The 137,373-nt window shown below is 41.8% G+C and overlaps 2 protein-coding genes across 10 annotated transcripts; one reads left to right on the top strand and one right to left on the bottom strand.

Moving 5' to 3' along the window:
* Positions 1-16,693: 16,693 nt before the first annotated feature.
* Positions 16,694-23,160, bottom strand: RPL6 (ribosomal protein L6). Of its 4 annotated transcripts, none has more exons than XM_036823584.1 (7): positions 23,052-23,068; positions 21,948-22,172; positions 21,759-21,857; positions 19,758-19,901; positions 19,144-19,192; positions 17,942-18,126; positions 16,694-16,886 (listed from the first exon to the last, which is right to left on the bottom strand). In XM_036823584.1, exons 2-7 carry the CDS (start codon positions 22,170-22,172, stop codon positions 16,734-16,736), a joined length of 855 nt encoding a protein of 284 aa, XP_036679479.1. In that variant the 5' UTR covers positions 23,052-23,068; the 3' UTR covers positions 16,694-16,733. The 4 variants fall into 4 exon arrangements, with proteins under 4 accessions (XP_036679479.1, XP_036679478.1, XP_036679477.1 ...); XM_036823583.1 differs by lacking the exon at positions 23,052-23,068 and adding an exon at positions 23,029-23,045; XM_036823582.1 differs by lacking the exon at positions 23,052-23,068 and adding an exon at positions 22,963-22,979.
* Positions 23,161-37,932: 14,772 nt separating this feature from the next.
* PTPN11 (protein tyrosine phosphatase non-receptor type 11) lies at positions 37,933-113,586 on the top strand. 6 transcript variants are annotated; one of them, XM_036874386.1, is made up of 17 exons: positions 37,933-38,398; positions 54,118-54,240; positions 59,715-59,906; positions 61,733-61,925; positions 64,987-65,103; positions 66,111-66,224; positions 83,554-83,650; positions 85,573-85,650; positions 86,400-86,479; positions 86,606-86,764; positions 90,974-91,105; positions 95,195-95,361; positions 96,274-96,341; positions 96,842-96,993; positions 106,636-106,748; positions 108,756-108,858; positions 109,566-113,586. In XM_036874386.1, exons 1-16 carry the CDS (start codon positions 38,385-38,387, stop codon positions 108,823-108,825), a joined length of 1,869 nt encoding a protein of 622 aa, XP_036730281.1. In that variant the 5' UTR covers positions 37,933-38,384; the 3' UTR covers positions 108,826-108,858; positions 109,566-113,586. The 6 variants fall into 6 exon arrangements, with proteins under 6 accessions (XP_036730281.1, XP_036730280.1, XP_036730282.1 ...); XM_036874385.1 differs by having other exon boundaries at positions 37,940-38,398; positions 59,712-59,906; XM_036874387.1 differs by having other exon boundaries at positions 37,946-38,398; positions 59,712-59,906; positions 95,207-95,361.
* Positions 113,587-137,373: the final 23,787 nt, after the last annotated feature.

Here is a 137,373-nt window from a genome sequence, read left to right as displayed (position 1 = left end):
GGAATTGGCAGAATTGAGATTTGAACACATAGCTGGCTCCACCCTGTACTGCCTCCCTCCCAAACAAGTAACTCATATACATTGCACTGTTACAACAATCTCATGTGCCTTACAATGACTGTTAATTTCATTTTCATGATATTTATCCCACACTCATTTGCTAAGCTCCTAGCAGGTGTCAAATCCTGGGAGGTGTACAGAATGGAGATATTATTACCCCCATTTTCAGCTAGGAAACTGAGGCTCAGTTGGTTACTTTACTCAATATCTCACAGACAGTAAACATCATATCTCAGATGTGAACCCAGGTCTGTCTGATTCTATAATCCCAGCTTCCTTATTTTGTCTCACAACTTCCAAATCCAATGGCAACCATCAGTTTTTGAATGCTCAGGTTTTGGAATCTAAATAACCTTCCTGTGTGGCTCAAAATAAATTCTCCTCCTCATATTGTTTATATTTCAAGATCAGGAGTCTAAATGCCGAAGAAGTACAGATCTTTCTTGACCTATGATGGGATTATGTCCTGATAAACCCATCATAAGCTGAAAATATCGAAAGTAGAAAGTCCCACTGAACATCATAGCTTAGCTCAACCTACCTTAAACGTGCCCAGAACACTTACATTAGCCTACAGTTGAGCAAAATCATCTAACACAAAGCCTCTTTTATAATGAAGTATTGAATATCTTGTGTAATTTATTGAATACTATACTGAAAGTGAAAAACAGAATGGTTGCATAGATACTGAATGATTGTAAGTATATAGGTTGTTCATCTATAGTGGAAGCTTGCTGCCACTTCCTGGCATCATGAGAGAGGATCTTACCGCGTATCGCTAGCCCAGAAAAAGATCAAAATTCAAAATCTGAGATTCAGTTTCTACTGCATGTATATCGCTTTGGCACCATTGTAAAGTCAAAAAATCTATAAGTCCAACCATCCTAGGTCGGGGACAGTCTGTAATGTCCTTCACTTCACTTAGTGAAAACAGCACATATCCAAAGCTGAAAGTCTTTAGACTGCATAATGAATAGTTATTTAAATCTGAAGTTTTAAAAAGCCACTTTAGTCTTGATATGCTTACTGTTTTCATGGTATATATTGTCCCACAATTTACTTTCAACCTGTGTTCATATTTAACATGTATGTCTCATAGTATGTAGTAGGGTCTTATTTTTATTCACTCAGTCATCCTCTGCCTATTAATTTTAGTGTCTCAGTCATTAACATTTTATACAATTATTGATATGCTTGGATTTACGTCTACCATTTTGCTGTTTTCTATTTGTCCCTTTGTGTTTTGTTTCTATGGTCCTCTTTTGATGCCTTCTTTTTGGTTATTTGAAAAACTTTTATTATTCCGTTTTAATTTATCTATTAGCCTTTCTGCAGTATCTCTTTGTATTATATTTAGGGGTTACTCTAGGGATTATAATATATGTATCTAAACTTTCACAGTCTACATAGAGTTAATATTTACCATTTTCTGTAAAATGGAAAAACCTTAAAATAATAGTCTTTTTATCGCCTCTCCAAAAAAAAATAGTTATTTAATATTTTAGCAACAGTAATTAATTAGTCATAGGACTGCATGGCTGCCACTGTACCACGATGAGGCAGCTGATGAATTAATATTTATAGAACCCCCTCTGGAAAAAGACCATTTACTGGGAATTTCTAGAACAGATCAGCAAGACAAAGAAAGTCCCTGCTCAAAAGAACTCTATGCTGGAAGCCTGGAGGCAGAGAATCCAAATTTAGTCACGATCACACACACACACACACACACCCCATGCACACAGGAAACATCCATTCATGGAATCATAGAAAGGAAAGGTTTATGGTTTATGACTTATTTTCTTCGGAATTGTCCTTTCCACTCTTCCGTTTGAGAATGGGGGCTCAGGATGGGAAAAGGATCAAGGGAAGGTGTTGGCTAGGCAACCCTCTGGAGGAAGCATGAGAAAGCAGGAAGAAGAGCTATGAGTAGATTGGACTTCAGTTTCCCCTGGGAGGCATCTCCCCAGGAGAGAGCAAGCTTGTTGATGGAGACTGTCTCCCCACTGCTCCAGCTGCTGACGCAGTGTTCACTGGCCTTGGTTCAAGCTGGGGCCCCTCTGGGATTTTGCAATATCTCTCCCTTCTGCTGGCTTTTCTGCACCAGCTGACTGTCTAAAATGAGTCTGTAATCCTTACCAGGCCCACAAAAATGCGAGTGTAGCCTGGAGATAAGTGGTCCTTGATAAGCCTTAATAGAGCTTGAAATAGCTTTAAACAAAGCAGCCATGTTAATTTTTAAAGCCTTTCAAAACATCAAGGAAAAAAACACATGCCTACATCTGCTAAATAAATACGTGCACACACATTGACAGAACCTGTGGGGGAGACTGAGTATTTCCATCTCACTAATCACAGTCTCAAAGAGGAAGCACACACACCTACTCAAAATCTTTTTTTCCAAGTGATCTGGTCGGCCCTGTTTTCTTCTTCTTTTTTTAAAATTTATTTCAAGGAAGATTCTGTCAGCTCATAGGTGAGTCTATGAGGCAGCAGAGAAAGGAAATCGGATGAAAGAGATATTTGAAAATGAAGAGGGAGAAATTCTCCTTAGAGCTCCCTTGATTACGGTAACTTAAGGGACAAGCCTCCACAGTGATGAAAAGCTCAACGATGAAAAGCCCAACGATGAAACAGCATGACGTGCAACTGTCATTGGAGGAATCGGCACCTTGCAGCTCCGAAAGATGCCACGTCCTCTCTCGCCCCCTTGTGGACATCAGAGGCCGTACCGCACTGGAATTTCCAATTCTTACTTAACAAATTTGCAAGCACTTCCCTGCTGCAAAAACTTACATTAAAAAATGGTAGCCCTCACAAAGGAAAAGTGGGCAAAAGACACAATCTTAGAGTTTGCACAAGAGGAAAAGCAAACACTCTATGTTTTCATTCATTCAGTATTCACCGAGTGCCTACTTTGTGCCGGCAAAATGTTAGGTTTGGCACTCCTCTCTAGGAAAAAGGCAGCTTCCCTCCCTCCAGAAGCTTAGGATGGGGAAGTGACTTGGAACAAGTAATTCCAAAGGGGATGAGAAGTCCAGGGACCTGATCTGAGAAATGAGGAAGGTTCCCTGAGGATGTCCTGGGGGGGGGGTTTGTTGTTGATCTTTCAGTTTTTTTGAGATATAAGTAACATACAGTACTGTGTAAGTTTAAGGTGTACAGCATAATGATTTGCATACATACATCATGAAGTGATTATCACAATGAGTTTAGCGAACATCCATCATCCCATATACAAACAAAAGAAAAGAAAAAATGTTTTCTCCTTGTGATGGGAACTCTGAGGATTCACTCTCTTGACAACTTTCATATATAACATACAGAAGTGTTGATTATTAATCAGGTTGTACATTACATCCCTGGTACTTATTTATCTTATAACTGGAAGTTTGTACCTTTTGACCACCTTCATCCAATTCCCTCTCCCCCACCCCCATTTCCAACTCCCACCTCCACAGATTTGGTAACCCCAAATCTGATCTCTTTTCCTATGAGTTTGTTCGTTTGTTTGTTTTGGAAACATAATTGACCTACAACGCTCTGTTAGTTCCAGGTTCACAACATAGTAATTCGATATTTCTTCACATTACAAAATGATCACCATGATGTCACATTTAATGCTGGTAACTGGTGTGTATGAGTTAGCTAAAGGAACGTGAGGATGGTGGGTGGGGAGATTTAGGAACCAAAGAAAAGCATTTGCATGAAATGCAGGATGTGTAGCGCTTGAATCATGCCCTTCGTGGATTTGGGTCCTACCTCCCTTGTGTGTTACCTTGGACAAGTTATTCCTCACATCTGTGCTGCATTTTCCCACCTTAAAATAGGATGATAGTAATGGTACCGACCTCATAGGGCTTTTGTGAGGATTAAATGAGTTAATACAGGCAGGACCATTAGCACCATGCCTGGAATGAAGAAGCTCTCAATACATGTGAGCTATTATTAAATGTGGCACCATTTTTTACCTATTAATTCAAAGATTTTCATTTGTACCCAGGCATGGTGAAGTTCTGGGGTAAACACACCATCTATTGCTGGTGGCACTTTAAATCAGCATGGTCTTTGGGGGAAAGCACTTTGGCCACACGTTTCCAAAAGGCATAAAAGGACCGTGCCTTTTGATCCATCGTTCCACTCCTAGAAATTTACCCATGGAAAATATTCATCCAACAAGGAATTATTGGGGCTTCCCTGGTGGCACAGTGGTTAAGAATCCGCCGGCCAATGCGGGGGACACCGGTTCAAGCCCTGGTCCGGGAAGATCCCACATGCCGCGGAGCAACCAAGCCCGTGTGCCACAACTACTGAGCCTGCGCTCTACAGCCCGCAAGCCACAACTACTAAGCCTGCGCTCTAGAGCTCGCGTGCCACCACTACTGAAGCCCACGCACCTAGAGCCCATGCTCCGCAACAAGAGAAGCCACTGCAATGAGAAGCCCGCACACCGCAACGAAGAGTAGCCCCTGCTCGCCGCAACCAGAGAAAGCCCACGCACAGCAACAAAGACTCAACGCAGCCAAAAATTTAAAAAAATAATAAAATAATAAATTAAAAAAAAACAAAACAAGGAGTTATTAAGTTCCTACTCTCTGCTAGGCTCTTATAACTAAGTCATAGCTCCTATCCTCAAGGAGCTTAAAATCTAATGGGGGAGAAGACAAGTAATCAGAACATATGCTGCAGGGCAAGAAGTCCTGTCAGTGATGGGACAGGTTGAGAGTACAGAGCAGGAGCAGCTGATCTGTATTTGGGGTGAGGCTTGGGGCAGGGGCACAGAAGAGCTAGAGCAGCTGTTCTCAACTGGGGGTTATTTCACCAACCCCGGGGACATTTGGCAACGTCTGGAAATGATCATTATCATCATGACTAGCGTCAGATGCGACTGACATCTAATGAGTAGAGGTCAGGGATGCTTCTAAACATCCTACAATCCACAGGACAGCTCCCCCTGCACCCAACAAAGAATTATCCAGCCCCAAATATCAATAGTACTGAGGCTGAGAAACTGATCCAAAGGGATGATTGAAATTAGTCAGGTGGGGGAAGGCTCGTAGCAGAGAGGAGCATTCCAGGGCTTCAGAAGAACATGTGCAAAATCTAAGAGGTGAGAGAGAAAAGGGTAGATTAGAGACCAGAAGAATAATAACTCATATTTGTTACTTCCCATGTGCCAGGGATGCTTCAAATATACTCACCACAACCAAACGGGGTAGGCACTTCTGTTATCCCATTTTACAGATGGGGACATAAAGGCACTGAAGGAGGAAGCTCTCACAGCTAGGAAGAGGCAGAGCTGGGATCTGAACCCAGGGAAGCTCATTCTGGAACCAGTCCTCTGAACCCCAAACTAGTACCAGAAGCTGCCCTTTCTAGCTGAAGAGTTGAAGGGCAGAGATTGTTAGGGTGTAGGGTGTAGATTGGAGAGAAATAAGGCTTGAGAGGAAAGCAGGAGTCTGATCAGGAAGGGGCTTGTTAGCTATGTTAAAGGAATTTTCCCCAAAGAGCAATGAGAAATCAGTGGAGAAATTTGAGAAGGAGAATGAGAGAACTGCCTTTGCATTTTTTTTTATTTAAAAAAATTTTTTTAATTTACTATTATTATTATTTGCCTTTGCATTTTAGAAAGATCCTCTGGTTGCCTTGCGGAGAATGGCTCAGCCTATAGGCTGGATGACTACTTGGGCTGTCGAAGGAATCCAGACGTGAACTTGAACTTGGGCTTAGGTGAGTGTCTAGTGGCATGGAATGAAGTGGGTGAATTCAAAAGCACTTGAGAAGATATGGGAGTTTAGGGAGTGGCTGAGTGGGGCTATGAGGATTAAAGGCTGGGCACCTGCCTGGGAGATTTTCTTAGTTTGGTAGTGCTGTCATAACAAAGTATCACAAACTGAGCGGTTTAAACAACAGAAAGTTGTCTCACAGTTCTGGAAGCTAGAAGTCTATCATCAACAGGGTGGGTTGCTTCTGAGGGCTGTGAGGGAAGGAACTATTTCAGGCCTCTCTCCTTGGCTTGTAGCTGGCTGTCCTCTCCCTGTGTCTTCCCATTGTCTTCCCTCAATGCGGGTCTGTGTCCACATTTCCTCTTCTTACAAGGACACCAGTCATATTGATTAGGGGCCACTGTAATGACCTCATTTTAATTTATCACCTCTGTAAAAATCCTACTCCATAACATAAGATCAGACCCTGAGGTACTGGGGGTTAGGACTTCAACATAGGAATTTGAAGGGACACAATTCAATCCATAACAGAGATGGAGCTATGATTCCCTGAAATAGGATGTTTTAGGGAAGGAAAATGAGTGGGGGAACAGAGCAGAAAACTATAATTCAAAAGAAAACAGTTGTATTCAAAAGGCTATTTATTTATAATGATGTACATTTAAATGAAATAGTATGAAGCCATTAAAAAGGATAATTAAACTTTGACAGCAATATAAACATTTATGAAATAATAGTCTATGAAGAAAATCAAAACACAGGAGTTTACCTACACTAATATGGACTACATATGTGTGCACCTAATAACTTGAAAAAAGCACAGAGGAGGAAACTGTCATGTGAGGAGAATCTGCGGGTGGATATTTTCTTTTTAATATCCTTGTCACGAAGGAATTCAATCTAAAGCAGCACTAGGACTCCAGGATCACACTTGTGGGGTTTTTTCCCCCACAATTTTAGGATTATTTTAGGCTGTGCCCTGGAAGTTACTTATTTTTATATCAGAGCTTGTTTCTTTTTCATAAAAATTTGCATTGAATGTTCTAATTAGCAAAAAAAAAAAAAAAAAAAATCAGTAAGTTGATCCGATTCCTGCCACTGTTCACATTGCTAGGGTATTTTAGTTTTTCCTTGTCCTCCTTAAACCAGTCCTCATTTAGAGTGATCTTTCTAAAATGCAAGTGTGGGGACTTCCCTGGTGGTCCAGTGGCTAAGACTCCACGATCCCAGTGCAGGGGGCCCAGGTCCGATCCCTGATCAGGGAACTAGATCCCACATGCCGCAACTAAGATCCTGCATGCTGCAACTAAGACCTGGCGCAGCCAAATAAACAAAATTCTTTTTTTAATGAATTTTTTAAAAAATAAAAATAAAATGCAAGCATGATTATCAAGTCACTTCCTGGCCTTAAAATCCTGTAGTGAGGGGCTTCCCTGGTGGTGCAGTGGTTAAGAATCCACCTGCCAATGCAGGGGACACGGGTTCCCACACGCCATGGAGTAACTAAGCCCGTGCCCCGCAACTACTGAGCTTGCCCACATAGAGCCCATGCTCCCCAACAAGAGAAGCCACCGCAATAAGGAAGCCCGCGCACTGCAATGAAGAGTAGCCCCCGCTCGCCGCAACTAGAGAAAGCCCACGCGCAGCAACAAAGACCCAGTGCAGAAAAAATAATTAATTAATTAATTAATTTTAAAAAAATCCTGTAGTGATCTCTCTTGATTTCCTCTGGGGCCCCACAAAATCTTCAGGATCAGGCTCTTATTGGGCACAGTGTCACTTCTCACAGTCCTCAGCCCCTTTCCACCCACTGAACGTGCTAAAATACTTAGAGTTCACATATATCATCCCTTTTTCTGGGCTTTCCCTTTTCTGGGCTTTTGCTGTAACTTTGTGGTAGATTGGAAAATGTTCTCAATTCTTTACTTTCTCCGTTTATTAAAGTCATACATCCATACCCTTTATTATGTGACTGTACTGGGGGTTGAATAGTGTTTCCCAACTTCATGTCCACCCAGAACTTGTGAACGTGACCTTATTTGAAAACAGGGCCTTTGCAGATGTAATCAAGTTAAGATGATGTTATACTGGATTAGGGTGGACCTTAATCCAAAGACTGGTGTCCTTATAAGAGGAAAAAAAAACTTTTCTTGGCCACACCACACGGCATGCAGGATCTTAGTTCCCTGACCAGGGATCGAACCCGTGCCCCCTGCAGTGGAAGTGCAGAGTCTTAACCACTGGACCGCCAGGGAAGTCCTGAAATTTTTTTTTTATGATAATTTTTTTTTAATTTTTATTTTTATGGAAGTATAGTTAATTTACAATGCTACGTTAGTTTTTGGTGTACAGCAAGGTGATTCAGTTATGCATATATATATATTCTTTTTCATATCCTTTTCCATTATAGGTTATTACAAGATATTGAATATAGTTCCCTGTGCTATACAGTAGGACCTTGTTGTTTATCTATTTTATGTATAGGAGTTTATATCTGCTAATCCCAAACTCCTAAATTATCCCTCCCCAACCTTTTCCGTTTGGTAACCATAAGTTTGTTTTCTATGTCTGTGAGTCTGTTTCTGTTTTGTAAATAAGTTTACTTGGATCATATTTTAGATTCCACATATACATGATATCATATGATACTTGTCTAAGAAGAGGGAAATTCGGACACAGAGATACAGAGGAGCCATAGAGGGAAGACCACATGATGACTGAGGCAGAGACTGGAGTGACGCTTCTACAAGACAAGAAACACTGAGGTTGGTGGGCAACTACCAGAAGCTAGGAGAGAAGGATAGAATACATTCTCATTCAGAGCCTCTGGAAGGAATCAACCCTGCTGACACCCTAAAGTTGGACTTCCAGTCTCCTGAACTGTGAGACAATGGATTTCTGTTGTTTTAAGCCACCCAGTTTGTCGTACTTTGTTACTTCAGCCTTAGGAAGCAAATACAGGGTCTTTCCCAAACATCCCATCAGAGCAGGCAGAGTAAATTTCCCTGCCCCATAAAGCTGGGCTTGGCCTTGTGACGTGCTTTGGTCAATGGCATTTTAGCAGACGTGATGTGGGCAGAGGTCAAATATTCTTGTTCAGTTTGGCATCTGTCAAGAAAAGCACACACTCCGGGAGCTGCTGGTCCCAGAATTGGACATGTGGGGAGGCCTGAGCCACCAGCCTGGAGCCAAGCCCTGCAGATCTCATCCTTGAAGAGCCAACCCACAGACCCTGGAAGGAAGGGTCAACTACATGCTTGTTATTATCAGCCACTGAGTTTTTAACCCTAAGTCCCTAGTGCCTGGCATGGTGCTTAAAGTAGCTGCTTTGTAAAGGCTTCTTAGTGCTAAGTGACTTTGAAGATGCCTTACAAAAAAAGTTCACACATGAATTCACAATGTTGTATCACCTTTTGCAGCCGCTGCAGGCTCCCTCTGCTCCCACCCCTCATCTGCTTCTTTACCTCACCTCAAGCCAATGTCAATCTTGATCGAAGAAAGTCACCCTGGCTTCTTTCCAGTTCTTTACCACTTGTACAACTGTTCCTACTCCAGGCCTTTGCACATGCTGTTCCCTGGCCTAGATTGCACTGCCCACCTGTTTCACTTGGCAAACTCCTATTCATCCTTCAGGTCTCAGCTACCTCATAGGGAAATTCCTTGGCTCCCCCAAACATGACAAATCCTCCTGTTTCTCAATCTCTTTGCACACTATACTTTTTCTTAGCTGTACCTATCTTGACTGCTATTAAATAATTATTAATAAAAATTTAGATGCCTGTCTCTTTTGTTAGACTGTATACATTAAATGTATTTTTAAATATATTAAATATATATTTAATCAAATACTTATATTAATGCTTATATATTTAAATACATATATATTAAATATTACATATTAAACTTTTTTTACGTTTTTTTAATGACTTTCTCATATTTTTTATTTATTTGCTTTTTGGCCATGCTGTGGGCACCGTGCAGCATGTGGGATCCTAGTACCCCGACCAGGGATCGAACCTGCGCCCCCTGCAGTGGGAGTTCAGAGTCTTAACCACTGCACCACCGGGGAAGTCCTTATATTAAATTCTTAATGCCACTGAACTATATACTTAAAATGTTTAAAATGGTACATTTTGTTATATATAATTTACCACAATAAAACAATTCTAAAAAAAAGTATATACTTTGCTTAGCAAATAGTCAGGACATCATTTGCCATTATTAGCAAATTGATTATCTGAAAGGTAAATGAATAAGCAGCAAAATTAGGATTCAAATCCAAGTCCATTGGATCCCCAAAGCTATAACTTTAACCTCTACACCATTTTCAATTGACCTGCACTCAATGAATATTTTTTGAATGAATTATTCCACACCCTCTTTTCCCAAAGAAATTCCAATTTTATACTTGTACAATCTATGGGGAAATTCAGAACATGGTTGTCTTTCCTTACATGAATTTTCCACTTTGACACTGTTTTTATTTTGAATTATATACATGGAGGGTAGCACTGGGGTCTGTTCAACACTTAAGAGCTTCTAGGGGACTTCCCTGGCGGTTCAGTGGTTAAGACTGCACTTCCAAGGCCGGGGGCGTGGGTTGGATCCCTGGTCTGGGAACTAAGATCCCACAAGCCTCGAGGTGTGGCCAAAAAACAAATAGACGAACAAACCACTTAGAGCTTCTAAAGGTGAGAATCAGGCCTTGGAATGGAGCAGGAACCCTCGCCAAACCCTCGTAACCAGAGCTTGGCAGGTGGTGTAGGCTAAATAATACTCCCAAAGTATGTCCCTGTCCTAATCCCTCAAACCTGTGGATATTATCAGTACTTTATATGGCAAAAGGTACTTGGCAGATGTGATTAAGTTAAAGACCTGATAAAAATATATTTGGTCTTTGTCCTGGGTTCCTGACACAGAGCTCCTGAAGCCCATGAAATTTCCTGAGTGATGGGATCGTCTTTTGTTATTCATAAGGAGGTCTTTTTTAAACTTTTATTTTTTTTGGCTGCATTGGGTCTGTTGCCGCGCGGGCTTTCTCTAGTTGCGGCGAGCAGGGTCTTCTCTTCGTTGTGGTGCGTGGGCTTCTCATTGCGGTGGCTTCTCTTGTTGTGGAGCATGGGTCTAGGCGCATGGGCTTCAGTAGTTGTAGCACGTGGGCTCAGTAGTTGTGGCTCTCGGGCTCTAGAGCGCAGACTCAGTAGTTGTGGTGCACAGGCTTACTTGCTCCGCGGCATGTGGGATCTTCCCAGACCAGGGCTCGAACCCATGTCCCCTGCACTGGCAGGCGGATTCTTAACCACTGCACCACCAGGGAGGCCCCAGGACCTCTTTTTGATCACACCTGAGTTTATGTTAATGAGGTGACTTAGGTTAGGGACCCCTAGCTGGCCACCAGAAAGACCAAGGGATTAGAAGGTTGGAACTTTCAGCCCTACCCAGACTTAAGGAAAGGTGGGGAAGGGTTGGTAGTGCTGGTGATTAAGCTCCATAAATACTTGAACAAGATTTGATGAGCTTCTTGGTTGGTGAACACATCAAGAGGTGCTGGGAGGGTGGTGCACCCAGAGAGGGTATGGTGCTCCAGGCACCACCCTTACCTTGCCCTATCTCTCTCTTCCATTTGGCTGTTCCTGAGTTGTACCCTTTATAGCAAACTGGTGAATGAATGTAAGTAAAGTGTTTCTCTGAGTTCTGTGAGCCATCATAGCCAATTATCAAACTTGAGGAGGGAGTCGTGGGAACCCTCCATGTGTAGCCAAGTCAGACAGAAGTGTGGGTAACCTGGGGACCCGGTACTGGTGATTGGCATCTGATGTGAGGGGCAGTCTTGTGGGACCGAGCCCTTAACCTGTGGGGTCCATGCTTACCCCGGGTAGGTAGCATCGGAATTGAATTGTAGGACATTCAGTAGGTATCTGCAGAGAACTGGAGAATTGCTTGGTGTGGAAAACCCACACATTTTGGTGTCATAAGTATTTTGAGTGGAGAAACTGATCTTCACAGGGAGATACCCTGAATTATCCAGTTGGAATGTAATCACAATGGTCTTTATAAGAGATCTAGGATCAGAGGAAGAAGGTGATGTGAAGACAGAAGCATTTGCACTGGCGTACCTAGGAGGAAGGGATCGCAAGTCAAGGGGTATGGGTGGCCCCTCACTACCAACAGCTTGACGTTAGCCCACTGAAACTGATTTTGGACTTCTGACCGCCAGAACTGTAAGAGAATGTATCTGTGCTGCTTTAAGCCATAGACTTTGTGGTAATTTGTTACAGCAGCAACAGGAAAACTAAACAAGAGGTATTTGGATGCTAAGGAAGTAGGATCTCAGGCACGAGGTTCCCAGCCTTGTCCACAACAAGCAGTCCTGCCCTAAGTATTGCACAGATGCACCAGAGCTGTAGGAAGCAGGTGCAATGGAAAGGAGGACATCTCCAAGGTAGGGATATGGATTCCACCTCTGGAACCTTGCTAAGGGACTAGTGCAGTGGTTCTAAGTATGATCTGGGAATCCTTAGCATCCCTGAGGTTCTTAAAATGAACCCATGAAGTGAAATCCATTTATCATGCTGCTACTAAGACACTGTCTTTTCACTTTCATTCTCTCATGAGTGTTGAATAGTTTCCAGAGGCTGCAGGACATAATATGTGATAATGCAACAGACTGAACGTAGAAGCACATATGAGAAGCCAGCTCTATTAAGCCAGACATTAAGCAATTTGCAAAAATGTAAAACAATGCCATTCTTTTTGTTTTGGAAAATGTTTTTCACAAAAATATTGCATTAACATGGAATGGTTTGTTGTCATTTAAAAACAAATCTTTTAATAATTATTTGGTCTTGATATGGTAAGTATCAATAGACATATAACCCACATAAACAAAAAACTCTTTCATATCTTTAATAATTTAAGACTGTAAAGGGCTCCTGAGACCAAAAAAAATTGAGAACCACTGCTTAATGTACAGAAAGATTTCTTGTGGCCAATTTTACAATCTACCACATAATTTTTTTTATCAAAATGAGATACTATGTACTTTTTTTACATGATTTTTTGTATATTTGTGATTATTTCTTCAAGATTCCTAGAAGTTGAGTCTTGATACATATTATAAAGGTGCTGTCTTGAATATTCTGCCCATCTATATTCCACAAGCAGTGCATGAATGTTCAACAAATCTTCAACAACATGAAGTGTTAAAATATATTTTGCTAATCTTAATAGGTAAAAACTATCTCATTTTAAATGTACATTTCTTTACTAGGGAAACGATCTTTTTTCGTAAATACTAGTAATATATATGTCTTCTTTTGTGAATTGCCTTTTTGTCTATCAAGATTTTAGTCTTTTTCTTACCAATCTGAATTTTTAACAACTTATATTTTGTGGGTATCAATCTTGTCGTTTTTTTTTTTTTGGGCCGCGCCACACAGCTTGTGGGATCTTAGTTTCCCGACCAGGGATCGAACCTGTGCCCCCTGCGGTAGAAGCTCGGCGTCTTAACAGCAGGAACCCAGAGAAGTCCCTTCTTAACAGTTCTTATGCAGCTACTTCACTCTTCGTAACACTACATCATACTCCAAGTATGGATGTAAACTACTGATCCCCTACTGATGGAACCTTTGGTGCTGCAATGAACATTCTTGCATATACTTAAGAACTGGTGTGAATCTGCAGGAAAAACAAACCTTACTTTTCAACACCCTGAAGGTAGCTCTAGCCCTAAGCTCACAGACACTGATAAATCACAATACCTTTTCTTTATCATAACAAATACATCTGTCAAGTGGACCAGATGCTTGCATTGGCCTGAGCAATGTTTCCTTGCTCCTGGGTAACCTACTTGACAAGTCAAATTATCATTACTATTTAGTAGGGGCCAGTCACATGGTAGGAAGGGCAGTTCAACATACAGGGTGTGCAAAAGCTATGAAGCAGGCAAAACAGCCCAATTTGAGGAACTAAAAGAAACTTAATATGGTGAGGGGCAGAGTAAAAATGAGTCAACTGGAGAAATGGGCCAATCAGAGGACTCGTGGCCATAATTTTGGAGCCAAACCTTAGAGTGATAAGGAGCCACTTGAAGGGCTTTAGTCAGAAGTGATGTTGGGATTTGTTTCAAAAAATGCATCAGAACCTATCACTACATACCTATCAGTACAAACTTACTGGAACCATTAGAATTAAAAAAGACAGTCATGGGAATGTCATGTACAGCATGATGACTATTTTTTTTTAAAAGTATTTTTTGTTAAACGTTTAATTAATTAATTTATTTATATTTATTTTTGGCTGTGTTGGGTCTTCGTTTCTGTGCGAGGGCTTTCTCCAGTTGCGGCGAGCGGGGGCCACTCTTCATCGCAGTGCGCAGGTCTCTTTCTGTCGTGGCCTCTCTTGTTGCGGAGCACGGGCTCCAGACGCGCAGGCTCAGTAGTTGTGGCTCAAGGGCTTAGTTGCTCCGCGGCATGTGGGATCTTCCCAGACCAGGGCTCGAACCCGTGTCCCCTGCATTGGCAGGCAGATTCTTAACCACTGCGCCACTAGGGAAGCCCGATGACTATTGTTAATAACACTATATTGTATATTTAAAAGTCATTAAGAATAGATCTTAAAAGTTCTATAAGTTCTCATCACAAGAAAAAAAAAATTTTATAACTATGTATGGTATTGCGTGTCAACTAGACTTACTGTGATCATTTTGCAATATATACAAATAACAAATATGCTGTACACCTAAAACTAACCTGTCAATCATACCTCAATTAAAAAAAAAAACAAAAAACCTGAAAATAGCCAGTGCTGAGAAGGAAGTGGAATAATTTTAACTGTTACACATTGCTGGGATACAAAATGGGTTTGAAACTTTCTTACAAAGTTAAACTACACAACCCAGCCAATCCTACTTGTAAGTATTCTAACCCAAGAGAAATGAAAACATATGTCCACACAAAACCCTGTATGTGAATGTTTATAGTGGCTTTATTCATAATCTCCAATAATTATAAACCACCCAAATATCTTTCAATGGGTATTATTTTAGAATAAACAGTGACACATTGATACAATAGAATGCTGACTGACAATAAAAAGAACTACTGAACCATTAACGTGAACAAATGTCACAGATATTATGCCACAAAACATATTACATGATGTTCTGGAAAAGACAAAACTAGAAAAACAAAAATTTGACCAGTGGTTACTAGGAGTGGGAACTGACTTTTGGAAGGAACTCTGGTGGTGCTTCCCAAACTGCACAGATGCCACAGCACTGCACACAAAAAAATCAATTTTACCAAATGTAAATTATCAATAAAACCAACTTTAAAAACCCATCAGTGGGGGCTTCCCTGGTGGCGCAGTGGTTGAGAATCTGCCTGCCAATGCGGGGGACACGGGTTCGAGCCCTGGTCTGGGAGGATCCCACATGCCGCGGAGCAACTGGGCCCGTGAGCCACGACTGCTGAGCCTGCGCGTCTGGAGCCTGTGCTCCGCAACAAGAGAGGCCGCGATAGTGAGAGGCCCGCGCACCGCGATGAAGAGTGGCCCCCACTTGCCACAACTAGAGAAAGCCCTCGCACAGAAACGAGGATCCAACACAGCCATAAATTAAAAAAATTAATTAATTAATTAATTAATAAAATTTAAAAAAAAATTGGGTTGGCCAAAATGTGCCTTTGGTTTAAAAAAAAAAAAAACCCATCAGTGATTTTTCACCTATCTATTGCCAAAAACCCAAGTCTAATGACCCATCATTTTAGGGAGCCTGTAGGGTAACAGGCACTCTTATACATGAGTATAAATTGGTACAACCTCCATGGAGGGCAGTTTGGCACCATCTACCAAAACTGCCTAAATCCTTTGACTCAGCAAAAAGCTACTTCTTACCTGGTGCTTGCCCATCTGTATGCACACCGCAAATTACTCACTACATCGCACTCCGTTACCCAGCACTTTCTGAAAGTTTGCTTTAACTGAAAGAACTTCATTCGTACCTGTCTTTGTTAACTGGAAAAAAATCAAGATTTTCACTTTAATGAAAAGAGGCAAAGGGGGAAAACAGCCGTTTGTTTTGCAGAGAGCCACTAGAGATGGCAGCATGTCTGGGCAATGGGAGTGGCACCACCAAGCTCCTTCCCTGGAACTACACTCTGGCATCTCAGCATCCAGAGCCATCACTTTGAACTGTGAGCATCTGTGTTTTATCCCATTTTATGCCTCTGTTAGCAAGATGGGTCATAAGGTAATTTCTTCACTTTATGCCATTTTGGCTTGCAAAAGGTTTCAGAAGCATACTCTACTTTTGGATAGCAGGGGAAACCTGTATAATTACAAATGATGGAAACCCAAATATCCATACAATGCACTACTACACTATGCAGCAGTAAAGATGGACTCATATGGAATAATCAAATTCATTTGTTATCTATATAACAGCATGTACTGCACATGGGGTTTTTGGTTAAAAACGGGGAAAGGTAAATAATTATACTAATCTGTTGTGTATGCTTTAAGAAACTAGATACACAAGAAACTAATAGTAATGACTATGGAGAGGGGCTGAATTGGGCAGAAATGGATGTTAAGTCATGGAAAGGGAGGAAAGTTTGTGGCCTGAGAGCCCCCAGTTGTTTCTTATCCATGTACAGTTAGTACTGACCTGTTCAGTGATGGCTGGGGAAATGCCACTGCTTTGTATCGGTAGGTGCCGGGTGAAAAAGCTGAGAAGACACTTAGGAAGCTAAGAATGTTGATCCAAAGAGGGGATTCCACTGCAGCTGACAGCACTCCCCTCCAGTCCCACTCCTCTTAGTAGAGGCTAACATCCCATCAAGTTGGCTGAGTCATACCACACCTCCAGGCAGATTTAAAAAAAAGAAAAAGAAAAAAGACACAAAGGAAATCGACTGGAATTATTTAATTAGGTTCTTTGTAAGAAGTTTAGAACACTACTTTGTGAGGATAAATTCCGTTTGTAAGAGCAAACACAGAGCGGAGGTAGCCCTGGAGCTGAGGAACAGCTTTGATTCTTCGCAGAATTTGTGAGTCCACAGCTTTCTGATCAACCTTCCGCTGCTCTGTAATCTCGTATTTCTAAACAAAAAGAAAAATCATAAAAAAAAAGGGGCACAAGTACCAAACTCCACATTAACTAAGAAATCCTACGTCACAAGTATTCAATCCCAGGAATATTTAGAAGGCAATTTTTAAAAATTAATTAATTTATTTTTATTTCTAGTTGTGTTAGGTCTTCGTTGCTGCGCACAGGCCTTCTCTAGTTGTGGCGAGCGGGGGCTACTCTTCATTGTGCTGCGGGGGCTACTCTTCATTGTGGTGCGGGAGCTACTCTTCATTGTGGTGGCTTCTCTTGTTGCGGAACACGGGCTTAGTTGCTCCGTGGCATGTGGGATCTTCCCGGACCAGGGCTAGAATCCGTGTCCCTTGCATTGGCAGGTGGATTCTTAACCACTGCGCCACAAGGAAAGTCCCTAGAAGTCAATTTTGATAATCCTCTCCTTGGAGGGCTGTGAAATACAACCTATTTTTAATATAATAATAGCAACTCTTGGGCTTCCCTGGTGGCGCAGTGGTTAAGAATCCACCTGCCAATGCAGGGGACATGGATTCGAGCCCTGGTCAGGCAAGATCCCACAGGCTGTGGAGCAACTAAGGCCATGCGCCACAAGTACTGAGCCTGCGCTCCAGAGCCCATGCTCGGCAACAAGTGAAGACACCACAATGAGAATCCCACGCACCACAACAAAGAGTAACCCCCACTCGGCACAACCAGAGAAAAGCCCACGTACAGCAATGAAGACCTGATGCAGCCAAAATTAAAATAAATATATTAAAAAAATACTAAAAATAGCAACTCTTATCCTTTTGTCTACTTTAATACCCAAAGGATAAATGATTGTAAATTCCCAACAGAACAGTAGGTCATGGAGTTTCACTAAAACCTCAGGATTCTGAGTTGAGCTCCTAGCTGCCATTAAGAACTACTGAATTTAGCAGAATCTGGAAAAATATTTCCCAGATAGTCCTCATTATTTACAGCTTTTCTTTTCCCAACAATTCTTAACCTTGTTTATTTTCACTCCCAAGTAGGAGAGCCAGAGCTATTAGAGGCAAAGACTGAAATAGCTTACCTCTCTCTCTGTGTCGAAGATCTCACCTTCCTGGTGCCTGGGCTTACGCAGTTTCTTCTTCTTGAAATAAGCATCAGTGAGATGTTCTGGGATTTTCACACCACTGATATCAATTTTGGTGGAAGTGGCAATGACAAATTTCTGGTGTGTTCTCCGCAGAGGAACTCGATTGAGGGACAGAGGCCCTAAGGGGGGAAAATATAGTGAGGGGAAAGGGGATGCAAAGATTCAAGAACTGACTGGATTTGAAGAAACCTGGTGAAGTTCTAACTTTTCTCTGGATCCAAAGAAATTCCAAACTGCTTTCTACTGTCAGCATCAAGGCTTTTTTCAAGATCTGTTTGTCCAAGGTTCCCCCAACCCTCAAATTTTAAAGTTACCCAGATCAGGAGAGAGCATAGTCGCTTATAGAGGTTGGTCAAAAATCACTGGTCCTTGAGGACAAATTTAAACTGAGCACTGTTTTTTGGAGTAAACAGTTCACTTTTCCCCTATCCAGGAACTCCATCCTGGTGCCAAGTGGCAGACCAATTACAAGTCTTATGAAGGATGCATTCTTTGGAGTTAGTAGCCAACCATTCTGCATTTTAGGTGGCATTTATAGCTGGTGATATGTTGCCATGCAAACTTTAAATACCTGCTTCTTCAGAACTCCCGTGTACATAAGGCAATGAAATCGGGCAAAGAATCTCATGACACTGAAACTTCTATTTAGGTGGGAGCAAAGTGTATACTTCAAGCATTTAAAAACTAATGCTTCAGGACTTCCCTGGTGGTCCAGTGGGTAAGACTCTGCGCTCCTAATGCAAGAGGCCCAGGTTCATTCCCTGGTCAGGGAACTAGATCCCACAAGCATGCCACAACTGATCCCGCATGCCACAATGAAGATCCCACATGCCACAACAAAGACCAGGCACAGCCAAAATAAATATTAAAAAAAAATTTTTTTAAAATAAAAACATAACCTTCAAAAGAGTAAATCCTAAGTTTTCATCACAAGGAAAAAAGTTTTTTCTTTTATCTAAATGCGAAGATGGGTATTGAACCTATTGCGGTAATTATTTCACAATATGTATAAACCAAACCATCATGTTGTACACCTTAAACTCGCAAGAGTGATGCATATAAATTATTTCTCAGTAAAACTGAAGGTGGGGAGACCTGCAAATTTCAGAGTGTATTAAATCCAAGGATCTTCTTACCAGTCACAAGTAGCAAGCCACTGCTCAGCTGCTTCAGGAAAATGACCCTCTGTAGATTAAAAAGAAATGTTAGATGGTTCCACAAATTAGAAACTGACTTCTGAATTAATCAAATCACAGTTTCCTAAATTTGGTAAAAAAGGAAATTTCTACATATGTATGCGTGCAGCAGTTCTGGAAGTAACTTACCAAACTAATAACAGGGGTGCCTCTAGGATACGAGCAGTACTTTTGTATGCTTGATTTTTAATGAGCAGCCACTACTTTTAACATTAAAAAAAACTAATACCCTTTAACTCAGTAATTCTATCCCTGCAAATCCATCCTAAGACGTTAACTCAAATACATAAACATTTTTGGGTACAGGGACATCTGAATCACTTGTAACAAGTAGTATTACCAATGACAGGAAATGGTAATAAGTTATTGTCTATTATTGACTAAACACGTTATGATAGTGACTGGGTTGTTGGTTTTGTTATGGGTCACTCTCACCTCTCCCACAGAACCTCTTGCTACTAACTGCAGTTAACACAGGTAAACAAATCCTATCCAGAGCGCAAACTTATTAGGATCAAGTACTCCAGGTATCTCAAGTGTCATGCTCTGCTCACCTTGCCTCTGTGGCGCCCAGTGAGGATAATGAGAATGGTCCCCGGAGTGATGCTAGCGCGCAGTTTTCTCACATGCTTACTGAAGGGTTTTTTGCCGTGACTCAACAGCTTTCGAGGCACATCTTCAGTAGGATAATACCTAGGCTGGAGAGAGGCCATAGGTCCAACTTATTTAAATAATCTAATCAAGTCAGTAGAGCTGGTTGTGAGGTCAGTGAAACCTTCACTACAATCTTGTAGTTACTTGAAACACTTTATTCACACTATTGCATTTTCACTTCTAAGATTTTAAAGGTAGAAAAGGCCAACGCTGCTTCAATAGCTTTACATGCAAAACATAGGGTGGAATCCATTTAACTGAAGGAGCTGTGTCCAAGCAAAGAGGGAAAGCATCAAGCAAGTTACCTTTATAAATTTGGAATAAACCAAACTTTAAAGATTACATGGCAAGCTATCTTTATACACTGTTGTGTAGCAGTGATTCTTAAGCTTTTCTGGGGTCCCTGACCCTCTGGGGTCCCTACTTCTCCAGAAACACACGCCTGACACAATTCTGTATGTTATGAAAAAGGCATGGCTTGTTTTCCAACTCAAATTAAGTGTGTTCATATGCTTCACATTAACATGCATCACTTCCATCTTAACCACAAAGAATAAATTGTATAAAACCATACACATTAGTTTAGAGCAAGACTGCCAGTTCATTTATTGTAAAAATAAGACCCCACACAGGACTTCCCTGGTGGCGCAGTGGTTAAGAATCCGCCTGCCAATGCAGGGGACACGGGTTCGAGCCCTGGTCCAGGAAGATCCCACATGCCGCGGAGCAACTAGGCCCGTGCGCCACAACTACTGAGCCTGCGCTCTAGAGCCCGCAAGCCACAACTACTGAGCCTACATGCTACAACTACTGAAGGCCCCGCGCCTCGAGCCTGTGCTCCACAGAGAAGCCCCCGCAATGAGAAGCCCGCGCACCGCAACTAAGAGTAGCCCCTGCTCGCCGCAACTAGAGAAAGCCCGCATGCAGCAACGAAGACCCAATGCTGCCAAATATAAATAAATAAAATTTAAAAAAAGACCCCACACAAAGATTCTTTCGCTTATGACAAGTAACTCATGATAATCTATTTCTAACTGTATCATTTTAGTGGACGGTCTTGCTTTTACCACAAACATTAATACCTAATAGAAGAATCAGCTCACAAAACCCGTAACAAGAAGGAATCAAAGCGCCATTTTCCCTCTGGTGCAGTAATATTCAACTGTGAAGAGTGTAATACATCTGGAACAGTCCCATAATGGAAATCACAGAGCAAACCTTTATTTTTCACAGAGAAAACGCTGGGTCTTGTGCATGGTAAAGAGGGGCCAAGAAACACCCACTCTAGTGGACAAATGTTCTACAGGCCTGGTCGCATCCTAGGCTCTATGCATGGTAAGTCTCACAAAAACCCTGTGAGTCAAAACTTTTTCCCCATTTTACAAGAAACAAAAGCACAGAAAAGTAACTCTACTTAAGAACAGTAAATAATAAAGCCAAGTTGCAAACCCAGAACTATCCTCCATTAATAATCCTCTGGTAAACATACACTTCTAAAACCTGAGCACACACACAAAAATCCTCACAGGAGGGCTTCCCTGGTGGCACAGTGGTTAAGAATCTGCCTGCCAATGCAGGGGACACGGGTTCGAGCCCTGGTCTGGGAAGATCCCACATGCGGAGAAGCAACTAAGCCCGTGTGCCTCAACTACTGAGCCTGCGCTCTAGAGCCTGCGAGCCACAACTGCTGAAGCCCACGCACCTAGAGCCCGTGCTCTGCAACAAGAGAAGCCACCGCAATGAGAAGCCCATGCACCACAAAGAGGAGCAGCCCCCACTCGCCGCAACTAGAGAAAGTCTGAGCGCAGCAACCAAGACCGAACGCAGCCAGGGGGAAAAAAAAAAAATCCTCACAGGATTCAAGCTTCAACACCCAAATTACAATCTCCTCCAAATCTTACCATTTTGCGAAGTTTAACCACCCGGGTACCACCATTCTTGTCACCACCAACTGGTTTTGTGACAGTAGCAAGAACCTTCACCTTCTTTTTCTTTTCAACCTAGCAGGACACAAATGCGTCAAAAAGTCAAAGGCAGACAAACATTTTAATGTTCAGACATAACGCTCAGGGCTTCCCCTCATCCCTTACCTTGGATTTAGCTGCTGAATACTTCCTCTTGTACAAGGCCTTCCTGGAATACATAGCCGATCGGGAATATCTGCCAATTCCTCTGACCAGGACGGGGTTTCGGCTGCAGTGGGGCTTCCCCTTCTTAACCTGCTTCACCTTTTTAGCCTTGCCACCAGCATCAGCCTTCTTGGCTTCAGGTTTTTTCTCCTTAGTATCTGGCTTCTCAGCCTTTTCACCCGCCATCTACCAATACATATATTTTTAAAAAGGCATTTCACCAATTATCTCATAGCTATACATCGACAGGCCTCCCAGACTACAAGTCCCCATCCTCCCTCTCCATCCTTTACATCCCTCCCACTATAAGATATAGGCCTTCCTCCAAATCGTCACACATCTGCAACAACATCCATAAATGGTTCACTTTTGGGTTGTCTCCCCAATACAGTATAACCTTCTTGACGATTTGAATATATCTCACTACCATTATTTGTTTGCTACATATATTTAGAGGTCAAAAGTCCCTATTCCATTATTTCTGTTTTACGAATTAGAAATCCTAGACTTAGCTTTAACAATCTCCACAGCCAGGAGGCAGCGAGGCTGGAACTTGAAACCGTTTGCTTTCAGGACTTTTGCTCTTATCAGACTGTCTCACTCAAGAAATTCCGTTTAGGAGGCGAAGACACACACACACAAATGGCCCAAACTCAGGCCAAACTGAAAAAAGCGCAAAGCCCAGGAGGCGACTTCCGGCCGCGGACGTGGGGAGACGGGAAAAGTTGCATTTGTCCTCAGCCTCAAATCCACAACGTGGCGGAGACAAGCTCGGCGTCGTCTTTTGGAACCCAGGTCCGGGATTCAAAGCGCGCGCCGCCGCCCTTGTCCCTGCTGCCCCACTGGACCCCTACGGATCCCTGGAGGGGCCCTGTTTCCCCGGCCCAGGAGGGTGGCGGGCAACCGGAGCCCCGGAGCCTCTGCAGCATTCCACCTCACACTGTTCATGCCCTAAAGCACCCTCTTCGTGCCCCACCGTAAACCCAAGCAAGAGAAATGAAGCGTCTGGGAGGCCTCCCAAATGGCCCTGCGCGTGTCCGACCCCTGCAGTTGTCGACTTGATACCCTCCTGGTTAGGATGGCGAAGGATTGGGATCCTGAAATCGAGTCTTGCGGAGAGGCCACGCCATTCTTACCTTGCAAGATGGGAAAAAGAACTAACGCCCCAGCTTCCGGTCTATAAGCAATCACGGGAGGTGTCGTCTCACTTCCTTCCGGGTCAGGGGCATCATGGTAAGTGTAGTTTTTCCTCGTTCGTACTGTATTCAGAACTAATTTTCTCAATAGGAGGCGAAAGCGGAGAACTTTTTTCTGAAAATGCTTCATTTTATAGACCAATAGAATTCTCAAAGTACTTTTGGGAACCGGCATAAAGTTGAAACTTTTTATATTTGCTTACCTGTGCTATACAGTAGGAAAAAAGCTAGAATTTAAAATGAATAAAATATATTCCTGTTCTGAAGAACACACATTCAAGGGAAAAGCAAACAGGTAAATTAATAATTGTAAGTTATTTCTTCTGGGAGATTTAGGAAAGTTTTGCAGAAGAGTTTGTTTTTGTGTTGGATTTGGAAGAATAGATACAAATTTGGCAGATGAAAGTGGCAATTGGAACAGTAAATGCAAGAGGCATGGAGGCATCAAATAGCATGGTTGTTCATTTCCTCTACAAGCATTTCTGGCCACTTTGTACTCTGTTTCTTCATTTCTAAAATGGAGATAACCGTATCTACCTCACAGGGTTTTTGGGAAGATTAAATAAGTTAATGTACATAAAATCACTAAGAATGGTATTTGATGCATGGTAACGGCTAAATGTTAGTTCTTGTTGTCACCACCACCAGCATCACCATCTACATCATGGTTGTGGATAATGTAATGGAGCAGGGCCCTGTGGGATCTTACTATGTGCCAAATATTCTGCTAATATTATACACCAGGGATAAATAAGAGCAATGCTGTATGCTATGTGCTATGTACTTAGAACTGTTCTATGAGCCTTGCTTTATTTTATTTAAAAAATAAATTCCAAAAATTCCAAAAATTCTATAGAGGATACCATTATGAGGAAACTGGGACTCAAAAGAGGTGCAGTAATTTGCCCACAGCATGGATCTGATTCCAAAGAGTGCACTCTTAATCAATAGTCTGTAAAGATTAAAGAGCTGACTAATGAAGGTGAATAAGAGAGTTCTTTGCTCATATTAGAATTAAAAATAAGAATAGTTATTGTCTTTTGCAAAACAAACAGCACAGTATATCTTATAGTTTTTGTTTGTTTGTTTTTTAATTGCATCGAACCCCGTAAGGTAACATGTACACAATGTGACATCTTTTGGCTTGAATTTTCCATTCTCTTCCATTGCTTGTTGCTGGTGGCTAGAGCTTTTCACCTTGATGTATCCAAACCATCGCTTCCTGGCTGTATCCCTTGGAATCATGTAGCCTTTTTCTGGTTCTGGTTGACTGAGGATACAAACACAGTGATCAGATGCTTCTGAAAGCCTCAGAGATTTCAGTGGGATCCTTCAGACTACAGTAAAGGCAGAATTGCCACGTTTGCTGAAACATGTGTAACCAAAAGTGGGTCCAGCTGCTCGCCACTCAAAAGCCATTAAAGAGGCAAGGTTAGTGAAAAGGAAAGCTTGCTTTATTTTGGATGCCGACAACAGGACAGGGGGATGGGGAGGGGGGAACTCCTATCCAAAGGGCCGACTTCCCCCCCACCCACCCCTGACAATCAAGGGCAAGAGTTTTTGTAGGCTGAGGGAGGGGGCTACATATAGAAACAGCACAATCAGCTCTGACAGTCATCTTGAAATGGGTTTTCGGTGGTCTGAACAGTGTCATCTTGATTGTTTTAAGTACACATAATTCTCAGTTCCAGGGTTGGTTTGTTCCCATTTTCTTGAGGCCAATTCTCGGAATCATGGCAGCTTATGTCATGGCTACAGTCTGGTTATCATGTAGTTAACTTCTTCCACCTGGTGGGGTTTTAGTATCTATAAGACAGCTCACAGGATATGGCTCAGAATATTATCTGTAGTCTTTGAGAAGGAACTAAAGGTCCTTGACTTTGCTTACGGACTATTATTGTTCTGTCCTGTTTGACTGATTTTCTTTGCTTCTGCATTTTCTCACTTCTCTGATTAAACTTATTCTTTGTCTAAAGTTTTTCCACAGACAAAAGGCAGGCTGAGGATAAGGGGGCAAGGACCATAGGGTCCTGCTCCGTTTCATACCCATTTAGGATTATTCACTGTCCAGGCATGTAATATTCTCAAGGAAAAGCTTAGGCACTGCTCTTTTCTGAAATGGGAATGTCAGCACCTTTATTTGTCCAGCTTCCTGAACAAAGCACCTCTTAGAAACTGCGACTTCAGAAAACGTTTCACAGTGAATAAAGTGCAGAATTGTTTACTTGAGCCCCTCAAAAATTCTGACAATCTCAGAGACTTTCACATAGTCAGTGCCCCAAAATGTTTGTTAAATGACTTGCCATTGAAATCAAAACATAATGAACACCCTCTTGTGTATTTTTGCGGTATTGCAAAATTTAGCATTTGTTAGTTGGGAAAAATATCATCACTCTGTTATAAACGGTATGATTAAGCACCAGGTTTTGCCTCTATAAAGTGCTCATAAATTTGTTCGGTGGTTTATTAATTACAAAGTAAACATTTTTGCAGACACTAAATCATTTTAAGCCTTAACACATCTACCCTATGAGGTAGGACTTTAAGATGAAAAAACTGAGGCTTGATTACAATAAATGACTTAGCCGAGGTCACACATACATTTACATTGAATCGTATCTCTTTGTGCTACAGAAAGACAGAAAACAGGTAAGCAGTTGTGCTGCAGAAAGGGTATTATCCTTCTAGCCGGGGATCACTTGCTATCTGATCTTGTGATAAATCTCTGCACGTGACTTTTCTTATTTGTAAAATGGAGATGATATTGACAATATTAATAACTCCCTAAATTTATTTGAAGAAACTACAGTCATTTTTATTGAAAAATGTGAAAGTGAAATATTACATTTATTGCATTATTTTTCTAACATCTTTATTGGAGTATAATTGCTTTACAATGTTGTGTTAGTTTCTGCTGTATAACAAAGTGAATCAGTTATATGTATACATATATCCCCATATCCCTTCCCTCTTGAGTCTGCCTCCCACCCTCCCTATCCCACCCCTCTAGGTGGTCACAAAGCACCGAGCTGATCTCCCTGTGCTATGCGGCTGCTTCCCACTAGCTATCTATTTTACATTTAGTAGTGTATACACGTCAATGCTACTCTCACTTCGTCCCAGTTTACCCTTCCCCCTCCCCGTGTCCTCAAGTCCATTCTCTATGTCTGCGTCTTTATTCCTGTCCTGCCCCTAGGTTCATCAGAACCATTTTTTTTTTTAGATTCCATGTATATGTGTTAGCATACAGTATTTGTTTTTCTCTTTCTGACTTACTTCACTCTGTATGACAGACTCTAGGTCCATCCACCTCACTACAAATAACTCAATTTCGTTTCTTTTTATGGCTGAGTAATATTCCATTGTATATACGTGCCACATCTTCTTTATCCATTCATCTGTCGATGGACACTTAGGTTGCCTCCATGTCCTGGCTACTGTAAATAGTGCTACAATGAATATTGTGGTACATGACTCTTTTTTTTTTTTTTTTTTTTTTTTAAATAAATTTATTTATTTTATTTAGTATTTTATTTTTGGCTGCGTTGGGTCTTTGTTGCTGGGTCTTCGCTGCTGCGCGTGGGCTTTCTCTTGTTGCGGCGAGCGGGGGCTACTCTTCGTTGTGGTGCGCGGGCTTCTCATGGCGGTGGCCTCTCTTGTTGCAGAGCACGGGCTCTAGGCACGCGGGCTTCAGTAGTTGTGGCTCGCAGGCTCAGTAGTTGTGGCTTGCGGGCTCTAGAGCACAGGCTCAGTAGCTGTGGCGCATGGGCTTAGTTGCTCCACGGCATGTGGGATCTTCCCGGACCAGGGCTCGAACCCGTGTCCCCTGCATTGGCAGGCGGATTCTCAACCACTGCGCCACCAGGGAAGCCCCACATGACTCTTTTTGAATTATGGTTTTCTCAGGGTATATGCCCAGTAGTGGGATTGCTGGGTCATACGGTAGTTCTATTTTTAGCTTTTTAAGGAACCTCCATACTGTTCTCCATAGTGGCTGTATCAGTTTACATTCCCACCAACAGTGCAAGAGGGTTCCCTTTTCTCCACACCCTCTCCAGCATTTATAGTTTGTAGGTTTTTTGATGATGGCCATTCTGACCATGTGAGGTGATACCTCATTGTAGTTTTGATTTGCGTTTCTCTAATGATCAGTGATGTTGAGCATTCTTTCATGTGTTTGTTGGCAATCTGTATGTCTTCTTTGAAGAAATGTCTGTTTAGGTCTCTGCCCACTTTTGGATTGGGTTGTTTGTTTTTTTGATATGGAGCTGCATAAGCTGCTTATATATTTTGGAGATTAATCCTTTGTCAGTTGCTTCATTTGCAAATATTTTCTCCCATTCTGAGGGTTGTCTTTTAGTCTTGTTTATGGTTTCCTTTGCTGGGCAAAAGCTTTGAAGTTTCATTAGGTCCCATTTGTTTATTTTTGTTTTTATTTCCATTTCTCTAGGAGGTGAGTCAAAAAGGATCTTCCTGTGATTTATGTCATAGGGTGTTCTACCTATGACATGACATGTTTGATAGTGTCTGGCCTTACATTTAGGTCTTTAATCCATTTTGAGTTTATTTTTGTGTATGGTGTTAGGGAGTGTTCTAATTTCATTCTTTTACATGTAGCTGTCCAGTTTTGTCAGCACCACTTATTGAAGAGGCTGTCTTTTCTCCATTGTATATTCTTGCCTCCTTTATCAAAAATAAGGTGACCATATGTGCGTGGGTTTATCTTTGGGCTTTCTATCTTGTTCCATTGATCTATGTTTCTGTTTTTGTGCCAGTACCATATTGTCTTGATTACTGTAGCTTTGTAGTATAGCCTGAAGTCAGGGAGCCTGATTCCTCCAGCTCCGTTTTTCTTTCTCAAGATTGCTTTGGCTATTCGGGGACTTTTGTGTTTCCATACAAATTGTTCTAGTTCTGTGAAAAATACCATTGGTAGTTTGATAAGGATTGCATTGAATCTGTAGATCACTTTGGGTAGTATAGTATTTTCACAATATTGATTCTTCCAATCCAAGAATGTGGTATATCTCTCCATCTCTTTGTGTCTTCTTTAATTTCTTTCATCAGTGTCTTATAGTTTTCTGCATACAGGTCTTTTGTCTCCTTAGGCAGGTTTATTCATACGTATTTTATTCCTTTAGTTGCAGTGGTAAAGAAGAGTGTTTCCTTAATTTCTCTTTCAGATTTTTCATCTTTAGTTTATAGGAATGCAAGAGATTTCTGTGCATTAATTTTGTATCCTGCTACTTTACCAAATTCATTCTCTCTAGTAGTTTTCTGGTAGCATCTTTAGGATTCTCTACATATAGTATCATGTCATCTGCAAACAGTGACAGCTTTACTTCTTCTTTCCGATTTGGATTCCTTTTCTTTCTTTTTCTTCTCTGATTGCTGTGGCTAAAACTTCCAAAACTATGTCGAATAATAGTGGTGATAGTGGGCAACCTTGTCTTGTTCCTGATCTTAGAGGAAATGGTTTCAGTTTTTCACCATTGAGAACGATGTTGGCGGTGGGTTTGTCATATATAGCCTTTATTATGTTCAGGTAGGTTCCCTCTATGCCTGCTTTCTGGAGGTTTTTTTATTTTTTTTATTTTTTTTATTTTTTTTTTTTGAGGTTTTTTATCATAAATGGGTGTTGAATTTTGTAGAAAGTTTTTTCTGCATCTATTGAGATTATCATATGGTTTTTATCCTTCAACTTGTTAATATGGTATATCACATTGACTGAATCATTGCATTCCTGGGATAAACTCCCCTTCATCATGGTGTATGGTCCTTTTAATGTGCTATTGGATTCTGTTTGCTAGTATTTTGTTGAGGATTTTTGCATCTATGTTCATCAGTGATATTGCCCTGTAGTTTTTTTGTGTGTGTGACATCTTTGTCTGGTTTTGGTATCAGGGTGATGGCGGCCTGATAGAGTGAGTTTAGGAGTGTTACTCCCTCTGCTATATTTTGGAAGAGTTTGAGAAGGATAAGTGTTAGCACTTCTCTAAATGTTTGATAGAATTCGCCTGTGAAGCCATCTGGTCCTGGACTTTTGTTTGTTGGAAGATTTTTTTTTTAATTTATTTATTTAATTAATTTATTTTTGGCTGCATTGGGTCTTCGTTGCTGTGTGCGGGCTTTCTCTAGTTGCAGTGGGCGGGTGTTACTCTTCGTTTCAGTGCGCGGGCTTCTCATTTCATTGGCTTCTCTTGTGGAGCGCGGGCTCTAGGCGCGCGGGCTTCAGTAGTTGTGGCACGTGGGCTCAGTAGTTGTGGCTCACAGGCTCTAGAGTGCAACCTCAGTAGTTGTGGCACACGGGCTTAGTTGCTCCACAGCATGTGGGATCTTCCCAGACCAGGGCTCGAACCCATGTCCCCTGCATTGGCAGCCGGATTCTTAACCACTGCGCCACCAGGGAAGCCCTGTTGGAAGATTTTTAATCACAGTTCTAATTTTAGTGCTTGTGATTGGTCTGTTTATATTTTCTGTTTCTTCCTGGTTCAGTCTCTGAAGGTTGTGTTTTTCTAAGAATTTGTCCATTTCTTCCACGTTGTCCATTTTATTGGCATAGAGTAGCTTGCAGTAATCTTTCATGGACCTTAGTATTTCTGCAGTGTCAGTTGTTACTTCTTTTTCATTTCTAATTCTGCTGATTTGAGTCTTCTCCCTTTTTTTCTTCGTGAGTCTGGCTAATGGTTTATCAATTTTGTTTATCTTCTCAAAGAACCAGCTTTTAGTTTTTTTGATCTTTGCTACTGTTTCCTTCATTTCTTTTTCATTTATTTCTGATCTGATCTTTATGATTTCTTTCCTTCTGCTAACTTTGGGGTTCTTTTGTTCTTCTTTCTCTAATCGCTTTAGGTGTAAGGTTAGATTGTTTATTTGAGATTTTTCTTGTTTCTTTAGGTAGGCTTGTATTGCTATAAAGTTCCCTCTTAGAGCTGCTTTTGCTGCATCCCGTAGGTTTTGGGTCATCGTGTTTTCATTGTCATTTGTTTCTAGGTATTTTTTGATTTCCTCTATGATTTCTTCAGTAATCTCTTGGTTATTTAATAGCATATTGTTTAGCCTCCATGTGTTTGTATTTTTTACAGTTTTTTTCTGGTAATTGATATCTAGTCTCATAGCGTTGTGGTCAGAAAAGATACTTGATACGATTTCAATTTTCTTAAATTTACCAAGGCTTGATTTGTGACCCAAGATATGATCTATCCCGGAGAATGTTCCATGAGTACTTGGGAAGATGGTGTATTCTGTTGTTTTTGGATGGAATGTCCTATAAATTTCAATTAAGTCCATCTTGTTTAATGTGTCATTTAAAGCTTGTGTTTCCTTATTTATTTTCATTTTGGATGATCTGTCCATTGGTGCAAGTGGGGTGTTAAAGTCCCCTACTATTATTGTGTTACTGTCAATTTCCCCTTTTATGGCTGTTAGCATTTGCCTTATGTATTGAAGTGCTCCTATGTTGGGTGCATAAGTATTTACAATTGTTATATCTTCTTCTTGGATTGATTCCTTCATCATTCTGTAGTGTCCTTCTTTGTCTCTTGTAATAGTCTTTATTTTAAAGTCTATTTTGTCTGATATGGGATTTGCTACTCCAGCTTTCTTTTGATTTCCATTTGCATGGAATATCTTTTTCCTCCGGTCACTTTCAGTCTGTATGTGTCCCTAGGTCTGAAGTGGGTCTCTTGTAGACAGCATATATACGGGTCTTGTTTTTGTATCCATTCAGCCAGTCTATGTCTTCTGATTGGAGCATTTAATACATTTTCATTTAAGGTAATTATTGATATGTATGTTCCTATTACCATTTTCTTAATTGTTTTGGGTTTGTTGTTGTAGGTCTTTTCCTTCTCTTGTGCTTCCTGATGAGAGAAGTTCCTTTAGCATTTGTTGTAAAGCTGGTTTGTTGTTGCTGAATTCTCTTAACTTTTGTTTGTCTGTAAAGGCTTTAATTTCTCCCTCGAATCTGAATGAGATCCTTGCTGGGTAGAGTAATCTTGGTTGTAGGTTTTTCCCTTTCATCACTTTAAATATGTCCTGCCACTCCCTTCTGGCTTGCAGAGTTTATGCTGAAAGATCAGCTGTTAACCTTATGGGGTTCTCTTGTATGTTATTTATTGCTTTTCCCTTGCTGCTTTTAATATTTTTTCTTGTATTTAATTTTTGATGGTTTGAATAATATGTATCATGGCATGTTTCTCCTTGGATTTATCCTTTATGGGACTCTCTGTGCTTCGTGGAATTGATTGACTATTTCCTTTCCCATATTAGGGAAGTTTTCAAGTCTAATCTCTTCAAATATTTTCTCAGACCCTTTCTTTTTCTCTTCTTCTGGGACCCCTATAATTCGAATGTTGGTGCATTTAATGTTGTCCCAGAGGTCTCTGAGACTGTCCTCAGTTCTTTTCATTTTTTTTTTCTTTATTCTGCTCTGTGGTAGTTATTTCCACTATTTCATCTTCCAGGTCACTTATCCGTTCTTCTGCCTCCGTTATTCTGCTATTGATTCCAGCTAGAGCATTTTTAATTTCATGTATTGTGTTGTTCATCATTGTTTGTTTGCTCTTTAGTTCTTCTAGGTCCTGGTTAAACATTTTTTGTATTTTCTCCACTCTATTTCCAAAATTTTGGATCATCTTTACTATCATTACTTTGAATTCTTTTTCAAGTAGACTGCCTATTTCCTCTTCATTTGTTTGGTCTGGTGGGTTTTTATTTTGCTCCTTCATCTACTGCATATTTCTCTGTCTTCTCATTTTGTTTAACTTACTGTGTTTGGGTTCTCCTTTTCTCAGGCTGTAGGTTCATAGTTCCCATTGTTTGTGGTGTCTGCTCCCATTGGGTGAGGTTGGTTCAGTGGCTTGTTTAGGCTTCCTGGTGGAGGGGACTGGTGCCTGTGTTCTGGTGGGTGGGGCTGGATCATGTCTTTCTGGTGGGCAGGGCCGCGTCCGGTGGTGTGTTTTGGGGTGTCTGTGAACTTATTATGATTTTAGGCAGCCTCTCTGCTAATGGGTGGGGTCGTGTTCCTGTCCTGCTAGTTTTTTGGTAGGGGGTGTCCAGCACTGGAGCTTGCTGGCCATTGGACGGAGCTGGGTCTTAGCGTTGAGACAGAGATCTCTGGGAGAGCTTTCATCATTTGATATTACATGGGACCAGGAGGTCTCTGGTGGTACAGTGTCCTGAACTCAGCTCTCCCACCTCAGAGGCTCAGGCCTGACCCCCAGCAGGAGCACCAAGGCCCTGTCAGCCGCACGGCTGTGAATGGGGCAGTCTCCATTCTGAAGTCAGATTATGAGGGTCTACAGTAGCTGCTCAGCTATAAGAGGATGACTTGGGAGCCCTTTGTCTACAAGGCTGTCTCCAGCAGCCGGTGGCTAAAAGAGTAGGTCTCCGCATGTGCTGCCAGAATCTTAAATGTTCATATAGAGATCTTCACTGGGTTCAGTCACGGATTTGGTACAGATGGCCTCAAGAACACCTTACTCTCTCAAGGCTGTGTACTTGAAACAGCTCCTAAGCCTGAGGGTCTACAAGCTGCAGGAAGACGAGACCACCCAGGGCGGCCTGCAAGCTGTGATTCTTGCCACGAACCCTCCTCCCTAAATGTTAATATTAAGGTCAACATAGTGGTTCACTCCCTCACTCAATTTTCTCATAAGGAAGTTCATGCAAACACCATCAAAAAAAACCAAAACCAAAACCAAAACAACAACAACAACAAAAACACCCTGCAAATAACTTGGATATCAACTAGCATGGAAATTGACTAAATAGTGAACATCCATACTATGGAATATTAGGTAGCTATGGAAAAGACTGGGTTACATCTCGGTGTTCTGTCCAGAATGGGTGCATCGGCCGAATGTGGTTATTGAGAACTGGAAATGTAGCCAGTTCACACTGAGATTTTACACATTGGCTGTAAGTGTAAAATACACACTGGACTTCAAAGGTTTAACAAGAAAAAAGAAGGTAAAATAACTCAATTTTTAATATTTATTAGTTATATGTAGAATGATATTATTCTGATATATTGGGTTAAATAAACATATTTTTCAAATTAATTTCACTTGTTTCTTTTTACTTTTTAAAAGTGTGAATACTGGACGTCCCTGGTGGCACAGTGGTTAAGAATCCACCTGCCAATGCAGGGGACACGGGTTCGAGCTCTGGTCCAGGAAGACCCTACATGCCGCGGAGCAACTAAGCCCATGTGCCACAACTACTGAGCCTGTGCTCTAGAGCCCGTGAGCCACAACTACTACGCCCGTGTGCCACAACTACTGAAGCCCGTGCGCCTAAAGCCCGTGCTCCACAACAAGAGAAGCCACCGCAATGAGAAGCCTGCGCACCACAAGGGTAGTCCCCGCTCGCCGCAACTAGAGAAAAGCGCGTGCGCAGCAACGAGGACCCAGTGCAGCCAAAAATAAATAAATAAATTTATTTAAAAAAAAAGAGTGGGGCTTCCCTGGTGGCGCAGTGGTTGAGAATCTGCCTGCCAATGCAGGGGACATGGGTTCGAGCCCTGGTCTGGGAAGATCCCACATGCCGCAGAGCAACTAGGCCCGTGAGCCACAATTGCTGAGCCTGCGTGTCTGGAGCCTGTGCTCCGCAACAAGAGAGGCCGCAATAGTGAGAGGCCCGCGCACCGCGATGAAGAGTGGCCCCCGCTTGCCACAACTAGAGAAAGCCCTCGCACAGAAACGAAGACCCAACACAGCCATAAATAAATAAATAAATAAATAAAATTAAAAAAAAAAAAAAAAGAGTGAATACTAGAATCTTTAAAATTACATCTATGGGGGCTTCCCTGGTGGCGCAGTGGTTGAGAGTCTGCCTGCTAATGCAGGGGACGCGGGTTCGAGCCCTGGTCTGGGAAGATCCCGCATGCCGCGGAGCGGCTGGGCCCGTGAGCCACAATTACTGAGCCTGCGCGTCTGGAGCCTGTGCTCCACAACAAGAGAGGCCGTGATAGTGAGAGGCCCGCGCACCGCGATGAAGAGTGGCCCCTGCTTGCCACAACTGGAGAAAGCCCTCGCACAGAAACGAAGACCCAACACAGCCATAAATTAATTAATTGATTAATTTTTAAAAAAATTACATTATGACTCACATATTTGTATTGGAAAATCAGTGTTGGTGTAGAGAGATGTTCATTATATTTTAAAAGAAAAAAATAAATCACAGAGTTTTATTTTTATACATATATACACACATATGTACATATATACACATATGTATGTGTATGTTTAATATGTACATATTATGAACCCATAAATATATACACATATTATGACTGCATTAAAAATATCCCTATATATGTTATGTGTTTGAGTTAGCGTGGGTGTGGGATATGTGTGTGTGTTCATATAAGTATAGAGAAAAGTGTGGAAGGATACACACCAAACCATTAACCCTGGTGGGGGTTGGAGAAGGGAGGTTATATACATTGTAGAGCAGGGAAAATTACTGTTTTTATTTGACCTGTTTCAAGGAGCTCGTGTTGTTTTTGTAGCTGAGAGAGAAATTAAAATAAAGTATATCTAACTACCAAATGTAAAATAGATAGCTAGTGGGAAGCAGCCGCATAGCACAGGGAGATCAGCTCGGTGCTTTGTGACCACCTAGAGGGGTGGGATAGGGAGGGTGGGAGGGAGGGAGATGCAAGAGGGAAGAGATATGGGAACATATGTATATGTATAACTGATTCACTTTGTTATAAAGCAGAAACTAACACACCATTGTGAAGCAATTATACTTCAATAAGGATGTTTTAAAAAAAATAAATAAAGTATATCTAAATAAATATTTCTTAAGCTTGTTATATGCCAGGCCCTGTGCTAGGCTCTGGGCATATAAAGATGAAGACCTCCAGGGAATTCCCAGGGACAGGTTTTCTATTTTATTCTCAGGAAGTAGTCAAATGGTGTGTGCAGTGAATGTTTCCTAGAGGAGCTAGTTGAATTGGAGCTGAATCTTGCATGACACTTAGTTTTCCAGATGGAGACGAGTTTAAAGGGTATTCCAGACAGAAGGAATTAAACTTTGGAAGACAGGTATACAAGAAACAGCCAGAGGCCTTTGGAAACTGCCAGATTATGTGAGGAAGTAGAGGTAAAGGAAACCGAACAGGTAGGCATAGTTCACGTTTAGAAGGGCCTGATGTGTTAACGGAAGGATTTTCATTCAGTGCTAAAGGCTTTGAACTTCCTTCATAGAACAGGACATGACTAGATTTGTATTGTAGAAAGATCATTCTAGCTGCGGAGTGTACAGAACACCAGAGAAACTGGGGAAGCAATGGTTTCTGCACTCAAAAATCTTACAGTTTGGGAATTCCCTGGCGATCCAGTGGTTAGGACTCAGCGCTTTCACTGCTGTGGCCCGGGTTCAATCCCTGGTCAGGGAACTAAGATCCTGCAAGCCTCACAGCATGGGGTGGAGGCTGGGGGAAGCTTACAGTTTACTTTGGAAAAGAGACAAATGATAACCAGCATTTATCACATGCTTGCTTTGCCAGGTACTGTTCTAAGTACTTCACAAACATTAACTCTTTTATTCTTCACAACCTACCCTATGGTGGGTAGCATTTTGATCCCTCCATTTTACAGAGAAGTAAACTGAGACACAGAGGACTCGAGTGACTTACCCAAGGACATCCAGGCAGGCAGGCAGGCTGACCTCTGGAGATTAAGAACTTAATCCTCATGATATTGTGTCTTAGATTTATAATGGAGTGTTCAGTTCTAAGCTAGGATAGCTGTCTTGGGGACCATCTAAGATGGACTGGGAGAATCAGATGATTCTATTCCAGAGGAGGTGACTTCTAGCCTGAGATCAGAGGCATGGACTAGAGTTCATGGGGAGGGGCATCAGAATTCTCCAGGGTAAGGGAGTAGATTGTTTAAAGGCCCTGAGCTGGGAGAGAACATGGCTATTGAGAGGAACTGAAAGTTATTCAGCATGGCTGGGTCATAGAGTGGTGGGGAGAGAAGGGACTAGTAAAGTGAGCTGGGACAAGACCAGGTGGTTGTTAAAAATTTTTTTTGACTGCATCCTAAAAGCAATGAAAAGCCATTGAAGGGCTTCCCTGGTGGTGCAGTGGTTAAGAATCCGCCTGCCAGTGCAGGGGACACGGGTTCGAGCCCTGGTCCGGGAAGATCCCACATGCTGCATAGCAATTAAGCCTGTGCGCCACAACTACTGAAGTCTGCACACCTAGAGGCCGTGCTCCGCAACAAGAGAAGCCACTGCAATGAGAAGCCTGCGCACCACAACAAAGAGTAGCCCCCACTTGCTGCAACTAGAGAAAGCCCGCGCACAGCAACGAAGACCCTAGGCAGCCAAAAATAAATAAATAAATAAATTTATTAAAAAAAAAGAAAAGCCATTGAAGTGTTCAATTTAAGGAGCAACTTGTTTTGCATTTTAGATTACTGTGGCTATTATGTGGTGAATGGCTCGGAGAGGGCAAGCCTGCAGGCCTCGGATCAGTCAGGATGTTGTTTGGGTCATCTGGGGGGCCAGGCTTCAGGGGAATGGAGAGAAACAGGCCGGGCAACTGCTTGTTGAATACCTATTACCTAAATTAAACTGGCATATATTAAATACAATTTTTGTAAGGATTTTTGGGTAACATCAATGCTGAAGCAGTTAGCATACTGTATGATAATTCTTTGTATAGGAATGAGATGGGGAGCATTGGGAGGAAAAAATGAGGATTTTGGAGCTCTATAGATGTGGGTTTGAATTCTGGCTCTGCCATTTACTAGATCTGTGGCCCTTAATGAGTCACAGGAGCATTCATCAGGTAAAAAAGCTCTACCTTCTCACTCTGGTCTGAGCTACCTCATCTCCATCATCTCCAATATTACAGTATTCTAGTATTCTGAACTGGTCTCTGTTTCCAGCCTTGCCCTCTTGATCCAATAACTCAAAGTACCCAAAGTAATACCTTTAAAGCATAGATTATATTCCTTTTCTGCTGAAAATCTTTCAGTGGCTCTCCATTTTACTGTTCATTTAAATAGCCTCTACAACCCCATACCATCTCTACCCCTTTCTCACCTCCTTTCTACTATTCTCTTTACATCTCCTATACCCCTTGCACCTCCTACTGTGCTCCAGCCAGAGACTTCTTCATTTTTCTTCAAATACAGGAGGCAGCCTCCTGCCTCAGGGCCTTTGCACTGGCCTCTCTCTGAGCTTTAAATGTTCTTCCCCTAAATTATTCCCACTGACTGCTCCTTTACTCAAATGTCATCCTTAGTGAAGCCTTCCATAACTAACCTATTGAAAATAATATAAAGGGCTATGGAAAAAAGAAGGGAAATGAGGACCAGAGTATTATCTTGTGTGTTTTATTTATCTTGATTACTGTAGCTCCTCCCATGAGAACACCAGGATTTTTGTCTTTTCAGTTCACTGTTGTATCCCCATAGTCAAAAATCAGTGCCTAGCAGATAGAAAACACTCATATGTGTCCTTCTAATGATATTTAATACAGCTAATAATCACAAAGCACTTATTAAATAGGCCAGGCCTAGTTCTAAACATTTTACGTATTTAATCCTCCGCATAATCCTACGAAGAAAATACAATTACTATTTTCATTTTACAGAAATGAAGGAATGGAGGAAACTGAGGCTCAGAGAAACCAAACAACTTTCCTAAGGTTACACAGCTAGTAAGTGGAGCGACTATTTGTGGAATGAAATGAATGAAATTCGACTTGGCGCAGGAATGGAAATTGACACGGTGGGAGCGGATGCGATCAATTCACGCGACTGCGTGCAACTTGAGCGCGCAATGCACCGCCTGACGCCAAGATCTAAAAGAGGATGAGAGGGTGCTTTGGAAACAGCGCGGAGAAGGCTCCAGTGAGCCACCGAACTGCCATCACCAGCCACCGCTCAGTCCACGGCGGCATGGAAGCAGGAAGTAGCGGCGGGCGTCGCATGGGATGACGTCACAGTGGCGCCGGCAGCGAAGGGCGGGGGAGGAGGAGGAGCGAACCGGGCTTGGGGGGCGGCTGCACAGTCTCTGGGATCCCCAGGCCTGGAGGGGGGTCTGCGCGCGGCCGGCTGGCTCTGCCCCCCGTCCGGTCCGGAGCGGGCCTCCCTCGGGCCAGCCCGATGTGACCGGGCCCAGCGGAGCCTGAGCTAGGAGCGGGTCCGTCGCGGAGCCGGAGGGCGGGAGGAACATGACATCGCGGAGGTGAGGAGCCCCGAGGGCCCGGCCCGGGCCTCGGCCCGGCCCCCGCCGCTTTCGTTCAGCCCCGCCCGGGAGGGGGCGGCCCGGCTGGGCTTCGGACTCCCGCCCGGGGTCGCGGGGGCAGGCTCCGTCCCAACCCCCTAGCCCTCCCGGGCCCGGGGGTCTGGCCCCACCGCGCCCCCACCCCTCGGGTCCCCATTCATTTCCTGCCTCCCCGAGTTCCGGCTCCCGCAGCCCTGGGGATGCCCGTCTGGACGAGTCAGGTAGAACCGCCCGGGGAACCGCGGACGCCAGCGGCCCGGCTCGGCGCCGCATTCCTGACCCATTGCCTCATGAGAATTGCCTCATGGTGATTCCGAAATAACCCCGCTCACTTGGGGAGGCTCCTCGGCCTCGGACGCGAGAGGGGAGAGTAGGGGCCAGTTGCGCGGGGCCAGGCCCCCGACGGTCGAGCCGCTCTGGGTCCCTCTGCCTCTTGCGCGCATTTGGGGGCTTTACTCAGGATCCCTGACCCCTTTATATGCCTCTTTGCATCTCCTTTCCCCCCCACCCCTCACGTGCCAGAAATGGAAAAACTGACTGTATCTGCAGCTATTAGAAGTATTTCCTTCCTCTGCGATCTTCGCTTTGGGAGATGGGAGGGAAGGGAGCTGTATCTCTAGTTATTTAATCCTTCACAACCTTAAAAGTCAGGTAACATTAATCACCCCCGTTTTACGGATGTGGAAACTGAGGCTCAGAAGAAACATGCTAGTAAATGATAGGATTTGAACCTAAGAGTCAGAAGGAAGGTTAGTGAATTAATGAGATCCGGTGAAAGCTCAGGGTAATCATACTACTAATAGCTAACATTTATTTAGCTCTTACTGTATGCCAAACAAGTTTAATCCTTACTATAAGTCTATGGGGTAGGTATTGTTATCCCCGTTCTAAAGATGAGTAAAGTGAGTTTCAGAAGTTAGGCAACCTGGGCTTCCCTGGTGACACAGTGGTTAAGAATCCACCTGCCAATGCAGGGGACACGGGTTCGGGGTTCGAGCTCTGGTTGGGGAAGATCCCACATGACCCGGAGCAACTAAGCCCTTGCACCACAACTACTGAGCTTGTGCTCTAGAGCCCGCGCTGTGCTCTAGAGCCCGTGAGGCACAACTACTGAGCCCATGAGCCACAACTACTGAAGCCCACACGCCTAGAGCCCGTGCTCTGCAACAAGAGAAGCCCACGCACCACAGCAAAGAGTAGTCCCCGGTCCCCGCAACTAGAGAAAGCCCGTGCGCAGCAACGAAGACCCAATGCAGCCAAAAATAAATAAATAAAATAAATTAAAAAAAAAATAAGTTAGGCAACTTGCCTAAGGTCACTCAATCAGTAAATGATGGAGCCAGAACCCCTCTGTTAATTACCAGGTTACTATTATTTTATAAGTATTGCCAATAATTTGTAAGCCTTAATTTTGTTGTTAAACAGTAGTGTGATCTACTGTTTTCAGATAATGATCCTGCTATTTTGTATTTCCACTCTTTATATACGATTCCTATATAAGACCCATTGTTTAGACTTCATTGTCCTGTTATGGTCACTGTCTTAGACATTTGAGAAACTGTTTCAAGCTGTTGGAGTTATTTGAATGAGAGACTTTTCAAAATATTAGGAATGTCTTCTCAGAAATACACCTGCACATTATTCATTCATGGAATGAAAAGAGAGAGAAAGAAGAAAACTGAAAACTTAGGAAGTGAGTGATTTGGACAGGTCTGTTGGCAAGTGCTTACAGATCTGGGTAATATATAATTGCATTTCAGCAGAACAGTGTATAGCCTCAAATGTTCTAATTCCTTAGGGAGCTTTTAAATAAAACAGTTGTTTATTTAATCTGTCAAATAGTCATTGAGCCTTTTGTTCCTTGTGTCTGCTCTTCCAGACAAGTAAGGATCTGCTTCTTTTAGGAGACAAAGACTGGGGGCTGGGAGTGGGGTAGGGGCTGGGTAGTAATAGACCCTACATTGTCCAGCTTGTTAGTTTAGAAGCCAGGAAGTGTGGGTATAGCCAAAGCAGCAAGTGGTAAAGATGACAGTTTGAAATGGAGTAATTCCTCCTCTCCTCCAGCCCTCCCTTACCTATTATGGAAAAGAAATGTGTGCCACCTAAAAAGCAGATTATGAATGTAACACACATAATTGGGGATTATTTATTATTATTTTTCAGATCATAGGTCTATTTTGTTATTTTAACCCAGCTTTATTGAGGTATAAATGGCATGCAACAAATTGCGTATATTTAAGTGTACAATTTGATAAGTTTTGACACGTGTATACACTCGTGAAACCATCACCACAATCAAGATAATGAACATATCCATCACCCCTTTTGATGGCTCCTCGTGCCCTTTATAATCCCTTCCTTGTTGCCAGGCAAACACTCTTCTGCTTTCTGTTACTATACATTAGTTTGCATTTCCTAGAATTTTATGTAAATGGACTTTTATGTGTGGCTTCTTATGCTCAGCAAAATTATGTTGAAATTCATCCATGTTGTAGTGTGTGTCATATAGTTCCTTACTTTTTATTGATTAGTAATATTCCATTTTATGAATGTACCACCGTTTATTTATCCATCCACCTGTTGATGGATGTTTGGGTTGTTTCAGAGTTTGGCTTCACAAATAAAGCTGCTCTGAATGTTCGTGTACAAGTGTTTGTATGGATGTATACTTTCATTCCTCTTTGGTAAATACCTATCAGTGGTATGGTTGGATCACATAGCAGATGTATATTTAACTTTTTCAGCAATTGCCAAACTTTTTCAAAGTGGTTATACCATTTACATTCCCACTGGCAGCGTATTAGAGTTACAGTTCCTCCACATCCTGGCCAACACTTAGAATGGTCAGTTTTTAAATTTTAGCCATTTAAAGGGTGTGTCATTGTATCTCATTGTAGTTTTTTTCCCCATATCAGCACTTTTTAATTTTTTAATTTTAATTTTACTTACTTAATATTTTAATGGAGGTATAGTTGACATAGAACATTATATTAGTTTCAGGTGTACAGCATAATGATTTGATATTTATTCATTGTAGTTTTAATTTGTGTCTTCCCTGGTGACTAATAATGTTGATCATCTTTTCATGTGCTTATTTGCCATCTGTATATCTTCTCTTTGGTGACACGTCTATTTGATTAAATATTTTCTCTTTTAAAATTTACTTGTTAAAAAAAATAAAATTTACTTGTTTGTTTTTTTATTGAAATTTGAGAGTTTCTTGTTCTGGATACAAGTCTTTGATCAGAATTGCAAATATTTTCTTTTAGTCTGTGGCTTGTCTTTTCATTTTTTAAAGTGTCTTAAACAGAGGTTTTTAATTTTGCTGAAGTTCAGTTTATCAATTAAAAAAAAAAAGGATCATGCTTGTGGTGTCATTCCTAAGAAATTTTTGCTTAACCCAAAATGTCTCAAATGTTTTCTCTTTGTTTTCTGTAAGTTTTATAGTTTTAGGTTTATGATCCACTTTGAGTTAACTTTTGTATGCGGTATGAGGTGTGGCTGTATCTTCTCTTTTTTGCATATGGGTGTACAGTTGTTCTAGCACCATTTGTTGAAAAGACTGTCCATCTTTATTGAACTTGTACCTTTGTTGAAAATCAGCTGTCCATTTATATGTGGGCCTATTTCTAGACTCTCTTCTGTTCCATTGATCTATTTGTCTTTCCTTATGCCAATACCACATGATCTTGATCATTGTAGCTTTATAACAAGTCTTGAAATCAGATAGTGTTAGTCTTCGAACTGTGTTCTTTTTCAAATGATTTTTAACCTCAGAATTAATTCATTCAACAAGTAGTTATTGAACCAGGCAGGATGAAGCAATAGAATAGGCAAAGATCGTTGTTCTTATGGCTGAGAGAGAAAGTGGACAAACACATGAATAAATGAGACTATTTCAGGTAGTAATAACTGCTGGGAGGGAAAAAAATAAACCGAATGTGGAGAACGTGGTTAGTTTTGATAATGGGTTTAGGAAAAGTCTCTGAGGAGGTGATCATATGAGCTGACTCCTGAATGACTAATATTCTGAATTTTGTGTTGTTTAATTATCAAAGTAATTCTTTTTGGTTCATGGGTTTAGGGTTTAGAGTTTGTATGCATTTAATAATTACAGTGTCATATATTCAGTATGCTGATACATCTCAACATCACAGGTAAGGAAAGGAAGGTATGAGCAATTATATGATTCTCCCTCCCACCCAGGTAATATAGCAATGCTAGTGCTGAGTTTAGATTTTGAGATTGCTTGGCTGCCCTACTCTGCCTTGTTTAGCTGACAAAACTGGCTGTATTCTTCAGCATCTGGTACATCTTTTGCATTTGCTTTTGTTCCTCTGGAAGGTAGTGTCTGAGGGCTTGAACTGAGAGGGCAGAAAATTTAGCTTGTTCTCAGACTCTAGGCTTTTGATTTATCTGATGCAGGTCAGGTACATTTGTCCCAGGCTCTCCTTAGTGGCCCTGTTTGTTTCTATCCTGTGGGAGTAAATAAACTTGCCTTACTGAAAAATAACAGTTCTACGTCTTTCCAGTTGAAACTGGGTTGTCTTTATTAATGTCCTGCCCCGATGTAAGCTCAGGTTTTTGTCCAGAGCTGCTCAAATGCAGGGGCCACTGCTAAGATCACTTACCCTTCTTGCACGTGGTCAGTATGGCGAATGTTAGAGAGTCGCACAAGAGCTGGAAAAGCAGAGCCAACCCTTGTTTGTAATTGTTACTAGCGGGCCTTGGTGTACTTTGTTAGGCAGCTATGGAACAATAGAAGATACTGTGCTTATTCCTCTTTCCCTTTGGGAAACACAGACAGCACTTGCCCTCCAATGCTGACCTTTTGAAGGAAGGGGAAGGCAAATACTGATGTTTGGCAGGTTCTGTGGCAGTTGTGGCCTGCAACCAACAGTTTGAGACCCTCCCCGAAATGGATTCAAACACCCTAAAATGCAGCCCAGTTCATTACTGAGTTTTGGAGGGTTGTGTGCATTTAGCAAGCTAGTATATGCTGTGGTCCTTGGCAGCACTGAAATATGAAAGATACGATTCATGTTCACAAGGAGCATTGAATTTAGAGAGGGAGACAGACTTGTAGGCCAGCATCAAATGAGTTTGATGAACGTAGTAGCAAACTGAAACTGAAATTTGCCAGTATAGAGCATACTGTTTAGAATACATACATACTTGTATACTGATATACACATTCATGCACACTGTATATATGTCTGTCTATACGCACATACATATACACACACGCAATACGTTTATTTTAAAAATAGTAGACTGTAGATCCAAGTCTGTGTCATTCCATTGACCCACTCTAATGAAACACTGACCCATTCATTCAAGAACTTGTGATTTAACTTATTTATCGTGGGATTACTAAGTGCGGGGGGCACTGTGCTAGGCATTGGGTGTTCCAGGTTTTAAGGAAACAGCAAGTGCGAGAGTGCTGAGGTAGGGAGTTCTTGGAGTGCTTGAAGGACAGAAGGGAGCACGTGGCGGAGCTGAGACTGGGGCTGTAGGTGGGGACTAGACCACACAGGGATTTTTAAGGTCCTCACTGTCACGTGGACCATGGAGAGGAGTTTGGGTTGTATTTTAAGAGCAATGCAAAACTATAGAAGGATGTGATCAGGGGAGTGGCATGAGCTGATCTATTTAAAAATATCCCTCTAGCTGCTGTGAAGGGAGAATTGTAGGAGGCTGGAGTGGACCCAGGGAGAGCAGACAAGAGAGAGAGAGGCTTTGAACAGGGTAGAAGCCATTTGTGGAAAGACTTTTGGAGGCAGTTTCCATTTATTGTCTTGTCATCAGAGCAGAGATGCTGACCAGTGAAACTCTATGAAAAGATAATGATTTATAAAGACATAGCTATCCACTACCATTAGAAAGCTAGCTGCTTTAACTTTTTTTCTAGCCTCTGTTACCTAGAATGCTTGTCCCCATCGACTGCCCCTCCCTTGTGACTCATCCTTTTCCCATAGAAAATTAAAATTTAATTGGAAAAGAGGAATATTCTTGTAATCTGCAGAAAGTACCAAACTCTAAACTTTCTCCCCAAGGACAGAGAGAATGATTTTTCTGGAGCAGCGGGTAAGAAAGCTATACCCAGTATCACTTTATATTTAGGCAAGAAACTGAAATAAGACTTCGGATCCCTAGTTTAAATTCCCTTCTTAGCATAGCAGCCTTGAGAATAAGTTCCTGAAATTATTGGCCTGCTTGACTGTTTCCCCACATCACTGGGGGAAGGGGACATAGATAAAATATTCAGCATCATTGTATTTTCTTTTTGGTTCATCAGCATTTTTTTTTTTTTTTTAAACTCACTTGACATAAATAAGGTCCTGGCCTCAGTGAGCTAAGCCTTTGCAGAATCTGTATTCACTAATGAGGGATTTAGATTTCTGGTAGGATTTCTGGGCAGATAGTTTGGGTTTGTAAACTCTCTTGGAGGCAGGGATTCTGTTTTTCCTTTCTTCAGGCCCACTCAGCACAGAACTGATTTGTTTTAGACATTGATTTGAGGCTCTTTTTCACAAGTGTTGGTGTTGTGTGTGTGTGTGTATGTGTTTTCAAGCTCGTTCTGTGAGATGGGTGGTACCGACCTGGACCATGTTATGACCTGAGAGTCTTAATAAATCATAGACAGTGCCAGAGGATGACCGATTAGAAGGGATTGTCAAGCTCTGGCAGGTTTGCAGGAGTTAGAATGTGCAAGAGGAGAATGCTCTTCCCCCCCTTCCCTCTGTGACTTTTTCGCTATGCCCTTCCTCTCTCTTTTCTCCTCCCTGGTTTTTCGTCATTCCCCGAAGTTAATTCAGGCAGCAGTCGTTCACCAAGTGCCCACTGTATACATGAGGAAGACTAGAAATTTATCTGTTTTTTCTCATCCTGTATGGACCCACCTTGTTGACAGACCCAAATGTAGATATACTAATTTGCCCTTTTCCCCTCCTTTTAGATAATACAGATACATTTACATTACTTTTTGGGGAGACTAACCTCTGCTATTTGAATTCACACTAGGTGGGAGATGGGGGCAGGGTTTAGAGATGTACAGCCTCAGTACCTAACATCACCAGTGTAATATTCCTTGAGGCCAGCTCTATAATATCATATTAGTCCTATTAACTCCACTATTCTTCCTTACCGTCTCTCACTAAGATCTCAGGGGTTGAATGAACTCTAACTGCTCTGTGTTAGCGATAAGCATGTTGCAAATCACAAAACTGCCAGTAATTGCACTACAAATATTAAACATGTAATTGGGAAAGACTTTTTTGGTAAATACAAAGGCTTTTTGAAAAAAATAACCAAAGAAGGAGAGTTTACAGTATATCAAAACTCAAGTGGGTGGGTTATGGAATAGAACTTTCAATTTCTAATTATATACTGTTTGAGATAATGTAGGGACAGCCCCTGAGCTGTGAAGTTCAGTTTTTGAAAAGGCAGTGTAACATAAATGATTCATATCTCAAAATGGTCTGTGCGAAACTAACATTATTATGCAGGAGAAGAATCTATCTGCATATCTTCCACCTATAATAATAATGACAACAACAGCGATAACAAATGTTTATTAAGCCCTTACTCTGTCTAGCCTTTGTGCTAAATGCTGGTTACTAAGTTTCCCCTGTAAACATCACTCTCCTGTGTTCACTCTTCTGTGTGTGTGTGTGTGTGTCTGTATGTTCACTCTTAATAACATGATAGGTATAATTAGAAGTTGGAAATGAAATAATAATGGTTTATTTAATAAAGGGCTAAAGAGACCACCTGCCTTATCTCCTCTGCCAATCTACCTGATGGGTGCTGGTTGTAGTTACCCAGCGTCACCTTCAGCAGTGGAAGTCACTTTTATAATGTCCCTCAGCATCAGCAGGATACTCTACATAAGTGTTATTTTTGTAAAATATACAAAGGTGAGAACACATGGTTGTGAATGAAGACCATCTACAGTCAGAGTTCTGCTTTAGAAATTTTTAGAAATAAATAGCAGAGTGTAATGGTTAAAAGTTTGACTTCTGGAGTCTACTTTGCACACTGGCACATGGCAAACAGTAAATGTAGCTACAATTTTAACCAGCCATAATATATAATGGCCAGTAAATTATTTTTTTCCTTGCTATCAGAGCTAGTTGATAATTGAGGGGAAAAAAGTATATGTAATAATACAAGCATGGAGAAGTCTTTTCTATTTTATAATTTATAAATTTTTATTAAATATAAAATATTATTAGTAGTAAATAATAATTCTGTCTTCTCTTTGTCTCCATACTCTTTCTTGATGTAAATTCTCATCTCTGTCTTATTTACTTTCTTCTCCCAGTCATCCCCGCTTTTTAGTACCTATTGCAGGGTCCTGTTAAAATCTGTGCCTTTATTGTGTTTTATTCTGACCTAAAACTAAATTCCTAGTTCCAAAGGTGAAACTCCTTGGAGTTTTTTTCTGTGCTAAGCATTTTATGTGTATTAATTTATTTCCATTTCACAACAGTGCTGTGGGTTAAGTTTTTCTAAACATAGCAAGAAACCCAGAAGCCATAAAGGAAAAAGCTGATAAATTTAACCATGCCAAGATGAATTTCTTTGGGGAAAAAAAATAACCACAAGCAAGTAAAAATGGAAAAAAGCTAAGACAAATATTGTCACATGTATAATAAAGGATCATTTTCTGGTTCTATCAAGAAGAGCCCCTTTAAATCAGTAAGAAAAAAAAATCCAATAGAAAACGAACAATGACAAGCTGACAACTCACAGAAAAGGAAAAAAAAAAGTGGTCTGAAAACATGAAAAAGTGCTAGTCTCACATAGAAATGCAAACTAGAATGGTACCATTTTCCATGACTCAGATGAAAAAGTTTGGTAATATACGTAGTACTGGCAAAACTGGGAGAAAACGGACTTTCACGCTTAATTCGTGGGAGTCAAAACTGGTACCTTCTTTTGAGTGTGGTTTGGCAAATTTGTCAGAGTAAAAAAAAGAAACTCTTGTCAAAGCAGTTTTATTTCTAAAATTTTAATTTACAGATATACTTGTAAAAGTGTATAAAGATGATTATAAAGGGTGTGATATGTGCATTATTTGTAATGACAAAAATCTATGAATAATATAAATGTCCTCTAATAGGGATTAAATTATGGACGATACATTCTTACAATGGAATAGTGTATAGCCATTAAAAAGAACGCTCACACGGAAAGATCTTTGCGTTGTAGTAAGTGAAAAAATTGGGGTGTAGATCAGGATTGCATTTGTGTATGTGTGTGTTCCACACAGGCTGGCATAGAGAGAGTAGTGTGTTTGCACACATGCACACGTAGGTAAGTAAGTATATGTATGTATATGCACGAGACATTTCTCAAAGATTAGGAAACTGCTAACTGTAGTGACTTCTGACGATGCAAGGGAAACTTGGGCTTTTTCTCTGAATTTCATACCTATCTGTGCTGTTTTAGTAAATGAATTTTAAAAGGTTTTAGAAAGTTTATGTTTGTGTTCTCAACAAGATTCTAAAGGACATTGAGTCTATAAAAAATTAGAGCTGCCTGAAGTAGTTGGCTGAGATAAGGAAAGATGAAACAGGATAGAAAAACAGGAAGATAAATAAGATCTTGCTAGAAGCAGTAAAGAATGCCCTTGAGGCAGCCCTCCGAGTGGTGAGGTTGAGGACAAACCTGAGAAATTCTTCTAGAATCAATTTTAAAAAAGAAAGAGGGGATAACAGTGGTGACAGTAAGGGAACAGATCCCCCATAGGTGGTGGCGGCCCAGGCTGGATGACCGGTATTTAAAAATGAAGCAACCTCTGAGCCCGCAGTATTTCATTTAATGAAGACCAATAATGGAGGAAGATGCTGGGAGAGAGCTGTAGAGGGGAGACAGAATGGTTTTTCCCTTCGTTCACTTCATTAACCTGATAATTGTAGGATTAAGGACTTTTTTTTTTGAAATACTGCAGTATAACCATTACTATAATTTTAAAATAATTAGGATCTTATTAGAATTAGGAGCAAGGTGTCTGCCTTCTGTATCACTGAAGTAGCTGTCTTTATCTGGTATGGGTATCGGTGTTATATTTGCTTCATGAAAGGAAGTGGTACGTTTTCCTTTCCTTTTGACTGTCTGGAATAATTTATAGAGCAGTGGGATGGTCTGGTCTTTGAAAGTTTGATAGAATTCCATTTTGAAACCATCTGGGCCTGGTGCTTTTCTGTGGGGTAGTTTTAAAATTGCTTTCTCTATTTTTATATAGAAATTGGTTTGCCTAAGTTTTCTCTCTAATGGACTCAGTTTTGGCAGTCTGTATTTCCCTAGATAATTATTCACTTCATCTAGATTTTATAATTTATTTGCACAGCAGTCTGCAAAGTAGTTTCTTTAAAAAATTTTTTTTCTTCTGTTTCAATGCTTATTTCCCCCTTGTCATTTCTTGTTTTGTGTATTTGTGATTTTTTTCTTGTTTTTGTACTCCTGAATAAGTTAACTAGTGGTTTGTCTATTTTGTTAATTTTAAAAAGCAGGATTTTTATAATTAGATCTACTACTTTTTTGTTTTCTTTTTCTTTGATTTTTGCTTATTTATTTATTTATTAGCTGCGTTGGGTCTTCATTGCTATGCGCGGGCTTTCTCTAGTTCTGGCGAGCGGGGGCTGCTCTTCGTTGCAGTGCGTGGGCTTCTCATTGCGGTGACCTCTCTTGTTGCGGAGCACGGGCCCTAGGCGTGCGGACTTCAGTAGTTGTGGCTCGCGGGCTCTGGAGTGCAGGCTCAATAGTTGTGGCGCATGGACTTAGTTGCTGCACAGCATGTGGGATCTTCCCGCACCAGGGCTTGAACCCATGTTCCCTGCGTTGGCAGGCGGATTCTTAACCACTGCACCACGAGGGAAGTCCTCTATCTTAATGTTTTATACTTACAGTTGACCCTTGAACAACGCAAGTTTGAACTGCAAGGGTCCACTTATGCACGGATTTTTTTCAATAAGTATGTAGTACAGTATGACACAATCTGCCATTGGTTGAAACCATGCAGTTGGAAGCAGAACTGTGGATATAGAGGGCTGACTATAAAGTTATATATGAATTTTCAATTGCGCAAGGATCGGTGCCTCTAAAGCCCATGTTTTTCGTGGGTCAACTGTAGTGTTTCCTTGCATTGTTTCTCACGAGATGTGTGTGTGTATGTACGTATGTATGTGTATATACATATATAATTTTTTTCTAAGATGTATATTTAAAAATTTTTTGTTGAAAACAGTTTTTTGAGGGGGTATTTAGGAAGGTTTGTATTTTTTTTAACCTAGTACTTACACCTTTTTGAATGTCCTTAGTCCTCTGTTTTGTTATTTAACTTTTATTATCAGGCTTATCAGATTTTTTTCATTATCCTTAAACACCCATCTATTGCCTATTGCCTATACAACAATGAGGTTTTTTCTGTTTTCCTTTTCCCATTTTCTAGTTGTAGTAGTTCTACTGTGTCACAGTATATAACTGTTGTACATTAGTTTTCTACTCTCATTCCCATCTTTGTTTTAGTCTTACATGACATTTATAGATTATTAAATGCTCACCATCGGTTATTTTGTCAATGTTGCTTGTTACCATTTGGTTAGATAAAGTTTATCCTCTACTAGATTCATCAGGAAAGACTGATAAGTACAGCATTCCCTTAGTTGTTGTATGTTGAAACTTGTTTTTTCTGTAGCTCTGATAGTTGAAGGATAACTTAGCTAGATATAAAATTCTTGGTTTACCCTTTTCTTTCATTGAGTTTTAAAAAAATGCTTGTTCATGTATCAACTTGCTTTATATGTTGGCTTTGAAAAGTCAGATGCTAATCTAATTTGTTATAGTAAGTTATTTGTTTTTCGTGGAGGCCTTGATTTTTTTCCATTTGTCTTTAAAGCGTAATAGTTTCATTAGAATAAGTGTCAGCGATTATTCTGGGCTAATTTTCCCAAGTACCTGGTGGACCCTTCCAATGTATAGATTCACATCTTATTTTATTTGTTTTCTCAATTTAGGTTTAAATATTAGTTCTGTTCCATTGCATTTCCCCCTCCCCCTTCCCCCAATTATATGTATGTTGTTTCTTCTTCGCTTGTCTTTCATATTAACCATTTTCTTTGTGATCTCTTTTACTTCTTTCTTCATCATATTTTATTCTCTTCATTGTTTTCCTACCTTTCTTTAATGCCACTTATTAGATTTTCATTTGAACTTATTCTCCTTTGGGCGCCTAGTAATTTAGTTTTCATTTCTGAGATGATTTTATTTTCCTTTTTCTTTCTGAGTTTGATCAGCTCCCTCTTCATTTTTTCCTACTTTTTGTCCATTTCTGTTTTTAACTTTTAAATTTCTTATTCAGAGTGTTTTTTCATATCCCCAAATCTTGTTTGAGTATATTTAATTCAGATTGGAGTGTTGTCTTATAGTTTTCTTCTGCATCATGGGTGTTTGTCTGGGGTAATTTTCAAAAGCTGACTGATGTGTGACTCTTCTTTTTTGTAGTAACTTTGTATAGACTTATTCACTTTTTTCCTATTTATTTTGTGGCTTTTAAATATTTTAAAGGTTCCTAATTCAATGGCCTCTTCTTCTGTCAGTTTAGAAAAATCCAGGGTTTTTTTTTTTTCGTGGATTTGTGTATGTATTTGTGTTTGTGGTAGGGGACCGGTTATTTGTCCTCTGGGTTTTTTGTTTGTTTGTTTGCAGGTAAATAAATTTCCCCCTTCTACTTCCTTTCCTTTTTGTCACCTAATTGCCAAATGGATCCTGTCTCTTTTTTGCCTTTTTCTTCCCCAGAGACCATGCATTTCTAACACTACACCTTAAATCATTCCCCTTTCCTATAAATAGGGCTCTGATTTACAAGAAAACTTTTTCAGTATTTTCACACTTAAGGTGGACTTTCTCTTTCTGGAGGTGGTTTTACAGCAATTTTAGGCCTGCCACTAGCTCCCCTGTTCTCTCTGACATGCAGTTTTTCTCAGAATGCCCTTGCTTGGCACAGAGGGTTGCAGTAAGAAGATGAGAGATCACTACTGAGATCTGGTATGTCTTCTTTTTTTACTTACAGGTAATTTGGAAGTTTGGGCATTCTCTGTCTCTACTTATGTTGAGGACATGGTTAGGTTATTGTGTGGTTTTACTTGTTCTTTTTTAAAAATTCCATATTTAAAAAAAATTTCCCCTTAGTTTTTAATTTTTAAAAATTATTTATTTATTTATTCTGGCCACACTGTGTGGCATGGGGATTGAACCCGTGCCCCCTGCATTGGAAGCATAGAGTCTTAACCACTGGACTGCCAGGGAAGTCCCCTGTATTGTTTTTGAAGGATATGTGGGAAGATGTGAATTTAGGCAGTCATCATTGTCCTTGGCTACCCTGAAGTCCAGGCACTGTTATAGACACTTTATAAATATTAACTCATTTTATTCTCTCAACACCCTATGACACAGTGCTGTTGCTATTCCCATTTTATAGATGAGTTAACAGTTTAAATAACTAGCCTGGGGTCACACAGAGCTGGGATCTGAACCAAAGTAGTCTGGTTCCAGAGTCCGTGCTCCTACCCATAAAGCTTTGCCACCACATGCCAGCGATTCTCAGCTTTTTCACTTCTGGGGTCTCCTCTTTTTTTTTTTTAAAACATAAACCCAGTATTCTAAAGAGAATTGTTTCCTAACCTGTATTCATCATATAATAATTAGTTTTCCCTTTTTGTTGTAGAAGAAAACATATATGCCACTCAGCTTCAGACTACCACACCAAGTAACATAATTGTTTTGTAGCCAAAAGCAAGAGAGATTTGACATTTTAACTAGCTTATACAGATAGACAAATTGAAGATTAATGTAAGATTTTCACTATACTTTTTGAAAAGTTAAAAGTAACTGGAAGCCTTCCGTTATTGCTTTTTGATTCCTTAGGGCTGCGGGGACTCAGGTGGGAACCATAGATTAAAGAAGCTGTGGACAAGATTTAAAAAAAAAAAAAAAAGGGTAGTTTAGTAATCATACTGTATGCAAAAGTATTGGATGCTGGAATGATAGGTATCTTATAAATTCAGGTTGAGTTTTCCCTGGGCAAAATTCTGCCTCGATCTTCTGACAGGCTCTCAGAGGGAGTAAAAAGCAAACTAATATGTTTTCCTTTTGATCTGAACCCTGTGATTTTTCTCTAGGATAATCAGAATGATGTTTAGATTTTCCCCAAAATGCTAGTAAGATGCTATAGGAAAAATTAAAAAGAAAATAAATTTCAGTTAATGTAAACAACAGGAATGTTGATAGACTATGTCTAGATTCTTGCCTTTTCTGATTATTTCTTGTCAGAACAATCTGATAGTTATTGTTATGATTGTCAGTAATATCTAACCATTAGTGCTTAATATGTACCAGACACTCAGATGATTAAGCATCTCTTATTTAACATGTACCAGGGCTTCCTTCCCTGGTGGCGCAGTAGTTAAGAATCCGCCTGCCAATGCAGGAGACATGGGTTTGAGCCCTGGTCCAGGAAGATCCCACATGCCGCGGAGCAACTAACCCCGTGCGCCACAACTACTGAGCCTGCACACCTAGAGCCCGTGCTCCACAACAAGAGAAGCCACTGTAATGAGAAGCCCGCGCACCACAACGAAGAGTAGCCCCCACTCGCCGCAGCTAGAGAAAGCCCGCGCGTAGCAACAAGACACAACGCAGCCAAAAATAAATAAAAATTTAAAAATAAATAAATTAAAAAAAAAAAAGATTTAACACGTACCAAATCTAACACTTGATTTTTCCTCTCCCCACCCTTTTTCCACATCTCGTACACGGTACCGTCAACCTTCCACTTGCCCAGACATGATACCTAGAAGTTGTTCTTACTCCTTTCTTTCTTTCCCATCTCATATGTAATAAATTAGGAAATCCTGTCGGCTACCCTTAAAATATTCCCAGTTGGACTGTTTATCACTACTCCTTCCACCACCTTGGTCCTTGGTCCCATCATCTCTTGCCTGGATTATCACAATAGCTTATTTAACTGATCTGTGTGCTTCTACCCTTGCACGATAGCTTGAAGATGATTTAAAAATATAAGTCAGATCATGTTGCTCCTCTGTCTAAAACCCTCTAGTCCTTTCTCATTTCACAAAAAATAAAAGCTGAAGTTTTTACAGTGTCCTCTGAGGCCCTGCATCATCCGGCTTTTCATTACCTCTCTGGCCTCATCTACCGCTCTGTCCCTTGCCTGTTCTGCTCCAAGCATACTGGCCTCTTGAGTGCTTGAGCATGTCAAATACGGTCTGCCCCCGTGCCCTTGATCTTGTTCCTCCCTCTGCCTGATATGTTCCTTTCCTATATGGCTGCGTGTTGCTGCCTCATTTCTTCCAGGTCTGATCAAATGTTACCTTATTGCTAAGGCCCTCCCCACCACCCTATATAAATAGCATCCACCTCAGCCCCAATCCCACTGACCATGCCCCCAGCCCCCTCTACTGTGCTAGCAGGATCCCAAGCCCCTACCATGGGGAAGACAAGGAGGAGGCGGTGACCAAAGAGAGGAAGGGAAAGGGGTTGTGTTGGTGTTCTTATTTGCTACTCTACTAATAAGCATTTTAGCCGTGACGGTGTGGGAAGTAGTGCTGACAGAGTCCTTTGTTTTTCATTGGTCTATTTCTCTTTCTCTCAAGATGGTTTCACCCAAATATCACTGGCGTGGAGGCAGAAAACCTACTGTTGACAAGAGGAGTTGATGGCAGTTTTTTGGCAAGGCCCAGTAAAAGTAACCCTGGAGACTTTACACTTTCTGTTAGGTAAGTTGGAAGAAAAAAAGAGAATCCTGAGAGTGTTTTCCGGGGGGGAAATGTTAAGACCACATGTGGACAACTTGCGACCCTCATTTAGAGTCTGAAGGTCTGCCTGCTGCCCTGTGGGTGAGGCCTTGCCAGTGCCCTGGCCCACAGATCAGGTGTTATTCAGGCCTGCTGTGGGGTTCAGGACGTGGCCTCCTGGGAGTGATAGGCTCGGGGAGTCAGCAGAAGGGGCCTGAAGGGGGGCTTTTCTCTCTTGAGAGACCACTGAGGATGAGCTGGAGCATAACATAAGTTCTTAAGGCCTGGGTCGATCCTGGTTCAATCCAAAGCAAGGCTCAATCCTTGTTCCCTGCACTTTTCCTTTCCCGTCTGTTGATTACTGAATGGGAAAAATACTTCCTAAGAGTTTCTTCAAACAGCCTCACAGATGTAGAAAACAAGCTTATGGTTACCAAAGGGGAAGGTGGGGCGAGGGATAAATTAGGAGTTTGGGATGAACAGATACACACTACTATATATAAAATAGATAAACAACAAAGGCCTACTGTATAGCTCAGGGAACTATACTCAATATCCTGTAATAGCCTATAAGGGAAAAGAATCTGAAAAAGTATATAACTGAATCACTTTGCTGTACACCTGAAACTAACACAACATTGTAAATCAATTATACTTTAATTAAAAAAAAGAAAGAAAGAAAGAAAGAAGGAGAAGAGTTTCTTCAGATCACTTTTCTTTTTCAAGAAATAAAACATCACTGAGGAAGTTGTGGTCCCGTTTGTTCCCCTGCCCAGTCCCATTCCCCTCCCTCTTTCCTCAGAGGAAACCACCATCAAGAGGTTGGTATATCTCCTTCCTGAACATGTTTTTATACTTGTACTGCATTTGTACTATGTGTGAATGATATGAGGTTGGTTTGTGTGTTTTTAGAATTCATATCCATGGCTGAGACTACCTTTAAATTTTTTTTGAGTTCTGTGCTGATACATATAGATCTAATTATTAACTTTAATGGCTATATAATATTCGAAGGTGTGCATATACCACAGTTTATCCCATCCTCTATTGTTGGACACTGAGTTGTTTTTAGTTTGTTTAAAATTGTTTTGAACAGTATTGCCAACATCTGTTACATGTCTCTTTGGACACATGTGGGAGAGTTTTTCTAGAAATTGACTTTCTCTTATATACTTATTCTCCGTACTCTAGCTCATTCCAGGAGCCAGAACTGAACTGCTCTATGAATTTGCTTTTATTATTATTTTTTTTAAATAAAGAAGTAAGGAAAACATGTTCTGAGGATTTATTCAGGACCCCTTCGGGATTTGGGAAGTCCGTTTTTGGTATCGATTAGTTTCTCAAGGAGCTCACATTGTTGGCTTTTACTTCCGTTTTGCTACAAGGAGAGGGCAGAAGCCTTCATGAATTTTTCCAGGCTTATCCTAGCACAGACTTCTAACCTACAGTTGAGTGACATTTGACCTGTAAGAGTTTGGATGGAGATTATATAATAATAACAACAATGATGTTGAGGAGGAGGAGGAGGATGATAACAAACGTTATTGAGGGCTTGACATATTCCAGGCCATCATGCTAAGCACGCTGCACATATCATTTTATTTAATCTCTCCAACAACCTATGAATAAATACCACTATTATCTTCATCTTAGGGGTGAGTAAGCTGAAGCACAGAGGTTAATTTACAAAGCTGGTTTCATAGCTAGTAAGTGGCAGAGCTGGGACTACAGAACTGGTGAGGTTTTTTTTTTTTTTTTCCTCAACTGTTTATCTTGAGAAATTTCAGACCTATAGGAAAGTCAAAAGATGAGTACAGTGAATACCCACATTCCCTTTACCTGTTAACATTTTGCCATGTTTGCTCTTTTTCTCTGAGTGTGTGTTTGTGTGTATGTATATACTCTCCCCTCCCCCAACCTTTTGAAAATTAGTTGCAGATGTCAGGATGCTTATTTTTACCTCTGCGTACCTCAGTGTGCATGTCCTATGAACAAGGACATCCTGTATAACTACAGTATCATTATTATATTTGAGAAATTTTAAGTGATTCCATAATGTTATCTAACACACAGTCCATATTCAAATTTCTCTCGTCATTTCAATAGTGGATTTTGAAGCCATCCCTTTATTTCACATCAGGAAGCACATAATATCTGTTTGCCCCGTCTTCTGGAGTATCATTGCTTCTAGGCCCTTATAGTAGACAGAGCTGGGAAATACTTCTATATTTAAAACCAAGTTTTAAATATATCAGTATCAATAAATATATAAATGTATATCAAACAAGTTTGATAGCTCCAGTTCAGCCCAGTTTCCTTACCTTTTCCCATTCCGTATTTGTGTTTCCCTTCTGTAGAGAGAACCGTGTTTCACAGCAGCATCAATGTATGACCGCATTTGCCCAATCTTATAATACAAAGATAGTTTCAGAATTACTATACCATTATCATTTCTAATTACAAACCCATTAAGTAAAGTTCATGATTTATCTGGAGTGTTTCTGTTCACAGCATATATCCCACTAAGGGTGTACAATCTGTACTGTGTTCGAAAGCTACAGGAATTAATTTTCTGTGTAGTTATGAACTTACTGCAAAGTTAGAGTCATTTCTTTCTTTCTGTATTCAGTTTTTTGGTTTTGTACTCATTTTTTTGATCCTTGTTGATTTTATTTTTTGAATATGTGAAACATTTACAAGATTTAAAAGTCAAACTGTATAAAAAGGTATATTCTGACAAATCTTATTCTTATCCCTACCCCGTGTACCTTATTTCCATCCCTGTAGGTAACCAGTTTTATTAATTTATGGTTTATCTTTCTGCGTTTCTTTTCACACATGAAGTGGAATACTAAATCTATTTCTTTGTAGTTTACTTTTTTCACTTACAGAAATCTTTTAGTGATCTCTCTCATTTTTTAAATTAACTGCATAGCATGTAACTTTATACAATTTCCTAAAAATGGGAATTTAGTTATTTCCAATATTTTACAATGATAAATAATACTGCATTTAATATGATAACATTTTGCATATGTTTTGTGCTTTTGGAAATGTATCTTCAGAGGTGAATTCCCGGGAGTGAGATGACTGGGGCAGAGAGTCAATATATATTGGTATAGTTTTTCCAAATTCCCCTCCACAGTGATTGTACCATTTTGCATTCTCACCAGCAGTGTCTGAGGGTCCCTGTTTTTCCACAGCTTCCAGCTGAGTGTTGTCAAGCTTTTCACTTTCGTCAACCTGATAGGTGAGAAATGGTATCTCAATGAATTTTAATTTCTCTTATGATTGAAGCTGAACATCTTTTAATAAGGTTAAAGGTCATTTGTATATCTTTTTGTTGAACTGTCTTAGAACCAGTGCTTTTAACAACTCTTAAACTGCCAAGTTTCACTTTATATATGTTTTCTTATGTATATGATGTATATTATAGACACTGAGATGCATGTGTGTGTGTGTGCATGCATAAATGACAAGTTTATTGTTCTAGTTTTCTACAGGTGATCTAATCTTTTTGTTATGTGCCCATGCTGAAAATTTGATGATTTAAGTTGCCTTAGTTAGTCAAGGAAGAGCCCCTTTTTTTAATTTTGAGGAAAAAAAAATACAGAAAGATACAAAAAATTATGTCCAATTACCCATATTGTATTTATTGCCAGTCATTTTTTTCTTCAAAATAAAATGTAAAAAAAAGCAAAATTTCCATTTTTCACCACCCTTCCTGCTGTTCTTCTCTTTGCCACAGAGACAGCTACTTTCTGAGTTTGGTGTATTTCTTTCTAGTTCGTTAAAAAAAAAGTGCATATAATATAATAAGTAATATAACATAAAAGTAATATAATAATAAAATAGAATATATATGTATGTCTGTGTCATGAATAATGTATAATATTACTTGTGTGCGTTCTGAAATTTTCATAAATGGTACATGCTGAGCATATCATTCTGCATTGTGCTTCTTTCATGCAATATCATGTTTTATTTTGGCTGCGCTGTATGGCTTGCGGGATCTTAGTTCCTCAACCAGGGATTGAACTTGGGCCCCTGCAGTGAAAGCGCCGAGTCCTAACCACTGGACTGCCAGGGAATTCCCAGTATCATGTTTTTGAGATCCATCTATTTTGCTTTATAGTCCATACCTGAAATATCTGTTTTTGTGATACGTTAAGTCAAGGTTAGAGATAGAAAGCTGAGGTGTTAAAATAGAATCAGGTGTAGCTGGAGGAGAGAGACCCGAAGTGCCTTTTTTACCCACTGGAAAAGACTGTAACCAAAAATTAGAAGTAGATATTGTTATTAACATTGTAGGACAATTTTTCTTACTTTCCTTCGTTTCCATTTTCCTTTATCTTTAGTAGAAGTGTGTTTATATTTAACAGAGGCTTCATCAATAACACTATAGGGTCAGACTAAAAAATAAATATAGGTCAGTGATTACCATTTTGGGGTTGCCAGACCCCTTGGGTCCACAAAGATGATTATGGGTGTCCTTGAGATGTACTTAGTAGTACAGAAAAACAAATGGAAATCATCAAAGTGCCTAGGCTAACTAAAATACCAAGTTTTAGAAACTTTTGGCCAGTGTTGTCAATTCATTGGGTTGACATACTAGCTATCTCACTTTGGAAACTCCGTTAATTATATGTCTTTAAAATGATTTTTAAAGATATGATTATGTATAGTATCTTAAGTGTATAGTGAGATGAATTTTGACAAATGTGTTTATCAATGCAACCAAAACTCCAATCAAAATCTTGAGTATTTCTATCACCCTAGAAAGTTTCTTGGTGCCGGTTTCTATTCTCCCTCCCCCTAGGAGGCAACCACTCTTCTCTTTTCTATCCCCATTGACTAGCTTATTCTACAATGTCATATAAATGAAGTCATACAGTATATATTCTTTTGTGTCTGGCTTCTTTCTCTTAACGTAATGTTTTTGAGATTCACCTAAGTTGATTGTATATATCAATGGTCCTCTCTCTCTTTTATTTAAATTCCTGTGTGATATTTCATTGTATGAGTATTTATGTATCCATTTTGGCCATAAATATTTGACCTTTCAATTTTTTCTACTACAAAAAGGCTGCAATGAATATTCTTGTACAAGGCTTTTGGTAGCCATGCAGTTTCATTCCTTTGGGGCAAAATACTAGGAGTGGGTTTACTGGATTATAAGGTAAATGTACGTTTAATTTTAGTGATATTTGTCTTGATTAATTAATGATGAGAAAAATGATTGTCACTTAATATACGCAGAGCCCTTTGTGTTGAAGTGGTTGACTGTGTGGTTATTTCACTCACTGCATTTGTTTAGGAAAAGCGTAAACTTGTACATTCCTTGGGTTTGTTTCAATGTTTAGGTGAAATCTGATAATGAATATGAGATCCATTTTTACTAGTATAGCTCTTTATTTGTCTTTTCCCCCCACTTTTCTAATGGACTATTTTAGAAGAAATGGAGCTGTCACCCACATCAAGATTCAGAACACTGGTGATTACTATGACTTGTATGGAGGGGAGAAGTTTGCCACTTTGGCTGAATTGGTCCAGTATTACATGGAACATCATGGGCAATTAAAAGAGAAGAATGGAGATGTTATTGAGCTCAAATATCCTCTGAACTGTGCAGATCCTACCTCTGAAAGGTCAGTTACATTTTCATAACTGCAGAGTCTGCATCTCTCCCGTGCCATAGGTGTGAGGTGAATGCATTATGGGGGTTTGACTTCTGTTTCTCAAACTGTAATCTTAAAAGTGTTACTAAAGTAAGAGTAATAGGATCAGATTATTCTGAGTGGCCTTTTCTTGCAAAAGCTTCAGTCAGTGTTACTTACACTCATTCTACAGAAGTCTCAGACTATTCCTGTATGTACTTGATACATGCAGTAATTTTAAGATTACTGAACTTGAGCGTTATTGAACTTTGAGCGTTAGGAGAGGAAAACAAATGATAATGGGAACACCAAAATAGCAGTTTCCTGTAGTAGCTTCTGACCAGCTATTCAGCAATGCCACCAACAGATGTCAGTTTAAGCTCAGAAGTGGGAAAGCAGAGAACTCGGTCAGATTTTTCATCAGTTCTTTTATGTTATATCCACAAATGTGTGAGAATGACCCTAATTAGAGGGAATTGTATTATTTCAGAGATCTTTCCCCAGTGTTGGAACTAAGCTGATAAAAGCTGGGGCTTGACTTAACTTGCATTGATTTTATTGGTTTTCTGCATTCCCAGTCTCTTCTCTCTGACTCAGTACCAAATCAGGGTCTCTTAATTAGGTTTGAATATTTTCTGTCTTCAAGTAGGTTTCTTCTACTTATACCTTTGTGTCACTGGTATTTTATGCTGATAATAGTTTTCCAGCCAAATTATTAAGCAAAAGGCTGTCAGCCAACTCTGTGCAGTTTATTTAATTTTATTCTGTTCAGTTGAGGGTAGATGAAAAATACCTTGAAGTATATTCCTTTAGTGTTGAGCCATTAGCACTATGTGCTATGATCATGCTTGCTTCCTCACCAAGATCCTGAGGGAAAAAGCCACATTATTAATATGACTATGTTAAGATGTTTTCTATAGTAGCTTAGAGTAGCATTGTCTCAAAGTTTGACCTCAGACGGCCTACATTAGGACTCTGCTGTGCTGGTTAAAAATGCAGATTGCTGGGCCCCATTCAGACTTAGTGTATTGGTATCTCTGATTGTGAGGCATGGGAATTCACATATTTAGCAAAATCCCTTGCCTCTACTCCAAGTCTTATGTGCATTAAAATTTGAAATGATAACCCAGTAGATAGTCCAAAGATGTTGACAGCAAACTTGGAGGCTATTGAAGTATAGATTGGAAATCTGGAAAAGCTTGGAATGCTTGAACTAATTTATAATGAAGATCCTTTTTAATGTAGTGTTTGCATGCCAAAGCAAGGGCAAACATTCAAGTGATTCTCTGTCGCTACCATAACTCTCTATTATAACTTCTTTAAATGACTGTGATTAAATAGTTGGTTCTTTTAGGGTTTGGCAGTGGAGAAATGACAAACTGCCTTTTTAAAAGATGGGGGATTTAAAAGAAAATAGGAAAGATTGAGGATATTTGCCTCCAAATGACTGTGGGCTCATTTAAGGAGTTTAATGGTCATTTTTTTTTTTTTTTTTTTTTTTTTGGCCACACCACGTAATTTGTGGGATTTTAGTTCCCTGACCAGGGACTGAACCTGGGCCATGCCAGTGAAAGCCCAGAATCCTAACCACTAGGCCACCAGGGAACTCCCCTAATGGTCACTCTTAATATCTTTGTCATTTTTTTCCTGCCTGCTTGGGATGCAAATTCTGGCTTATGTGGAATGGATCAATCTCTTGGAGGAACGTGCCTGTTTTTAATTGTGTTGAGTAGAGGTGACTATGTATGGTAGTTTTGTGAAAGAATGTTGTGAGCCCATGGCAGAACTCAATTGATTTTTCATTTAAAAAAATTTAGGTGGTTTCATGGACATCTGTCTGGGAAAGAAGCAGAGAAATTATTAACCGAGAAAGGGAAACACGGTAGCTTTCTTGTGCGGGAGAGCCAGAGCCACCCTGGAGATTTTGTTCTCTCTGTCCGAACCGGAGATGACAAAGGGGAGAGCAATGACGGCAAGTCTAAAGTGACCCACGTTATGATCCGCTGTCAGGTAAAGCCCGGATTGAACTGTGGGTCTGGCGAAATGTCATCTTTGGGTGGTTTTTCTGCTGGGAGAAGACCGACACCATTACTTCCAAAGTCATTTAGTTAAGGGCTTCTACACTTTTAGTACCTTGTTAATTATAACTGTTTCATCATTTCAGAACTTTATTAAATTACTTATTTCCTCTCTCTCTCTGGCAGATTAAGTCATGCCTCAGTACATCACCTTCTGCCCTGCAGTATTTTTTTTTTTTCCTTTGGCTGCATCACGCAGCTTATAGGATCTTAGTTCCCCGACCAGGGATTGAACCCAAACCCTCGGCAGTGAAAGCACGGAGTCCTAACCACTGGACCGCCAGGGAATTCCCAGCCCTGCAGTGTCTCAATCTGTGCTTGGTTACAGCTGGAGTCTGCCTCTGTCTCGATTTCTAAAGCGATGGCCTCAGCTTCTCCCTTGGGTCAGCACAGTCTAGCCTGTGACTACATGTACTTTCATATTATAGAATTCTGGTTAAGGCTGGGAGAACTGAACTCACCATTTCTTGTTTTTAATGTGATGGCTGGACCAAGGAGGTTGGTTCTTGGTCAACTACATCAAACTTTGTTTTGACATAGTTTCCTAAATAGCAACTGTCTATTCACTTATTGCTTCAGTTTTTCAATAAGATAAAAAAAAACCCCAAAAAACCCCAGCTTTATTGAGATACAATTCACACACAATACAATTCACCCTCTTAAGGTGGACAATTTGGTGGTTTTTAGTATATTCACAAATTATGCAGCCAACAACATTAATTCCAGAACATTTTCATCACCCCAAAAAGAAACCCTGGGTTCATTACCAGTCCCTTCCCGTTTTTCCCCCTCCCCCCAGCTCTTGGCAACCACTAACCTCTTTGTTTCAATGGATTTGCCTATTTTGTATATTTTATATAGATGGAATCATGTAATATGTGGCCTTTTGTGACTGACTTCTTTTACTTAGCATGTTTTTCAGGGTTTATCCATGTTATAGCATGTGTCAGTAAACTATTGGCAAACATTTTGTTGTATGGCTATATACCACATTTTGTTTATCCATTAAAAGATTAATGGGCGTTTTGGCCCATTAATTATTATGAATAATGCTGCTATGAACATTATGTACATTTATGTATTTATCATTTTGTGATATTCTCTATTTGATGAGATATCATGTTCATATTTTCTTTTAATTTATAGTTTCCTTTAGTTCTTTGAATATATTTATACTAGCTGGTTTAAAATCTTTGTCTGGGCTTTCTCAAGGACAGTTTCTGTTGAATGCTTCCCACCCTCCCCCCCCCACCCCCAAGTATGGATCATATTTTCTTGTTTCTTTGCATGTCTCATAAGTTTTTGTTGGAAACTAGGCATTTTAAATAATATAATATAAATCCTTTGCCCTCCTTTCTGAGGCAGTATTATTTGTTGTTGCTACTTTTTATTGTTCCTGTAGTTGTTGTTGCTGTTTGTGTGTTCAGTGACTTACCTGTCTTTGTCTTGTGTGGCCACTGAAGTCTTTGCTTGGGTAGCTTAGTGATCAGTTAATGATTGAACAGAGATTTCCTTAAATGCCTTGAAACATTAAATCTCCCAGCCTTTGCCAGGGAGGCTGTGTGTGTGTGTGTGTGTGTGTGTGTGTGTGTGTTGGGGCACGACTGCTTTCAGTGCTCTGGCACCTTAAAACTCTGCCTTAGCCTTCACTTCCTGCTTGCACAGAACCTCAGGATCAGCTAGAGGTAAAGATTAGGGCCTTTTTGGATCTTTGCTGGACTTCACACAGCCATGTACATGCACATGCACATGTCCTTCTAGATTCTCAAGGATATGTTGGAGGTTTTCAGAGCCCGCTGTGGACGTTGCCTGGATTTTCCTTTTAAGTTTTTGATCAATCTCTTATTTGCCTTGACTGGTATTGCTGCCTTAGGCCGCTGTGGTATTAAACAATTGCTGCTAATTGTTTTTGGGAGATCCCCTGAAGGCAGGCTGAGTAAGCTGTAAGGCAATCAAATAAAGACAAGCTCTGAAAATAAGGCTTTCCCAGGGATCTGCTAAACAGATGAGATAGTGATAATTGTCTAGGGATAGGTCTGGAAAGAGCTCCAAATCCATCTATCTACCCCGGTTATGCTAAGCTGCTTTGTTTTCACAGCTACTGTGGTTATGAGACTGTTGGTTTTCAAGGCTACCAAGAAGCTGGGGAGAGGTAGGTGGGAATAGGGCAAGTTAAAAGGCAACAATTTGTTGTTATTATCAAGGTTCAATCTTTTTCTTGAATAAATGCTCCTTGAACTTTATTGGTTAATTTTCAGAGTTCTGAAAAAGTTGATGACAATTTTTGCCAGGGTTCTTGTTACTTTTGTGAAAGAGCAGATTTTCAGAGGTCCTTACTCTGTCATTCTGAAAGTGCTTCTTCCCCGCTCGCTCGATTTATTTTTAAATAAAAGGTCATACCCAAATATCTTCATATATCATTTCTAGGGTTTTGTATTTTCTAAGTTTAACCATTTTCCTGTTGTTTTCCTGAAACAGCCTATTCTGGTCTCCTTGTCAGAAAAAATTTCCTGGTCTCTGTTTATAATTTCCCTTTTAAGTTTTCATTAGAAGATGAAAGTAAAGGCTTGTATATTGGGCTTTAATGCTGCCTCACCAGCCTTAGAGTTTGTTGTGTTTCAGAGAGAAGTAGTTATTTATCTTCTGTTCAGCAGCCTTGTGTATAGTCACTTAGCCTAGAGTATAAGTAAATAGTAAACATGGTTTTTCTTTTTTTTTTTCTAGCTATTTAGTTAACCTATGAGGGAGAAACTTCTTTGTGGCCTAGTTAGTGTTGGATACTTACTTAGAGCTTCTCACACCTCACAATGAACTCTTTTACATTGAATCTGCTTCTCCATTTTCATCATCTTTGTTGCTTCCCTTTCTTTGTGCTCTTACAGCTCTTCAATCTTTCCATTATTGGGGGAGAGTTAGTCTCTGTACTTGAGTTGGGAAAAACAGTAATTTAACATAAAGGTCATGAACATAATTTTTTTTTTTTGTCTTGAAAGGAACTGAAATATGATGTTGGTGGAGGAGAACGGTTTGACTCTTTGACAGATCTCGTGGAGCATTACAAGAAGAATCCTATGGTAGAAACATTGGGCACAGTACTGCAACTCAAGCAGGTAAGCATTTTGGAAAGCTAAACTCCCCCTCCTTATAGAGTTTAAGTCCGAACATAGAATATTCCAAACAGACAGAAGTAGAATAGCATCGTGAACCTCCATGTACCCATCACCCAGCTTCAGTTACGATCAACTCATCAAATCTTGTTTCATTTATTACTCTACTCACTACCTTCTTCTTGTAGTATTTGGAAACAAATTCTAGATATTACATCATTTTCATGATTATCTCCATATGTAATTCTAAAAGGCCTTATGGAGTTTTTTTTTTTTTTTAATTTTATAGCTACTTTTTTAATTTTTATTTATTTATTTATTTTTGGCTGTGCTGGGTCTTCGGTTCGTGCGAGGGCTTTCTCTAGTTGCGGCAAGTGGGGGCCACTCTTCGTCGCGGTGCGGGGACCGCTCTTCATCGCGGTGCGCGGGCCTTTCACTGTCGTGGCCCCTCCCGTTGCGGGGCACAGGCTCCAGACGCGCAGGCTCAGTAGTTGTGGCTCACGGGCCCAGCCGCTCCGTGGCATGTGGGATCTTCCCAGACCAGGGCTCGAACCCGTGTCCCCTGCATTAGCAGGCAGATTCTCAACCACTGCGCCACCAGGGAAGCCCCCTTATGGAGTTTTTAAAGCAAAGTTTTTATCAAATTTTCATTGTAGATGCCCCTTTGGTTACCTTTAGGTGATCATACCTTTACATTTTGGAGTTATTGCTGTTTCAAAGCTCACACTTATTACTTAGTGGCAAATGATACCATCTCTAACATTGTGGTCTATTTATAAAGAAAAATAGGTTTGAATTTATATCAGCAAAGTGTGTGGAGATTGAAGAAAGATATATTTCCTGAAAGAACAGAAAGGAAAGTGAAACTCTATTTGAAAACTTTTACTGTGAACTTCCTGTCCTTGCCTCTATGAACACCAACATAGAAGTCTTTTTTTTTTTTTTTTTTGCATTAACACTTTTTTCTGTAATACTTTCTTCATTTCACACCAACTGCTGAATTTGATTAGCCCCTCAACACAACTCGTATCAATGCTGCTGAAATAGAAAGTCGGGTTCGAGAACTAAGCAAATTAGCTGAGACCACAGATAAAGTCAAACAAGGCTTTTGGGAAGAATTTGAGGTAAGTTATTAAAAAAATTTTTTTTACATGATTTATTAAATCCTGTTCTTAATGGAAGAGAAGTTGGTTTCATGTTTGGGATTGGATCTGAAAGACTCGGATCTGCGTCCTTTCTTAATTTGGCCATTGATTGACATGGAACAAGTTGCTGAGGGGGCTTTTTCAAATAGAGTGGCGTTATGTTCTGGGAGAAGGGAGTTGGCAGTTAATATTAAATGGATGAGCCAATAGCTCCATTTGGGTCTTTTGGTTTGGACTGCTGGCAAAACCCCAGAAAAAGAAAAGAATCTAATTCTTCGGAAGATTTCCAGCATTGGCTGGGGTCTTTAGAAAGAATCTATAGCTTTACTGCAGTGAATAAGTGAAAGACAGTTATCTCATGGTGGCTTTAAACTGGGAGTTGAAATTTATAACTTTGAGAGGTTAAGTGAACTGATTTCTTTCCTGAAACCAGCTTGGGTAGGAGAATGTCTCCAGGGGGAGTGGGCTGTGTTCCTGTTGCACTGAAGTTTGTCACCTGCCAACTCATTGTAATTTTATTCTCTCCGTTATCATCTCTGTGACAGAAAACTTTGTCAAAAACAATTTTTTGTGTGTGTGTGCCATATTTACCTTCATAGTTATTCTTAGCATGTCGCACAGTGCCTGGTACACAGCAGAAACTCCATAAATGTTTGTTGAATGAGTATTTACATTTAGCTAATATTTATGTTATTTTATTAATACTACTCTGTTTATGGGAATGATTATTCCATACTTTTTGTAGGACTTTAGAATTCATAAATATTTGTGGAATGAATGAACAAATGAATGGCCACATGAAGTCCTTTTAACCACAGTATGTCAGATCAACTTGGTGAGATATTATTTCCATTTTACAGACGAGGAGCCTCAGACTCAGGGAGGTTAAATAAATTGTCCAACTTCTGTACCATGAATATTGATTGAATTGCAGCACTGAGGATGTGTACAGAATAGAACAGTCATGGTCATTGCTGAACATTGCTAACCAGGGACTTGACCTCACATTTATTCTTTTATACCAGCATTGGGTTAGTCACCAAGGACACCATGGTGAACAAGATGGACAGGGTTTCGTCTTTAAGGAGCTTTGAGTTGAGAGAGGGATAAGTACAGAAATTTTAGAAATCTTACATCAAAATTTGAATGAAAAGCCTATTTTTAAAAACTTTTTATTATGCAAAATTTCAAATATATACAGAAGCAGAGCAAATTGTATAATTATAGCAATATATACCTATCACTCAGCATTAACAATTGTTGATATCTGGCCAGTCTTTTTATTTATTAATAAATTAATTAAATTAATTAATTTATTTTTGGCTGCGTTGGGTCTTCGTTGCTGTGCGTGGGCTTTCTCTAGTTGTGGCGAGCAGGGGCTACTCTTTGTTGCGGTGCGCGGGCTTCTCGTTGCGGTGGCTTCTCTTGTTGAGGAGGAGGGCTCTAGAGCACAGGTTCAGAAGTTGTGGTACATGGGCTTAGTTGCTCCGCAGCATATGGGATCTTCCTGGACCAGGGATCGCACCTGTGTCCCCTGCATTGGCAGGCAGATTCTTAACCACTGCGCCACCAGGGAAGCCCCTGGCCAGTCTTTTTAAACTACACCCCACTTAACTCCCCCAGCCCTGGCTTATCTTGAAGCAAATCCCAGATTTTATTTCATCTGTAACTATTTCATTAAAAAAAATTATAACCAGAATATCATTATCACTCTTAAAACTATTAACAATAATTTCTTAGTATTAACACATATCAGTCACTGTTCACATTTTCTTGATACACACACACACACACACACACACACTTGCAGATTGTTTGAATTGGGAAGTGTTTTTTCCCCACTTGATTATGAAAAAAATTTGAATATAAAATAGATTTGTATAAAGAACCCCCATGTACCATTATCAGTTTCACCAGTTACCCCAGATATCACATGAAATATCATAAATATTTCAGTATTCATGGAATTCTTAAAAAATTAACCAAAACACTACTACCACATCTAAAAAAAGATAATAAAAGTTCATCAAATAGCTAGTCATTGTTCCAATTAAGCTAGTTGTCTTTTTTTTTTTTAATTTGTTTGTTGTTGGATCACTTTTCAAATAAGTTCCCCATGGATCTCTGTTTTTAAACTCTGTTTTTTTTGTATCGTTTTGTTTTGTTTTGCCGTGAGGCTTGTGGGATCTTAGTTCCCCAGTCAGGGATCGAACCTGGGCCCTTGGCAGTGAAAGTGCAGAGTCCTAACCACAAGACCGACAGGGAATTCCCACTGTTTTTAAAATCTTAAGCCTCTTTATATTCTTACTCCCCTTTCAGCCTCTCTATTCCATCCTTTCCCCTTCCCTTCCTTTCTCTTCCACTCCCTTTTCTTCTCTCTCTGTATTAGTCCATTCAGCTGATATAACAAAATACCATAGACTGGGTGGCTTATACACAACTGAAATATATTTCTCAGGATTCTCAGAATTCTGGAGTTCTGGAGGCTGGATCTGAGATCATGGTGCCAGTATGGTCTGGTGAGGGTCCTCTTCCAGATTGGCAACTTCTCATTGTATTCCCTCCTGGCAGAAGAGGTGAGGGAGCTCTGTGGGCCTTCTGTATGAGGGCACTAATCCCATTCATGAGGGCTCCACGCTCATGACCTAATCACTTCTCAAAGGCCTCACCTTCTAATAACCATCACCATGGGCATTAGGATTTCAACATAGGAATTTTGGGGGGACACAAACATTCAGACCATAGGACCCTGTTTTTTGTTACTGTTTTTGTTATTGGAGAAAGCTGGTCCTTTGTCCAGAGAGTTACTTACGATCTGGATTTTTCTGAGTGTGTCTCTGTGGTGGATTTTAACACCTTTCTCCCCTGTATTTCTTGTAAGTTGATCTATCTAGACACTTTGTTAGATCCAGTTTTTCTTTGGCAAGACTGCATATGAGATGGTGTGTCAGGAGGTGCTTATGTCCTGTTGCTTCTCTTTTTATTTTCTAAGCAGCAACTGGTAATTATTGCCTAGATCCATTCACTTATAAGGTGTGTAAGACCGTGGTATTCTTAACTTTATCATTCGTCATTATTAGCTGGAATATTTCTATAAAGATAAGCTTTTTGTCACCAAGGCAGGATATATGCCTGATTCTTTCCTGTTTACTAAGTAGTTTTCAAAATAGCATTCTCCAAAAAAAATTTTTTTTATCTATATGTACTCATGGATTTTTTAAACATATTTAGTGTGCTTCTATCTATGGCATTTATTATCATTTCTGTTGCTCAAATTATTTTAGCTTTGACCAGTGGGAGCTTCTGCAAGCTGGCTTCTACTCCTTCCTATACAACTCTAGTAGTTTTTGCTAGATTCCTTACTTTCTGGTGTAATAAGTTGTTACAGTGTAATACAGTTCCCATGTCAGAACTGGAATCAGTCATTTCTCCAAGGAGTGAGTTAGCTTTTCTCTCATTTTCCTCCCTTTCTTCCTTCCTTCTCTTTCTTCCTTTCCTGGGAAGTGGTACTTAGAGACTACAGTCTAGGAGCCAGAAGTGTTTATTGTTGTCAGGTTGGTTATTTCCTTCTCAATGGGTGAAGCTAGAAAAAATTGTTTTCTTGAAATAAATTATGAGTCCAAATGGTACTTCCAATTCAAATTTAGGACTCAGACTAATAAGACTTCCGCTACCCCCGATAATATCATTACTGAAAACAGTTTAATTTTTTTTCCAGCTTTTATTTTTTAATCCTTAGGGTAGATCCTTCAGAGATGTATAGTCAAATTACTGTGCTTCCAACTCATTTGTAATAGTCTTATCTATGTGGTTATGTACGAACTGGATATACAACTAGGTTATTTGTTTCATTTTATGTTTGGATTTCAGAAATTTCTTTCTATAAAATTTTATTTACAATTATATAAAATATTGCCTTTGATTCTAAAGTCAAATATAAAAAGTACATTCAAAGAAGTTTATCTTCTATCCCTGTCTTTTCCTCCTTATATTTATAGCCATTTAAAAAAAAGTTGTAGTTCATCATTACCTTTCAAAAAGTATAAGCAAATATATTCTGTAATTTCATAACCCATCCTTTCATGGATAAATAGTAGCATAATTTTACATACTTTTTTCCAACTTCTTTTTTTTATTACATTGGAGATCACTCCACAGTATTATCTACAGATAGTCTTCATTCATTTTTACTGCACAGTACTCCACTGTGTGGATGTACCATAGTTTATTCAACCTATTGATGAGCATTTGGATAGTTTCCAAATATATTACAAAGAAGATACAATGGATAGCCTTGTGCATGCATATTTTTCTCTTTTCGCTGATTATTGTTAATATTAACATTTTTTTGATATTCTGTGTTAAAAAAAGTGATGATTGTTACTCATCTTTAATTTTTTTTTTTTTTTTGGCCGGGCCATGTGGCTCGCGGGATCTCAGTTCCCGATCAGGGATTGAACCCAGGCCACAGCAGTGAAAGCGCAGAAACCTAACCAACTACACCACCAGGGAACCCCCTACTCATCTTTAATTTTTATTATATATCCTACATGATTTTGGTTAGCATATTTAAAGTCTGAAAAGTATTTTTAATTAAAATTAAAAGATATCAAACCTTTTTGCTAAATATAAGAAGTGAGCTATTTTGTTTTGTTTTTTTAAATTATTATTTATTTATTTATTTTTGGCTGCGTTGGGTGTTTGTTGTTGCACGCGGGCTTTCTCTAGTTGCGACGAGCGGGGGCTACTCTTCATTGCGGTGCACGGGCTTCTCATTTCAGTGGCTTCTCTTGTTGCAGAGCACAGGCTCTAGGCGCACGGGCTTCAGTAGTTGTGGCTCGCGGGCTCTAGAGCACAGGCTCAGTAGTTGTGACGCACAGGCTTAGTTGCTCGGCAGCATGTGGGATCTTCCTGGACCAGGGCTCGAACCTGTGTCCCCTGCACTGGCAGGCAGATTCTTAACCACTGCGCCACCAGGGAAGTCCCAGTGAGCTATTTTGTAATCTAGTCCCATTTTTATGTTACACTTCAAAATAGCTGAGGCCATCATTTGCACAGACCACTTTTCCTATAAAGTGACTATGAACTTTAAGAAAATTACAGCAGCAAATTGGGTATCTGGTGCAGTGGTGGATTCTTTAAGTTCACTTAGGCAATGCTTAGAGAAACAAAGTCAAACCTTCCTACAGCTTGTGGCAGTAGGGAGTTTTTTATGATCCCTTTGGCGGGGTCAGGATAGAACTTAGAAGGAAATCCTAGCCTGACTTTTCTGGCCATGGAAAAAGGTTGATTCTAAACGCTGACCTGATGGTTTCAGTCTGTGACATCTGAAATTCAGTTCATCTTTTATATATTATTAGCAACAAAATGGGGGAAAACTGAGTTGGCTTTCAGGGGAAATGGAAAAAAACAAGATCACATCTGTACTCTACTAAGTCCTCTGTAGAGGTCAGGCTGGGGTGATAAATTGTCAGGCACTAAATCAGGGCATTAACATTTCATTTAAACTGAAGCTAGATCCAAGTAGCTGATGGCCTGCTTTCTAGATCTCTTATGTACCTGCTTCTTAAATCCAGTCAGTTTTCAAAAAATTGCCCTTTAAGGTTGGGGCCAGGGGAATAAGGCTGAGAACAGAATGAACCATTATAGAAGAACTTAGGTATGTGGAAGCAGAGACTCATTAAAATCTGAATCCTCTGAAGCTGAAGTTTGATCCAACAGCAAGGCATTATTATTTTAGTGGTTGTACCTTAGTTGTTTCCCAGAAGGTGATAAATTTGGGATCAGTTCCTTCTTACTGTGTGTTCTGATGGTCTTTAAAGTGAACTAAAGCTCTAAATTGCAATGCCACTGATAATTTAACTCTGATAGCTATGTTTTGTTTGTCTGTATGCCCGGCTTCTGGTTTTCTGTGAAACTCTTTGTGTTCTTTTGGGTAATTCTTCCCTAGAAGACACTTATAAATTACTTCCGATTTTGCTGCATCTTAAAATACAAAGTCTCTTGTGAAGCTCTTTGGTTCTTTTCTCCTTTGCTCCTGAAATAAATTCAGGTTGGTGGTTTTCTTCTAGGATATGTGGTATGGTCAAAACATTGCAAACCCAAGTTTTTAATTTTTCCTATAGAGTCCCCATTTTTTTTCCTTTCTTTCCCCAATTTTTTTTACTGTGGTAAAATGAGATTGTCCTTTTCTGTAAACATCTTTTGTCTCCTGCATATCTCTGCCATGACTGTAAAGAAGTGGAAAGTATTTCTAGGTTTGTTGAAATGAAGTTCTGTCAAAATGAGATGGACACTAAATAAATGATCAGGTTTTTTTGTTTTTTTTTTAAATTATGGAATAAGATATCTTTTTTATTTTTTTAATTTTTATTTGTTTATTTATGGCTGTGTTGGGTGTTCGTTTCTGTGCGAGGGCTTTCTCTAGTTGCGGCGAGCGGGGGCCACTCTTCATCGCTGTGCGTGGGCCTCTCACTATCGCGGTCTCTCTTGTTGCGGAGCACAGGCTCCAGACGCGCAGGCTCAGTAATTATGGCTCACAGGCCCAGCCGCTCCGCGGCCTGTGGGATCTTCCCAGACCAGGGTTCGAACCCGTGTCCCCCACATTGGCAGGCGGACTCTCAACCACTCCGCCACCAGGGAAGCCCCCGATCAGGCAGGTTTTTTTTTTTTTTTTTTTTTTTATGGCTGTGTTGGGTCTTCGTTTCTGTGTGAGGGCTTTCTCTAGTTGTGGCAAGCGGGGGCCACTCTTCATCACGGTGCGCGGGCCTCTCACTATCGTGGCTTCTTTTGTTGCGGAGCACAGGCTCCAGACGCGCAGGCTCAGTAATTGTGGCTCACGGGCCCAGTTGCTCCGCGGCATGTGGGATCTTCCCAGACCAGGGCTCGAACCCGTGTCCCCTGCATTAGCAGGCAGATTCTCAACCACTGCACCACCAGGGAAGCCCTCCAGGCAGGTTTTGATCCTGCAATTTTGTCCCTGCGATGTGCAAGTTACCTGAAACCTGAATTCAGCCCTTGTGTGTCACTGTGAGAGGTGTATCGCATGGCTACATTTATAGTGTATTCGCCCTCTCTGTGCCTGTTCTTCCCTTTTGAGTCTCTAGACCTGAGTTGCCAGGGGGCCCTGTGAGCTGAGCCTGGACATCATCTGACTGCAGGACCCAAGTTGAGGATGGAAATCTTGCTGTTGATAGTTCTTCGGCTGCCAGTCTTTGCCTTCACCCTCCTCTTCCATCTCACTGCCCCCTCTGTATCCAGAACCCCGGCTCTCCACACACCTGCTTCGTTCTTCTTTCCCTGCAGAAGGTTTCTTTGCTTCTTGACTTACGAACTTTACTTCTTACCCCTTTCAGATATTGAAACTAGCAACTTTCAGTCATTGTATCAAAGTCTCAGCGATTTTCACTGGCTCAGACGCCATCCATCTCTGGTCCAAGGACACCATCACATAGAACAAAGACATCTTCGTAGACCACTGTGTTTGGGGAAAAATAGTTCTCAGATGAAGGTTACAGGGAGTTGGGCAGACACCCCCAAAATATCTCCCCCAAACAGTAGCCATTGGTGGTGGCAGTGATTAATTTGTTCATTCATTTAACAAATATTTATTAAGCACAGACTCTATGCTGGAGTCTCTGTTCTAGGTTCTGGGGATGTAGCAGAGAACAAGTCATAGTCTTTATCCTTGTGGAGTCAATTGGGAGAGACAGTAAACAAAGAAGCAGGTAAGTATTCATTATGTGAGATGGTGATAAATGTTGTGAAGAGAATAAAGTAGGGGAGGATAAAAAGGGTGTGCTGATGGGGGCATCACCGTTTTACATAGATCTCTCTGACAGAGTGGCATTTGAGTGGAGACCTGACGGAAATAATGGAGCAAGGCATGCACATAACCTCAGGAAGAACATTCCCGGCAAAGGGAACAGCAAGTGCAAAGGCCCTGAAGTGGGAATGTGCTTAATGCACGTGGTGCACCATCAGCAGACAGGCCAGTACCATCAGAGAAGGGTGAGCAAGAGGGAAGTGTAGGTGGAGCCATAATGGAGGGGTCAGATCCTACGGGGCCCCGTGGTCAGGGTAAAGCCGTTGGCTTTTACTTGGAGTAAGATGGAAAATCTAAGGAGAGCTTTGAGCACAGGAGTGAGGTGATCACTCAGGTTGCCACACGGAGGACAGTCTGCAAGGGGAAGGATAGAAGCAGGGAGATGGGCAGGGAGGCAAATTGCAATAATTTGAACAGAGAAATGATGTTGGCTTTGACCAGGGCAGCAGCAGCGGAGGTGCTTGAGAACTTGAGACTTTTTTGAAGGTAGAATTGTCAGTATTTGAAGGTAGAGTTGACAGATTGTATGGTTAAGACAGAGGTGAGGCAGGATAAGGTGAAAGTTTTTGGCTTGAGCAATTAATTAGTAGGATGGAGTTACCATTTGCTAAGATGAGGAAGAATGGAAGGAATGGGTTTGGGGGAGACTCGGAGGGATGAGTTTTGGGGGAAACTGGGAGGGATGGGTTTTGGGGCAGGTGATCAACTTCCATTTTAGACATGTTAAAGTTTGAACTGCCTATTACATACCTAATGGGAATACGATTCTTCAGCTAATTCAATTGTGTTACAGGTTGGATTGTACTAGAATGTTCTTCCTTCCTCACTTCACCTCACTAACATCTCTTCACTCTTCAGTTTCCAGCATCAGAGTCATTTGTCATTTTCTCAGGGAAACCTTGATCCCTGTCCCTATGCCTGGGTTGATTCTTCCTGTTATATGTGCACATAACAGCAGATCCTTTCCTTTGTAGAGTTTACCATCCTTGGAATTCATGAATAATTTGTGTAGTTATTGGTTTAATGTTTGTTTCTTGTCACTGTGAATCCATAGAAGCAGATGGCGTTATGAGGTCTGTTGGAATAAGAAGAGGTCTTGTTCAAATGAAACTGTTGGTGAAAAAATAAAGAGACAAACTTTGATCCTGCTGTTTTATGTCTGCTGTGTGCATATTATCTAAAAAAATAGTCCGGGTCAGTCTGTGGGCCTCGCAAGGACAGATAGTCCTGTTTTGTTCACTGTAGACCCAGAATCCAGCAGAGAGCCTGGCACACAGTAGGCACAAAATAAGTATTTGTGTTGTGTTGAATCTGAGCTGTTTTCCATAGCAAGAGAGACTTGTATTGGCTTCAGACCCTTTGCTTATATTCAATAGGGAACAGCTTTCTGATGCTTAAAAAGTGTGGAGGAATGTTCCAGGCTTTGCTTTGAGATGTTCCTCTTTATTCTCATGCAGTTTTCATCTGGAGCCCCTGTTTGAGGCTTGGTGAATGCACATTTTAGTCTCTGAGACCCCTCTACACACTTGCTTAAAAGGATGTCATTCAGGGTCTCAGTAATGAATTTCAGGCAGATTTTAGTTTTGAACCCTCTGTTTCTGATTTAGAAAGAAACACAATACACACAGACAAACCTTCCACAACACCTTTTTAACTGGGGTTCTATTTTCTCAGCTCTTTAAAGCTTGTCTTCCTTAGTAATTGGGTTTTTTTTTAAAGCCCAGCCTCCTTCTGTTATACAAGCCTCTCTTCCCTGTCGTGGTCTGAAGCTGTGCTCCGTTTGCACGGGCATCGCAGGCATTTCTCTGACAGCCACACAGATGTCCTGGATTCCACCAGCAGCTCTGCCAGCCGACAGAGGAGCTAGTGCCTTTCTTCAAACCCACAAATTCTACTTGGAGATGGTTAGGTTGTATGGAGACAAGGCTTTAACTGCACCCCAAAGCTGTGACTCAAAAAATAATTCTTGCTGGTGCTCTCTAGCGGAAATCTTCTGCTTGGTGACTAAGCAAAGCCACATTGAACAACCACCCCAACCAGGGCTCCAGCCTCATGATTGAAAATGCTCCGGGAGGGCAGCCTTGAGCTGTCACCAGGCTTTTCCATCCAGGCCTGCGCTCCCAGCTGCTTAATAGAAGGGCTGCCACCTTCCGGTGGGCAGAGCATCACAGTGGCTAAGGGGTTTTATTCCACAAGCTCCATTCTGGAGAAATTCCTTTGTTTCCTTTGAACTATTTCTCTGTCAGCCCACTCCCCCCCAACTCCCCCCTTGCTTTTGTTCTGTGCCCCTCCAGTGTCAGGTTTTTCTCTTTAGAGTTGTTTTCATTTGCTGGAGATGCTTGACATCTTTACAGAGAATTGAAGAACCGAAGGTGCTTCCAGGTGCTTTCACATCTCTGCTGTACCTTCCCCTTTGCCTTTGAACAACGTTGCTGCTTTCCGCACTGTGGGCCTGTGCTGCAGCCTCCATTTCTTCTTAGCCTCTTTCTTCTTTAACCTTGGAATGTGACAGCCCCCAGTATACTGAAGTAACACTTTGAGAAGACACCAGTGGCTTTCTTATTAAGATTAAAAAATAGTCTTTTCTCTGGCCCCTTTCTTCCGTGAGCTGCTCTTGAGACAGCTGTCCAGCTCCTCATTGCCACCATTTTCTTGTTTCTCTGACCTGCAGCAGCATGTGCCTGGTTTATTCCTTCCTCCCCTCCCTTGTGCTCTTCTTGCTGTTCGTTGCTTTTTCTTCTCCCAACCAGTTAACTCTGGTGGTTCTCCAAGACGTGGTCTGGGCCCTCTGCTTGTCTTGCTTTAAACTTGCTCTTCTTCCCTGAGGAGCACATCCATTTTCACCCTAGTCTGATTACCACTAAGTTTGTGTTGCTTCCAGGCTCTGGTTCTACCTTTTGAATTGTGCCTTCCATGCTTCTTCTTGGCTGTCATATCTCTTCAAACTCAAGCATTTGAGTTTGAACAACCAGACCTGTTATTTTGTTATTTTCCCCTTCAGACCACGTATCCTCTTTTACTTCTCATCTCTGGTGGTTGTCCTGTGTTTTCTCTGACCCTGTAGGCTGGAATTCTCAGAGCATCCCTTAATGCATCTTTCTGTTCTTTCTCCCATACCTTGCCATTCACCAGGTCCGGTTGATTTTTCTTTCCTAGTTGTCTTTGTGGTCTTAGAGGAAGGAAAGAAACTAGCATTTATTGTCTGCTTGATGCTGCATTTTGGGCTAGGGAAATCATCTCATTGCATCCCCAGATCTTATGCGGTAGGTAGATCTTATGTCCCCGGGTGCTCTGAGAGATCAAGGCACCTGCCCAGGACTGCCCAGGTGGGCAGCAGCAGAGACAGGAGTCTCGCCTGCTGCCAGGGGTGCAGGCTCTCATCGCCTCACAAGACACCAGCTGCTCTTTTACTCTCAGCCTCTGCCCTTCCATTCACCCTTCGTGCTAATCTACTCTCCGCATTTCTCCTGTCACTCTTCTGCTCAAGAACCTTCAGTGGCTCCCGATTTCCCACCAGAGGCATAGCATTTTCATTTTGAAGATGAAGACACTGAAGCCCAGAAGAAGGGAGAAAGTTGTCCCCAAGGATGTGGCTAGCAAGTAGTTGGCTGCGCTTGGAACTTCCAGAACTTCTGACTCTAAGTCTACCATGCTGTGCTTCTCAGCCGTTGAAGATCTCCTGCCCAGTTCTCAAGGCCCCCCATCTCCCCACCTCACCTCATTTCCCACCACTGACAGAACAGCTTCCAGACTCTTTGACCAGTTTCCTTCACCCTAACTCTGAGGCCACTAACTCTGGCCTCTTAGCCACCTTTGCTTATGTCCCTAACTTGCTGGGATGTTTTCCTTTCTTCCTTGCACCCATCTTAGCCCCTCACTTGCCTCCCCAGAAACCTGCTTCACTTAGTTTTCATGGATCTCACTCCCTAAATTCCACACCACATAATTAATTACACACTTAATCATAGATTATTAATGATAGATTTGTCTTGCACTGTTTGCTGCTGTTGCCTATGTCAGAACCTGTTCTCCTCTGGGGACCATGTCTTCTAGATTTGTTTTTCTACTTCACCTTGTTGGAGGAAGGAGGTGACTTAACTTCAAACAAGCACCTGGAAAGGAACCAAATCTTGGATTGGTTTTGTCCCTCACGGTGCTTTGTAAGTGCTTGTCCATCAGTTGGGACCTTCTCTGGTGATGAGAATCTCCAGCTGCCCTTTCACTCCTGGATGATGCCACGGACTCACTGGGGACGAGCCTCCCCAACTCCACCGCGGGGAAGTGGTGACAGGCCGTGCAGCGTGGCATCTGGAAGTGGGGGCTTTCACCCGCCGGTGGTGCCTGGTGACACCACAGAGTTTGCAGTAAAGAGGACGGAGCGAGAATTCCAGTGTTCCTCTGTGCGGAGGGCAGATGCCAAAGGGAGACAGGAGTTCATTCAGACCGGGAAGAAGGCCCGGTCTGGCACCTGCCTACGTGGTTACTGCTGTCTTATTATTTGTGGCCCCCACACCAGAGAGGCCATCTGCCTGACAGCCATCCTCAGCCCTCTTTCTCTCCTTCAGGTGACCAGCCATGAGTCAGGTAGGGGGAGAGTTAATAGGAGCTTTTACATTTTTATTTTTTGTAATTTATAAAAACCTTTTATTATTGAAGTTTTCATACACGCCGAAGTCAAGAAAATAGGACAATGAACCTTCTTTTTCCCAACACTCAGCTGTAACACTTATCAGTATTTTGTTAATCTTGTCTCCTCCCCTTGTAGCTTTGTTTTTTTGTTTTGTTGTTGTTTGTGGCCACCCCGCGCAGCATGTGGGATCTTAGCTCCCCGGCCAGGGATCAAACCCGTGCTGCCTGCAGTGGAAGCACGGAGTCTTAACCACTGGACCGCCAGGGAAGTCCCTGTAGCTTTGTTTTTAAAAATACTGTACAGTTTGGTCTGGCCTTAATGGTTAGCGGCGTTATTTTTTTTTCCTTTAGCAATTTGTCCCCGTTGCTCAGAGCAGTGCAGGCAAATGGTTCTCAGGCCACTGTCCTGGCACATGGGCCTGCCTGGCTCTACCCATTCATTTGTTGTTTGTCTGTCTTTCTTTGATCCTGTTTCTCCACTTGCATTCGTGACATTCTGGTCAAGAGCCGGTTCCAGTGGTCTTTAATCAGAGGACTTTGGAAGCCTGTGAGGGTCTCTTTCGGTCATCACGGTGACTGGGGATGCCGCTACTGGCATTTAGGCTGGAGGCTGGCAGAGGTCCAGGTGTGGGGAGCACAGATGTTCAACAGCCATAGATGTGAGGGACCATCCTGCATTGTGAACACCTGTTCCATCCACACTTGGTCATGCTGCTGGGCACGCCTAATGTACAGTGTGGATTGGGGATTGCCTTTCTCTTCATGCCTTTTATAAAGGCTTAAAAGTTTGATGTAATCCATTTGTTGATCACCGTTGATTCATGTAATCAGGTCCTTTTTGAGGGTTCATCCTTGGTTGCAAACCCTTTGGTTGTTTTACTTGGGAAAATGGGCTATCTTGCAGCCTGTGCCCCAGCTTTCTAGTTGCCTGTCCCACGCCTTATCGCTGGCATCCTGCCAGGCCCAGTGGAGAATGGGGATGGAGACAGTGACATTCAGCTGCAGGTCATTCACAGCTTTTGGTGCCCTGGGGGCAGCTGAGAGGGAGGCTGTGGAAGATCAACCTTGAAGGGATTGTAACCTCCTGGGGGCAGGGCTTGTTGGCTATTCTCCTTTCTCTTCCGGCCATCAGCCTGCTGCTGGGGAGGAAGCGCCCCTTAGCAGGCGGTAGCTGATTATCTCGGGTGCAGTCGGGGAGCCTCTGCAGGCAGAACATGGGAAGTGACAACTTCTGAGTTCTTTTTATTTTCAGTCTCACTCGAGATGGATGGCAGCCTTCCACTGTGGAAAATGAAATGTGTTCAGGCGACTTGGGCCCCAGGCGCAGATGAGAATGGGCTAATGGGCACTGAGGAAGGAGCGGGGCTGGAGGGGGAGAGGCACACTGTTAGTCATTACTAATACGTGACAGCTGCCAGCCGCCGGCAGTTAGCACCCTACTGCGCCCGGGACACGGTGCCTCTGGGCCTGTCCTTTCTGGAACACTCCAGGGCCCAAACTGTTTCAACTTGTGTGCTGTTCAAACCTCAAATCCGCATGGAAGAAGCAATTGTTAACTTAATGCAGGATGAGGGAAGCCAGAGGCTGAGCTGAGTAGATGGTCCAGCCAACATGCTATGGGTATTGGTGAGGATTTCCCTGGCCTGGAACTCTGGATTATTCTAGAAAAGTGTTTTTGGTGTGTGAGATGATCTTTGGTGGCACCCCATTACAGTAAGATCGAATTAGCGAATGAGGAAGGTTTTTCTCTTTTTAACCCTTACCCATTCCTTTTGACGTGGCTTAGGAGAAGGTCTGAGTACAGTTTTAGTATGCCTCTAACACCTACCTCTAACACCTGCCAGTGTCCCTTTTTCTTTACAGAGTCTCAGGCATGCTACAGTATCCAGGTAGAATTTGACAACATTTTGTTTTTATTATATTCCTTTTTCTGGTTACCTTGCATAAATGGTGAGTGATACTGGTTTTCATGTGTGCTAGTAACATGCAGTTTCTTTTTGAAATACATTTTCTGAAGGGGAAAAAAGAGGCTGTTAATTTAAGAAAACAACTGATTTAACAGGTGATGTGCTGAGATGGCACAGCATCTTGAAGATGCTTTTCAAATGACTGAAGATCGGGAAATGCGGTTTTAATATTTTGCCTACGTGGTTTTCCTTTACATTGAAGGCCAGGCCGACAGTGTCAGCATAGGATGCTGAGTGTGGGCCCTGTAGTGCCGAGGCCATCGCCACGATGGTCTATGGTTTGTATGTCTCCCTCCACCCCCTTCTGTATTTATTTGTTCATTCAGCGGATACATTTTGAGTGCCTACTTTGTGCTCGATGCTGTGCTGTTTGCAGGCAAACAAGGGTGGTCCATGCTCTCTAATAGAAGAGACAGATTGTAAAGACGTAGCTGGGATTCAGTGTGATGAGTGTACTCACGGAGGGAGGTGCTGCAGCCCTTGCACTGGTATCTTGAGCCACAGGGAGGTCGTGCTGAGCGGGTCAGGAGAGCTTCCCAGAGGAGGAGGTATTTGCGGTGGGTCCTAATGAGTAAGTAAAATGTAACCATTCATAGGTACTCAAGGCAGAGAAAGGGAATTCTAGGCAGAGGGGATGGCATGAATAAGAACATGAAGGCCTGAAGAAATATGGTGAGTTCAAGACCCTTGTGTATATTTGGTGTGGCTAGAGTGTAGACAGTGCACCTTAACTCTTAACACCAACCCTATGGGGTAGGTAATTAGGATTAGCCCCACTTTACACTTGAGAACACTGAGGCACGGACAGGATAGTAACTTGGTGAAGCAGCAGCTGAGGTTAGAGGCAGGCCTCCATTAGCTCACAGAAGGTTTCCTGAGTTGTTCTGAAAAGCGTGCATTTGATCTTGAAGGCAGAAGGAGAAATTGAAGGTGATTAAACAGGGTGGGACTGGGTGAAATTTGCCTTTTCTAGAGAATGCTCTGGCAGTGTGCCCTCCACAAGTGAAGCATCATTTGAAGTTTGTTTCATAAGTGAACACTTGAATGCTTTGCCGTCAAGTTTGTTTTGAATCAAGCACCTAGTTATTTCCTAGCATGTGTCCCGCCCTCCCCCCACCCCGTTGTAGCTTTTGTTGATGTTGTTTCTCTTCACTTGGTTGATGTTTAAGTGATTGATTCAGTTCATAGTGTTTGAACCTCACCTTAATGTCTAATAATCAAGATCAAACTTCTTCCTAACACAGCAATATTGCACCGTAAGGCTGGCTCACAGTTCAGAGGAAATGCCAGCTCCAAGGAGGCAAATGGCTGTAATTACTTAAAGTGAAATCATTTAAGAATTTTGAGTGACTGTTTGATTGTCAGAGTTCTGCATACATTGTATTTTATTTCTGTCCAGGTTTCCACTGGCTAAACACTTTGGTTATGAGCTGTGTGTCAAGGCCAAATATTGCATTTTGAAACTGAGAGTCAAAACTAACAATTTAAACTCCTGACTTTCATATCTGTCTGTGAAATTCAGATAAATGAAATGGAAGTATAACAGGACTGCTGTGTTATGAAATACTGACTCTGCCTCTCCTTGTAGAGAAATCTCTAAGGGAAAATCATTTTAGCATATATAAATATATTAAAAATATACATAACACTTCCCCCCCCCCCTTTTAGTCTTCCTTTCACTTTCTTGATTTGCCCCATTTGTGATTTCCCATTCAAATTAGGCTTGTTTGAAACCAAGGGTCCCCTGAAGAGGCACTTCTGGTAATTTTGAAAATGAAACCTACTCCTTGAAAATGCTTCAGCCTGGCTTGTCCACCTTCCTGTCTGCTTCTGCAGCTGGTGCTTCTCACCACGTCCCCACGTCCTCTCTTCCCCTGGGGCCAGCTCCGCTGTGGCTGCCTGGCTTAGGCTCTTGCCCTGATCGCGTTCCCCACCTCCTTTCCCTGCAGAGGTGTCCTTCCTGACCCCTCGCTTTGGGAGCCCGAGAGTTCTCCTCCTCCGCCTCTGGCTGCGGAGAGGATAGGGGCCCCGTCCCCTCAGAGCATAGGGGAGCGGGTGTCTGTGCAGACGCAGGCTGGCTGCCCAGGGCACTGACACGGGTTTGAGGCATAGGAGGACTCTAAAGCCTTGCTAACAAAGCTTGCATGCCCATGATCTAGTGGTACCAGAACTACTTCTACTGTCCCCCAGGATCCAAATTCGAGAACTGACTTTCAGCTTGCTCTGAATTAATCAGTGGTAAAAGGCAGGTCATAACATCCTCAAGAACATGGATCACATGTATTATTTGGATGCTGTATACCAATGCTCACTGGCTTTCGTTCTTAATAATTGTTATTTTAAAAGGTTTCTCTTCTTATAAATATTTATTTATTATAGCAAATTTAGGCAAAAAACAGTTAAAAAAAAAAAAAGAAAGAAAAGAAAAAGAAAAAGCATAATCCCACTGCTCTGAAAAAAATAATCCCCGTTACTTTTTTGGTGTATATCCTTCTGCCATTTCTTATATACACAGGTGCATGCAGACATATGGGCTTATGTAAGACACTGTTTTGGAAGTTTGACCTGCTTTTCAGTTAATACTTACTCTGATCATCATTCCAAGGCATTAAATATTCTCCTAGGATATCCTTTAAATGTCTGTAGAACATCTTTTGTATGAATGACCGAAAGTGTTTATTTAGGCAGCCCTTTCTGGTTGGACATTTATGTTGTGTCCAGTGTTTCTGCCACTCTTGATATCGCATTAAGGTGAGCTTTCTTGTAGCTATTGCCCACGACTCTTGAACATTTCCTAGGATAAATTCCCTAAAGTGGAAGTGCTGGGTCAAGCTTTTTTTTTTGAAGCTTTTGGTGCATAATAATATTTACTTTTGTTTCTCTCTAGACACTACAACAACAGGAGTGCAAACTTCTCTACAGCCGAAAAGAGGGTCAGAGGCAAGAGAATAAAAACAAAAATAGATATAAAAACATCCTGCCCTGTAAGTATCAATATATTTCTCCATAATAGTCACTCTTGGAGGTTTTGATTCCCAGTGTCTCAGTAACTTTTCTGGGGGCCATGTGCTTTCTCAGCGGATCCAAGGCCTTAGCTTCTTTTAATTGTAAGTAGTTTCCAAAATAATCAGCTGTTTTGGGGATGGATGGCCTCGTTCACTGAGTTCCTGTGATGTTGATTACGGAGTAAAATTGCCACTGGGAGGCTTAATGTGTGGTTGTTTCCTTCTGTTAATTAATTTTGTCTGCGTAGGAGAGATCATCTCAAGGCTTGCCATCTCCCAGGGTCTCACCATCAGCCTCAAGGGTCCCAGGCTTGTGTCCTTGCTTTGCAGTGCCCAGCCCTTGGGTCTTGGGGACGGCATGCCTTCTCTCTGGGGCTCTGTTCCCTCATCTGGGGAACAGACGAGCTCCTCCTGGGGGTTCTTCCAACTGTTCCCTTCATCTTTTCCGACATCCCTCATCCCTTGAGCTCGAGTTACTGGAGATTCAGGTGCATGCCTATGCTTTGCTCAGAAGCAGACCTTGTGATATTCATAAAGCAGTACCTCCTTTAACACCCAGATGCTACCAGGTAGAGCCTGAGTTGAACTGTAGTGAAAAAGAGGCCCAGAAGGATGTAGGCCTTGGGTGAGGATCCCAGAAATGGCAGCACACGGTTGTCATAGCTCACCTCCCCTGAGTGCTGTCTCTGTGCCAGACTCTGAGTCCATGTCTCACTTAATCCATATCCCATGCACACAAAGCAGGAGTTCTTATTATCCCCATTTTAGGGACCATTTTAGCAAGGTTACAAGTGGGAGTGAGTGGGAGAACTGGTACTGGAGCCCCCAAAGTCACTGCTCTTAGCCCTGGGCTCTCATGCAGGGTCTCCAGAGTGGGCTGGGTAAGACAGTCTGCTATGGGACAGGGAAGGAACATTTAGAACGTCTCTTGATTTACATCCTTTATCTAAAAAAAAAAAAAAAAAAAAAGAAAGAAAGAAAATTTTAAATCTGATGTGCAGCCTGATGGCAGAGCGTGCATAATGTTTTTACCCAATTTAAAAATAAGGCTTGGGCTTCCCTGGTGGCGCAGTGGTTGAGAGTCTGCCTGCCAATGCAGGGGACACGGGTTCGAGCCCTGGTCTGGGAGGATCCCACATGCCGCGGAGCAACTGGGCCCATGAGCCACAATTACTGAGCCTGCGCGTCTGGAGAGGCCGCGATAGTGAGAGGCCCCGCGCACCGCGATGAAGAGTGGCCCCCGCTTGCCACAGCTAGAGAAGGCCCTCGCACAGAGACGGGGACCCAACACAGCCATAAATAAATAAAATAGTGTTTAAATAAATAAAAAAAAATAAAAATAAAAAGCCAGCTTGTATATCACCTGCTCTTTAAAAAAAAAAATAATAAGGCTTGTGTGTATCTATAATTGTATATATATTTCAGTGTTCAAAAACTTTATTATTGAAGTTTATTGGGGAGCATGATCAGATTGGAGAGCACTGCTCTAATGTCTCCTCAGGTCAGAGCTATTTTGTCAGATACTGTAAACCCATCCCATGTGTGCGTGTGTGTGTGGCATAGTCTCTCTGTATACATAGGTGCGCACACACAGTGTATATGTATATCACATCCATATAGATATTTGTAATGTGTGCAGGTGAGGATGGGAGAAAGTGGAGGCATTTCTAATACTGAGGAGAGACAATGAGGAATTTGTAGAGAATCATTTTGAGCCACAGCATGGTCCTAATGACGTTGGGGAAGCATTGCCCTCTTTATGTCTTAAGTTTTCATTTCTGCTCAGGAGGTCTAAATGGTACTCATTAGTAAGATGTGGGGATGTAGGAAAAGATGAAGGGAACAGTGGTATGAAGTATCTATTGATAAATAGAATATTATTGCCCTTTCCTCCCTTAAAGATCCCAATCAGATGTTTCTTCTGATTAACATCATATTCTTTAAAGATGGGGAGTCTGAAGCAAAAGAACATTATTCTAGTAAGACATACAACTTTATTACTATTTCTCAGTGTAAAATGTGTTGCTTAGGTAGAACACTCAGATTTTTTTAAAACCAGTAATGTACTTTTGTATAAAATTTGGTCAGTAGATACTATCATCAGAATCCTGTTGTCTAGATACTGTATTTAATTCTATTTAATTTAATTCATTAAAAAGAAAACCCTTTTTATTACAGAAAGTTTAAAATATATTCAAAAGTAGACAGAATAGTATAAAGAACCCACACGTACCTATCACCCAGCTCCAACAATTGTCAACTCCTGCCCAATCTTGATTCATCTATATTCTGATACACTTCTCTTCTCTCCCCGAATTATTTTGAAGCAAATCTCAGACATCATGTCATTTACCTGTAATTTACTCTTCCTCTAAAAAAACCCCAAAAAAACAAAAATACCTTTTGTTTCGAAATAATTTTAGACTCACAAGAAGTTACAGAAATATGTAGAGGGTTCCCATGTACCCTTTACCCAGCTTCTCCCAATGATAATATTCTATATATCCATAGTACATTATCAAAACCAGGGAATTGACATTGCTACTTTATTCTCTTAAAGAAAGCATTATGAGGCATCATATTCAGATTATTGTTTAGGATTTAGTTTTTAATGTTGTTTTATCATGAAATGAACAAAACTTGGACTCGTTGAGGATGAACTGATTTGAACTGATTTGTCCTGAAGAGGTCTCAGTACCTTTGTGACCGTGGTCTCTTTTTCTTCCAGTTGATCACACCAGGGTTGTCCTACACGATGGTGATCCCAATGAGCCTGTTTCAGATTACATCAATGCAAACATTATCATGGTAAACTTTGTTTCTTGTGGTGTTTTCTGACTGTATATTGCTAGCCAGTTTTTGTATTTTAAATCCTTCCTCATGGCCTGAAAGCAGTTTTCAAATGTTTGAAGTATTTTCTTCCTAAATTTCTAGCCTGAATTTGAAACCAAGTGCAACAACTCAAAGCCCAAAAAGAGTTACATTGCCACACAAGGCTGCCTGCAAAACACCGTGAATGACTTTTGGCGGATGGTGTTTCAAGAGAACTCCCGAGTGATTGTCATGACAACAAAAGAAGTGGAGAGAGGAAAGGTATGCTATATACTCTACTTTTTTGAAGTATTGGACATGTCAGGTTGAACATGTTAAGAACTGAATAGGGACTTCCCTGGTGGCGCAGTGGTTAAGAATCCGCCTGCCAATGCAGGGCACACGGGTTCGAGCCCTGGTCCCAGAAGATCCCACATGCCGCAGAGCAACTAAGCCCGTGCGCCACAACTACTGAGCCTGCGTTGTGGAGCCCATGTGCTGCAACTACTGAAGCCCGCGCACCTAGAGCCCGTGCTCCGCAACAAGAGAAGCCACCACAATGAGAAGCCTGCTCACTGCAATGAAGAGTGGTCCCCGCTCACCGCAACTAGAGAAAGCCCGTGGGTAGCAACGAAGACCCAACACAACCAAAAATAAAATATAAATAAATAAATAAATTTATTAAAAAAAAAAAAAGCTGAGTAAACACAGTAAGCTTACTCTGACCCTCTGGGAAAAAGGGAGTAGGAGAAATTTGATTATGACGTACTTTGGTGTAGTTTTCTTTATGTTTCTTCTTCTTAGGGTTCATGGAGCTTCTTGGGTCTGTGGGTTTATAGTTTTCTTCAAATTTGAACAATGTTTACTATTTCTTCACATATGAACTGCCAACCCACCCTGTCCTGGGATACCAATTACACACATATTAGGCTGTTTGAAGTTGTCCTGAGACTTTCTTCATTTTTTTTCAGTTCACTTTTTTCCCTCTGTGTCTGGGATAAGTTAGATAAGTTTCTTTTGCTCTACGTGTTTCAGTTAATCTTTTCTTCTGCAGTGTAGAGTCTGCTGTTCATCCTATCCAGTGTAATTTTCACAGTAGACATTGTCCTTTTCATTTAAGTTTTATTTGAGTCTTTTTAATATATTCTATGTCTCTCTTCTTAACATGTCCATCATTTACTGTACCTTTTGAACATATGAAATATATTTATAATAACTTTTTAAATGTCCTTGTTACTAATCCTATTATATATGTCATTTCATTTTTCCATTTTAGTGGTTTAAGGTAGGAGAGTAAATCCAGTCTCTGTTACCCCATTGTGTCCAGAAGCAGAGGTCATAAAGGGAGTGTAAGAAGGCCTGTCTGGTACCTTCAGGGGATTAGAGGACTAATCAATAAACATTGATTTCACTTGTCATGTGAACTATACTCAGGACTTCTAAGCATTTAAAAAATTAATTTGAACTATCCAGACAATATATTCAGATAAACATTCAAACTCCTTACAATTAAAATTACCTTTGTCACCATCCCTCGTCCACCCAGTTGTTCCCTCCTCCAACATAAACCCTCTTATCAGTTTGATGTGTATTCTTCGACACTGTCTTCTTGGCATTTGCATATGCATGTGTATAATAGGCATTATATACCTACATTTGCACATGTACATGTATTTACATACATACATGCACCTATAGAAGTATATAGTGCTATTTTCTGACAAGTATTGTATGAAAAAGTGCTGTCATACAGTAACTTTATTGTGTATCTTGGTTTTTTTTCCCCCCAGTAAATATATGTTCTAACTTCTTCTGTTAGTACATATTGGCCTATCTCATTCTTTTTAGTAATCGCATGGTATTCCATGGTATGGATGTACCACCATTTGTTTAACCGTCATATATTAGGCATTTAAATGTTTCAGTTTTTGCTCTTATAAACAGTGCTGAAGTGAACAATCTTGTTCTTGCTTTTGTATGTGGCAAGTGTTTCTCTAGGTTAGATGTCAAGAAGAATTGCTAGGTCATAGGGGATATGCATGTCATAAATTTTAAAAAAAAATTTTTTAATTTTATTTTTCTTTTTTTCTCCTATCTTTTTTCTGTTTTTGAAATTTTTTTGTTTATTTTTTCTTGTTTATTTATTGTTTTTGCATATTACAAATTTTAATAAATTCTGCCAACTACCCTCTAGAGTGGTTGTCCCAGTGTACACTCCCCCCAAGCAGCATATGCCTAGTACCCATCTCCCTGCACTCTTCATGACACTTCAGGTTTTTAAAAATTATAACATCCCACACCTATAGAGAAGCAGACAAATCTCACTGAGTGACAGCTGTATGTGTTATCCCAAAGTGAACCCATCCATTGTGGATTTTTTAATATGGAAAGGTTCTCTGTTTTGTTTGTGTTCTAGTCAAAGTTCTTTTTTTTAGATATACTTTAACTGGTTTATGTAAAAGTTGCATGGAATGTAGCAGTCATAACCTATAAAAAGACAGATGGGTGATTTTGGATTTTAGCCCTTCTAATGTAATTTTCATACCAGTTGTGAAGGGCAGTGTGATTTTGTAAGATTTTCGTTGTTGTACTGCTAGTTGTTACACTTCTGAATACCTTTGAGGCCAGGTCTGGTCATTGTGAAACAAAGGCTTCTGCTAGCAGCTGCCTGCAGTAACAGTAGATGTTCTTGAATTAACGGACAAGTTAAAATGTCTTCATAGTTTCTGCTTCAGGTGAGTGTCACCTGCTCTAAGTATGGAAAGGAAAACTGAGCCCTCCATCCTGCCTGTTGCCTGATTGCAGTTGTAGGAGGCCGCCTGTTCTCAGAGGACTTGGGAGCTGTGAAGAGAGCGTTCTCGGGTCACTTCAGAGGGATCAGGATTGGTCCCTCTCAGAAGAGCTGCCAGAAACTCCTAGAATAGACAGACGTTGGGCCAAGTCACTCTGCCCCCCGCTCCTTACCTCCTTCTCCCGGCCTTTGTCTGTTTTCTCATTCTTCCTCTGTACTCTGCTGCTGGAGAGGAGGACATGATGGGCTTTCAGTCTCCCTGCGAGCGTTTCTGGTAACTTGTTCGCTTGTTATCCCCTCCAGTGCACAGAAGAAAAACCAGACTCTGAATTCCCTTTGATTCCTGGGCTTTAATTTAAGAGCTAAAGTATTAGCACTCACATTTTAGAATTTGTTTGCCAAGGTTTACATCAGAGTTTGGGAAACTGGGAGGAGGGCACAGTAGATTGCAGATATGCAGAGTCAGCTACAATGTTAGGAGTTGTGATTTAATTTGTCTTCTTTTGAGCGACCAGCAGTCCTCAGAATTGATTGGAGAGTGACAGCATTGCATACATTTAATAGTCAAAGTGTTTATTTGGGGATAATAAAAATTGTGTCAAATCTGTCAAAGAGGTTTTTGGATCTACAGAATCGTGGAGGGAAAGCTGAATTCAGAATAATACATAAAAGACCACATAAGCCATGCCAAGCAGAAAAGTAAACACTGTCCATTAATTCTTCTGTTGACCTTTCCTCCTGCCATGTTTTTTTTCTTTCCCTCAGTCATTGACTTTGGGGATGTCTGCAGCTGCTCTCTGATTTCTTGTTTTATAACAGTGAATTTCTCTGTCTTCCTAATGTACAAGGTGGATTTCTCTTGCTGATATTCGTGTCTTGGTTGTTGTTGAAAGTGAGTGGTGTGGGTGACTGCTCCCAGGAAAAAACAAGACACAAAGGCATTCTCTGCCCAGGACACATCACCAAATATGGGCAGACTCATCTCTCATTGAGCAAAATATCTTCCTCTTTGGCAGCCAGAATGATTCCCTTGGTGCCATATTCTCCAATCTGCCTGCTCTGAAGCCAGCAGCTATTGCAGGCTTGGCGTTCCCAGGCACCCAGTTAAGCGAAGGTGACGTGTGTAGCAGGTATCAGATGGATCTGGATATAGAAAAAGCAGCTGGTTCAAAACCCCATCAGCTGCCTTTCTGTGCTGGAGTTATTCACACTTGGGTTAGGTAAGTCGGGGAGACCTCCTACACCAGCACGGAAATGAACCAGACAGTCTGGCTCACTGGGCAGCCCATCCACCTCCAGAGCCCCTGCTTGCCTTCCCTGCAGAGTGACTGGCAAATCTCCGGAATTCAGGACTGAGCGCATGCTAGACGGCACCTTCACACAGGGTAGTCCCCTTCTTTCTGCCTCTTTGGTTCTTTCGAGAGAAATAAACAAACACTGACTCTCCTTGGACCTGTGGCTTAAATTAGACAATTTTGCAGCAGCGGCTTTCTCTTCCCACTTCTCCCTGGTTCTCCACACACCTGCTTTTCTTTTTGAATTCTTCTTTCCTTCATTCACAACCCAACAGTTAGATACCAGACAGGCCATTTTCCATGTTAGTGATCATCAAGGAAGACTTGAACGTTGGTTTTCTTTTGGTTTCGGCTTTCATGTCAGACTTCACAGAGATCAACTGTCTTTTCTCTGATCCCTTCCAGAGTAAATGTGTCAAATACTGGCCTGATGAGTATGCGCTAAAAGAATACGGGGTCATGCGCGTTCGGAACGTCAAAGAAAGTGCTGCTCATGACTATACGTTAAGAGAACTTAAACTTTCGAAGGTTGGACAAGTAAGTATATTGTCGTACTTTAGAGACTTTGGTAACTGCGCGTGGTGTACACTAATCCAGGGTCGTGCGGTTGCTCCTGTCTGCATACCTTCAGGCCTTCATTCACGCACTGAATAACATCCATCTATCAGGCGCCTTCTACGTGCCAGGCACCGTCAAGGTACTACTGATACATCGCAAACCAGACCGGCACAGTCCCTGCCCCCACAGAGCCTGGGGAGGTGGAAGGTTAAGGAGTAAATAACCAACTAAGCTTTCCGACTGTGCTCCAGCTGTGAAAGCCACAGGATGGCGTGTTAGAGAGTGACTGGGTACCCGAGATGGAGTAAAGAGGGAGGGCTTCTCTGAGGGGGCGCCACGCAAGCTGAGACCTGAAGGTGGAGCAGCATCCGGGGGTCAGGAGGGGAGTGTTCTAAGCAGAGGGAGCAGCCGGTGCAAAGGCCCTGGGGCCTATTTAGTGACCAAATTCCATGGCATCAGCTTTTAATTGCGTGTAGTTCAGGTTTGTCCCTGGGGTGACTAACTTGAATCCAACAAGATTTGGATTCATTTTAATTTCATGGTGAGAGGGGCTTACTTTCTCAAGGTCCTCTGGGGACAGAAAGGTAAGCGAAATAGCCTTTGTCCTCAGGGAATTGCAGTCGTGTAGCCGAGAGAAGCCACGTATACAAAGTCCTGTGCTGTCGAGCAGACACCGGCTGTCACACCCGTCTAAGGTGCTGGGGTTCTGCTGAGGCTGGGCTTCCTTCCGGCCGGGGCATCAGGGAGACCGTCTCAGAAGAGGGTGGGCCTTTAGGGCGGGGTCTCTGTGGGAGAAGATGGTGGAGGGAGGGCCTCCCAGATGAAGTGTCGTTGTCAGCCAGGGTTCTGAAGTGCCACCGTCAAGGAAGTGGGGTTTACAGGGAATGAAGGCAAGTGGGGAATTGAGGGAGTAAACTTGGGTTGACAGAGGTTGGGACCAATTTGGGAAGAGCCTTAACTCTCATATGAAGAAATGTAAATTTTAGGGACTTCCCTTTTGGTCCAGTGGTTAGGACCCTGTGCTTCCATTGTAGAGGGCCTGGGTTCGATCCCTGGTTGGGGAACTAAGATCCCACATGCCGCAGGCATGGCCAAAAAAAAAAAAAAAGAAATGTAAATTTTATTCATTGGCTGGTGTAGGACCCGTGACGGTTTTTGTGCCAAGTGGACACGTGTGGAGACAGGTGCCAGGAAGGTGTCCTACAGCCCCCCAAGGGAGGAGTGGGATGGGGTGACTCCAGTGGCCAGGACGCCTGTAACCAGGAGGGCTCTGCAGAGGTCTAGGTCTGATGGCCTCTCTCCACGTTTTGCTTCTTTTTTCTTCCTTTGGAAATGAATATGATATAAAATGCCAGAATAAACTCTAGAATAGAGACGCGAGGGATGTGACAGACCCCTTGGGGGGGGGTGAAGTCTGCAGGGTGTGTAGGGATAGTCTGGCTATTGGAGGAGGAGGAGGAATCAGACATCGTGGGGTTTTGAGTCTGAGTGGACGGTGGCACTGTGGCAGAGGTCTGAAAAGCTGGAAGAGGTACAGGATGGTAGGGCTTGAATCGTTTGGGTAAAAGATGGTAGGGGCAATGGAAAGAAGGGGACCGACTGGAGATAATTGTGGATGTAAATGTGAAGGGATTTGATGATGGCGTGAATGAGGGGCGAGGGCCGCAGCAGATGTGAGGAGGGAGGGAGGAGGAAGCGCAACCTGCTGGACATGTAAAGTTTGAGACGCCTTTCAGACGTCAAGGCGAGGATGCCAGGGAGGCAAGGGTGGAGGCTGGACGAGGAGGCGGATGGGATCTAGAGCATCGTGGATGGGTTGGTTTTGATCGATGGGGATAGTACTTCTTGGCCACAGGAGGGAAAGAGGAGAAGGTGGCCACAGATACAGGGAGGGGAGCTGACAGGGATTTGCTCTAAATTCTCTATCAGACCTGAGGCAAGGCCATCCTTTGACATTCAAAGGGAATAAGAAGAGGCGAAATGTTTGAGGAAAGTGAGGAAAGGATGAAATAGTCATTGTGTAGCAAGGCAAGAAATCCAGTAAATTTCTGGGCAGTGCTGAGTGCCCATTGAGGTGGTGAAGATGAACATTCAGTGATACCAGTCACCTGGTGTGAGTTTTCTCCAAGGACACTCTGTTCCTTGGGTACAAAACAGGGAAAGTGGGTGGTTTGGTTCGTCCAGGCTTGGGGCTTCGCTGGGGCGGGGCGGGGTGTGTGTGTTTGTGTGTGCAGTGGATGGAGAGAGGGTGGAGGGAGTGGACGTCTGTGATGGAGAGTGACTGTCAGGAGATTGCGTGGAATCTGAGCTGGGCACGCCGCCAGCGAGGGGGGGAGGAGGCAGGCGGAGGGTGGAGGAGGGGCTCAGTGGTCTGGTGAGTTCCAGGAGGTGGTCGGGGGACTGAAGTGAGCTGGAAGCCTCGGCGGTTGTGGTCCAGGGTGGGATGTCAACCTTCTGATGTCAGCGGGGGTGCAGTTGTGGGGAGAGGGTGGAGTCAATCGATTGCAGAGACTGAGAGAGGAGTCGTCAAGCAGAAATGAGACAGAGATTTAGAGGACATCAGACAAAGATTCCAGATAGGTTTTTCTTCAGGTTTAGTGATAAACTACCCATCTTCTCATCATCAGGTGTTTCTCAGTAGCAGGTGGAGTTTTCTTCAGTTTTAGTGATAAACCATCCATCTTCTTGTTATCGGAGATTTGGGAGGAGCAGGTACGGGAAATGTTGGCGTTAGGGTTTGTGTTTTGCACCCTCGGATGCAGGTGCTGACATGGGACCGATCATTTCTCCGGAATTGCTGGTCACAGATTATCTGCTTTTTTGTAGAGCTCGTTCCATGTTTTCTAAAGTGCTATCACATGATCTCATTTAAGTCTCCTAATTGCCTGGGAAGGAGGGGTGGGAGCAGAGACCTCAGTGGCCATTTACGAAGGAGGAGGAGCAAGGGTGCTCCGGGTGCTGGATCTCTCTCGTTCCCTGTCCTTTCTGTGACCCTGGTAGCCCCCTGATTTTTAGCTCACTGGTAACATACAGAAAAATCTTTTTCTGACTCAGCAGATTAAATGCACATAATTCAAGAAAGGATCTTGATTGTGGTTCAGATTCCCTGGATGTTCTGAAGGTTACTGGTGGTGGACACTGCTCTAGTTACTCTTTCTCTCTTTTTTTAAATCCCCTTTAAAAATGTTACTTAGCTTGGATTGTCTCCAGATATGTAGGAAGAAGATGTAGTGACGAATAGTGCTGTTACAGTGATCCAATCTGGGTAGACCCAGAACACGATGCGTTTTGGTTTTTTGTGGTCTTGGTACCCTTGTTGACCTTTATTAATGTCAGTCCTCAGAAGAGCACTGGTGTGCTGAGTCTCTTAACTGTCTGCTGCGCAGTGGCTGTGTGTTTAATTGAGGTTGTTTATTCCTCACGATGGTGTCGTGACTGAGAGATTCTTATCTCCACCGGCAAATGAAGAAGTTGAGGCTTAGAGATGCCCAGGGGCCGCAGTGAGTGTGAATCCTGAGATTTGGGCCTAAATCCACCCATCTGATTGCAAAGCCTGTCTTCTTATCTGCTTTGCACCAAACAGAGGTTTAAATATATTATAATAAAAGTGTGTGTTGGGGGAGGGGAGGAGGGCCAGGTACAAAAAGACAAAGAGGAACAAGTGCTTGAGGGAATACCCGTTTTCTCATCCGGTGGGAGGAGAGCCCTGAGTCCCAGAGGCCTCAGTTGCCTCCCAGGTAGAGCTGCACTTGGATGAAGAGGATCAGGGACCTCGTCTGCCCCTGGCTGAGGATTCAGAGACTGGTTCAGGCTGTAGTTTCCTGAAGAACAAATAGCCGTACGAGACATCTTGGTTCTTATGACAGAGGCCAAGGGTTGCCTCCAGGATTGCTCAGCCAGACCCAAAAGGAGGAGAGATCTGGGAAACCCGTGAAGGGGACCTGTAAACAGTGTGTGAGGAGGCTCTGTGCGGGCCCGGTCCCCTGGCTCACGTAGGATCTGGGAAAGATGGGGACCAGACGATTCCTCAACCCCTTGATTTATTTAATTCTTTTCTGGTTTTTCTTGGCTCTACTCCAGGGGAATACGGAGAGAACGGTCTGGCAATACCACTTTCGGACCTGGCCGGACCACGGAGTGCCCAGTGACCCCGGGGGCGTGCTGGACTTCCTGGAGGAGGTCCACCATAAGCAGGAGAGCATCATGGACGCGGGGCCTGTGGTGGTTCACTGCAGGTGACCAACCCTTCCACCTCTAGGACGCTGCCTGTCCCGTGTCCTGACGCCCAGGGGGCTTGTTTTTACCTGCCCATCCCCAGCTCTTTAACTGAGGGAAAAATTTAATCTCTGTTTGAGGCATTAAGGGACCACTTTGACCCAAAGTACATTTCTTCTAGATCCTATGGGACCATCGTGTACCTGGGGGTGGTGGGGCAGAGGGTGGTAAACACAGTCCTTATTCTCAAGGAGCCCTTAGTCTGGTAATGTTTGCTTGGTTTTCTTTGTTAATATAGTAATTTAGGATTCATCTCTTTGATTGTGCTTCTGTTCTCTTTTTCCACGGAAATAAGGTATACTTTTTCCCCTGACAATATACTTGTTTGCTTCAGAAGATTCGGACCGCTCCCCATCCAGGCTTCTAGAAGCCAGGCCCATGGCCTCTGTACCAGAGTTCGCAGGCTGCTGGTACCCAAGCTTAGATTTCATGATTATACTGGGGAAAGTCTGGTTTCCGAAATCTCTTTCATATGCAAGTAGATGTGTGTGAAACGTTATTTATTCAGTTCTTTAAAAGCTCCCTTTTATTGAGCACTTGCTCTGTACCAGCATCTGAGCTCAGTGCTTTTTATCTGTTACTCATATTTGATCCTCACAACAACCCATTTCATAGATGAAGAAACTGAGGGTCAGAGAGGTTAAGGGAGTTGCCTCAGGCACATTGTGCTGGAGAAGCTGGGCTCCAAGTGTAGGATGGACTGAGTCCAAAGCCCTGTGCTCTTTGCTAATATATTTGCAAATATAAATAGACAATCTTATAAACACTCCCAAGAGCAGACATTGTTTCTGTTAATATTAATAGCTTGGTTTTGGTTATAAAACCCTCATGAATGACTCAGTTGTCCTCGCTCTTCATCCTTCTGCCCACAGTGCTGGAATTGGCCGAACAGGAACGTTCATTGTGATTGATATTCTTATTGACATCATCAGAGAGAAAGGTAGGTCATCTGGAGGACAAGAAGCTATGGTTCCTGTTTTCAGTTTATGGAAGGAAAGTGCTAGTGAAAATAGCCTGTAGAAGAGAATTGAATGTTAAAATATTTTCACAAAAATCTAGGCCGGAGACTTCAGCTTTCAGTATGTTTGCCAGAGAACAGAAGTGATGCTGTTTGAGCTTTTGGCATAAAACAAAGCCTAGGAGCTGTGGGTGCCACTGCTCTGGTCTTTTGTTGAACATGCAGCTGCCTAATCCTTGCTGATGGTATGGGACGGTGCTGTTGGAACGTGAGGGACCCCTCACTGCTGACCCTTTACCCTGTAAATTTCTAGGATCCTTGGTATTGGTCAGAAGGCCAGTGCTGTAGCCCTTGGAACATGTTCGGTTAGAACATTAAAGACTAAATTTGCTTTATCTCTGAGTCTGCTAACAGTTGTGCATTAAACCACTTCACATTGTCTCTGCAGTTTATCCTGATACTCCATGGTGTTTGCTTTGTAGGTGTCGACTGTGACATTGACGTTCCCAAAACCATTCAGATGGTGCGATCTCAGAGGTCAGGGATGGTCCAGACAGAAGCACAGTACCGATTCATCTATATGGCCGTCCAGCATTATATTGAAACACTACAGCGCAGGATTGAAGAAGAGCAGGTACCAAGCCTAGAAGGCTGGCGTGTGTATTTTCAGTGGTTTTTTCTGGGCAGCTTGGTTATACTCTCCTTCCATGCAAAAGGACAGGCTCTGATAGATAACTGTCTTTCTTTGAAAGGGAGAAACAAGTTCCCAACCAGGAAGGGCCTCTCTGGAAACGAATTATTCCCTACTTCACAGCTCTGATTTTTCAGTATGGAGTAGCTCAGGAAGGGGCACCAGGCCTGACAGATTGGGGAAACAGCCACAGAAAAATTGGGATTTTCCCAGGCTCACGTGGCAAGCTTAGAACGCAAAGCCTCAAAGTTTCCAGCCTGTTCCACTTTTGGTCCAGGCGATAATCATCCTGATTCCATCTCTTAAATGAACGCCTCACTCTTAATAGCACATGGGGGTTTGAACCACCAATTTGGTCGAGTTGGAAACAGTAAAATTTCAATTTTAATAAGCCATGCATAATGAAGAACAATGTGGCATTGGTGCCTTTCCATTGGAAGCTCTTCGTAACAGACACAAAGCTGAGTTAAAGAGGATTGAGGAGGCTGCTCTTTTGGGAGCGTAGGCTTATCTCCCTCCCCAGCCCCAGCCCCAGCCCCAGCCCCAGCCCCAGCCCCAGCCCCAGCCCCAGCCCCAGCCCCAGCCCCAGCCCCAGCCCCGTCGCTGTGCTGCAGACTGCATAGTGTCTAAACACCAACAGTATTTGCCTGCTTTACCCTGTTTATTACCTTCCAGAAAACTCAGCTTCTCAAAATTGGACCTGCCACCTGCTTGAAAGATTTCTAGCCTAGCAGCATAGCAGCCGCGTTATCAAAGCGTGGTTAGCCAAAGTTAGTTAGTTAGTTTAGTAGGTTCTCAGTCCACAAAGAAATACTCACTAGATTGTTTCCTTGTACAAAAACATCTTCAGAAGCAGTGTGTGTATAGAAAGGTACCGTCAAATAGTTAACAAGCTACTGGTTTTGAACTTTACTGCTTTAAGTCTGACTTTGTGTGATTGTAAGTGCTATGAACTGTTTAGATGGTTACTGTAGGCTATTTTATATTTGTCTTCCAGTTATATTAATTTGGGCCAGGAATACTTAAAGCATAAAGTTGCCCAAAGAGAAGGACTCCTAATAAATACAAGAGAGTATAGTACAGTTGGTACAAATGGGAAGTTATTCGGGAATATCTTGAAGAACATAATGTAGTCTTGTTCAGAAAAGCTGGGGGGAAAGCTCTCTATTTCACTCAGAAGCTTTGGTTTTTCTTCTTGTTTTGGAGAATTTAGGGACTTTCCCTCCCAGCTTTTCTGGCACTTCAGATCTTCCCATTACCATATGTGGTCCCTCTGACCCTGAATTTGAAGTTGTAATTTGGATTTAGGAACTACTTAAAAAAAAAAAAAAAAAAACCTTTGTTGCTGCTCTTTTATTGGAGGTGAGGGGTAGGAGAGGTAGAATGTAGACAGAATATAGTCTACAGAATGTAGACCATAGAAACTGAATGTCCCTGGTAATCCCATCCCAAGAGTGCTAGAATGCATGCATGCATTCATCCACTCAGCCTATACTTTTTTGGTGCCAACATGTGTCAGCACATGAACTACTATTTGGTATATGAGCCTTTGGATTTATGTAGCCTAAATATATGTAGGCTTAGATTATATTTATTTTTAAAAATTAGATCCCGTGATAATGTTGTTTTCTGCATTGTATTGTTTGATTCAGTGTAGGAATTTGCTACTTGATTTAGTGGTAAAGTAAGAAGTACTTTATTTTAGCAGAAGGTTTAAGTGGCAGACTTAAGAACATTAAAACCACCTGATTTTTAAATTAAGCAAAAGAACAAAACTCATTTAGGATAATTAATTATTTTGAAATACAGTCATTTCCAAAATTATGAAGCATTAAGGACCTTTGGGAGTGGAAGAATTGCTACAGAGGGATAAATGAAAAAAAGAAAAGGCAGTAGAGAAACAGACAGCATTGGAAGGAGGAAATGCAGAAACAGAGGTGGGAATCTAGAGGAAATGCAAATGAGCAAGACTGAGAAAATTCTCAGCTCTTTATAAATGGATCTTCTCACACTCTGCTGTTTACTTGGAAGTAGATTTCTTTTGTTAACTTCCATTTCAGAATTAAAACAATTTTTTTTTTTATTTGCAGAAACAGTATAATGGAATTCCCTTCACCCACCTTTCCTGACTGTTAACATTTTAACACATTTACTTTATCACTGATTCATATTCTCTCTCTCCATATGTATATATACACACACACATATATAAATAACTTTATATATACCTATATAATTTTTTAAATGAAATGTTTGTAGGTTGCAAACATTAATGTCCCTTTGCGTCCAAATACTCTGATGTGTATTTCCTAGAAATAAGGACATTCTCTTATATAAGCATAGTAAAATTATCAAAATCAGGAAATCAGCACTGATATAGTAGCTATTTTCAAATCTATAGACCGTGTTCAGATTTTGCCAGTTTGTCCTACTAATATCCTTCGTGTGGTTCAGGGTCACGTGGTGCATTTAGTTGTCATGTATTTTTAGTCTCCTTTAATCTGGAGCAGTATTCAATCTTTATCTTTCATGACCTTGACATTTTTGAAGAGTTCAGACCAGTTGCTTGGTAGAATGCTCCTCAGTTTGGATTTGTATGATGTGTTCTCTTGATGAGATTCAGGTCATGCATTTTTGACAGGACGGTCGCAGAAGTGATGCTGTGTCCTTCCTGGTGCATCACATCATGAGCTCCCTCTTGGTTTGTTTCACTCCTGGCGGTGTTAACTTTGATCACTTGATTAAGGTGTTGTCTGTCTGATTTCTCTACTGTTAAGTTGCTGTCTTTCCCTTTTTAGGTAATATTTTGTAGGTAGATACAAGAAACTATATAAATGAACAATTTTTCATCATACTTTTTGCCTACCAGTTTTACATTCATTCACGATTCTTGCCAGGAAAAATTACCACTGTGACGTTTGCCCAATGGTGATTTTCTCTTTCCACCATTCCCTTTTCATTTATTAGTTGGAAGCCTCCTATAAGGAATAGCTTTCCCATCTCCCTTATTTATTTACTCATTTATTTATTTATTTATGCCAGAGGGGGTGATAGTCCATTACTGTTACTTATTCTGTTGCTTAAACTGTCCCAAATTTGCCTAGTGGGAACCTTTTCGAGTTGGTTCCTGTGTTTTTTTGATATGTTCCCATTTTTGATTACTTCCTTACTCTTTTTGACACCACAAGATGATCTAGGTTCATCTTGTACTTTCCCAGCCATTTTTCTAAGGAGCCCTGATTCTTCTTATTGAAGAGTGGTATTTCAAAGCCAAGATGTGGATACTGGGTATGTTTGTTTGTACTGGTATAATATTCTTTGAATTGCTAATTAGCAAATTAATTACTCCTCTTGTCCAGCTCTCTCTATATAATCCCTCTCTCTCTCTCTCTCACACATATATGTGTGTGTGTGTGTGTGTGTGTGTGTGTGTGTGTGTGTGTGTGTGTATACATACATATATGCATGAGGCCATGTCTCCATTTGTCCTGACTGTTTTATTTGTTTCCCTAGCCTTGTGCTTCTTCACATATCTTCCATAATCTCCTTGGTTGAATAAAAAGGTGTTTTCACATTTGTTCATTTGTTTATTCATTCCTGCATTAATTAAAGTCAGTTGTATTATGTGCCAGGCACTGTGCCAGATCCCGGAAATATAAGTAGTCATGTTCCTGAAATGGAAATAAATCCGTATGATGGAGTAGAAGGAGTTAGAGGAAGAGCATGGGGCGTGTTGGGTGAGCTTAGAAAAGTCAGCAGAGGCCAGATTTCGAGGGGGCGGGTCTTGCAGGCCATATTGAGGATTTAAAACTTTATCCTAAGGAAAATGGGAAATCACTGAGGATTTTGAAGCAGGGGAGTGACATAAAAAGATCCTCGGGTCTTCCCTGGTGGCACAGTGGTTAAGAATCCCCCTTGCCAATGCAGGGGACATAGGTTCGATCCCTGCTCCGGGAAGATCCCACATGCCGCGGAGCAGCTAAGCCCGTGTGCCACAACTACTGACGCTGCACTCTAGAGACCTCGAGCCACAACTACTGAGCCCGCGTGCCGCAGTTACTGAAACCCACGCACCTAGAGTCCGTGCTCTGCAACAAGAGAAGCCACCACAATGAGAAGCCCGCGCACCGCAACGAAGAGTAGCCCCCGCTCGCCACAACTAGAGAAAGCTCGTGTGCAGCAACGAAGACCCAACGCAGCCAAAAATAAATAAATAAAAAATAAATACATTTATGAAAAAAAAAGATCGTCATTTTAAAAAGAGGGCCCTGGCTTGAGAGGGAAGACTGGGTGGGCACGAGGCTTGAGCAGCTGCAGGGGGACCAGCGTCATTGAGAACCGATGGTGGTTTGGACGGGATAGCAGGGGCTGATAGTGAGCCCAGGGAGAGTAGAACCAGTAAGATTCTGTGATTAGATGTGGAAGGAGCCAGGGTGTTTGTAATCCTGACATTTGAGCCCAGAGCACCCTGGATGCATCGTCGTGTTGCTCCATAACTTGGACAAGAGCGTTTTCATTTTACTCTCTCCCTGCTCTTGGCTTTTGGGCTTTTTTGTAATTTAAGGTTTAAGAATGTAACTGGGGTTACTCACGTGGAAAGATAGTTAATACCAGATGATTTTAGAGCCTCATGGTTGGTTCCTCCTTTCAACCTTGGCTGTGTGTCAGTTGACAAGACCGTAAGATTTGTTATAAACATTGCAAGAGACTTGGTAACCATGCTATGTCATTGAATTCCAGTGGAGGATAGATCAATTTCAGATCATTTTTTAGACCTCCTCTGAAATAAATTTCCCTCCACTCCCCAAAGCAAAACAAAACAAAATGAAACAAAACAGCCCCTACCCCCTGAGAATTTTTCTTGATCTATAAGACAGCCTGGGCTGTCATGGTTCCAAGAAACAAACCCATCTGACTTGTGAATCAGTTTTATTTCTTGTTTTTCCAAAATAAGCTAAAAAGCTCCAGCATTTTTATGTTATTCCTCAAGCTGCTATGATTTTTAAAAATAATTCCTGTTCCATTTGCATTAATTATTCCTCATTGGAAAATTCTTTTGTCATCACTTCATGTAGAAATATTGATTTTGATTTTCAAGAAAGTGTGTAGTAGGGAGAAAGAAATGGGGGGATGGAGTTTCAGTCATGCAAGATGAAGAGGTTCTAGAGATCTGCTGTACACCAATAGCAGGTGGTTAACAATATTATACTGTACACATAACGTTTTGTTAAGAGGATATCTCTCATGTGTTTTATTTTAAACCACAATTTTTAAAAAAGTGTTGAGTAGAAAGCATCTTTATGCTTCAGTTTATTTATTGTATATTAAAATTTTTTATTTAAAAAAATGAGTTAGGATTTTAAAACTTTTAAATAAGTGATGTTCTCTGTCAATTCTTCCAGCTAATATTTAATTTTAAATTATATTGTATCTTTAAAAAAATTATTTCTTATGTAAGTCAGCATTTCAGTGCTAAAAAGTGTGTGGCAGCTAGCTATTCAGAGGTGATTATTCACAGGGGCTTTAAATTTTTAAAACCAGTTCAAAAAATTCAAATACTATATAGACTCAGTGAAACATTTTCTCCTCGGATTTCTTTTCTGCAACTTCTTCCCTAGACTATAAGTTCTGTAATGACTGCAATTTATAATAAATTGGTTTGGCTGCTTTAACAGAGGCTAAATAATAGTGCCTTAAACAAGATAGAAGCTTATTTCTCTATAGAAAAGTCCAAGCTGGCAGGCAATTTGGGGATCAGAGGGTATAGGGCGGGGACCTAGGTTCATCCAGGGACCCAGGTACATTCGGTCTTGTCCCTCTACTGTCCTTTAGGACGTTTCCTTTTCCACCTGGTTGCAGAGAGTAGGAGGAAGTGGAGGGCAAGCAGCTGCCTGTTAACGTAGGAGTCAGACTTTCTCTGTCGAGGGTCAGACGGTGAGTCTCTTAGGCTTCCCAGTTGCATATGGTCTCTGTTGCATACTCTCTCTCTTTTTTTACAACCCTTTAAAAACTATTAAACTTGTGATGAAGTAACTATTCTTACAAGCCTTGCCAAAGGTCTGGGCTAGATTTGTCCCGTAGGCCATTAGTTTGCCAACCCCTGTTTTAAGGTTATGACTAGAAATTGCACACCACTTCCTCATCTGTTAAAAAGGGCTGGGCCTTCCCTGGCGGTCCAGTGGTCAAGACTCCACGCTTCCACTGCAGGGGGCGTGGGTTCGATTCCTGGTAGGGGAACCAAGATCCCCCGTGCCATGTGGCGTGGCCAAAAAAAATAAATAAATAACATAAATAATAAATAGGGCTAATAATAGTATCTATTTCAAAAGGTTGTTATGAGGATTAAAATGAGTAATATATTCAAATAGTGCCTGACACAAAGCCAGTGCTTAGAAAATTTTAACTGTTTTTACTGTAATAATAATTGATATTTAACTCTGTGAAAGAGAATTAGCATATTTTTCTTTTGTCTCCTGATTTTTGTCATTGTTTATGACATTTATATCATAATTATGACAGTTGTTCAGTGTTAGTGCTGTATTTAGATCAAAACTCTAGTCCTTTTATCATGGTTTCTGTTTCTCTGAATTCTTTGTTTTGATTTTGATTTATCTCTGTTGGCTAGATTTCATTACTAGCTGTTTTTTTTTTTTTTTTTTAAGATAATTGCATTCTAAGTTTTTGCATGCTTAAAAATGTCCAAACATTGGTTTTATATCTAAAGGGTAACTTAGCAGGGTATAAGATTCTTGGGGGTTTTTTTCCCCACAGGATTTTTTGGAATTACGTGGCTGTGTTGGAGTCTAAAGTCAATTTGATTATCCCCCCTTATATGTGACTGACTTTTTCTGCCTGGAGATCCAATCCAGGCATGTTCTTTATCGTTGATGTTTGGGAGATTGATTGTGAAGTTTTTCCTTTTAAAATGCAGATTCAGATTTTTTTTTTTTCCTTTGAGATTTCAGGAATATTTACTTGCATTATGTTCTAGAATACTTTTTTCTGTTTTATTTGTTCCCATCTTCAGGAATTCCATAATATATATCAAATCTCTTAATAGCTTTCTCCATCACTTTTATGTATTTAATTAATAGTTTAAAAAATATGTTTTCCTCTAGACTGTTTACAATGTCCCTTTCTATGTTTTTAGTTATTTAATTTTTTGCTACCTCTAATTAGACTTGCACTTACTGTATTTCGTGTCTTTCTTCTTTTATTTCCTTTCGTTGCTTCGCCAGCTTGCTTTTCATCTCCTCTGTTGTCATATAATCTCTGATTTACGCTCTTTTTTAAGAAAGCTCATGTCTCTAAAGTCTGTGATATTAAGGCAGAACTATTTGTGTTCATCTTTTCTTCTTTCTTTGTTTAGGTTCTTTTTTGATGTGTTTTCTCCATCTGCCTTTTGCTCTTTGCTCCCTTTTTTCCTTTTTGTACCTTCCCCCCTTCTTTATATAGGTTCTGTGCTGACCCCTTCATTATCGGATAGTCCATAGCGAGGGGAGGCAAGGTGGCTGAGGAGGTCCACAGCTTTGCTTGGGTTTGTTGTCTCAGTGCCCTGTTACCTTTGCCTTGGGAGCACATCCATGTGTTGGTGTTCAGGGGGTCACTCTGACTCTTTGCAATGCCTGTAGAGTCAGAGGGGTTAATAATGCTTCCTCCTACCCTGCCTCTCCTCTAGGCCACCTCAGCTGGGAGGGTGGCAGTGGACGGCAGAAAGGGCTCTTCAGACTGTGGGCCTTTCTACTGTGTTGAACTGGCTCTTGACAAGGCTTCCCCCACCTCTCCTGTGGCCTGCCATGGCTCAGCCCCAGGCCTTTCACTCCTGGCATAGCGACATTCAGGGGTTTCTTTTTCCTGCTACCACCTGAGGGGTATGTGTTGCTTCTCAGCTTCCTTCTTATTTTGGTCCACTTTTCACAGTACTATATCAGAGACACTTTATAGTTTGTAGATTGGAGTTGTAGCATTCCCTTGTTTTATGTGTAGTAAGATTTCCCATTTTTTATTTAGCTGTTGTTTTTGGTGAGTTTTGAGCAAAAAGTTTGAGGAAAAAGAAATTCCCCTGGTGGATTTAAATTTCTTTTATGCTTTACATTTTATTTTGAAAAATTTAAAACATTCAGTACCACACCCATAATAGACCATTTCCTTTTGTCACATTTCTTTCAAATCTTTTTTCTTTTTAAAAGCAATCAAGTGTAACAGCTATATGGCTGAGATTCCGTTTGACACCCACCCCCAGGACCATCCCTCATCTTCACCCTTGGAACCCCAAGGCAGTAACTAGCCTTGCAGTCTCTTTTTGTATTTAAAAATTTTTTAATACAAATATCTGTATACAATATATGACATTGTTTTTATGTTTAGAATGTTTAGCAAGATGATATACTGTTTCATTGTTTTGCAATTTGTGTTTTTCCACCTAACATTGTGTATGTAATCTGTTTTGATACACACATACACACACACACACACACACACTTTTCCTCTTCACTGTTGCATATTATTTCGTGATACGAATGTGAGGTATTCCTTGTGAGGTATTCAGTGTTCTCTTGGCGAACATTGTTAGGAATAGCACGTCACTGGACATCCTTGTCAGCTCTTTCTAGGCTTGGGTGCATGAGTTTCTCAAGAAATAAACGTTCAAGGTTGTAAAATATATGTGCCTTTTCATCATTACCAGATACTAACTGGTTAGTACTATCAGTTCTGACTAATTGTGTACCAAAGTGATGGCACCAGTTCACCCTCTCAACAACAGTGAATGAAAGTCACTGCTGTATGTCAGTATTTGATATGGATACTTTTTCTAACGTTTACCGTTTCTTGAATAATCCTGTAAGGAAGGCAGCATTATAAGCATTATATAATGAAGATAACTTGATGGATTAGATTTTCGGAATTGGTTGTTTCTGGGTGAATTTAGGAGGAAAGAGTGATAAATCATCTAACTAGGAGTCCTACCTAATGCAGTTCATTCTGTATCTGAGATGAGATTACATTTTACTGGTTTTCTCTGCCTTTTTTCCCCCAGAGTATCATTGGGCTGAAAATAAAGTTTTAAATGTGCTAGGGTTTTTTCTGGAGTGGGGGTGGGGTGGGGACGATATGATAAAGTGTATTATTCTGCTAAGAGTGCTGCCATCTTTTGTACCTGTGTGCAGTTTTTACTTGGAGTGCATTTATTTCTGAAACTCTTTTCCCACCTGTTTACTTGAAAATCATTAAATGTGTTGCAAGTGAACTATGAAATGATTAGATGCTAATGTGGCAAAGAACGTGTGAATTCTCTCTTAGTTCAGAAACAGGTACATTTCGTTTAATACAGTAAGTTGTTAATGCATGACTCTCTGCTTTTGAATTGTATGGTTCAAAGGTCCTTTTCACCCATATGATGTATTTACATGAAGGAGATGAATTCCCTGACATTTGGTCAACATACCAGTATTCAGGGTCCAACTTGTCTGTCTGTCAAACTCTCTCTCTCTCTCTCTTTTTTTCTTTTTAATGAAATGCCTTTTTGACTTCTTCATTCTCTCAAAAAAGTCACAGTTCTTCATATATGCAATCTTCACTTTTCAGAAAAGCAAGAGGAAAGGGCACGAATACACAAATATTAAGTATTCCCTGACGGACCAGGCAAGTGGAGATCAGAGTCCCCTCCCGCCTTGTACCCCAACGCCGTCCTGTGCAGAGTAAGTAGAAATGAAGGAAAATCTTTTTACGTGAACATAATCCTCTAGAAAAGCTTAAAAAAATGATACGTCTTTGCAGCACATGCCTTTCCTTGGTGCACATTGTTGTTGCCTAACTGGTTCTTGAGTGTGCCAGTGGCTAGCTAAACTAAATTTTAGTTGACCTAAACTGAAGGCTCTTTGCCACGCTGGCTAGGAGTCTACGGGACTGTACGTATATCAAGTGCTGGTTCTCCAAGGAGAATCTAATTTTTTAAAAATATTTTATTTATTTATTTATTTGGTTGCTCTGGGTCTTAGTTGCGGCAGGCGGGCTCCTTAGTTGCAGCTTGCCGGCTCCTCGGTTGTGGCATGCAAACTCTTAGTTGCGGCATGTGGGATCTAGTTCCCTGACCAGGGATCGAACCCGGGACCCCTGCATTGGGAGCGCGGAGTCTTAACCACTGCGCCACCAGGGAAGTCCCAAGAATCTAATTTTTCTTTTGATGGGGTGTGGATTGTTGCAGAGGTAAGTAACACCCTTTTTGACGAGTCAAGACTCTTTGCTATGTAAAAGTAAGTAAATTGACCATCAATGTGTCAACACAATCATGGTCTAATTTTCCACAGTCAGCAGAAATCTACTGTGGGTATTTAAACCAGGTTAGCAAACTACAGCCCCCAGGCCAAATCTGGGCCATGGCCTGCTTTTGTACAGCTCATGGATGGTTCTTAAAGGGTTATTAAAAAAACACACACACAAAGAATAATACATGACAGAGACTGTGTATGGCCCACAGAGACTACATTATTTTCAGTCTGGTCCTGTACAGAAAAACTTTGCCAACTCCATGTTTAAACTAAAACATGTGATAAGAAAATATTTGTTAAATCGATTATGTGAATAACAATTGTAAGTTATTATTTTTCTGTATATCCTAAAGTCACTCTCTGGTATAACATTTACTTTTTATTTTCCCCTAAGAGTCTTATCCCTGTTTGCTTCTGATGTGGATTTTTAAACCTCTGTTGGCCTTAATACTCTATATAAACATTTTTGATAACATATATGAGGCTCGTATTTACATTTGCTTTCTATTTAACGTTGAAATGAAATTATATAGGAAAAGTATGCTCTCCACCAAGCTGCCTCTTCCTTCTGCCTGCTTTTTTCTTTCCCAGTGGACCGATGGGGAAAGTTGATTTTAAATTGCTATCTGCAGTGATTTGCAGTGGAACTGGCATGTCAGGGCTCCGAGTCCTTGCCAGAAAGCTTTCCCCACATGTTGGCTCAACAGAATTAGCTCTGACGACTCCCTTTTTACCAGTGGCCTGCCTGTGACTAACTAATAGGTTCTCTGCCTCTCTGTTCCCGTTGTCCCCCTTGTAGGGTGCAGACCCAGGAGACCCTGGCCCCTGCTGCTTGTTTCAGCTTGTTCCTCTCTGACCAGCCCAGAGCTGCTAGGTTCCTCGTCCCCCTGGACTGTTCTGGTCTCCACTCTGCTCAGCAAAACAGAGTCTGGGCTCCGATGCATTGACTCTCCACCCTGGGGCCCTAAACTGCCGGTCAGCTTCATGTTCACCTTCATGTCACCGGATTGGGGGCTGAATGGATCTGTAGTCCCTGCCTGACCATTCCTACGCTTTGCCTTTACATTGCTCTGGCCCATTCAGATCCTTCTGCCCACAGTGAATACCATTCCTTTCTCTATGCACATGTCCCACCTTCCTTCAAGGTCTAACCCAATGCCTCATCGTACAGGCCTGCCTCGCTCCACCCTCCTGGAAAACAACTCTCCTTCCGCCAAACCCCGGGAGCACAGGGACTCGAGGCTCTTACTTCAGAATCATTTTGCTGTGTGTTTCTGTACGATATCCTCTCCTGTAATGTCAGCTCCCGGGGGCAGGAGCTATGTCTGCGCCGCATACGGTCCCCAGAGAATAGAGTATGTGCATTATAACTATCATGTAAGGTTCAACAGTATGTCTGCGTTTTTATTAGTGTCGTCTTCTTTTTATTCTTTTCAGAATGAGAGAAGATAATGCTAGAGTCTATGAAAATGTGGGTCTGATGCAGCAGCAGAAAAGTTTCAGATGAGAAGACCCGCCAAGACTTCAAGCACAGAAATAGGTATTTCAACAGAAGTGCTCTACTGGTTAATTGTTTATATCATTTGTGGCACTTGGAAGCAGGCAAATAATTTGTGACTGTTTTAACAAAGTGAACCATAATTGAATTTTAAAAACCAGCCTCTTTTTTCTTCTGCCTGTATTTCTTTTTCCAGGCTGGATTCATTAAACATTGAAATCAAATACAGAATTAATTCTGTGAAGGGCAGGGTTAGCACTTACAGAAAAATGGTGATACTGGTGATGAAGAGCAGGTATCATCATTCCTGCAATTTTTATTAAAGTAGGTTAACCCACGCTGTGCTGGGAGATGATCTGTAGGGATCTAGGGACTGTGGGGACATGGCACTGGATGGTCAGAGTCAGGATGCCTGAGTTTTCACCCCAGTGGGCCTCTGACTGGCTGGCTGTATGACACAGGGCACTGGACTTCCTGGGCCTCTGACTGGCTCAACTCCACATCCCTTCCAGCTCTGATGCTGGGAATTCATCTCCCTTGTACGTCTCCTTCCTTCCAATCACCTTTTTAGACAGGGACCCAATTGTGTGATGTATGTTTAAAAGGTAAGTTTTTAGCATTTCAAGTCGAAATTCCCATTTCAATGAATAGTATATTTAAAAGCGCTAAATCTACTTTCAAATGGTTTACTGCCTTGCCAAACTTTTAGATGTATGCTCCTTAAGAATTCTAACTTATTTCTTTGCCAGATGTGGACTTTCACCCTCTCCCTGAAAAGATCAAGAATGATGCAAGAAAGTTTACATGAAGAATGAATTTGAATTTGGAAGGCTTGCATTGTGGTTGACTACCTTTTGATAAGCAAAATTTGAAACCATTTAAAGACCACTGTATTCTAACTCAACAATACCTGATTTCCAATTACTCGTGTCCTCAGATAAGAAGAAATCATCTCTATGATGTAGACAGTGTTATATTCTATGGAATTTTATTTTAAATTGAGGAAGCAGTTAAATTGTGCTCTATGTTTTCCAGATGATGGTGATTCAAATTCTAGTTATTGGCCTTTTTTTCTTTTGATAACCTCAACAAATTTAGTTTCCCCCCTGCTTTGTGGGGGATGATAGGGCACTTGTAAGAGGAAACATGATTGGGGATAATTAAGTAACAACACCCTATAGAAGTGAGAACAATTTCATTTATCATCACTTATCCAGTAGTGGATAATTCATTTTGATGGCCTCTTATTTTGGCTAAATAATAATTAAGCCAGTGCCCCAGACTGTCTCCCCTTGCATTGCCATTAAAAAATCATGGGGGTGGGAATCATGGGAACTTAGGATAAAAGGCATGGTTTCTTCTTAGCAGTTGACCAATTACCATTCAGCCTGTTGACTGAGAAACTCGTGGTGGGAAAACGTTTGTCATCTTTTCTTTTCATTTGAGTAATTGTCTTGTATTTAGGAAAAAAATGCATCTATGGATAACCAGTTTTGGGTTATCACTTGTTGCTGACAAACCACCTGAAAACTGAGTGGCTTAAAACAACAACTTGCTTTTCCCCATCTCTTCAAACTGGGCTGGACTCAGCTGAGCGGTTCCTCTCCTTGTCTTGCTGGTGTCACTCGTGGTTGGCAGGATGGCTGGGCCTCTCCATCTGCATGCGGTCCTCAGGTCTCACCTTCTCCACGTGGCCTCGCCCGCAGAGTAGCTGGACCACATTTATGACAGCTCAGAGGTCCCAAGGGTATAAAGCAGTAGTGGCCAGGTTTAAGACTTAAACCCAGAAGTATCACAGCATCACTTCTACTGCCTTCTATTGATTAAAGTCAGTCCCAGGCCCAGCCCCGATTTGGGAAGAGGGGACCGCACGAGGGCATGAAGTGGAGGTGAGGTTCCTTGGAGGCCCCCAGTGTAACAGACTGTCAGAACCAGTGCCATGGAAAAACAGCTAAAAAAAGAGGTTAGCAAAAGTAGAAGCTGCTAGTGACCTTGGGAAGCTGAAGCTGGTTATGATAGCTGGTGTAAGCTGGAAGTCAGGCAGAAACAGAGGGCCTTCAGCGAGCTTCCTGAACCAGTTCTGCTGGCTCTTAGCATATGTTCTGAACCACCGCTTTGGGAAACTGGTCTCTTAAGGATGGGTGTGTTCGGAAGGGCAGAGCATTTGAAAGCAGAACCACCTCATTGCCCTGGCTGCTGCAGAGGAAGGTGAATGGGGTGCTTTCTTCACGCCCCTGGTTTCAGTTGGGCCCCACACCCATGCACGCAGTCAAGGCTGCAGTGAGGAGGAGCAGTCCTCATGAGGCCACTAATCAGATTGAATTAGCAGTAGCTCATTTTTGTTTTAACCAAGCAGTAGGATTTGCTAATGTTCTACCTGAAGTGCCTTCTCCAAAGACATCCCTCTTTGCCCTGTGTGTTGAATCATCATTCAATGAGTGTATTTCAATTAAAGCATCATTGGTGGACTTTGTAAAGATAATAAAATGCCATGGCAGCTTTGCCATTAAGTCATGATCTTCTTAATTGGATTCTTCTTGCTTTGTCTCCAGAAAAGGAAGGACTAGATCCAACCCTGTTAGTAGCTCCTTTCTGAGGTCTTTACCTCCTTTGAAACCCTGAGGTTGTTTGGGGAGAGCCTGGCTGCCATTTTCACAGACAAAATTACATGACTTCCCCCCCCACCGCTCCCCCCATCCATCCATTGAACTTAGAATTGTTGAAGGTAATTACCTTCTAAGAGGAATGTAAATGACTGCTGTCTTCTTGTCAAGCCTGTAAAGAGATTCCAGTTCAGTACTTGCAACAAGGATCTTGAATCCTGTTATTTGTATTGCATTGTCACATTGAATGGTTCTCCTTTTTGCGATAATGTTTTGACTCTGGACTTTGGGGGCAAGGTCTTTCACCAGCATACAAGGGTTTGATTGTACAATATATCTGCTGCATTAACGTCTCTGCCTGTAGCTTAAGATCAGTTGTTTTTGCACTTGGAAACACCTGATCTTGGCCAGCTTCGTTTGTAATAGGACATTGATTTCATTTAGATTTCCCTCCACGAAGTCGGCAACTATTATGTGGTGTAAACTGATGCCAAGACAAGATTAATAGTCCTTAGGTTGCTAAGGTTTGTCGTGTGTTTGGTAAAGGTGATTGCAGGTTCTCCCGAAAGATTACACAGGATGGATTCAGGTGGAGGGGCTGTGAAGATGGGGGAGGGGGAGGTGAGCTTGAGGTGCGGGTGTGAAAAAACAGTGGAAATGGAAGTTCCAAAGAGGTGGTTTCTGAGGAAGTCAGAGGGCCTGGGACCACAGCAGTCAGTAATAGTTGAATCAGGTTACCTGGAAAATAGGTGTGATAGCTACATGTCTGCAGTCTGCTTCTGGGTTGCTGGTAGACATTAAATTTGCACAATATTTCCATAGCTGGCTAAGTATTTTAAAATTACAAGCATAGGATTTTATATTTGGGGTGAAGAAATTATCTGGCATGTGGTATTGGGGTTTTTTTAAAAAGCCAAATTTCAGAGTCTTAATAGCCTGTTTTTTTTTTTTTTTAAAAAAGCAAAACAAGACAAAAAGACACCTTGTATCCAGTGTGTGGCCCTCCTGAAAATTCTGGTCATCTCTCCCTTTGAAATCGGTAACTTTACAAATGTAGCTAAATGAGGATGAGAAAATACATGTACTACTTTCTTGGTGTTCATGCATTCTTTACGGAGCCCAGTTGCTTTGGAACAGCCAAGAAAATCATCAAGATTATTTTTAGGGGTTATTAAGGGGTTACTAGGGTTTTTAAGAACTAATATAATGTCCTGGGTTACTTCTAGTTCAGAGGAATGTGGAAAAAGGTATGCAATTGTGAAGTGTTCTGTTGTAGCTTGTTAATCCGTAAGGGAAACTTAGACTGTAGACGTAAGTACAAACCCAGTGCAGTTTTTGTTTTTTTATGTTGTTGGGGGAATAAAGTTTTACATCGTAAGCACATGGCCTCCCTGATTTCAATATGCCTTTATTAGGATCTGTATTAGCCCTTAATTTCGTTAAAATCTTTTTTCCTCTTCCTCTTGAAAAATAAGTTCCAAAATATAGTTTATTATATCTTCCATCCTTAAAAAGTTTGTTCCTTTTTTACTATGGGCAGTTCACATAAGGCAAAAATATTAAACAGTTGGTTTTAGTGTGTTGTATAACTTTGCTGTATATCAAACTAATTTTTACAAGTTTTCATCCTAAACCTCAAATTATGTAATTAATAATTTGCCTGTTTATTTATGACCTAATTGTGATTCTTTTATTAATAAAAGCTAATGGAAAAGGATCCTTTATTAAGTCGATGACTAGATCTACAGTTAATTTTCCTGCAGTATATGAAGTATTGTACCAGAGTATTAAAAGATATGTAATATTTTATTGATAAATCTCTCCTTTAAAAGGAATACGTTTTAGGATGTCATCATTTTGATGTGAATCATGTAAATGTTGATAATATGCACTGTTTATTATACATTAGTGTTTCAAGAGATTCACTTAATTGCCTTTTTGCCCACGTATATTATGTAGTCTATTTGCAATTGTTTTAAAAAAAAGTGACATTAAAAGAATAGTTTATGTAGAGAAACATTAGTGGATGTTAATTGTCTCCCCACCTGTATTTATGGGTGTTAGTTCAACTGCTTTGCTAGTTGCAAAGCAGTATTATCAGAGTAAAAGTGTATTTGTAAACTGTATGGGAACTAAAAATTAGGAATAAAACCATTTTCTTATATTATGGTATTTGTCATTTACTTCATCTGAAATGTCCAGGAAAAACTGGGATTACAGGTCCCTCAACCTCTTACACTAGCCAAATGCTGACATTTTGCAGCTCTTATCTAGAAGGGAACCTGGAATTCAGAATGAATGAATCAGTTCCTCAAGCATTTATTGAGTGCCTATTTTATGAGTAGCTTTGGGAGACAGGGAATTTTATTTGGAAGAACTTATGAGTAAATAGCGAGTAAAAAGTATGTCTGTATAACGTATACAGGACACGATTAGACTTCCCTGATGGTCCAGTGGTTAAGACTCCATGCTCCCAATGCAGGGGGCTCACGTTCGATCCCTGGTCAGGGAACTAGATCCCGCATGCCACAACTAAGAGCCAGCATGCCGCAATTAAAGATCCCACATGCCACAACCAAGACCCGTAGCCAAATAAGTAAATAAATAAATAAATATTATATATAAAAAAAGAATCTGTGGGTGGTTTATGGACAAAGAAATTCATGTGTTGCTCAGACTTGATGTCGCGTCTCTACCTGGTAAGGCCATAGACCGTTTTGGGTACAAATTCTCTTCCATTCAGCAAAGATTAAATCCCCACTAGAGGCTAGGGACTGGGAAATGGATGAATAAAACAGTTATACAGGTAGTTATAATTTGATTAGAGTAAACAATAAGGGTATTAACTGAAATTGATGGTTACATAGAGGAGTGAATTACAGGGAGTTAGGATTCAATGGTGAGGGTCACTTAAGCTTATTCTTGACCAGTGGGGAACCTTGTGTGTGTGTGTGTGTGTGTGTGTGTGTGTGTGTGTGTAGAGAAAGAGGGAAACTGTCCTTTCATTTTCTTACGGGTTCAGTCAAGGCCAGTTTCTTTGGATCTCTTTTTAGAAATGAACATGCAAGGCAAATAGCTATTTCTCTGTTCAGCTCTTGCTTCTCCATTCATCTCTGAACAAAGAATAACTCTCTCTGTCATGAGCTATACCAATGGCAGTTCTAGCACTCTTTTGGACACATTTTGCAACAAAATATAGTACATATTTTATGAGTGTCTTTATTCTCTGTCCATGCATCTATTTACTGCATTTTTAACCATTCAGTTCTTGATGAAATATAAATTCACTGTTTTGAATAATCTAGGCTAGTTTTGCTAGGACTTCCTAGTATAGAGTATAAATTATGGTTTGGAATGAGCCATTTCGTTCTGAATGTAATCATTATTGAGATAACATTTTTCAAGGGAAATATCAAGTTCATGTCATAAGGCAAAGGATTTTTTTTCCTGCATTGTAAATGTTTTCATATAAATTTACAAAGTCAATAAAGTTACATTGTAATTTAGTTTTACAATTAATGAATCATCCTTTATTAAGAAAGATAACATCTGTTCATTCAGGGTTACCCTAGATAACTCAGGTGATCTAGGTCTTCCAAGTGATGGTATTTTTTTTTTTTTTTTGCCCACACCACGTGGCTTGAAGGATCTTAGTTCCCGGACCAGGGATCGAACCTGGGCCCTCGGCAGTGAAAGCGCAAAGTCCTAACCACTGGACCGCCAGGGAATTCCCGGTGATGGTATTTGAATGTGGCCTCATGATTCATGAGGTCTCGTGTGCTTGTCTTTACTTTGTTTAAAAAATTTTTTTAATTGTAAAATATGGGTAACACAAAATTGGCCATTTAAACCACTTTTAAGTATACAGTGCAGGGAATTCACATTATTGTGCAACATTAAACCACGATCCGTTGCCAGAGCTGTTTTCATCATCACAACTGAAATTCTGTACCCATTAACCAATATGTCTGCTTAAAAAAATTTCCCCCCCCTTAGGCTTAAAGCTCTTCTGAACTTAAAAATTGTGTGTATTTTCTTTGAGTAGGTAATATGTTCACTTAGAACAAAGTGTAAAAGGTTCAGAAGAGCATACAGTGGGAAATCTCCTCCACACCTGTCTCCCGTGAACAGTCTTTCTCATTATCCCCAAGGACCGAGAGCAACTTTGAACATATGCCCCACTGTAAGTGCTGGTTCCCAGGGTTTACATTTGTTACTTGGATGTAGAATGTTGAATTGTCCCCCAGTGAGGCTGACCCTAGTTATAGCCCTACCAGCTTCTTTCCTCACACCTTTATCAAACTACCTTTCAGACTTGAGCCCTCATCTGTCTGATAGGTGAACAAAGATAGTTCAGTGTAACTAAATTTGCATCTCTCTTAAGAAGGAGGCCAAGCATCTTTTCAAATGCTTTGTGTATGCTTTTCTGTGAACTCTTTAGGTCACTTGCCTTTTTTTTTTCTTTCGAGTTCTGGGTCTGTCTTGTTTTGTGTTTAGGAATAAAGTTACTTAATTCTCTATGACTGACTGACGACTGAAATTACTGAGTCACCAGGATCAATTTCTGTAAAACGTCCCTTAAGTGCATATGGGATACACCTGTCTGTGCATTTTGGTTTGGGCCTTGCTGTGATTGTCATTCTCAGTGGGGATGAGCGAAAGCATTCTTGCCATCATCAGGATGCTAAAGCTCTATACCAGCTACCATGTGAGACTGGTCTTAATTATCTGGGCCAGTGAGTTGAGAATTACTTCAGATTTTCTTTCAGATTCAAAAGTGCGAAACAATAATGCATGCGTGCATCCATTCAACCACTTTTTTTTTTTTTAATTTTTGGGTGCGTTGGGTCTTTGTTGCTGCACACGGGCTTTCTCTAGTTGTGGCGAGTGGGGGCTACTCTTCGTTGCAGTGCGCGGGCGTCTCATTGCAGTGGCTTCTCTTGTGGAGCATGGGCTCTAGGCGCGCGGGCTTCAGTAGTCGTGGCACACGGGCTCAGTAGTTGTGGCGCATGGGCTTAGTTGCTCCACGGCATGTGTGATCTTCCTGGACCAGGGCTCAAACCCGTGACCCCTGCATTGACAGGTGGATTCTTAACCACTGCACCACCAGGGAAGGCCCCTCAACCACTTTTTAATGAGTACAGTGAGCCATTGACTAGGTGCTGTGAGGAATAAAAAACAAGTATCTGTCTTGATCCCTGTCTTAAAGGACTTGATGGCCCATTTAGGGAAAGGAGACACACACAGGCTGAATACAAGATGGAAAATAAAACAGCTATGGATGAGCCCTGGATCAAGACTAAAAGGGTAAAAGGAAATGATGATAATACCCTTCATTTACTAAATGACAGTTAAATGTGCCAAACACTACCAGAGATGATTTCAAAACCTGCAAGGCAGGTACCCTCCCCCATCTGTTTTGCTCGCAGCCACGTTCCCGGTGCCTAGCATGGCGCCTGGGAAGCTCAGTATTTGTGGGATGAATGGCTGATCCCTGTTTTACAGATGAGCAAACTGAGGTTCAGGGACACGAACTGACTTATCTGAGGTCCCACTCAGTAAGTGGGGAGCTAGGATTTGTTGAGCCCAGGTGGGTCTGACTCCAAAGTCCATGCCCCCTCCTTTTCACCACACTGGCCCTTGAGGAATCCCGGGAGAGACTGAGGGCTTCACACTTAGCTGGAGGTGGGACCCAGTGGAGCATTCCTGGAGGTATGGCGGGCAGGCAAAGCCACAGAACAGAAGAGCACATGGTTGGGGGTGGGGGAGGGGGAGGGCTCAACTTGGCTGGAGCCCATACCTGGAGGCGGGAATGGGAGGTAAGGTTGGAAAGGCAACCTGGGGCCTCGACCAAGAAGGTGGCCTTTTTTGTTTTTTGTTTTGGGCAGAAGATGGACAACTATTTTTTTAAAACTGCTTTTTAAAAATTGAGATGTAATTCACATTCCATACAGTTCACCTGTGTAAACTGTACCATTCAACAGTTTTTAGTATATTCACAGGTATATACAACCAGCCCCACAGTCAATTTTGGAACATTTGCATCACCCCCAAAAGAAACCCTGTTCCCTTCAGCTGTCACTCCCCAGCGCCCCCAGCCCTCTTATACCTAGGCAAAAACCCCCCAAAGCCTTTTTAATCAAAAATTTTGGGTTAAATCATAAGATTTCAGGGAGACCTTCCCCATCTGTCTTAGGTCATGTTCTCGAGAAGTGGAGCCTGCAACAGGAACCCCTGGGCAAGTGATTTGCAGAAGGAACGCCCTCCGGAGAAGGGGAGAGAGGGAGGCAGGGGAGGGTGGGGAAAGCAGGACTTGGTCGCAGGTGGAGGTAGCTTCACTCTGATTCCCTGGGGGCAGCTGTGAGCTCTGAGCAGTCACGCCCGGCACCAGGGGAAGGCTGCACCTGCCCCTTTAAGATCTGGGCCGGCAGTCTCAGCATCTACTCCACTGGTGCAGGACCTGGCATGGCCACCACCCTGTTATTTTGGCCAGAAACCTAGGGATCATCCCTGACCCCTCCCCCACTGCGTGTCCAACCCAGCAGACAGTTCTGGCCACTCTCCTAAAGCATATCTATGCCTGGCCTGTTGCATCTCCCTACCTTTACTACTGCCATCCTAGTCAAGCCACTGCTGTTTCTGAAGGTCAAGGAGACAGGGCAACAGTATTCCTGGAACTGCTGGAAATGCAGAGTCTCAGGTCCCCCTTCAGCCCTACTGACTCAGAACCTGTATTTTTTTTTACAAGATCAGCAGGGGACACGTGGGCACGTTTGAGATGAGCTGCGCTGGAGGATTTCCATGTGGAGAGAAAGGTCGTTGGAAATTATACCCGTGCTTGGGTCAGTTCACGTCTGCAGACAGAGATTTGGGAATCACTTGATATCACAAGAGTAGCCATGAAGAGTAAGAAAAATCCAAAGACTGGCTCTCAAAGAACAAGACAAACATCATCCCATAAGGTCTTGAAAACAGCTTCAGATATTCTTAGACATCGCACCTACCAAAACCGAGTCTGTGAAATCCCAAGCATATGTTAAATCCATCTAACTATGGGAAGAGAAGGGGAAAAAAAATGTAAAGGAAGCAAACTCTAAAATTAAAGTCTGTTTGGGAGGTGACAGATGTCTGGGTCCAGATTTCTCGACTTGTAAAAAGTAGTTGTTTTCATCTTCATTCATACATGTTTGATGGTTGCTTCCCCTATTACCGTTATTTTTTTTTTTTCTCATACGAAAATCAATTTCCTTCTTTCTAAAGGTGGATTCTCTCAAATGTTAGTTTGTATGAAGGCTTTAGAAAATATCTAACAAAGGTTTGAGTTATGGACAGAAAAGACTCCTGAGCTTCGGCCATACAAATGAGCCTCTAGCAGTGGCCTATTGTGAACTGATTTACTGCGTTTAGTACCTTTTCCACTTTTGAGAATGGACTAAGATCCTTGTTTGGGACCACATAATTCCTCTCTTTATTTTTTATTTATTTATTTTTTTGGCCGCACTACATGGCCTGTGGGATCTTAGTTCCCTGACCAGGGATCAAACCCATGCCCTCTGCAGTGGAGGCACGGATTCTTAACCACTGGACCGTCATAGAAGTCCTAATTCCTCTCTTTAGATATAAGAATAAACCATCAAGTTTCTGCTAAGGGTAAGTTAAAATATATGTTTTGATACAAGGTGTTAATTACGTTTGAGTTTTAGGCTCCAGGAGGAGATGGAACATTCTATTCCAGGCATGTTGATTTAGTGGGAAAAATCAGGGCTTTGGAATCCCACAGTCTTGAGTTTGTTTCCTGGTTTTTGGTCACCTCCTGGCTATAGGATCTTAAGACAAGTCAGTTCAAGCCTTTGATCCATAGATTCCTCTTTAGGAAATCTACCTTGTTGTGAAGGGTTGTTGAGGAGTTTAATGGCAGTGGGTGACCTGGCACATAGTAGGTGCTCAATAAACATCTATGTTCTTCCTATAGGGCTTGGGAATGTCTTGCAGGCCCTTGACATAGCCTGTTCCTGTGTTATATGAATTTACCAGCTGATGGCACGTAGCAGGGATGATGTGAACGAAATTCATGGGTTGCATTAGAGTTTACACAGCCCTTCCAAGAGGTAATGGTTGAGCAAAAACCTTTTACTTTTATTAGTCAGTAAGTGGGAAATTGCTTCAGTTTGGGAAGGAGGTTGATCTGAAAGAGCTGAGAATGGGGACTGGCTGACAGTAAAGACCAGGTCATGCGTTTTGCACACGTGACTTTGGCAAGTAACTTAAGCTTTCAGAACCTCACTGAGAATGGGGTGACAATCATACTATACTGCCTGTGCAGATAAAATGAGCTAACAGACATATACAAGAATGATTGTTTGTAGGAGCAAAACAATGGAAGACCCTCAAATGCCCCTCTACAGAAGAATGGATGGGATCGATTGTGGTGTTTTCCATGCACTGATTGATGTGTAGGGAAAGAAGAGGAAAGGAGTGGATCATGTCAACATGGACGAATCGTAACAAAGGGACAAGCAAATCGTGGGAGAAGATGAACGGGATGAGATCATTTATTTTGCATGCTCAGCCACATGCAAAAACAAATAATACAATGTGTGGAGAAGAAAATCATTTGTAGTCAAACTCTGAAGGAAAATATGGGAATGATAACCCCCCACTCTCTGGATAGTTGTTGCTTTGGCGTTGGAAAGGGATGAGGCTGGATGAGAACAGAGAGGGGCAAGTGGGGTTCCAATGGCTTCCAAGATGCTTATTTGAGCTGTTTTTTCATGTTATTAATTTGTATGTCTTATTATATAACCTGTTTACATTATAAGAGCATATGTTCCGTATACTTTTGGATTTTATGACATTTTATAATGTATTTACACTATAAGATTATATGTTCCACATTTTTTATGGATTTTATAACATTTTATAATATGTTTATATTATATGTCCCATATATTCTTTTGAACATTTGAAATATTTCAGGATGAAACATTAAAAAGATTACGCTAATAAATGTGACAAGCACCTTGTGAATAGTGCATTGCTCAAGTCAGCGTGTGTAACAGCCAGTAGCTGCTGTCTGTTGAGTGATTGCCAGATGCAGGCACCGTGCCAACGGCTTGACCTGCATTCTCTGACTACATCCACGCACCACCACACCCCGTAGGTGCAGTTATTATCTTCATTTGACAGATGAGTAAATCGAGGCAGTTAGCCAACACACATCGACTGAGAACTTATTAAGTGCCAGGTCCTGTACTGTTACACTTGCGTTATCTTACTTCATCTTTTGGCAACCCTGGGAACTCCACTGAAAACACAACTTTGACCAGGGGTCGGCAAACTTCTTCTGCAAAGGGCCAGAGAGTAAATATTTTATGCTTTGTGGGCCATGCCGTCTCTGTCACGACTCTGCAGCTGGTGTACGACAGCAGCCAGAGATAATGTGTAAATGAATGACCGGGCCTATGTGTCAATAAAATTTTATTGGTGGACACCGAAGTTTGAATTTCATTTAATTTCCATGTGTCATAAAATGTCCTTTTCCTTTTGATTTTTTCCAACCATTTTAGAATGTAAAATTTTTCTTCACTCACGAGTTATTAAAAAACAGGCAACAGGCTGGATGTGGCTCGTGGGCTGTAATTTGCCCTACTCGGCTGTAGACCATCAGTTTCATGAGGGCAGGAAACTTCCTGACTTTATTCAGCACTGTACTCAGCACACCATCAAGTGCTCAGTACACATTTGGTGGATGAATGAGTGATACACACTGATATCTCAAAAGTCAGGTGATGGCAATGTTTTCTCTCCACTTTGGGCAACCATCTTGGACATAACTAGGGTGAGCATTTTTTCAGGGGGTGCTGTTAATAATGATGTCTGTCCTGGGCAAACCAGGGTGCATGGTGATCCCAGCGTTCCCCATCAGGGAGATGACTCTTTATCACAGTGACAGCAGGACACCGGCCATGTCCTATATGTGTGAGTGCTACTGATTTTTCCCACAATTTCGAATTTGAAGATTTCAAGCGTGCAAAAGAAATGCAAGAATGATACATTAGTACAATGAACACTCACATAATTGTCACCCTGATAGAGCCATTTTTGACATGGTGCCACATTTATGCCATCTATCTGTCACCTACCTACCTACGTACCTACCTACCTATCTTATCTATCTATCTACCCACCTATATCTATCTACCCATTTACCTACCTATCTTTATCTCTATCTCTATCATTATTTTTCCTAAGAATCAGGTGCAGACATCATGACACTTCATCCTTCAGCGCTGCGGTGCCCACGTCCTAAAAACATCCTCAACTTTCTTCGTAATTACAGTACCGTGTTCACCCTCAGGAAATTTAACATTGACACAACACCATTGTCTAACATACAGTCAGTATTTTAATTTCCTCAATTGTCCCCCAAATGTCTTGCTTTTTTGGGAAGCAGGATCCAATCAAAGATCACGCATGGCATTTAGCAGTCCTTTTGATTCAGTCTCCCAGAATTTAGAACAGTTCCCTTCCCTCTTTCTGTCTTTCACAACATTGGTATTTGAAAAGCACAAGCCATTTGTCTTGTACAAAGTCTGTCGATTTGGATTTGTTTGATTGTTTCTTGTGATTAGATTGGGGTTAAAGATTTCTGGCAAAAACGACGTGGGCAACGTTGTGTCCTTCTCGGTGTGTCCCATTAAGAGGCACATGGTGTCATTTGTCCTGTTATTGATGATGTTAACCTTGATCACTTGGCCAAGGTGGTATTGTCTAATTTCTCCCCTGAAAAGGAATCTTTCCCCTTCATAATGAACATCTGCCATTTTTTAACTCAAGGGAAATATCATTCAGTAGAAGAAATCACTGAAGAGTGTAAACAGGAAAAGACAAACAGGTACAAGGGGTCCTGTCTGGCAGACAGTTTGCCCAGCTTCCAAGTTCTTGCAGGCTCAGGCGTAACTGAATGTAACTGGTGCAGAGCTCCCGGCTCCTTGCTTCGTGACTACATGCACAGCAGCACCCTCGCCCAGCAGCTGTGGATTTATTGACTGTGTTAGCTTTCCACGATTCGGGAGGGCTGCTGGGGGCGGCAAATCTTGCCTTGGCCGTTGCATTCGTTGTCACTTCATGTAGCTAGAAAGATAGAGCACGTGGCCGGCCACCCTTCCTCTCTATGGCCTTTCTAAGGGCAGCTGTTTGGACACGTGCCACCGTGTTCCAGGCCACCCTTTCTCTCCCCTGATGATTACAGTGGTCCCCAAATGGTCCCTCCAACATCTGCCCTGCTCTCTTCCTTACCCCAGTCCATTCTCCTTCAAGCAGCCCCAGTGAACTTCTCAAAATTCAAATCAGATTATTAACCCTCTCCTTCTTTAAACTTTGCCTATTGTCTTTAGAATAAATATCTAAATACTTACTCTGGCCTACGCTGGATGGTCTGGTCCTTACCTTTCACTCAGAACTTATTTTCTTCCACTCTTGCCTGTCCCTGGTCTCTGCACCCCAGCCACAATGGTTTTCTTTCTGTTTCACAAAAGTGCTTCTGCCTCAGGGCCGTTGCATATGCTTCACTGTTCTACCTGAGATATTCTGCTTTCATTCTCCCGCTAAGGTAACTACTTGTGTTGTATGCTCACTAGAGACTGGCTTAATTTCTGGTATGGCTGGATCCAGAGGCTCTAGTAAAGTCACTGGAGATTTATCTCTTGACTCATTGTTGGCTCTATTCAGGCTGTTTCTTTCCTCATGGTGGCAAGATAGCTGCCAATATCTCCAAGCCTACATCATACTCCCTCAGCAAATCCTATGAAAAGAGAGTACCTCTTTCCTAATAGTTCTTATAAAAATTATGAGGTTGACTTTAATTGGATCACCACAGCTCAGATACCCATTCCTGAGTGAATCCTTATGGCCAGGCGAATGGAATACACACACTCACTGGTCAGACCTGGGTCATTGGAAGGGGGTATGTGTTGGCCTTTCCTAAGCCTCATGGACTGAGAGTGGGGGTGGTCCTCAAAAGAAAACGGGGTGCCAGTACCAGAAGAAAGGGTGTGGGTGCTGGGCAGCAAAAAAACAGTGCTCATTACTGACTGTTGTAAGGATTTAAAGAGATCATATTTGAAGCACCCCTAGCCCATTTTTCTGGAAGATAATAAGCATTGTATAAATAAAAGCAAAAAGAAATAACAAAATGAGAGTCAGCAAGATTTGGTGTGCTATGTGGATGGATGGGGTGGAGATAAGGTACTTGGAGGCCTCAAGTCTGGAGTCTGGGTTCCTGGGAGGATGGACAACCTTCAAGTAAGAACAATGTGGGGAAGGGCTGGGTGGTAGGAGGAGCAGCTAGTTTGCCCTGTTAGAGCTCGTGCGCGTGTGCGTGTGCACGTGTGTGTGTGTGTGTGTGTGTGTGTGTGTGTGTGTGTGAGGTGTAAGTGGCAGTCATTAGAGGCCATTACTTTTCTTTTTTAATTGAAGTATAGTTGATTTACAAGGTTGTGCTAATTTCTGCTGGACAGCAAAGTGATTCAGTTATATACATATAGACATTCTTTTTAAAAATTCTTTTCCTTTACTGTTTATCCCAGAAGATTGGATATAGTTCCCTGCACTATACGGTAGGACCTTGCTGTTTATCCATTCTAAATGTGATAGTTTGCATCTATTAACCCCAAACTCTCAGTCCATCCCTCTCCCTCTGCCCCGTCCCTGGCCCTTGGCAACCGCAAGTCTGTTCTCTATGTAGAGACCATTAGTTTCAGTTCCCTGTTTTTTCAGGTGAGGAGCACAGACCCTGTAAGACAGAAAATAATTGGTTCACCTCCCACAGCAACAAACTCTGTCTCCTGGTTTCACTCCCCCAAGCCTGATGTTTTTATTTTTATTTTATTTGTTACTTTCCCTTTGTCTTGAGGGATGCTCATTTGAATTTATTTTGAAAACCAAAGGAGAATATTGCAGGCATTTTCAGTGGCGAAAAGAATTGCATTTCCTGAGGCTAACTGCGACACTGATTGCAATCTACCAGTGTTCAGAAGCCCTGAGAGGGTTGCTCAAATCTTCACGTTTATGGCTGTCTTTTTCATAAGGGCAGTTTGGAGAAGATGAAAATAGTTGAAGCTACTGCAAATCATTTTGTGTAACGGCCATTGACTGCTTCTCAAATTTTTATGAAATTTTATAAAAGCCTTCTTTTACATTTCAGGGCTTTCCATGTCCAGCGCCTGAAGATATGAACCCACTTAACAGAGCTGAACTGGGGCTCTTGGTTCTGCACGTCTAGGAGAGATTCCAGTCATCCTTATGTCCAAAGAACCTCCAGCTTGGCTGGGAATGACATCTGTATTAATTTGCCTGTGCCCTTGGGCAGGCCATCCTCATGACCTCTGTTCTCCCCTGTCATTGGAATAGTGGGTATGATACGAAGGATAATTTTAGATGATACAAGTTTGGAGCTTTAAATATCACCGGATCACCTGGTTAAGGTGTTCTACCTTGTTCGATTTTTTTTTTTTTCCTTTTGGGCTGTGCCCCAGGGCTTACAGGATCTTAGTTCCCTGGCCAGGGCTCGAACCCGTGGAATTCGATCAGTGGAAGCGTGGAGTCCTAACCACTGGATCGCCAGGGAATTCCCTTCCTTGTTCAATTCTATTTCAGTCTTTTCCATGAAGAAACATCCAGCTTGGTGCTAATATAGTTTTAATGCCTGGCATTGGCTAGTCTCTCTTTCAAACAAATAAAATTTAATAACATTGCTGTTTTTTTCTTTTTAAAAATTTTATCTTTTTAAATTGAGGTATAGTTGATTTACAATATTATATAAGTTTCAGGTGTACAAAATACCCCCCTGCCAATGCAGGAGACACAGGTTTGATCCCTGGTCCGGGAAGATCCCACACGCCTCGGAGCAACTAAGCCCATGAGCCACAACTACTAAGCCTGTGCTCTAGACCCTGTGAGCCACAACTACTGAGCCCACGTGCCACAACTACTGAGGCCTGCGTGCCTAGAGCCCATGCTCCACAACAAAGAGAAGCCACCTCAATGAGAAGCCCGTGCACTGCAACAAAGAGTTGCCTCTGCTCGCTGCAACTAGAGAAAGCCCATGTACAGCAACGAAGACGCAATGCAGCCAAAAATAAATAAATAAATGAAATAAATTTATTAAAAAAAAAATAGTGATTCACAATTTTTAAAGGCTGTACTCCATTTATAGTTATTATAAAACATTGGCTATCTTCCCAGTGCTTTATAACATACCCCTGTAGCTTATTTATTTTATACATATTTTATACATAGTAGTTTGTACCTCTTAATCCCCTACCCCTATATTGCCCTTCCCCCCTTCCCTCTCCCCACTGGTGACCACTAGTTTGTTCTCTATATCTCTGAGTCTGTTTCTTTTTTGTCATATTCACTAATTTGTTGTATTTTTTAGATTCCACATATAAGTGATATCATACAATATTTGTTTTTCTCTGTCTGACTTATTTTACTGAGCACAATACCCTTCGAGACTATCCCTGTTGTCACAAATGGCAAAATTTCATTCTTTTTAATGGCTGAGTAGTATTCCATTGTGTGAATATATATATATATATAATACATACATACATATATATATATAGTATTTGTGTTTTCCTTTTCTCTTTGTCTATGTAGCCAGTGAGAACTAGTTTTCCATTTATTTATAACACTAGCAACCACCACCACTAACATAGTGCCTACTAATTCCAGGAACTTTTCTATAGATTTTACATGCATAACTCATTCAATTCTCTTAAGAGATAAGTTATTATTAGTATTCCCCACTTTAGAAAAGAGAAAATCAAATCACAGAGAGGTTGAAGCACTTGCCCAAGGTCACACAGCTAGTACATATCAGAGGGGGGATTTGAACCCAGGAACTCCGCCTCCGGAGCCTGTGCTCTTAACCATTCTACTTTGCTGATGCATGACATAATGTTTCCTTTTAAAACGTATGTACCAAAAAAAAAAAAGGGGGGGGGGAGGTGAGAGTCAATTATATAAAATAGATAATAAAGCAAGCATGACAAGGACACAGTAAAATTGTGACCATGGCTTTGCATAACTGAAACTTGGGAAACGCTGAACACTCTAGAAACCTAGAATTCTGTAAACGAGGAAAATGCCTGCATCAGGGAAGAAGCCAGATGGGGCCTCCTGAGTATATTCTAAGCCACAGCAGTGGTAGCTCACAAAATTGCTTGTAGAAAATGAGAAATGTCTTCCTTTCATAGCCACGGAGCCTGGTGGCATCCACTAAGGGCGTCAGGCGTGCCGGACTCCTTCAATGCGACCTTGCTCGAGGCTGAGATCTAGCTTCCTTTCGTGGAGGTGCCGGCCGCCTCTGGAAGGACCATCATGTGGCAGCTGGTTCAATGTACTGTCTGTGGAATGAGTGTGGGGTGTGCCGGCTGACCTTCGGCCAAAGTAATTAATGGGTTTTTTTGCACAGCACAGTCATCTCACGTCCTCTTGGGTGGCAGAGATGGGATGGAGGGGTCTGCACACAGCACCAGAGACAGCTGTGGGCAGCGCTCCTCACCTTCTATGTCATCCCATCTCCCTCTGGTTTTTTTTGTTTGTTTGTTTTTTTAAAGACATTTAGTTATTTATTTATTTGGCTGATTGGGTCTTTCATTGCTGCGCGGGCTTTAGCTGCAGCGAGCGGGGGCTGCTCTTCGTGCGCGGGCTTCTCATTGCGGTGGCTTCTCTTATTGTGGAGCACTGGCTCTAGGCGCGCTGACTTCAGTAGTTGCAGCACGTGGGCTCAGTAGCTGTGGCTCACGGGCTCTAGAGCACAGGCTCAGTAGTTGTGGTGCCCGGGCCTTAATTGCTCTGTGGCATGTGAGATCTTCCCGGACCAGGGATCGAACCTGTGTTCCCTGCATTTGCAGGCGAATTTTTAACCACTGCGCCACCGGGGAAGTCCCATCTCCGTCTGTTTTGCAAACAAACCCTAACACTGACCTTACTCTAACTAACCTCAACCCGAATCCTCCGCTTCTCCCCTGTATCTGCTCGTTTATCGACTCATTCCCTTTCCAGATTTACTCAGGTATAATTGACAAATAGAAATTGCATATATTTAAGGTCTACACCGTGATGACTTGATATACATATTCATTATGAAATGATGACCAAAATCAAGTTAATTAATGCATTCATCACCTCACACAGTTGCCATTTTCATCCACTCATTTATTCACTTACTCGTTCATTTATTTTTTTCTCCTTTATTTATTGAGCACCTACTATATCAGCTAGGGTTTCAGCAGGAAAGAGAAGGCACACTTTAACTGGGTAATTGAGCAGAGTTTGGTAAAAAGACTATGTACAATGATGTGGGTGTGGTCAAGGGAATTAAAGGGCATATTGAGGCACTGAAGGGCTAGTAGAGAGAGGAGTGTTACCACCTCTCGGGCAAAGGGAGGGAGTGCAGTTGGGAGGACCCAGCGACAGGTGGCGCTGTGGAGGAGGGGTCGCTGATAGAAGCAGGAGGTAGGGGTGGGGGTGGTTGTCAGAGCAGGGAGGGGCCAGAAGGAAGCACCCGGATCTCTTCCTCCTCCTGCTTTCCTGGCACATCCTAGATCACTTCCTATTGCCTCTCAGACTTGCAGATGGAGTGTCATTAATTGCCATGTATCAGCACATATATGCTGTTACAGTAAAGAGGAAACTAAAATATTTCTTTTACCTAATGCCCCTTCGAGAGGGGAAGAACAAAAGGCAGATTGAGAGGTCCTTGTCTTAGAAGCAGATGAAGAATGAACATTTTTCTTTGTGGAAATAATGCTCTTCTTAAAGCTTTAATGTGCAAACGATGTGTGACTGTGGCAAAAGAATACTATCTAAGACATCGTTAGGAAACAAACCTATCTGATTTTGTTCTATATTATGTCTGTAAGGCAGAACTCACTCACTGTACTCACTGTAACTCACATCGAGGCTCAGAGAGGGCAAGCAGCTTGCTCAAGGACACACAGTATGTTTGTCAATGCAATTCTGGAGCTGAACCTCAGGTCTCCTGCTTCCTCATGGTGTGCTTGTTCCATTTTGTCATCATCTGTGAAACTGTCTTCATTTGCTGCCTCTCTCTGGGGACAAGCCCAAGTCCTCACAGTCCCTGGAAGAAAGTGCAGTGTTGTTATTTAATCTCTTCAGCTGCATTTCATCTTTTCCAAGTGTTAACGGCATTTCCCATGATGCAATGCTCCAAACAAACTCTGGCTTATCTTCTTGGCCCTTTGCCAACTCAGAGAGTTCAAAAAATGGTGATTTTGTCATCTATCCCTGAATGAAAATTTTTCATTCTATCTGCCTCTGCCACAGGCAGCTTGGTCAGATCAGAACCTGTCACCTCGCCTCCCGCCTTTGGTGCCACACCCCAACTTTCCCATTTGTGAGGGATGCCATCGTATACTCAGGCTCCCAGGCTGTCAAACCTCAGACTGGTCTTTTAATCTTTTCTCTTTTATTCCCTTTTTCCAAGTCATTATGAACTCCTTTGCTTTTTGCTTTTTACTGAGCGGTATAGACTAGCAGTTTAAAAAAAAAGTGCATGGCGGTGGGGAAATGTTGGCATCAGACAGATCTGGGTTCAAATCTTGGCTCTGCTATTTGTCTGTGTTTTACCTATGAGACGTTGGGCAGGTTCCATAACCTCATCAAGCCTCAGTTGCATGTGCCACCCGGATCCCCATTCAATGGAGGGCTTGTTGCCCTCACTGCTGGGGGCTGCTGACAGCCGATGGTCCTTAGCTGTTAATCCCTTCAAGGATCCCTCAGCTGCAGAGCCACCTTGCTCTTTTCCCTTCCCGGGCCAGCCCACAGCTCAAGGTGGAATATGAAGGCCTGGCCATCTATACCCAACTTTGAACATCATCAAGAAAGGAAGGAAGGAAGGAAGGAAGGGAGGGAGGGAGGGAAAGAAATAGAAAGAAAGAAAGAAAGAAAGAAAGAAAGAAAGAAAGAAAGAAAGAAAGAAAGAAAGAAAGAAAGAAAGAAAGAAAGAAAGAAAGGAAGAAAGAAAGAAAGAAAGAAAGAAAGAAAGGGAAAGAAAGGAGGAAAGAAAGAAAGAAAGGAAGGAAGGAAGGAAGGAGGAAAGAAAGAAAGGAAGGAAGAAAGGAAGGAAGAAAGGAGGAAAGAAAGAAGGAAAGGAGACCCTTTGCCTCTCAGGCAAAGGAATGGGGTTCTTATTAAGGGTATTGGCATCCACAGTAATAATAATGGAGCTTGGTCTCTGTTGTATCAAACATTTTGTCCTTTCCCCATTTATCCTGAAAGCTAACTTTTTTTCAGGTTGTCTCATTTTTACAAGACACCCTGCTGGGAGGGAAATCCCACATCTGAGGAGTGCATTTCCTGTGATTTGCAGGGGAATGACTCAGAATTTTGCATATTTTTAGGAGAGAGTAATGCACAAGCAAACCTAATGTACAAAGGCCCATCCCACTGTGGACCATTCCAGGCTGTAGTTCCCTCTAGCTGCTCTTCTAGGGTCCTGATTATCTTGCTTCCTCGCTCCTGCTGCTCCACAGAGTGGCCTGCCCCTGCCCCCCCAGCAAGTTCATCCAGTTGAGAGGATGATATTTACATGATTTGAATAATAATTTTGCATAATAGAGGCTCTCATTTAAATGATGTAAATTTCCTCCTGTCCTCTGTCTAGATTATTATTCATCCATTCAGTGAGATCACTTTTTAGGGATGTGATAGAAATATTTACAAAAGACAGAGAATCAAGTGCGGAGGCTTTGATGATTTCTAGCAAAAAATGAAAAAAAAAATGGTTTTGCTTTGTTTTGTTGGATACATTTGAGGGTGGAGGCTGCAGCAGAAGGCATAACCTTTGTATGAGACTCAGTGGATCTTAATGCACTATTTGCCCTGAGTCAGTTGGTGGGGAGTGGGGAAATTGGGGTTGGAGGATCCATCTCAGTCTCTGGATACCTCTTGTGAGATGTACCTGAGGGTTCCCTCCTATCCTCCCCTTCTTCCCTCTCTGTATCTTCTGTGTCTTCTGTGGATGCAGACCTGGTGAGTATTTACCTCCTATTCTAATGGAAGGAACAATGAATTTGGGGTTGGGCATAGCTGGTGTATATCTGTCCAGGTTCTTTGGTTGTAAACAGCAGAAACCAACTCGGGCTCAGTTAAGTCAAAGGCATTAATCAGAAAGCTCAGGATGTAGACTGTGGGAGCGGGGACATCCAGTCAGCTCAGCATGGGTTCCATGCTCACTTCTTGGCTTGGGGTGATGGAGGCATCCCTAACATTTGCAAGCCCCAGGGCAAGAGTGCAAAGGGTGGCCCATATATCATTTATTTGTATTTGAAAATTATACATCCGACAAATAAACTTAATAAAATATGAGCTATCTTTATACCTTGGCACATATATGGGTTTGAATTTAGAATCTTGGATTCCTGAGAGTCATGGGCCAGAATGTGATGACTCAGGAAGAGCTCATGGCCCACTCTCCCTTCTCTACTAAACTTTGGCTCTGTCCCATACCCCAAGGGGCCTCGGGTAGATGCCCAGTCCATGCATCCAAGCTCTGTTTTCTACCCCCAACACACAGCTTTCCCTTGGCCCAGGCAGGTGATGTCAGTGGAAGCAACGGCCTTCTTGGTCCACCTTTCGTGTCCTCACTCTTGACCAGTCAGGGTCCCATCAGGAAACAGCTGGCAGACCCTCATCAGGATAAGGGTTTAATAAAGGGACTATTTATAAAGGTTCGGGCAGGCTGTAGGAAGCCAGGATGGATAGCACAGAACATCAGGGCTAGTAGAGCAGAGCTGTAACCACTCCTGCATCCAAAAGACTGGGGAGGGAGTGGTTCTGGAATCTGGGATGGAGAGGACCACATGGGCAGGAGTTGTGGCCTTCAGAGGAGGGTTACAGTCAGTCCTAGTGACCCCACAGGGAGAGAGCCAGTAAACTAAATAATACAATCACATGCTCTTTCTGCCTTCTGATCTCCTGTTGGCACCTCCCATTGGCCACACCCAACTGAAATCCAGAGGGCACAGGAGCCCATTGGTGCCACCCACAGGCTCAGCCTCTGGAGTGTGACACATGTGAGTACAAACAGTAACCTAGACATGATGGTGGATGTTGATGGCCTCCTGCTCTTAGTGCTGGGAAACAATGGGGGGTGCTGGGATGCAGGGCAAAGAGGAGTGTGCAGACCCCTTTTGAAGATGGGAGCTGCAACTCAGCTCTGGCCAATTATCACCCTCAAGGGTGTGGGCTAGTATTGCCAGGTGCTCTGAGTTTTGACAGCAGCAGGTAATCCAGATTTTGAAGATATGACATTTAAAGATTTAAATGCATTGGCAACTAATTTTAAAAAAGATTTTAAAGCATAGTGCAGGAGATATGGGGATATATGTACATGTATAGCTGATTCACTTTGTTATAAAGCAGAAACTAACACACCATTGTAAAGCAATTATACTCCAATAAAGATGTTTAAAAAATAAATTAATAAAGCACAGTGCAGGCCCAATAAATCCCATTCACAAACCAGATTTGGCCTGAAGCTGCTCTAAACAGAAACTAATTTGAGGCTTTTGTCTCCAGTCCAATCCCTAGGGGGGAGAAACTCTATTTGACCTATTTTGGTTCAGTTGTCCCTTGCTTGGTCCAATCAGCCACAGCTGGGGAGGGGTCATGTCCCCACTGCCCACTCAGCTAGGGACAGAAGAGTCTGTCTGAGAGCTGGGCAAGTTCCCTTGAGGGCAGTAATGATTTGTGGATCTATTGCAAGGATTTACTCCTGAATGATCAGGAGGTATGTATTAGTTTCTTTTTGCAGCTGTAACAAATGATCAGAAACTTAGTGGCTTAAAAAACACAGATTTATTATTTCACAGTGCTGGAGGCCAAAAGTCCAAAATGGGCTACAATCAAAGTGTCAGCAGGGCTGTGTTCCTTTCTGGAGCTCAATCCATTTCCTTGCCTTTTCCAGCTTTTTGGAGGACAACTGCATTCCCTGGCTCATGGCTCCTTCCTCTGGCTTCAAGCCAGTGGTGGCTGGTTGAGTCTTTCTCATGTCACATCACTGACACTGACTCTCCTGCCCTCTTCTTCCACATGTAAAGGACCCTTGTGATTACATTGGGTGCCCCCAGATAATCGAGGAGAATCTCTTTATTTTAAGGTCAGCTGGTTTGCAAACTTAATTCCGTCTGTAACTTTAATTCCCTTGTCATGTGAAGTAACATATTCACAGGTTCCAGGGATTAGGATGTGGACATTTTAGGGGGTCTATTTTTCTGCATATCACAAGGTGGTATCTGCACTTTGCTGGTCATCTGTAAAATGGGGATAATTTTGCCTCCTTCATGGGCTGTGAAAGGGTTCAGATGAGAGCACACCTAGCCCATTCCTTGGAACATAGTAGGCACCCATGTTGGTCCCTTTCCCTTCCCCTTCTTGAGCTATTAGCTTTAATCTGGATAAGCCTCAGTTTCTTCATCTGTTAAATGGCAAAGATACACCAGTCCCACCTACCTCGAAGGGTTGTTCCCTCATTCATTCATTCACCCACTCATTCAGTATTTATTGAGGGCCTATTATGTGCCAGTCACTGTGATAGGTGCTGGGACAGAGCAACAAATAAGGCAGACATGAGGTTTATTTGCAGGTGGAGGAGAAAATAGTAAATAAGGAAATAGATAATCATAATTTCATATAGTAATAGGAGCAAGAAGACAAATAAAATAGGATAAAGGAACAAAAAATAAAGGAAACAGTGGGGGGGGGGCAGCGGGATGCTATTTTAAATACAGAGATCAGAAAAAAACATGTCTGAGCGACATGTGAAATGACAGAATGTTTGTTGATTGACTTAATGACATTATGCTGATTTCCAGCTTGATTATGGCAGAAGTAGATAAGCTGATTGGTTTTTTTCTTTTTTAATTTATTTATTTATTTTTGGCTGCATTGGGTCTTCGTTGCTGCGTGCAGGCTTTCTCTAGTTGCGGAGAGCAGGGGCTTCTCTTTGTTGTGGTGGGTGGGCTTCTCATTGTGGTGGCTTCTCTTGTTGCAGAGCACGGACTCTAGGCACGTGGGCTTCAGTAGTTGTGGCTTGTGGTCTCTAGAGCGCAGGCTCAGTAGTTGTGGCGCACGGGCTTAGTTGCTCCGCGGCATGTGGGATCTTCCCGGACCAGGGCTCAAACCCGTGTCCCCTGCATTGGCAGACGGATTCTTAACCACTGAGCCACCAGGGAAGCCCGATAAACTGATTGTTGGTAATCTGTGCGAATTACATAAGATTTCTTCCATAAACATTTTACGGTTTTCTGGCTTCCTTTTTCTGTGCTGAATTTTACCATTTTTTAAAGAAGTGACCCAAAGGGCAGATTCATCCATCCTTTTAGAATGGCATGGACATTTCTCTGAATTAGCTCATATTCCTCCTGGAGGGCTCTTAAAGCAGCAGAAAGAGAGACCCTGACAGCCCGGTCCATGCTCTGTCTGTGACCTGCCCTCCATGCTCAGCTGCTGGGAGCCTCGACAGTCTCATTAATGTTGGAAAAGCACTTTGGGTTCCCAGCTGAAAGATACCAAGAAAGGCAGGGCTTAATTATTTTGTTTTTCCCACATCTTCAGTGTGCAGAAAGGCCATCAGAGGCAGCCAGAAACTTCTCCATCGAGAATAAGAGGCTGCAGTTAATGGAGGGAGGAGAGGAGACTGGCAGGGGCAGAGAGAGAGGTGGAGCCCAGAAAAAGTATTTCCTGGCCTCTCGCTGAGGACAGATGGGTCATGTGCTGGTCAGTCCCCTCCCTCCTATGCTTGTGACCCATGTTTCTAGGCTGCCGGTGACATCAGCTTCTTAGGGTCCATTCTGGTCAGACCCATTTCCCTTTTCCATATCAGAACATGGCTCTGTGACCCCACCCCCTCACCCCAGGGGTCTCTAAGTCTTTCTGGGGCGGTCAGTGTAGTCACGAGGAGATGGACACTGGCTGGCTGGAGTAGATGATAATAATAGCTTTGAGTTACTGTGCACCAGCTCCCTCACTGACTTCCCACCACAGCCCCCCATGGGAATGATTATCCCCATTTTACAGATGCGGAAACTGAGGCTCAGAGAGGATAAGTGATATGCCTAAGAGAGTGGATGAGCTGGGATTTGAACTCAGCTCTATCTGGATTCAGCATAATCTGTTGGCTCTACTTTCAAAATAAATACCTGCACACTTTTCCCCAACCCCACTGCTATCACCTGGTCCAGCCACTATTACATCTCAGTAGCCTCTGCCCTGGTCTTCCTGATTATGTCCTCCCCACCACCTTCTACCCTCCTGTCTGTTCTCATCACAGCAGCCCCAGGGACACTAAGTCCTCCTCTGCTCAAAACTCTTCTATGGCTCCCATCTTACCACAGTAAAAGCCCAAAGCCTCACCCTGGCTGACAAGCCCCCTACGTTCCTTCTTTGTCCTCATCTCCTGCTCTTTATCCCTTTGTTCATTGTACTTCAATCACACAGGCCCCCTTGCTCTTCCTTAATCATACCAGGCACACTCCTACCTCAGGGCCTTTGCACAGGCTGTTCCCTCTGCCTAGAATACTCTTCCTCAAAGAGCCACCTAGGCTCATTTCAAGTCTGTGCTCAAAAGTCACCTCACTGACCTTTCTCTGACAACCCTTTTAAAAATTGCAATTTTTTCCCCACTACCCCTGATTTCTCCCTCTTTCTTTATTTTTCTTCCTGGCAGTTCTCATTATCTAACACACTCTATCTCTTACTTATTTTTGTCTGTTGTTCACCGTTCCCCTCTAAAACGTCAGCTCCATGAAAGCAAGGTGTTTTGTCCGTCATGCTCTCTGCTGCCTCCCCAGCATCAAGAACAGTGTCTGTCACACAGTAGGTGATCAATAAATATTTGTTGAATGAACGACTCCAAAGCTATCATTCTGTCCACCACACATACTGCTTCCCTAGACTGGCTTCCTGTCTGTAAGAATTCCACATCCTTGCCAATACTTGCTATAGTCAGACATTTCAGTTTTCTCCAATGCTTGGGTATAAAATAGTATCTCACTGTGGTTTTCCTGTGCATTTCTTGACATGCCTGGGAACTCAGGTGTCAACATGTCTGAGGAACAATGGAGCTGTGTCCCCCACCTCGGTCAAGTCCAGACCTCCAAAGTAGACCATCTCTCGGGATTTCTTTTTTTTTTTTTAAGAAAGAAATGGAAAATTTTATTTAAGCCAAATTAGAGGATCATAACCTGGGAAGAGCATCTCAGAAATCTCTGAGAACTGTTCCCGGGATTTCTTGATAAAATGGGAAATGGGTCTTTGTTTTGGGTTATAATAAGACAAGTGACTTATGTAAAACAAAAGTCAGCATCTGCTCTGCACACCGGCTTTAATATTTAGGGATAATTTAAACCCAAGGAAAAGGCAGAGTTATTAATAACAGTTGAGGGGAAGTGTGAAGAGAGAGTATGTAAATCTTCAATTGAAAAAGCTACTGTAGTTAGCATCCAAAATAAGACCATGCTTAGCATGCCGTTCTGCTCATTTGCAAATTAAGAGATGTATTGTTTTAAAAATAATTAAGTCTAATTTTGCATGTTTGGGAGATGGCTCTCCACTGGCTTAAAAATCTTTATTTATTTGCAATGTTCTGAATATAGTTTAATCTCCAGCGCTAAGCTAAGCGTTTGCTGCTTTATGTACTCTCAAATGCTCACCGAGGCAAAGCTGGTATCGCTAGAGGAATGATGTCTGGGGGCCTCGGAAGTTATATTTTGGGGTCCTCTGTAGACCCCAGAGCACGGATCTTAGCAACCGCTGAGTCCAGTTTTCTTCATTTTACATGTAAGGAAATGGAGGCTCAGAGAGGTGAAGGGACTTGTCAAAGGCCACACAGCAAATCAGTGGCAGAAATGGGATTAGAATGCAAGCCCCTTCCAGCTTCAGTAGTTGTATTTTCCACTAAGATTGTGTGTTCCACACGTCAGTCACATTTTTAACATATCCATGTACCCTCTATACTATTTTCACTTAATGTTTTTCCCTTTAAATCAATTCACGTCAAAAAATGTAAAGGTGTTTATTTAAAAGGAAATCACTGCACAGGTGTAAATGGAAAATCTTATTACTCAAAAAAATAGAAAATAAATGACAATTAAAACAAGACAAGCAAAATCATGTTATAAAGCTCTAGTAAGGCAACTGTGATTGATACGACAGCAACTCATGTAAAACAAAAGTCGGCATCTGCTCTGCCCATCAGGTTTAGTATTTAGGGATATTTGGGGCTCCTGAGAACTCTGGGCTGAGACTCCCCCTCTCTTTGTTAAAAAGAGGCAAGAGCAAGTGTGAGAGTGGCGTACAGAACCTGTGGTACCAACCCGAGACTTCCTCCTTGTCATGCTCAGGATTGGAAGGGAATGGAAAAGGGATGAATTTCTGCCAAGGTGATTATGTACCATGTAAAATCATCTCAAGCACCACCACAGTTCTCACTTTAGATGAATCTGGACTGTGAGAGCTTCTTTCTCTTTCCTTCTTTCTCTCCCCGCTTTGCATTGAGATGAGGCCCAGTAGCAGATGTTGTAATAGGGACAAGGTGGGCACTCAGCCGTTAGCTTGCCACGGTTACCGCGAGACCATGACCATTACCGCGAGACCTCTGGCACGAGAGCCGCAGCGCAGCGGTTAGAGGTCTCCCTCCGCCAACGGTCGTCCTGGCCGGTGGTGGTCCTCGCGCGGTAGAGTGCGGTAAGAGGCAGATGGCGGCCTTCTCCCCGGGGCTCTTCAGGCTCTCAGGCCTCAGGGCTGGCGGGTGAGCTGGGGACCCCGGGAAAGGCTGAGGGCTGTGTCCAGCAGAGCTTCAGAGCCCTCGCCACGGCCGCCCTTTGGCTGGGCTCAGGCCTTGAGGCAGCAGTGGACCTCTCCG

Source organism: Balaenoptera musculus, chromosome 14 (genome assembly GCF_009873245.2).
Source record: "Balaenoptera musculus isolate JJ_BM4_2016_0621 chromosome 14, mBalMus1.pri.v3, whole genome shotgun sequence".
Taxonomy (NCBI): Eukaryota; Metazoa; Chordata; class Mammalia; order Artiodactyla; family Balaenopteridae; genus Balaenoptera; species Balaenoptera musculus.
This window is presented reverse-complemented; position numbering and strand designations above follow the sequence as displayed.

Excerpts from the sequence above, each read along its gene's own strand:
- PTPN11 (XM_036874385.1), top strand. Across the intron at positions 66,225-83,553 it reads GCTTTTGGGAAGAATTTGAG|ACACTACAACAACAGGAGTG; the intron begins GTAAGTTATTAA and ends GTTTCTCTCTAG. Across the intron at positions 91,106-95,194 it reads AACTTTCGAAGGTTGGACAA|GCTCTACTCCAGGGGAATAC; the intron begins GTAAGTATATTG and ends TGGTTTTTCTTG.
- RPL6 (XM_036823581.1), bottom strand. The coding sequence starts at position 22,172 with ATGGCGGGTGAAAAGGCTGAGAAGCCAGATACTAAGGAGAAAAAACCT. Across the intron at positions 19,902-21,758 it reads TGGTTAAACTTCGCAAAATG|CCTAGGTATTATCCTACTGA; the intron begins GTAAGATTTGGA and ends GCCTCTCTCCAG. Across the intron at positions 19,193-19,757 it reads CTGGGCGCCACAGAGGCAAG|AGGGTCATTTTCCTGAAGCA; the intron begins GTGAGCAGAGCA and ends TTTAATCTACAG.